Below are 144,179 nucleotides of genomic sequence, written 5' to 3'. Positions count from 1 at the left end.
GGACAAAATGTGTCTCTGACACGTTTTCATGATTTCATGTTGTGATGACTGATGAAATGTGAAAGTATAGCTTTTGTCATTTTCATTTTTCACTTTTGACTATATAGAAAGAATGGTTCCTAGAAAGGATAGAAACATAGACTCTCGACGTCGTTTCAAATCCAAATTATAAGTCAAGTCGTCTCCAGTTGTGGAAATTTAGAGGTGTTGTGATTTTGTTAGATTCAGTTGTGTTTATGTTTGCTAGGGGTGAAATATCTTCCATATATATTAAGAGGATATGGAAAGTAAATTACTCCTTGTTTTCTGAATTCTATATAAACCATCCATATTTTTACCTAACATTATTTCAAACAAATAAATAACTGAGAATATAAAAATCAGAAAATTCTGTATAAAATTAAAATAAAAAATTCACCTTATTTTTCGAAAATCTAGCTTATCTCTTCAAATTTAAAAAACGTTAAATGAGACTCGTGGGGCAAAATTAAGCTTTAATAAAAATCCAATTTGAAATTTGGTTTAATAATGAAGAGTTATCATCAGGAGCGGACGCCATAGGTTGAAACTCTCTAAATATATATATATATATATATTTATTTTTATTTTTATGATTCTTTTTTTGTTTTGGTGATTTCAATTCAAACTTTAACTGCTCTTAACTTCTTACCCTTATGTTTGTTGCATTTAAGTATGTACTTTATGTATAATAATATGTGTGAACTAAACACCACTCTATGAAAGAATTAGTGGTTCCGCCACTTATCTAAGTTCCATGCCCGACCAAAAAGTTTTCATGATTTCATTTTTTGAAATGTGAAAGTGAATTTTCAATTTCACTTTTGGCCACATAAAAGTGCTTTTACTAACTGTTCTGTCTTGTGTGGGATTTTTATTTAATTGTTAATGTATATACACTTTCGCTAACCCAATATTCCAACATAAATATTCTGATTAACGAGGGCTTGAGTCTTAATGGTTCTTGATAATGGTTGGATTTTTTGTCCCAACAAACCAAGTTGTCCACATAAAAATGATTTAGAATCATATCTCAATGAGAAATAAGTATATTCTTATTCAATGAATCTCATATTATAATCAATTCAGTCTTATACTCTACTAAATTACTACACCTACTCTAGTTGGCTGCAAGAACAACTATAACAAACTAATAAGTACAACACATTACAATACAGAAGCCTAATTAACACTATGCAACACCCTAATGCATGCATGTCCCATCCCACTAGCAATTAACTTTGTACAAGTATCCCCTGCACACAGTGATCATAGCAAATGTTGCATTGTTCTGGTATATGCTGAGTTCAAATCTCAAATATTTTATTCGTTATCAAGAAATTTTACAAGTTGAGCTAACTGAAATTCACGGGATTAATTACACATTAGTTTGTAATGTGTATGTAACACAAATTTGTAATATCCTTAACATCACTTTTTAGTTTCCAAAGTGTCCTATCCATTTCCTTAGTCTTAGTTGGTCACATTGTTAGTTGTGTTTTGAATATTTAATTTTGATTAAATGTTTATGTCTAGAAAATGTAAGTTGTCAATGTCGTTACTCATGCTTGAGAGACTAATACCCCACCAAATTAGTTTTACACAAGTTCACATATGAAATTAATGAGATTAGCGAGTGTTGTTCAGAATTAATTTTTTTTTAGCCTTTTGGTGGATTCCAATAATTTGGTGGATTCCAAATTAGGTGTATTTGGTAAACATTTTGTATCTGTTGTCTTTTGGTTAAAAATTTAATTTCATTTGTATATCAGTATATATAACTATGTTACTATAGATACAATGGTAGTTTTAGAGTTCCAATATTTTAAACTTATAGTGCCATGCTCAGTTGTCAAAGTTTGATATGCACATGCAAATATAAAATTGAATTCGAGTTTTTGTAGGCAATTTCAGACATCAATCATAAGCACAGCATTGGGGGGCCTTGTGGACAAAATGTCCCTCCAACACGTTTTCATGATTTCATTTTGTGATGACTGATGAAATGTGAAAGTATAGCTTTTGTCATTTTCATTTTTCACTTTTGACTATATAGAAAGAACGGTCCCTTGAAAGGATAAAAACATAGATTCTCGACATCGTTTCAAATCCAAATTATAAGTCAAGTCGTCTCCAGTTGTGGAAATTTAGAGGTGTTGTGATTTGGTTAGATTTAGTTGTGTTTATATTTGGTGGGGTATTATCTTCTTTTCTTCGGTATATATTAAGAGGTTATGGAAAGTTAGTTACCTATTTTCTGAATGCTATAAACTATCCGTAATTTTACTTAAAATTATTTCAAACAATTCAATAACTGAGGGTATAGAAGTTATTTAGAAAATTTTGTATAAAAATAAAAATAAAAAATTCACGCTATATTCTTAATGTTTTCATTTATCTCAATTTATAAAGGTCTCAGGGGTGCCGCCACCTTATGGCCAGGGTGGTCCCAGGACCACTTGACCTTTAAAAAACAAAAAATATTATACATAATAATATAAAATTTTATATTTATCTACTTTTAAAAAAAAATTTGGGAACACCCTCAATTTTTTTTATACCAAAAAAATTAAATTTTGGTCCATAATTTGAGCAATTTAACAATATATTAGGGTTTTTCAAGCAAAAGAACCACATGCTTTTATATTCTTTTAAGTCTGTACTACGACTTTACTTTTAATTTTTCCTTTTCTTGACACACTGTCATTGTACGACTATTTTTCCTCAAAAATATTATAATATATATTATACAATTAATTGGTCAAAGTCACGTAAATTTAGTTTTTTTCATTGTACAACTACTTTTCTTTTTTCTTTTTCTGATAATTTTGATTAGAAAAAAATAGCAGTTTTAGTTAATTAAGTGAATAAACTTAAAAAGTTACTTAATTTTTATATAACATCAATTAATTCATCATATATATATATATATAAAATAAAATTTTTATTTTTATGATTATAATTAAACATGTGATTGTTCATTCTAAGGAAATTTGATTAAATTTACACGAAAAGTGTCACTAAATATTATGCTTTTACATTTTGCTATCATACTATTAGTAATAAACTTATTATATTTTTATTTATATAATTTAAAATTTTATTAATTATATTATTTATGATATCACTAGTTCGACAATTGGTCAAATCTCAATCCAACCAAAAAACCAGTAACTAGTCCCTTTTCCGGTTCTTTCACCGTACTAGTTCATAAAACCATGGAAAACACCCCAAAAAAAGAAAAAAAAAAAAAACCTTGAACGAAAATCTGGAAAAAAAAAATTATAATAAAACTACTAACAAGGCCCAAACCAAATGCCAATAGAAAAGCCCAGTACAAGATCAATCTCATCTCAAACTAAGACTATCACTACTCCAACACCAACACGATTACATTTTTAATTCAACAAATATTTTTTTTTTTTAAATCCTCACTGCCTCAGTGCCTCGCGGATTCACAAGTCATTAAACAATTTAAACTAAAACTAAATCAAATTTAATGGCTAAAAGGAAATAAGAAACTCACTTACTCTCTCCAGTCATCATCGTCCATCCCTGTTTAGCAACACTAACAACAACCACAACTAAACTCCACAAGCTTTATGCTGTAAAACTTCGTGTATTTGCTTGTTTTTTTATTATTGTTGTTGTTGTTGTTGTTGCTGTTGTTGTTGTCAATATATAATTTTTTCTTTTTATTAGATTGTGTAATTTATGCTTCTTGAGGAATACCTTGAAAAAAATTCCTAGAACTGCCACTAAAAGGTCTACACATTTGTTCAATAATATTATGAATTTGCAAACTACTGATATAGTCAGGAATGTCATGAAGTTAGCTCCAAAAAATAAACACCAAAATAGCAAATCATATGTTTGTGTGTGGATGATGATTTTTTTGGAGTTAGCATCTTGACACTCATGTCTGTATCAGTAATTCACAAATGTATAATATTATTTGATAAACGTGTAAATCTCTAATTAGGATAAATAAAAAATTATGATACTAAATTATTAAAGAAAGCCTCAAACTACACACGAAGCGCATACGATCAGACTAGTCTTCCATTCCAATATAAATTTCTATATTGCATGACACTAATGAGGATATAAGTCTTAGAGTAAAAATTCTTTTGCACAGGGTCTTACACACTTTTTTTTTCAAGGTTATTAAAATACGTTGCGTGAAAGAAACATAACCCTAAGTCTTAGTAAAAGTTAATGAACGCAGTCGCAGGGAAGATGCAACCAGATACTTTAAGCAATATCATATTGGATGGATTTGTTCTTTGTACGGATTCTTTTATTAGGAATAAGAAGTCTCAAATGTGTCTCATCAAAAAAAAAAAAAAAAGAAGTCTCAAATGTGTGTGTGTCTATATATATATTTGGGCTCATATTCTAAACTAAGAAACATCAAACAGAAGTAGGGGAGCTATTTCGACAGGTAAGTCTTCTAACCACACCTGTAGCTCATCATAGAATTTTGACTTTTACACAATTACAATTGTGTTTAACATAACAGAAATCAAAAGAACGTAACTCATTAATTTGGAATTAAATGGATCCTCCATAACACAGCCTCCTCCATAACACAGCCTCCTCCCTTGTGAGTGAGGTTGTCAAACCTGTAGAAGTTACACCTCCTAGGAAAATTAGGGTTGATCTTCAAGAATCTAAATCTAAGACTCCTAACCCTCCTAAGGGCAAGTTGCATGATAGACCTGCATGAGTTTGTCATTTTTGTGGAAAGTTTGGGTACATTTGTCCAAAATGTTTCAAGTTGCAAGCTATTAAGCGAGCAAATAAGCCAAAAGTACCTGTGTCTCAAACACAAGATCCTATGGTATTTATTGGTGAGTTGGTAAAGACTTTAAACCTTTATTCCAATTCTGCAGTTGCTCAGAATTCTAATGTGAATAATAACTCCAATGCTAGAGTTGCATCTAAAAAGTTTTGGATGCAAAAGGCTCGATCTAATTGAGTCTTTCTGACATGGTCCTTGTACTTCATTGCTCTATTCTTTGTGACCATTTTTCTTTGTTGGTTTTTGTTTTTTTTCCTAGGATTTGCATTGCATAACATTCATGCATTTCATTCTAGAATTTTCTTTATTATTATTATTTTTTCAAAAAAAAAAAGGAGAAAAGGAAAGAAAAATGTGTTTTGCATTATTTTTCTTGGATTTGAAATCGAGGTTGGCCAATTTATTTTTACATAACATATCTATGTACCTTGTTTAAATTGGATGAGCTTATTTATTGCACTTTACTAGTTTGAGCTTTGTAGTGTATGTTGTATGGGAAGATTTTTATAGTTTTTGATCACATGATCTTGTCTTGAAATCACATGTCTTTAATTGTCGGACTTGAACTTGTTGAGAAATGCATAAATAAGCATCTCACCACTGTTTACTAGCCAATCATAAACACTTTAGTGCATATCATAAGATTTTGTGCTCGAAAAAGTGTAGCACATGCACAAAAAGAACATAAGGTGTAGCCTCAATTTAAATGCTAAAATTGGTGTGTACATTATTGGACTATAATTAACTCAATCAAATAAAATTGGTGTGTACATTATGAGACAAATTCAAGAAGCTAATATGATTGCAAGCTTTTATTCTAGGAAATGTGGGAGTTATATGATGTAACTCTTGAAGGGATAGTCTCTTTTAAATTTATGTGATGGATTTTGTAGAAATTGTGATTGATTACTATCTACTTATCACCTCATATGTATCTCAAGTTTTTACTAGTTGCACATACGATCACAAGTTATTCTTTGTTAAACTTTGTACATGTTATTGTGTGTGATTTTGTTTTGGCCATCCAAGATTGAAAGAACCTTGATTTTGATGCAAAATGTGTTTAAAGAGTTTTTGAGGAAATTTGATTGCAAATCTCACTTTTGGATAATGAGGGTTAAATTCAAGTGTTTTTTAAAAGCATTTTATCTCACACTCATTCATTTTATTCATAAAATACTATACTTTGAGGAGGTTTTGCATTAAATTGATCAATTTTTCATAAAAATGTTTTTTCCAGATTTTCGATCGATCAAGTGTGTTTTTCGATCAATCGGAAATGCGATTAAAATTTTGGTTTGAATCAGTCTGCTTCGATCACTACTCAATTGATTCTGGATCAATTGAATGTAATTTTTGATCGATCGAATCTAATTTTCGATCAATCGAAAATCGCATAGAGAGTTTTTTAAAACCTTGAGTTTTCACGTGTTCTATCACTATTCAAACTTTTTCAAAAACTCTTTCTCTCTCTCTTCGACCGGTAAAGGATTCAAAGCAATTTGTCATTTTCCCTCCAACTTTTTGCAAGTTTTTTGTCTTCTAAGGCCGGTAAGACTTTTTTGCCCCTCCTTTTTCATTTATTTTCATGTTTCATGCAAATTTTTCATGCATGTTGGGGAAATTTCGAACCTATGAATATTTGGGGATTTTGGTGATTTCAATCTTTTCTTTCTAAATTGATCAATGGGTTTTTGTTGTGGGATGATATAAATCTGATCTTTTTGAATTAATTTGATCAATTTGTTGATTTTGGGAAAATTGAATTTTCTAGGGCTTGAAACTACCCAAATTGGGAATTTTGTTCAATTGACCTTTAATTGATGAAATTGGCTTGTTTGTTTAATTGATTTAATCATTATTTTTAGTTAACTATCTTGTGTAATGATCAATTGGTCAATTTGTTGAGTTTTTTTTTTTTTTTAAATGGGTTTTCAAAATTTTGGGTTTTTGATATACACTCTATGCTCAAGCCAACATTGTGATTTTAAAGTGAAATTGAACTTATTCTCACTGCATTAGAGCATGCATCATGCATTGATATTGTTCATGCATCATATAAATTGTTATTTTCTATATTTTTGTGCTAACTTGCAGTTTGCCCTCGGTTTTTTGTTTTTTTCTTTCTCTCTATCTCTTTTGTGTCTGTCCTTTTGATCCTTAGCATCATGACTAGGAAGACTAAAGCTAATAGGAAATCCTCCTTTTCTTTTGTCCCCACCTTTGATAGTGAGAGGTTTTTAAGTGAGAAAAACCAAGAGACGTATGAGAAGCTGAACATTCTTAGGTTTGTGTGGGCTGAGTGAAAAGTAGTGTTAGATGAGTTAGATGGTGAGATTCGGAGAAATTTTGAGAGTAGGGGTTGGCTTCCTTTGTTGGACATTTCACATCCCCCTCCGACTGCCTTGATTAGAAAGTTCTACTCGAACCTCTCTGTCCACTCCTATGATTCCAACACTCTGGTGAGGAGTTGGATATAGGGTGAAGAGTACACCATTACTCCTTCGGTGGTGGTTGCTGCTCTTGGGGTGCCTTTGGTCTAGTATCTTGATTATCCTTACGATAAGTCTCTACCCCTTGATGACATTATGTCATATCTTATTGGAGCTTCTATCCAGTGGGATTCTGATCCTCGAATCACTTCTAACGAGTTGACCGAGATTCATCATCTCTTTTTCCAGATTTCTTATTATTCCATCTGGCCTATCTCTCATCTGTACACTATTCCTTTGGAGCAATGTGCATTTTTGTATGCGCTTGTCACGGATGCTTCTATGAGTTTTCCTCATATTTTCATTCGTTCTTTGATTGAGGTTCATAGAAGTAGTTTTATTGCTCATGGTCTGTTCTTTCCCGTTTTTATTCATCGAATTTTATTACATCTAGGATTAAATGAGTTTTCGACGTCTGAGTCCATTCATATTATAGCTCCTATAGGTGCCACTTTTCTTAGGTAGCGGGCTGCTCTTATGTGAGCTAGCTCTAAACGCCCTAGGTGATCCAGTTGCTGATGATTATGTCGATCCGACTGTTGCTGTTGCTCCTCCACCTTCAACTTCGGATGTTTCTAGCATTTGTCGTGATTGGATACTGTCATGACCGTTCAGGCGGCTCATGGTCAGCTTTTGGTGGACGTGCTTACCGAGCTTCAGGCTTTGAGAGCGGATTTGGCGAGTTTTAGGCGGTCACCTCCACCACCTCCTTTTGATGATGAGTGAGTGCCCTTTAGCAATTCGTCACAAAAAGGGGGGAGTACATATGGATAGGATATGAAATTTTGCTGATAGGGGGAGATTTTTGTTATCTTGGAGTTGTGGAGATTTAGATTGTATTTTTTTGGGCTGTCTATGATATGGGGAGATACTATGATATGTTTATTTCTGTTTCTTGTTTCACATTGTGCTACATTGATTATTGATTTATATTTATGAGGTTATTCATGATATATGTCTTGTAGTTTATAATTATGTGAAATCAAAATTTTATTTTGTTTACTTGTATTTTCCACACATGCGTTTATGTGTTTGTTAAGTGTTATAGGAATAAACAGGTTGATTCAGTTATGCTACTGTCTACAGTTGCAACTGATAGATAGTAGTTAGGTTGAATTTGTTTTTGTTGGGCAATGTTTTGTAATGGGCTGTTTTTGTAACTTTGAGCACTTTGTTTAGTTTGTGTTTTGTCACGGGCTGCCAAAGGGGGAGTTTGTTGGGTTCTAAGACTTTATGTTCAAATGTATTAGAACTTCATTTTGTAATGTTGACAAACCATAATCAAAACGTTTAGTCTTGTTTTTAGACTTGCTCAAAGTATGTTTATGTGTAAAGTTGGAATCAAGTGTACTGTAGGATTTACTGTGTAAATCTACCTGGCTCGATTGATCAAAAATTAGACTTGATCGATCAAAGCTCGTGTAGATTGAGAATTTTTCTAACTCAGCCCAAGCTCGTCTGACGTGTAAGGTTTTATGTTTTGCCCTAGGTATAAAAGGGGAAACCCTAACCACGTTTTCAAGGTTTTTTTCAGTTGTTGTTTATGCTGTGTATGTGAATCTCTTGTGAGATTTAGAGGTGTTTTTCTTCACATATACTTAGGGTTATCAAGAATCAAGATTATGTCAAGAATTTGATGATCATTCAGTTGCTGTATTGAGAGCTTAAAGATACACAAGCGGAAGTGCTTGTACTTGCTGTGAATCTGACAAAGAAGTAGTCCGTGGACTCGGAGCTGTCATGTGGTCATGGTAGTAAGTTTCCTACTCGAGGTAGCAATAGGATATTAGTGGTCTAAGTCGCTATTGTGTAAACTTCAATTCTTTCATAGTGGATTCGTTTTACCTTGAGGATAGCTAAGTTAAATCCTCCCTAGGTTTTTTACCGGTTTGGTTTTCCTAGGTTACCATATCATTGTGTTATTTATTTGCCGCACTGTTTCAATGATATGATTTATATGTATTAACCTAGATTTGCATAATTTACCTAAACTAATCACTTAGTTAAATAACTAGGTTAATCTGATTATGTTTAAGGGGTCTAAAAACTGTACAAGAGGGAGTATGCAAAGCAAGCACATCAACATGAACATGGTGCAGTAAAATGATGATGATGTACTAAACCCCTAATTATGTATGTCTAGCACCCTTAGCTGTGTAGTTGAATGCAAATTGGATTGGAAGTATTTACTATTTATAGACACAACCTATATGAAGTGCTCAACTACCGCGAGTTGTCGTAAATCCCTCTTCCGTCAAAAGCGTAAGCTTAAAAAAACATTAATTAATGCACGTCCTTATCTTTGAAGAGCACAAAAATTAAATATTGACACGGGTGTCTCATCACCAAATAAATAATTTGGCAAAATTTGATCATCAAATTGGTAAAGCTATAACATTAACATATGTAACTTCAATCAGTATTTTTAGGTGATTTTCAAAATTAATTGTGGAATTACCCCAAAAGAATTAGCAAGAAAGTCATATATCAATGGAAAATTCTATCTGCCGTTTAGTATCACATAGTTGTCCATAAGCTTATTAGCTAAATACGAGATAACAAAATATAGTTTTTGTTAGCTTTTATGGTAATAGTTTAACAGGAAAAAAAATTTAAAAAAATAAAAGTAAGATTTTTAAAATTTTTTAATAAAATAGTTTTGTTAAATTTAAAAACAAAAACAATAAGTTTTTTTTGCCAAATGCTGTGCAATATCTAGTTTTCAATGTGCCAAACCGTGTGCAATATAATAATTGTTTTACAACTATCTAGGTTGATAGAATGCACTCTGAAAATGGCGAATTTTTAAATTTTGTTGTCCTTTCCTATTTGGTTTCCTAATTATCATTTCCATTTCCCTTGTCTTGTTAGTTGTATTTTGAATATTTGATCAATTCTTCGATTTCAATTGTTTAAATCTCTCAGTGGATTCCAATAGATGGCAAGTTTCTTGCTTTTTATCTTTTAGTTGGATTCCTTTAGGTTAGGTGTGAGTGTGAGATTATCTATTCATTATGATTTTGTATTTCCATTTCCTCCATAGCCCAGAAAAATATGGTATCAAACGGATCTCCCAGAAAGAGCTTGACTAGTCGCAGGTGCTGAAATGTTTAGAATTTTGTCTTAAATAATAGAATTCTTTGCAGCTTATAGAGGATCACTTCGTCTATTTTTTATGTCATTTGGATTGTTTAAGGATCTTTGTTTAGTTTTGTTCCTTTTATGTCATTTGGATTGTTTTGATCTTGTTTGCAGATAATATTTCTCATTGCATCTGTTGCATTTATGTTTTTTTTTTTTGTTGAAATTTTCATTTATCTGCATAAATATATATACTATGGTATCAAACGGATCTCCCATTCTCAATTCTCTGTTTGATATGCACATGCCAATAATATACAATTGCATTTCAGTTTCTCCGGTTGATTTCAAACATCAATCTTAAGCACTGGGGCCTTGTGGACAATCCCTTTGTTAAATGTGTCTCCGAAACACTTTCATGATCTCATTTTCTGAAATGAGAAAGTGTATTTTTATCATTTTCGCTTTTGACCTAACCATATAAAACCACACTTCCTAGAGATGACATATATAAACCCTTTCTCCTTTCTTGCTGTTGTTGCAAATCCAAGATCAAGTCAAGTCGTCTCCAGTTGTCTAAATTTGGATGTGTTGTGATTTAGGTTAGTTTTACCAGCCTTAATTTTAAGGGTCCTAGAGTTTGATTTGTGTTAATCAGTTATGTGGTTATATTGTTATAATCGATATTTTCTATTGTGAATTTTGTTTGGTGTTACCCATGTATAATGCATTGGCATGAAATCGTCTGAATGCGTTAAATGTTAGTTGAAGTCTTGTGTGAATAGGCCTCCACTAAATAGATATATTGTAACATCTAGAGATATATAGTAGAATTATATTGTCAATTTTTTTATTAGTTGGGTTAAGAAGTTTTAAGTGTGTAGAAAATAAATAAACGGGAAAAGGGGATTGTTCACGTAATAAAGAGAAAAAATGAAATAGAAAATATAAAGAGGAAAAAAGGGAAGAGCAAGTAGTTAGTGCAATCATAAATATAATCCGTTAAACACAAGTTTTATTATATAGTAAGTTCGCTACATGATATAAGCATAACACCACTATAAAACTAAGTGTATATTTATATCTTCAAGATGCATGCTCAATTTCTATGTGCCTCTTCTCACCTTTTTTTGTACCCGTTGCCTCATTCCAAAGGTCTTCATCAACCAATCCCGCTTTCTTGTTGCCACAATGTTGCCAATTATCACTCCCACGGTTAGTCCAAATCCATACCCAATCAAAACTATTTTCCAACCAAATTCAAAGAGAGACCCAGAATAATCATGACTTTCTTCAGAAATTGTTGCTAAAGGTGGTGAAGAATCAGAATTCCAACATTTCTTTGATAATGGATTCCCACACAAACCTAAATTTCCCTCAAAAGAACTGTTTTCAAATGTGTCAAATTGTTTCCCTTGTGGTATAGAACCAGTGAGATTGTTATGAGAAACATTGAACCATTCGAGAAAAGTAAGTTGTGTTAACTGTTGTGGAATCTCTCCTGATAGCCTATTTTGAGAAAGGTCCAATGATTCTAGATTTGTAAGATTCTCAAGAGATGGTGGGATGTGTCCTGTGAGGATGTTATTGGAAATATTGAGCATATGAAGCCCACTTAAATCTCCAATGGATTCTGGAATCTCTCCAACAAACTTGTTGCTTGACATATCAATGGCTCTAAAGGATTGTTGGACCTTATGGTAGACTGTATCCAGGCCTTTGTTTGTTATTTTCATTGAATAATAGTAAAAGTAAAACATATTAAAACTCCCCACGCTGAAAGATTTGTCCACTTGAATATATGTCAAATTGTGTTCTTTGTCCAATTTCAAGGCATTCCAATTCCTAAAGGAATTTATGGGCAATTTTCCTATAAAATTATTGTAAGAGAGATCAAGGATTCTCAATCTAGGAAACCCATATTTAATTTCAGGACTCTAATATTTTACCATAGAATTTGTTTGACCGCAAGAGAAGAAGTTTTAGAGTTGGTAGATTTCCCAACCAAGAGGGAAAAATGTCATTGAATTGGTTATTACTAACATCAATGGCCTCTAACATCATACAACTGACCAATGATCTTGGTAACAATCCATGAAATTTGTTTCCTCTCAAACTAATCATCCTTAATTTACTTCCTTGGACCATATTGTGCAAGCATTGAGGAAGTGGACCACCAAAGTAGTTATCAGACACATCAAAAATATGAAGAGAAGTTATGTTGCAAATCGACACGGTACCACTTAGGTAATTATCAGAAACATCAAGAACATTCAAATTCTTTAGGTTAATGGTGCAGATTGGAAAATGGCCTTGGAACTCATTGCCCAAAAGAGCCAATTTTTCCAATTGAGTGAGGTTCATAAACCCAAAAGGAATTGTACCAGTTAATCGATTGAAACCCAAGCTAAGGATAATCAATTGGGTCAATTTTGCAAGCCCAAAAGAAATTGGACCGGTTAATTGATTGTTGCCTAGGGTAAGGAAAGTCAGTTGTGTTAGGTTTGCAAGCCCAAAAGGGATCGGACCAGTTAATAGATTGCTGAACAATTCAAGGGTACTCAGTTGTGTTAGATTTGCAAGCTCTGAAGGGATTGGACCAATTAATTGATTGTCACCCAAGCTAAGGATGGCCAATTGTCTCAAGTTTGCATGCCCGAAAGGTATTGGACCAATTAATTGATTGAATCCCAAGCTAATGACAGTCAATTTTGTCATGTTTGTAAGCCCAAAAGGGATTGAACCAGTCAATCTATTACCGTACAGGTCTAGAAAAGCAAGTTGGATGAGATTTCCAATTGAAGATGGGATGTTACCCACCAAAAAATTATTTGAAATCCTAAGGTAAATGAGACTTGTGAGGTTACCTATTGAAGAAGGAATGGATCCTGAGAAGTTGCAACCCCAAATACTCAAACCAATCAGGGAGCCGAAGTTTCCCACAGAAATGGGTAGCTCACCTGTGAAACCGGTGCCTGAAAGGTCAATTTCCTCCAGACGACTACTCAAATATTGAAAGTTAGGCCAAGAACCAGTGAGATCTTGGTTGTACTTCACGTCAAGAACTCGCAAATTTGGTAGCTTAAAGATTCCTATTGGAAATTTCCCATGCATTCCACAGTCATGGAGATAAAGAGACCTTAAACTAGACAAGTTGGCAAAGATATTAGGCACTGTGGAGAATATGTTCACCCCACTCAAATCAAGATATTCTATGCGGGTTAAGTTTCCAACTAGGCTTGTTAGGCTCAACTGTTTGAATTGCAAGAAGAATTTGTCCGAAGACAAATCAAAGTTGCAACACAGATCCAGGGATGACAACTGGGATAGCTTTGAAACTTCGAATGGGATTTGACCAGAAAACATAGTAGAAGAGAGATTGAGATATGTGAGTGTTGAAAGATTGCCTAGCTGGGATGGGATTTGAGAGTAGTTAAAGTGATTGTCTGCAAGGTTGAGACTTTGTAAGTGAACTAGACGGAAGAGAGTGCTGTTGGAGTTGATTGAACCATATAGGCAACTGCTACTGAGGTCAAGGCCAATCACATGACCTGTGTCCTCATCACAGTCAACACCATCCCATGAGCAACAATCACTGTTTTCGCCTTCTAGTCTCCAAGATCTGATCCTAGGATATGCAACAGGATTAGAGGAAGCAGAGTTATTTATGATAAAGCTTTCCTTGAATTGCAACAAGGCTGAACTGTCATCATCATGGCATAGTGGCTGTTTGGAAGGAGACGAACGTATAAGATGAAAAAGAGGGAGTATGTAAAGCAAGCGCGTCAACATGATGATGTCCTAATTGTGTTTAGCACTCTTTTTCTGTTTGTTTAATATGTTCGTTGGGGAATGCAAGTATTTATAGACAGAGCATCATAAAATTTAGGGTGGACGTCTTTATCAACTACTTAAAAGCGCAAGCGTGAAAAGAAGCGCAAGCGTGGAAAAAGAGTGAAATGAAGAACTTATGAGAGGCATAATGGACGTCTTTAACCATGATGAACACAACAACCATGACGCTTGAGTGTCTCACGACCAAGTAAATAACTTAGCAAACGCAAATACTCAATATAAAAATTGTAATTTTAACAAAATATAGTTTTGTGATGAAATGTGAAAATATAGTTTTGTCATTTTGACTTTTGACCATATGAAAGAACGCTTTTAAAGAGGATATAAATATACTCTCCATGTGGTTGCAAATCCAAATCCAGTGCAACCCGCATCAGCTCTTTTAAAAGATTTTGTCTATTTTACAAAAAAAAAAAAATTACTTTTTCTATTTTATACCATCATTTTTACAAAACACTCACATCAGTTCATCTATTATACGTTATATTTTATATAAATAATATTTTTATAAGTTGAAGAGAGAGAGAGAGTAAGTGGAAGAGAGAATGTGAGGGGAGAGAAATAATACTAAAAAAATATATAGAAGAGCTACAGTAATCGTGCATATATGCAAGGTTACTGTAACACTTGTGCATTTATGCACAATTTTACACCCACTGATGTTGGTGTTTTTTTTGTCAAAATGTGTAAAATAAACTACTTTTTGTATTTTACAAGACTTTGCAAGAGCGGATGTGGTTGCTCTTTGTCAAGTCGTCTCCAGTTGTGGAAATTTGGAGGTGTTGTGATGTGGTTAGATTTAGTTGTATTTAATTAGTGGATATGGAAACTTAGTTATTTGTTTTCTGAACTCTCTAAACTATCCATAATTTTTACCTAAAACTATTTCAAACGATTGATTAAACAACTAATGTGGCGTTTGGTATGGGAGAATGTTTTAAGATTCCTAGAAATGTTTAAAGATTCCTATGTTTGGTTGCAAATTACGCTTGGGAATCAGATGCCAGGGGAATGTGGATTCCCCTCTTAAACCCCTCTCAGTGGGAATGTGGATTCCCTTTAAAACAGGTAGGAATCCAGATTCCCAAGCTTAAAAGAAATTATAATTTTTATAAATTGACAATTTTAACTCTTTTTCCTTATCATTTAAGCGATTAAGATAAACTATAAACAAATTATCAATATCTTCTCTTTTGTCTTTATCTTTTCCCGTCAAAACAATATAAGGATAAACAACCCTGTTAATATATTTTTTAACAAGGTTCTATTTAGATTTTACGTGTGAAAAAAAAAGTTTGAAGGAGACTCTCCATTATTGCCAGGTATTCAGTTTTACTTTTTTTTTTTTTTTGAGAAATCACATTTAGTGTTGTGTGTATTGTTCAACAAAACTTTAATGAATTTATTTTCATGAGAATTTGTTAATGTTTCTATCCGTATCTCAGATCTTAGTTTTGTTTAGTTTCTAGAAATATAGATCTAATTAGTAGCTTCATGTAGTCTTTTTTTTTTTTTTTTGGATTTATAGCTTTGTTTTTAGATTCATATGTTACAATACATGTCAATAATTTGTATCCTCTCTAGTGCTTTTGATTTTTATTTTACAATGATACAAAATGCATAAATTTTTAACAACCCATGAATAAAATTGCATTCATATACTATTCACCAAAATGGTTTTTAAAATGGTACTATTCAGCAAATTTTGGCCAACAACGTGCTTCTAGATGATACACGGTCCTTTTTTTTTTTTTTTTTTTTTGAGTGAAGAGATGGAACATGATACACGGTCTTAAATTCTAACTTCTCCTCCACTTTTCCAAAAAAAAAAAGAGTCTAACTTCTCCACCTCATCACCTTCCCTGAACCTCGCGTCTTTTGCACCTATTCTATCACGTAGCACCTGTGACTCTCTTTCTTCTAGGTCTGCCACGCTGGTATATGACTCTACGTGTGCAACTAATCTAAGACAAAATAATTCTCTGCCGCTATAATATTAGTAGCTGTTTTATGATGCTTGTAATTTCGTTTGTAATTAATTGTTCAGCTGTTGATTCATTGGTTTGATATTATTGTGAGAATATATAATGGAGGAAACTCATTTTACTCTTTTTGCACTGGTCATTTACGGGCAATAGCTAGTCTAAGATTAAAAACAAGAGATTTTTTTAGCTAATAAGAATTTATTAGTAAATATCCCAAGTAGTTTTCTTCCATTATATTAGTTACATAACTATATGTCACACTGGTAGCTAGTTTAGTAGCAGTTGTTTTCATAATTTGTAATTTTCTTAAATGTCAAGTTTTTATTTCTTGTGTATGATTGCAGTGATGGCTTGACCACCAAGGAATCATAAAAAGAAAATTTTAGTTGTGTTGCTACATCAATTAGATTTACTACGTCAAATGTGGATGATGTTAGTGCACATGTGTGCAATAGTGATTCTTTCTAGGAATAGGAGAGTTGGAAGAATTGGAGGTTGGGGTGACCAAATATTAGAGAGAGCAAATGTGAGAGTTGTGAATATGAATCAAATGGTTTGGATGGATGATACAACATCCATAAACAATGTACGAATGGATAGGAGAGCATTTAGAAAACTTTGTGACATGCTCCACATACATGGGGGTTTGAGGCCATCTAAGAATATGGAAATGGATGAGATGGTAGCGTGTTTTTTACATGTACTTGCACATCATGCAAAAAATAGAGTTATAGCACGGCAATTAGCTCGGTCGGGTGAGAGTATAAGTAGAAACTTCAATGTTGTATTGCATGCTGTCCTTCGTCTTCATAGCATCCTTTTTAAGAAACCGGAGCCTATACTTGAGAACCGTACTCGATGAAAGATGGAAATGGTTTAAGGTACATTACTATTTAGATTAGAGTGTTTCTATGTATTTCTTATTATTGATTTAAATTTAATGAATAAGTCCTATAATAGAATTGTCTAGGTGCACTAGATGGAACCTATATTCCAAATAATGTGTCAATTGAAGATGTGCCTAGATATCGAACCAAAGAAAATGAAATAGCCACCAATGTGCCGGGAGTGTGTTCGCAAAGATATGCAATTTATCTATCTATTGCCTGGTTGGGAGGGTTCATGAGATTCTAGAGTTTTGAGGGATGCAATTTCTAGGAGAAATGGATTGAAAGTCCCTCAAGGTAAATAAATACTTATTAATCAATTTTTTTTGGACACGTCTATTTAAATTCTTATAGATTAAAAATGGTGTTAGGTTACTACTACTTGTGTGATGCCGGTTACACCAATGGTGAGGGATTTCTTGCACCTTATAGAGCACAAAGATATCACCGAATGATTGGAGGCAGTGGCCACCAACCTACTTCTCCTAAAGAGTTTTTTAATATGAAACACTCTTCTCGCTAGGAATATCATTGAGAGAGCCTTGGCCCTACTAAAAGGAAGATGGGCAATACTTAGGAGTAGATCATTTTATCCAATCAAGACCCAATGTTGGATCATTTTAGCTTGTGCACTACTCCACAACTATATAAGAAGAGAGATGTCACTTGACCCCGAAGAGAACTCTCCCTTGTCCGACAACTTAGGTGCTCAAGAGTTGGATGGTGAGCATATAAGGTATGTGGAGACATCTGATGCATGGAGTGATTGGAGAGATAAGTTGGTCAAGAAATGTATGAACAATGGAGGGCCTCTAGGCATTGAATTGGAGATGATGTTTACTTGGTATTTTTCATTCTATTATATAGTTAGGTGCTCCTCAATTTGACATTACAGCTTACGTAGTTTGTAATTTTCTCATTTACAATTTATGTTCAATTTGGAATATGGTTTTTGTTATTTATTTAAAAATTCCAAGAATTTGTTTTATAATATAATTTCAGTTGGTGGTATTTTTTTGTCATGTTTTTTGTTCCTTTGGCATACGCTTTGTTGACCTTAATTACCATCATGAATGCAAAGATTTCTTACATTTTTATTTGGATAATTATGTATAATGTTCAACTTTTGCATAGACAAGGAAAATACATATAGTGAACCCGTCAATGAAGGAAAGAGAGGAACTAAATTCCAATGGACAACTGAAGAAGATGATAAGTTGGTTGAGTGTTTATTGGAACCGCCGGTGATGTTAAATGGAAAGCAAAAAATGGTTTTAAGGCCGGTTTTACAAATAAATTAGAGGAATTGCCGGAGAAAACTGCCAGGATGTGGTATAAAGGCAAGTCCACATATAGAATCTAGATACAAAGCTTTAAGAAAACAATATTGGGCAATAGCTGACATGCTTGGTCCAAATGCCAGTGGTTTTGGTTGGAACGATAATGAGAAAATGGTTGTGGTTGAGAAACAAATTTTTGAAGATTGGGTCAAGGTAATTTTTTTTTTTGTCATTCATGTTTTAAAGACCAATTTTTATTTTATTATTGAATTTTTATATTTTTGTTTCCTATCAGGGTCATCCAGATGCTAAGGGATTGCAGAATAAGCGCTTCCCTCATTTTGATGACTTAGCACTTGTGTTTGGTAAAGATAGGGCCAGTGGGGATAGAGCTCAACATGCTATAGATGCAACAGAGGAGCTAGCTAGAGGTCAAGAAAACCAATCTCCTACAAATGAAGCTGAGATTAAAAAAATGCTGGTATAGGAGAGATCAATGGAAATGATTCTGGTTCCCAAACACAAATACCCAATCAAGGTTCTAGCTCAAAGAATCTAAATAAGAAGAAGCCAAGATCCAATGATGAACTAATTGAGACCTTAATGGAGACAATGAAAGACTTTGGGAAGAAGTATGAAGAAACTAATGGGCATATGGCCACCATTGCATCTTGCTTCAAGATTGAGTCAGAGGAAGCTGAGAGAAGAATGAAAGTATTCAATGAGCCATTGAAAATCGAAGGACTTTCTATATCAGAAAGAATCAAAGCTGGAGAATTGCTAACAGCTGATACACGTAAATGTGATTTTTTTTACTCATTGCCTGGGGATGTTAGGTATGACTAAGTTATTCAAGTGCTCACAGATGCAGGGGTGAATACATTATATATGTAATAGGCATTTTTTTTCATTGTTGATGAACTACTTTTACTTTATTGCTACTTCTATGGTCTTATAGACCTAAACATTGTTAGGTTGTTTTGTTATGGATTAAGCTTTTAAATATTATTATTAAGAATAAAGCATTTGAGGATTTAAATAGTTATTTTTGTATTGTTCTTGTCATTTTAAAGGAAGATTTTTTTTAAAGGACTTGGCATTTGAGTTAGCTTTGGAAAATTTGTATTTGAGGTCTAAATATTCACAAGTGTCATACGTAGCACAGCTGGAAAATAATGTCAAGATTAATTTATAACAATATATAAATTAAAGTATAATATGATGAAGTTTCTAAGGTTTGATATGAACATCTTTATCATTTTCTTTGTCCTTCAATGGAGGCTGGAAAAAAAAAAGACAAAATTGAAAATGAAGCTATTGTATGGCTTATATCAATGCTTTGCGACTTGTCTTAGGAAGTGAAGATAGTGACTTTGAAAAAAATGAGCAAACAAAGGATAGAAGGGCACAAAAAAAGGCGAGGCTCCTAAACTAAGAGAGTCCAGCCTCATTCTGAACAACATTTACAAAAGAAGGACCATCTTGCTAAGTTATGGCAGCCAAATTTCCAGCTCTAGGCATTGAAATTCCAGCTAGATTGCTCCGAAAGGTCCGAAGGGCATCCTTTGCAAAAGTGACAAGCCGCCACTGTGAGACAGGCTTTGACTTACTCAAAGCTTCAATGCAGGCCTTAGAATTCCCTTCAAACACCATCTGATCTACATTCAATTGTCTAGCCAACCTAACCGCCCAAAGGATTGCTTTTGCTTTTGCTTTAGCTTGGACATGGATGTTGGTTTTTTTTTTTTTTTTTTTCTTATTTCATAAAAAAAAGTTTTGAAATCTATGCTCTTAGTTAACTATTAATTTTTCCCAATTTTGTAAGGAAAAAACTTAATGGAAAAGAAAATTTTAAATTTCTAGAAACTTGTTAGGAATTTTTTTTTTTAAATTGATTTTTTCTGCCATTTTTTTTATACATTTCATAAAAGTAGTGTCAAAATAATTCATTAACAAAGAGGTACCATTAATTAGTTCAAATTAGGTGACACCCTTGTTTACCTGTTGATTGAGTAAATTACAATATCATTGATTAAAAACGTCAATTTCATATTAATTCTAAAATATTTTTTTTATCTATCTATTTAGAGGAAGATATTTTTAATAGTTTATATATATTTTTCATTATTTATTTAAAGGAAGTTTTTTTTAAAGGACTTAGTAGTTCACATTCAAATCTAAGGACAAAATGGGAAAAATAAATAATTCATTTAAGATTCCTGGGAATACACCAAACATTATCATCTCACATTCCTAGAAATCTCCAAATGAAACCAAACATAGGAATAAATACATTCCTAGGAATCACATTCCTAGGAATCTGGATGCCAGAAGTAATGTGGATTCCCCCGTACCAAACGCCACATAAGGATATATAAAAGTCATTTAGAAAATTGCGTATAAAATTAAAATACAAAACTTGCCTTATTTTTCTAAATTTAAATTACTCACAGCTTCTACCTATATACAAACTTCCCACCACACAAATGCATATGCGCTAGTACAATTTCATTGCACAAAAAAATGGCTAATAAAAGTAAAAGCTTTCAAACATTTTCTTCTTTCTAATTTTATCTATAAAGTTAGATATATGATAGGTGTTTGATATAACGTCGTTACACTAAATTAACTCATTTGGTACAAAAATTTTAAAAATTAGATGAGACTTGTAGGGCAAAATTAAACTTTAATTAAAATACAATTTGAAATTAAACTTTGGTTTTAAATATATATTTACGATTCCTATTTTCATGGTAATTTCAATTCAAGCTTTAACTGCTCTTAACTTCTTATCCTTATGCCTTTTTTTATTATTATTTAAAATTGCTTAGGATTCTCTCTTTTTTTTTTCTTTTTTTTTTATAAACAAAAAGAATTCTCTCTTACTCAGACTACCTGTACTTCCCAAGTTTCACGTTTCCATGTTCCTTTCTAGTTTTTCACTTTCATCACCATCTTCAGTCTCATTAGTATGCTCTAGGCTTTTTATTTTTATTTTTTTTGTTTATTTTTATAATTTTATAATTTTATAATTTTTGTTCAATAATATTATGCATTTGCAAACTATTGATATAACGAAGAATGCCATGAAGTTAGCTCACAAAATAAACACCAAAATAACAAATCATATGTTTGTGTGTGGATGTTGATTTTTTGAAATTAGCATCATGACACTTATGACTATATCAGTAATTAATATTATAGGAGATAATGGACGGATTTGTTCTCAGTAAACCGACATTAACATATATGCTACTCTTTCTTCATACAATCCTTTTACATCCCACTAGCTTCCAGTGTGGATCAGACAAAGTCTCTTTTACATCCCACTAGCTTCCAGTGTAATAAAAAAAGTTACAGTGACTATTCTAGCAAAAGTTGAACAAGTGGAACAACAAAAGATTCAATAAACTCGTTTTGGTAGAATTATTAGTTTAGTAATGGGAATGTAGTTAACGTAGTGAGGTACGGATTCTTTTATTAGGAATTTTTCTTTTTTAGTAACGTGAATATAGTTAACTTTTTCTTCTTTTTAATTTTACCTATAAAGTTAGATATATCATATATGATAGATATTTGATACAATATCGTTAGACTGAATTAACTTACTTGGTATAAAAATTTTAAAAAAAAATTAAGGGGAAAACTTTACTATCTTAAACTATATACTATATTACACTTTGCACCATAAATTATTCGAATGCACGTTTTGCATTATAAACTATGACCATTGTTATACTTTACATCCCAATGTTAATTTTACTAATAAGTTAGGAAAAAATTTATAGCACATAACTTACACATAATTTTTGATTAGGTGGGTCGGTGACACACTTATTAATGACCAAAACACCATTTTCACAAACAATTAATAACATTTCCCTCCCCTATTTTTCTCTCTTAGGTCACTCAAAATGGAAAAAATATTTCTTGGTTTCTTCTTTTTCTTCCTCTACGATATTTCTCTTCTTGGTACTCACTCACCCACTTCTTGCCGGCACATCAGTTTCCAGGGCCCAAACCGGCATCGTGGGTAAGGAGCTGTGGTGCATAGTGAAGAACAACGCGGAAGACATAGCCTTGCAGACAGCGCTGGACTAGGCCTGTGAGCCCAGCACTGGTAACTACAGCCCAATATTGATACAACGCAAACGACATAGTGGTTACGATGCTGTATGCGTTCAATGAATATCGACTCATCAATTCCTATAAATTTTTTTTTGTTGGTCCTAAAACTTATAATATAAAATAGCATATGTCTGAATCAATTTTAATGAAGGCTGTTTTAACAACTCATCAAAGCAACCATGTTCTAAAAAAAAAAAAATCGTTATTGCATAAAACAATCTCAAATTTTGTACTACTTCTCATGGAGGCCAATTTAACAAACTATTTCTTTAAAATAGCACAAAAAATGATTGAATAATGGTTCTTTGTTGGTTGAATTAATATTCCAGCAGTATAACAAGGATAAAAAAAGAAGAAGTTAAAAACCTTCGGCAGATTAGGTCCAACAAATAGAGAATGAACCTAAAATTTTCTATCGTAGAGGAGAATATATAGAGGAAGAACAGGAATGATAAAGGCAGCTGCAAATCTGATTTAATTTATTTATAAGTGAAAAGAGTGTTTTGGTCTTTAATCAATCTGCCACTTAAGCAAAAATCATATGCAAGTCATGTGCTATTAATTTTTATCTAACTTAACAGTAAAATTAACATTGAGGTACTACTGCACACCCTTGGTGCGATGGTCACTCTACAAGTATAAGTACTTGTGGGGTGTGGGGGGTAAGGGCTGGGATTCAAGTCTTCAGAAGGGAGCTTCACATACATATACACTTAGATTAGGCTAGAGTAGAATTCTATCTTGTATAAAAAAAAATAATAATAATAATAAAAAACATTGAGATGCAAAGTATAATAATGGTCATAGTTTAGGACGCAAAACATGCATTCAAATAGTTTAGGGCACGTATTCAAGTAGTTTATGATGCAAAATGTAATCTAGTGTATAATTTAAGGTGTTAAAGTTTAATTTCCTAAAAAATTAGATGGACTCGTAGGGCAAAATTAAATTTTAATTAAAATACAATTTGAAAATAAATTTGGTTTTTAAATATATATTTACGATCCCTTTTTTCATGGTGATTTCAATTCAAGCTTTAACTGCTCTTAACTTCTTATCCCTATGCCTTTTTTTTTTTTTTTAAATTCTTAGGATTCTCTCTTGTGAATAAATTTCCACTAGTCTTCCATTTCAATATATGTCTTAGGGTAAAAATTCTTTTGCACAGGTTTTTACCAACTTTTTTATTTTTATTTTTAAAGCTTATTAAAATACGTTGCGTGAAAGAAACACAGCCCCAAGTCTTAGTAAAAGTTAAAGAACGCAACCAGATACTTTAAGCAATTAATATTATAGAAGATAATGGACGGATTTGCTCTCAGTAAACCGACATTAACATATATGCCACTCTTTCTTCATACAATCCTTTTGGTCAAATTGTGCATCAGACAAAGTCTCTTTTACATCCCACTAGCTTCCAATGTTTATTAATTTAATGAAAAAGCTACTGTGACTATTCTAGCAAAAGTTGAACAAGTGGAGCAATTCAAAAGATTAATGATCGGTTAAAATTAAGGGAGAGAGAGGGTGTAGAGTAAAGTAAAATTAGTTTAAAATTAGTCTATTTTCAACTAACTCTACTCTACTCTTCTTTCCTACCCCTCAATCTAAACAGCCCCCTAAATAAACTCGTTTGAGTAGAATTAGATTAGTAATGTGAATATAGTTAACATATATAGTGTGGTACAGATTCTTTTATTAGGAATAAGAAGTCTCAAATGTGTGTGTCTATATATATATATATATATAGATAAATAGATAGATAGATAGATAAAAGAAGGAATGCATTTGGCAGTTGGCACAATCATAATTTATATAACATAAAGTTGATTATATAGTAAATGCATTGAGTTGATATAGTTTAATACTAATACTTCCCAACCCAAAATACATAAAGAAAAATACGAAAACGAACAAATTAAAACAGAAGAAAAAGAAAAAGGTGAAGGTGCTTCTCAGTTTCTATATGTTCCCTTCTCAAGTTCCGTTGTACTAGTTGTGCTTTGCGTCATTTCAAAGGCTTTTCATCAACCAATCATCTTTTCATCTTTTCTTGTTGTGGCAATGTTGCCAATTATTCCTCCAACAATGAATCCAAATCCATACCCAACCAAAAGTATTTTCCAACCAAATTCAAAGAGAAACGTAGGTGAGTCTAGAGTTCGTTTGAAAACTGCAGGTGAAGAATCAAAATCCCAACATTTCTTTGATAATGTTTTTCCACACAAGCCTAAGTTTCCTTCAAAAGAAATGGTTTCAAATGTGTTGAATTGCTTCCCTTTTGATATAGAGCCAGTGAGATAGTTATGAGAAACATTGAACCATTCGTGGAAGGTACATTGTGTTAGATGTGGTGGAATCTTTCCTGAGAGCCTATTTTGAGAAAGGTCTAATGATTCTAATTGTATAAGATTCTCTAAAGATAAAGGGATGTGTCCAATGAGAATGTTATTGGAAAAATTGAGCATACTAAGGTACTTTAAATCACCTATAGATTATGGAATCTCTCCAACAAACCTATTGCTTGACATATCGATGGTTCTAGAAAAGGCTTGGACCTTGTTGTATACCATATCTAGGCCTTTATTTGTTATTTTCATTGAATAATCATAATAGTAATACAAATGGTGTGTCGCCACATTGAAATATTCTTTTTGTTGAATAAATGCCAAGTGGTGATCATTGTCCAATTTTGATGCATTCCAGTTTCTAAAGCAATTTAATGGAAAACTTCTAGTAAAAATATTGTAATAGAGATCAAGGATTCACAAGTTTGGGAACTCATAATTGGTTTCAGGACTCTCTAATATTTTACTGTAGAATTGGTTTGACAACAAGATAAGAAGGTTTGAATATGGAAGACTTTCCAACCAAGACAGAAAAGTGTCACTAAATTGGTTATTACTAACATCAAAGGCCTCTAGCATCGTACAATTGGCCAATGATCTTGGTAATAAGTGTTGGAATTTGTTTCCTCTCAAACTAATCATCCTCAATTTGCTTCCATAGAACATATTGTGCAAGTATTTAGGAAGTGAACCATTAAAGTTGTTATTTGACACATCAAGGATATGAAGAAAAGTCATGTTGCAAATCCATTCAATACCATTAAGGTAATTATCAAAAATATCAAGAAAGTTAAGATTCCTTAGGTTGAAGATAAAGATTGGAAACTTGCCTTGAACATACTTCCTTTTTCTGCAATCAGCTAGACTTGAACCTTGAAACAACCACTTTAACCACTTTAAGTATTGCTTAAAAATCTAGTCTAGACATGTTTTGTTCTCGGTTTGCCAACACAATACAAATGTGATTCTAAATATTTAAATCTAAATCTTTAAAACCTAACAATTTCCAATTGAAGATGGAATGTAACCCACTAAAATGTTATTTGAAAGGTCAAGTTACATGAGATTTGTCAGGTTACCGATTGAAGATGGAATAGACCCTGACAAGCTGCAACTTGGCATTTCCTGAGCAATCAAGGAGCTGAGGTTTCCCATTGAAGCGGGCAGCTCACTAGAGAAATTGATGCGTGCAAGGCTCATTTGCTCCAGGGGGCTGCTCCAATATTGAAAGTCAGGCCAAGAACCATTGAGATCTTTGTTGTGATTTACATCAAGAATCCATAAATTTGGTAGCATAAAAATGCTTATTGGAAATTCCCCATACATTCCACAGTCAACGAGATAGAGGGTCCTTAAATTAGACATATTTATTAGTTGATTGGGAATCAGGGGGTGCTCAGATATCACAGATGAAGACATTAGGCACGGTGGAGGATATGTTCACTCTACTCAGATCAAGATCTTCTAGAAGGGTTAGATTTCCAACTAGGCTCGTTAGGCTCAACCTTCCCAATTGCAACAGGCTTTTCTTTGAAACATGGTTCCAACCCAGACCCAGAGATGACAATTGGGACAACTTTGAAACTTCTAATGGGATTTGACCAGAAAACATAGAATGAGCTAGATTGAGATGTGTCAGTCTCGAAAGATTGCCTACCTGGGATGGGGTTTGAGAGTAGTTGAAGTAATTGTCAGCAAGGTTAAGCTTTTGTAAGTGAACAAGATGAAAAAGAGTGCTGTTAGAGTTGATTGAACCATAGAGACAACTGTTATTGAGGTCAAGGCCAATCACATGGCCTGTGTCTCCATCGCAATCAACACCATCCCATGAGCAACAATCAATACTATTTTCTCCTTCTGGTGTACGTCCAAGATCTGACCCTATCACATGCCATAGGAAAACAGGAAGCCGACTCTTCTATGTTAAAGCTTTGCTTGAATTGCAACATGGCTGACCTCTCATCATCATGGCATAGTGGATGCACGGAAGGAGAGGAACGTATAAGATAAAACAAAGGGAGTATGTAAAGCAAGCGCATCAACATGGATTAACAAAATGAAAACCCCATGATGATGATGATGATGATGTCCTATACTCCTAATTATATATATATATATATATATAGCACTCTTTGCTGCGTAGTTGAATACAAATTGGACTGCAAGTATATTACTCCGTGTAGACACAGCATATATGAAGTGCTAATCGAGTTGTCGTAAACATTCCGTCTTGTATCAAAAGCGAACTTCAATCGGCAACCTTAATGCACGTCTTTATTTTTGACGTGCACAACAATATTGACACTGGACCACCGCCCATCTAGGCGAGTTGGTACTCGGGTTCAGTAGTGACTTGTTGCTTAGGGGTTCAATCCCCCGCACTTACCGAGCAAAAAAAAAAAAAATTGACACTAGGGTGGTGTCACATCATCAAATAAATAAGTCCGCAAAATTTGAACATCAAATTGGTGAGTTTATAACATATATAACTTCTAGCTATCAGTATTTTAGGTAATTTTCAAATAATTTTGGAATTATATAATCCAAAATAATTAGCGAGAGTCATATATCAAGGGAAAACTCTGTGTTAGTTTAGTATCACGTTGTTGTCTAATAGCTTATTTGTTAAATATGAAATAAAAAATATAATTTTTTGTAACTTTTATGCTAAAGGTGAAACAGAAATAAAAAGGTTAGCTTCTTTTTTTTCTTTTTCTTTTTTTGTATAAATAAAATAGTTTTGCATTCTACTAATATGTCTATTTGGTTTCGAAAGTATCATTTCCATTTCCCTTGTCTTGTTGGTCATGCTAGTTGTATTTTTTGAATATTTGATCAATTCTTTGATTTCAATTAAGCGTTTATGTCTTGAAAATGTAAGCTGTCATCATTACTCATGCTTAATTTGAGAGTTGCTCCAAGTTGTCTTGAAAATATGTTTTAACTAGTCACTAACTCGTGCGATGCACAAAAATAGTTATTGGATAAGTTTCAAGAAAAAAAAAAAAGCAATGTTGTTTTATATATTAGTTTTTTGTGGGAATGAATAAGAGATATAATGCTGTGTTTCTAATTTAGTTTGTGTTATATATATAAATATATACAAGATAGGTTGTAGTATATATATCAATAGGTGTTTATTGAATAAAAATGTATTTATTGACCGAAAATGTGCATGTTGAATGAAAATATGTCTGTTGAAAGGGGAGCCGGCGACCGAAGCCCCGGTGAACGGCGGCCGTAACTATAACGGTCCTAAGGTAGCGAAATTCCTTGTCGGGTAAGTTCCGACCCGCACGAAAGGCGTAACGATCTGGGCACTGTCTCGGAGAGAGACTCGGTGAAATAGACATGTCTGTGAAGATGCGGACTACCTGCACCTGGACAGAAAGACCCTATGAAGCTTCACTGTTCCCTGGGATTGGCTTTGGGCCTTTCCTGCGCAGCTTAGGTGGAGGGCGAAGAAGGCCCCCTTTGAAATGTCATAATCTTTTGGATATAAATAGTTAGTAACTTCTTCTTAACTTCTTCTCTTTCATTTTTCTTTTTCTTAGAAACACAAGAAACATGTTAGTATTCTCCAAAATTGCTATTTGTAAGTCAAGTTTTTATTTATTTATTTATTAAATAGTGAAAAGGTTCAGGAATCAAGCCACACCAACGGTGGCAACAATAATTATGAACAATTTCTTCATTTGGTAACTTTTTCTCAACTTCTTCTCTTTCATCTTTCTTAAAAACACCATATATTTTCTATATAAACTCACTCAATCAAGGCCTTCTTACCCCCCCCCCCCTCCCCCTTTTCTCCATTGCTTCTCCTTTGTTCTCTAAAACTCTGTTTTCTCTTGTGAGTTCCCTAGTTTTTCTTTATCTCTTTGCAGTTCATTTTTTATTAGTCTTTTTTCTTTTACTTTACTATTTTCTTAGGGCTACTTCTTTAGAGTTAATCTACACTACAAACATTGAAAAATATCTCAATACAACTATTCTGCGGTGGGTTTATTTTTCAATTGAAATGGTTGGGTTTGATTTTTATTCAAATCCAAAGTCTTCTCTCTCTTGGAAATACAGAAAACCAAACTAAAAGAGAAGAACCCAGAAGCAAGTCCAAAATCTTAAATCGTATTGACCATAAATCAAGTAAATGTTCAGATCAGAAATAGCCAAAAAATAATAATAATAATAATAATAACAATAATAATAATAACTCACTCCTCTGTGCTATATAATCATGAGTACAAAGTTCAACAGAATTCTCACTGTGACCAGCGATTTGGGTTAGTTAGAGCTGAATTTTTTATTTTCATTTTCTTACAATTTCTCGGAAACCAAACAGTGTGTAAGCTTCAACCACCTGTCCCTCTCTACCTTGCCACCGCTGCGACCTAACCACTGTAGAGACCCAAACCTCTGTCGTCATGCAGCCCCATTCGCCACTGATCAGCCATCGCATGACCCAAACACCCAAGAAGAACTGCAGAAGTCGTTGCCATTGAGGAGTCACATCAGGTCGACAGTATGTGCTACTGCTGGGGTTGGAGTCCATTGCCACGGGTAGTTCAATATACTCAGTGGCAGAGTTAAGATTTGAGTTGAGGGGACAAAATTTATATATGATATATGCACTTGCACAAATTTATGTGAATATATAATATTTGAGACAAATTTGAAAAATTAAAAGCTATTCATTTAAATACTAAGTGATATTTAATGTAATTATACCACCAAAAAAAAAAAAACTCTACAAACAAAAAAAGTTTATCCATAATATTGTATTTATCTATTGAGATATTTCTAACATGAGTGATCTATTATTTAAAAAAAAAAAAAAATTAGAGCCAAAACTCAAGTTATGAATGAAACTATTAGTAGTTAGATAGATACTGAGTGCAATATATGTGAATTTCTATTATTTTGGTTAATGTGTTCTCAAAAAATGTTCAAATTATAATATGGTAAGGAAAAACTAAAAAATTTTAATGCAAGGCATGCTAGTGGAGGGCTTAAGATTTCTCAATAGTTCATTTAGAAGTTATGCTCTATTTCAAGATCAAAGAAACAAAGTGGCATTTAAAAAACCCAAAAACAAAAAGTAGGCAGAGGTATTTAATAACTAAAGGTATTTTTTGAGCAGGCCAAGGGAGGCGACTGCCCCCCCCCCTCCCCTTGACCCCCCTAGCTTTGCCCCTAAGTATACTGACAAGGTTGGTGAAGGCAAAAGAGATCAGTTTCATGTTGGTTGTTTTGAGTTTCAACTTTCAATACACAGATTTGGACATGGTTTTGTTTTTCTAAGTTGTTTGTGGTTTTACAAGAAGGGTGTATTGTGTTTGGTTGCCCAAAAAATGGAAGAAAGAAAATGATTTAGAGACTGATTTTTGTTTTTGTTTTTGTTTTAAATAAGGAATTAATTTTGTCTTTGTTTTTTTTCTAATTTTTATGTTTTAATGCTAACGTGGCAATTCTTTTATGTTAGTTAAAATTATTTAATATTATTTTATTAGCCACTTAGGATTGAAGTGTGCCAATAGTGCACACCATTTGCCATGTTGGCATTTTCATTGGTGAATTAACGATAGGAACCAAATTAACTACAAGTTGAAAATAATATGGACCAAATTAACTGTTACCAAAATGTAGGGACCAAATTAATTGTGACCTCAAAATATAGGGACCAAAATAGTGTTTTCGCCTATATATAATTAAATACTACAAAATTAAACACTTACAAACTAACATGGTTAAAAAAAAAAAATACTTATAGGTCACATCTAAGTTAATAATTTATGGGGCTACCTTCCCTTGTGGGGAGAAATAAAAAATCCAGCTTTAATTACATCAAGGAGCGTGTGTGGCGAAAACTTCAAGGGTGGGAAGAGAAGCTCCTTTCTCAAGCTGGGCGAGAAATATTAATTAAGGTAATTGTCCAAGCAATTCCCACTTATACCATGAATTACTTCAAGCTTCCTATTGGTCTTTGTGAGGAGATAAAGGGTCTTCTTCGAAGGTTTTGTTGGGGATAAAGGGGAGAAGGCGAAAAACCATTGGGTAAGGTGGGAGGAACTTTGTAAGCCCAAGGGTGAAGGTGGTATGGGGTATAAGGAATTTGCATTGTACAATGATGCTCTCCTAGCTAAACAAGCTTGGAGGCTCCTCCAAAACAGAAACTCTTTGTTATATAGAGTTTTCAAATTGAAGTTCTTCCCTCACGGAACTATTTTGGAAGCGCCACAATCACAAGTAGGAGTATATTAAAGGGGAGGGATGTGTTAAGGAAAGGAATGAGTTGGAGGGTCGGTGATGGTGCATGTATCAAGGTTTGGACAGACCCGTGGCTGCCCTCTGAGTTTCTGCCCTTTGTGACTTCTCAGGTTGCAACAGGTTTAGAGAATCTGTGTGTCTCAGCTTTGATCAAACCAGGCACAAATGAGTGGAATTCTGTACTATTGCAACAATTATTTTCAATAAGAGATATCTCATTGATTGAGTTTATTCCTTTGAGCACAATGCAGGTGGAATACAGATTATTTTGGCCGTTTACTCCATCGGGTTCCTATACAGTCAAGTCAGGTTATAGATTTCTGTATAAGGCACAAAGTTTGGACAACAATGACAATCAACCTAAAAATAATGGCTTGTGGAAGAGGGTGTAGGGGCTGAAGACTCAACCAAAAATTCGAAACTTTCTATGGCGAGATATTAAAAATGCAATCCCAACGAAAGTGAACCTCTGACCATAACAAAGGACTGTTGTGAACAATGCAAGGCTGAGTCTGAAGATACAGTGCACACATTATGGTTGTGCCCTCTACTTGGCATGGTGTGGGGGCAGCAGGCGGAGTGGGATTTTTATAAATTAGAGGCTTTTGGCACTTTCAAGGAGCTGGTGGAATATGTTGTAGAGGAAGGAAAGGACTTGGCGCTCTTTGCAACAATTGTGTGGACTGTGTGGCACAGAAGGAATGCATTGCAAATCAGCTCTAACCCTTTTCCAGTCTAGCAAATCCAGTAGATGGTGAGGTCTCTTAGGGCAAATTTTGTGCGCTCCTTACTCACAAAACCCCCAGACCAACCCACTCCAACCTCCCTAAGATCACTCGGCAAACCCCCACCTTGGCCAGACATAAAGGTTAATTTTGATGGAGCTTGTTTTCAAGATGAAAAGCTAGCAGGTACAACAGCGGTTATTCGAGCCAGAAATGGTCAGGTGTTAGCTACAATGGTAGACAGGTTCCCTCTTCCTCACTCTATAGTGGCAGTTGAAGTGATAGTAGCTATCAAAGCTCTCAAATTTGCACTTGAGCTCGGCCACAACTCTATCATCCTTGAGGGAGACTCCAAGATTGCAACTAAGGCAATGCAGAGTGGAATCCCTACCTTGGCTGACTATGGACATCTGATAGAGGAGGTCAAGATGATAGCAGAAAGTTTTGTATCAATTGCATTAAGTTTTGTTCCAAGACAGTGTAATATTTTAGCCCATAAAATTGCTAGACATGTGAGACATGTTAGTGAGTATACAGTGTGGATAGAGAATGTTCCTCCACAACTGTTCACTGTAATTCAAGCCGCTTTGGCTTCTTAAATAAAATCACAGTGTTCCTTCAAAAAAAAAAAAACTTAAAACACCAACACCAAGACATCAAAATCCCCAATTTAAGTAGACTCATCGTCTCCTTCCTTTCCTCATAATCAGCATAGCTTCAAGCTCTATTCTCCAATCACCTGCACTTGGTCGAGCACCAGAGAAAGAAGTAAGAGGTGATGATGACAATGAAGAAGTGATGGGTTTGTTAGAAGCCAATGAGCAGTGATATTTATGAATTACAAATATTTTCTTCGCTGTCCATAAAAAATCTGCCTTCACCTGCACACCAAACTTCAAAAAAGCTCTGTTCCCCTTTTTTTTTAAGCCATGTTCCTCCTCTGCTCACAATCTATGATCCCCTTAATCATAAAATAAGAGAACTCATGCTTCAAAAAGCCATAAAAACATCAAAAAGAAAGAAACTAAAATCTGGTGAGTTTTTGATAGAATGTCACTGGAGATAGATAGATCGGCTTGTTAGGAGGAAGACCTTCCCTGCACTATTTGGTTGGTGGTGACTAGAGAGAGAGATGGAGATAGAGTTAGGGGTTTTAGGGATTTTGGTGGTCACGTGTTTGAGTTTTAATTTGGTTTTTTTTAACTGACTTGGTGGTACAATTATCAGATAATGTAGCATGAAAAATAATTTTTTATTGCTCTATTTGACATATCAACCTTTTCCATCAAAGGAATAACAGCAAGGATTAAATTGATACGAAACTAAAAACGTCGAGGATCAAATTGACACAATTGAAAGGTTAGGAGACTAAATTGAGTTATAGTGTAAAAAATAGGGACCAACTTTGTAATTTACCATTTTTTAAATCATTAATTTAGGTTATTTATGGCCTTATTTAGTGGGAGTTTAGGACACGTCTTCTTCATGTATTGTTTATTAGTTAGGCTTTTTAAAAAAAAATCAAACTTGGAACATATATTTCAGGAAATCGCGCTTCCCTTTCTTTAGGTTTATTGAATTTACATTGACTTCCCTGTTAGTTTTTTATGTTGTACACAAATCTATCTTACTTTACACTCACCTCTCCTATAGCTTAACATTGTTAAATTAACTAATGGAAATTGTAAAATTAATTTAAAAAAAATTTATAAACCAAGTCTTTCATGAACGTATCAAGTATATTGAAATCGATTGTCATCTTGTTTGTCATTATCTTAGTAGGGCACTATTCAATTGCATTCTATTTCGTCTAAAAATTAGCTTGCCAATGTTATTATAAAATCTCACATACCTGATTATCTTCTAGATCTTGATTTCAAATTCCAAATGACTTCTTCTAAGCAATGTTGAGTTTGAGGTAAGATTGTAAACAAGTCGAGTTTTGCCAAGTAGTGCACATTCTAGCTTGACTCGTCAGTAAAAATTAAAAGCTTTAGCTTGGCTCGAGCTTAACACAAGCCTAAAAAATGTTTGAGCTCGTGAGAAACTTGAGCTCAGGTTGAGCTTTTGAGTTTAAGATCCAACAAAATTACATTATCAATTGCTTAAATCTCCAAAAATCAAATAAACATAAATAAGAAAATAGCATATCATTTTATCTTGCTTCTAGTTAGTGATGAAGTCAGGATTTCAGCTCGAGGGGACAACATTAAAAGACAATAATAAAAAATTTAATCCTTATATTCATTGAACCATGTTGAATTAAATCAACACTTTATTTTTTTCAAATTCTCTTTGTGGAAAGTATGGTCAACTAGTCGAGAAGGTCCACATTGTAGATATGTTATTCAAACTTGATCTCTATCTTTATTCTTTAGGAAGGTAATCAAAAAAAAAAAAAAAATTTGATATTCAAAGTCTACCTCAACACGAGTTTGTTTAGAATTCCTCGGACTTTATCACATTTAAGATTCTCCACAATCTCAATTAACTACAAAATATATATTTCATATATTAAAATAAAGAAGCAAAATTAGCCCAACCAGAGTTACTAACAATCAAAGTAAGAGATTTATCAAAAAATTAAAAAATTTAGAGATCTAATTTGATTGCTCAAAATAACATGAGAAAATAATTCAATCTAAAAGTGTTTAGGTTATAAATGTACCTGAAAATTTATAGCTTTGCTTCCTTTTTGACATTTCTTTTCTCTTTTCTTTCTAAGTATTAAAATTTTGGATTTTTAGCAAAAATTCATACTTTCAAACTGTGGAAAGATAACATATAAAGGAGAAAAACAAATATAATGGATGCGGAAAGGTTTTGGCGCCGCACAAGCGCGTACATATTATTATTAATTTGCTTAGAACTTGAGTCACACGGGCTGAATTTCTGTAAGGAAAAAAGTCGGAATAAGTGATTTTTTTTTTTTAAGTGGCTTCAATAGGTAAAAAAGGAAGACAAGTTTAGCTACAAAAGAGATGTATTTTTGTTTTATATATATATATATATATATATATATATATATATATATATATATATATATGCGTTGTGTTCAAGTTATACCTAACATAACTTTAAGCAATTTTACACCAGCTAATAACTTATTAAAGAATTCATATTTTGAAAATCCCACCATTGAATTACATGTTCTATATGTTCTTAACATTCATGCCAATTTTCATGTTCATTGGATGCTATTTACCATTCGATCGATAAATTCATCTCTTATGCATTATTTTAAACTACAAAAGTTTGAATTTAAACAATTGATCGATGACATGACTATTAATTTTTGATCACCTTAAAATTTTGTAAGTATAGAGAATATACAAAGATAATGTAATCTAACGGTATATTTGTTAAAATTTTTATTTAATTAAAAAATGTTAAGTGGTGTAATATTACTTAAAATTAAAGACGGAGAGAGGAAGTATAGAATTTGAGTCCCAATTTGAATAAAAAAATAAATAAATTTGGATAAGTAAAAAAAGTGGCGTGAATGGGGCTGTCACGTGTTTTGTTTTACAATTTACATTACTTCAATAGTTCTTTTTCTTTTTCTATGATCAAGTGCAGCATGTTGAGTTAGAATATGTAAAATAATAATAATTATAAAATTTATTTGGCTTTTAGATAATTACACGTTACCATTTTAATAAATAAATAAAAAACCATGTCAGAAAATTTTAAAATTAAATTAAATTAAAAAAATAAACTTAAATCTTAAATTATGGCGAAAATGCACATTGGTCCCTACATTTTGGATCTATTCTCATTTTGGTCCCTAACTTGATTTCACGCATACTTCAATCCTTGAAAACAAAAAATCATGTCTATTTTGGTCCCTATTGTCAACCCATTAAGTGAAATATCATACGTGGCAAACGAAATGCACTGTTGACATGTTAAATGTTGTCATGTCCATTAAAATAATATTAAAAAATTATTTGGCATTTTTTAAATGCCACGAGTATTATAGGCATACTTATTAGGTTGGTTCAACCCATTTCATCAAAAAAAAAAAATTTTGAAACCATATCTTCAATTTATTTGAAATAACCACTTCTTAAACGTACTTTAATTGCATGGTTTTATCTTTTATGATCTAGATTGGAAGTTTCCACCTTCAAAACCTGCAGTAAAGACTCCAGAAATGCACCATCAATGTTTATGAGATTTTTTTATATGCCTTTCCAAGATTCTAGGAAATTAGGATTAGAAAGAACGAATAATTCTTAGGTACTCTTGGAATATCTATATCTATATATCTATATATATAATAGACGAAGCTGAGAGAAAATTGGTTCCTACATTTAAGGACGTGTTGACAAATAAGATAACTGCCTATTTAAAATTCAGACACGTATATAGTTTTTAAAAAAATAGTCATACGTTTCAGATGACCTACACGGTGCAACGTTTCAGTAAACTTAAAATAGCAAAGTTATTGCGTTAAGCTTTTACGCACTGAACTTAACAATTCAATAAAACCGGTTAACTAAATATAAAAACCCAAAAGGATCGAGAGAGATACAGAGAGTTTGAGGGTTTGTAAGGCGCAGAGAGAAGGAGAGACATCTCATGGTGCCGCCGCCGCCGTTCGTCTGCAGCCACCGAAAAACTGGCTTTCCCCAATGCCTTAACACCCCTATCAGACGACCAAAACCACTATACAGAAACGCCACAAGGTGCGAATAGAGAGATCAAAGGGTCGCTATTGGTAAAGTTTTTTCTTTCTCCGTTAGGTTTTGGCTTTGAGTATTTTGGCCAGATTGGTTTTAATTCAGGTTTGATTTTAGATTTTGGTTTATATATTAAGGTATTTGGGTTAGAATTGGTTTGGTTTTGCATATTTGTGTTAGATACGTTGAAGAAAATGGATTTATGTGTTGCCAAAAAAATAAAGTTCTGTCACTTCATTTCTGTTGTTTTTAATTTTTTGTTGAAATATTTTCCCCTTTTTATATTTTTGTTTCCCATGTCTCTTCTCTGCCATTGTTGTTAAGGTTTTTGCAGTATATATTTAAAGTTTTTCGTTTGTAGTTGCTCTGATTTAAAAAAAAATTAAACCCTGGAACATAGAGAATAAAAAGGTATTGAACATTAAACTGCCTTTCTGTCTCCACTGCTGCCAATCTGCTACCTTTTTCCTTAATTTTTGATTTATTTTTACAATTTCTTGAGTTCTGTTCGTCGATTGTTGTGTTGATGAAATTTTGTTTTTGTTCAATTCAATATATTTGCTTTTGTTATTATTATGTTCCATTTTTTTTAGGCCCTTTGGACGTCGTTTTTCCTGTGATGAATGTGTTGTTCATTCAGTTATGCATGTTCAATTTTTGGTTTTTTTTTTTTTTTTGTTACTTCTGTTATGTTTTCATGGTGAGATTTAAGTTTTGTTGTAATTGGTTTTTTAAAAAAATGGTTTTATGTGTTGTTAAATCCATAAATCCGATTAATAAGACTTTGGTTCTATGCCCTCTGATTTGCAAATGTTGGGTTCTTTTGCATATGACTAATTGCAGTAGATATTTTGAATTGCAATCATCTTCTGCCTTTATTCACCAGGTTTAGTACAACTTCAATGTTTCTGTCCTTTTGCTCCCTAATTTCAATACTAATTTTCTTATCACATGGATTTCATGTCTACTAATTTTCTTATGGCATGGATTTGATGTTTATTTTTCTCTACAAAGGTAAGTGATTCATTACATATTAAACTACATCTTTAGCAAATTCTTCAAACTGTTTTCTGTTCTGTGCCACCATTATTTCTTCATATTTTACTTTTATCAAGGATGGTTTCTCTTTGGAATTCATAGGTTTAACGATTTATTGAATAATTTTTTCCACAATCTTGATTACATATAGAACCGCATAATTTTTTTTGAACTTAATTTACTCATATATTTTACTATTTTATCAGCTCAACCCTTTCTGTAAAGGATATGGTCTTAAAAATCTTCATTTGTTATCATGAAATCTTTTTTTATGCTTTCTTATTCATTTTGAAGATCCTACTTAGGTGCATCAGTCTTTTAGTACTGGCCTGGTGATTCTTCTGAAGTTTAAGGAGCTGATGCAAATGGTATCTTTATATTATATGATGAAATGTTACTGTTTGGAAACTACAAGACCAGAATCTTAAAATTGTCATTTGGAGTTTTGGTTTTCCCTACCTGTTTTAATCCCTATTTCTCTTTTCTTTCCTTTTAAAATATTGTAGTATTTTGACTTCCCATATATCGTTTAAATGCCTTGGAACTGTTTTATTATTTTCAAGTGAACATCTATTGTACTTCAAGGAGTTTGGGAGTTTTAAACAAACGTGCCTTTTGAAATTTCCGTGTTATTTACCAAATAATGGTTGTATTCTATGAGCCCTTGAGTTGGTTAATTGATGCTATGTATTTTACTTGGTTTTGATATATTTGCTTTGGTTTATTTGTGTCCTACATTTACACTCTTGAATCTGTTTTGTCTGATTTTGTAAATATGGTATGCTTAATTATGGAACTGAATGGTATGTATCAAAAAAGATTTTATGTAACTGAATGGTGCTCCATAAGTTAAAGGGTTATGTATTACTGTGTTCTATTGAAATTTAAAGACCACCACATTGTTCATGATCATATCGTGACTGTTTTTTATTATTATAAAGTAATGGTATTTTATTGCACACAATAATGAAAACGATATAGCCTAAAAGAATTACAAAAAAATCATGCACAAAGGTATATCTAACTTCTTATCTGTTCAGTTTGCTTACCACTACTTCTACTGCAGGTAAGGCTTTCATGCAGGTTTACAAGACATGGTTTTTACTACCTTGTGATAGTGCATCACACTCTAGCAATTACTTACCCAAAACACATGCTCTTGGGGGGTGGAGTACGCTAGGGAATAGGCTAAAATGTATGCAACCAGATTTTTTACTTTTTATCTCACCCTTTTTATTTTTAAATAAAACCCCAAAACGAGCTTTTTTCGAAAATAAGCTAACTTCTATCTTTTTGTCTCACCTTTAGCAAATAGGCTATCAAATGGGTTACTTGGAAATTTCCCTGTCTGCAAAAATTTTATGGAGATTTGAAATGATGTTTTTATTTGTGGTACTAATAGGCATATTCATGGATTTTCCCCCCTACTTGGGCCTGCTCACTATAAGTATTTGGTTATTTGTCTGTTATTTTGGTAAAGAGGATGTAAAGTACTTTGGTGATTCAATTTTTTTCAAGAAGGGGTGTGGATTTTGTGGTTTACTAGGATAGATTTGTGTTGAGGGAGTATTTTCCTGTAATTGCATTCTTTATATCTGTTTGGTTCTTTAATCTGCTTCTTTAACTATTCTTTTAAATATTATTAGATATTATTCTCATATACTTTAAATGAAAACATGACAAATGTTAATGCCTAACTGATTAAAAAAATTTGTAGGTAACTATCGACTGTCATTCACATGGGCAATAAAGCTCCACATCAACTTTGACATTCTAAAAGTCACAAAGGAAATTATGCCAAAATAACCTCCTAAAAGACTGGATGGATAACTTTTCTTACGTAATAGAAAATAGTTGCTGAAATAGAAGACTTGGAAGCATAAAAAATGCTTATACCCTTTTCTTATTTACTTAATTTTCTGGTTTATTTCAGATTATGAGATATTTAATTTAGGCTATGGTTTTGTAATCTGAGCATTCTAAGACTCTTATATAAACATGAATTTAAGTTTTGTAATATATGTGATTCTAATTTTGAACTCAGTTATAAGTGTAAATTGCAATTCAATTGTCTCCGTTAGATTGACGCACTGTTCAGTGCAACCTTATTTTGGGAATACAAGATTGATGAAAATTGAGAATGCTATGAGTATGCATTTTATAGGTGCTACATTAAAAAGCTTCTAATTTCAAGTAATGAAACCAAATATACAAAAACCTATTAACTTATTGTGCTTGGTCTATCACAGATGGATCAAATTAATTGATGACATGCAAAGTCAAAATAATGAATTATTTTTGCATATCTTATATACAACACAAAAGGTCAAACCTATCAAATATGGTGTGAGTGATGTAAAGGTGAATCTAAATTATAAAATGATCCCGCGCATTGTGCGGGTTAAACACTAGTGAAGGATAATACTCCTTCCTCTCACACTTATGGTAAGTATCATTAAATTCATGCTATGGTTTACCATGAATATAAGGCTAAGTTTGGATACGGATGAAAATTATTGCGTCCGCGTCTGTGCGTTTTTTTTTTTTTTTTTCTTCTGCTGATGCACGATTCAGGGGGGACAGCGGTTACTGTTCATGCACTGTGCATGAACAGTAGCCGATTTTGTTGACTTTTCAGCACCTCTGTGGGTCCCGTGTACTGTTCACGAGACCCACAAACTTCACTTTTCAGATTTTTTAAAATTAAAAATGGGACCCACGGCACTATTCACACATTTAAAAATTATTTTGGTACAGTGTTTTCAGTTTTCAGTTTTCAGTTTTCAGCAATAAGCTGTATCCAAACGGACCCTAAGAGGAGGAATCACAATTTCACTATACTCCGAAAATATCTAAAAATTTAAATTTAAATTTTAAAAAAAAATAAACATCAACAGCTGCTTCTGTTATTGTTTTGTCATTGTTGCGATTCTCCATGATGAGATTTGCAAAGGATATTTATTTATTATTTTTACAATTTAAGATAACTCAAATAAATATTTTTTTAAAACAGTATACGCAGATTATTGCCTAGTAGGTAAAAAATTATATAATTTTTTTTTTGTTTTGATTATCTTAAAATAAAAATTTGAACACCCTTAAGGAAGCCCAACAACAAACCTATTTAACACCAACTTTTATCTCTGCCTTTATAAACAAAAATAAAAAGCTCAACAACAAAAAATTTTAATTAGGTAATGCTATAGACAAAATAAAAATTCTTCTTAATAAATTACAAATACCAATAAGTTGTTAAAGTTATATTAAATATTTAAATAAAAGATTTGTAGACAGTAAAGACAAAAACTAATTAATAAGAAATTAAAGTATTTTTATTGTGATTGCTGAGATAGAAAAAAGTATTTTTAACAATGAAATATATAAAAAATGAACTACGCAATCGAATGAGAAATCAGTGAATAAATAATTGTTTAATTGTGCATATAAAAAAAGATGTAGATAATAGAGTTGATAATAAATTTATCATGTAACAATCTTAAGGTATGAAATCTCGTAAATGACAATTGTAAAATTTATTATAATTGCAGTATTTTTTTGTGATAACGATATATTTAAGTTTTATTTTTATTAAAATTTATATAATTCAAGTGTTTTGACGAGCACTGGAAAATATCCCCCCCCCCCCCCACAATAACAACAAAAAAGGAGGTCCACTATTTGCTTTACGTTCAAATAAATAATTTTCCACTGGGCAATTTCATGCCCAAATCACGTGACCGACAAAGGAATTGTCATCACTTGTCACGGTATCATAGTGGAGGTCTTCATCAACTCAAAAAGGAAAAGAAAAGTGGAGGGCTTCTTTTGGAAAAGGCATTACAATTACAATCACAACTTTGAGCTTTATAAATTATAATACATTCACAATTCATTCAAAACTTGGGATAATTCCAAAATTAATTTTGAAAATTAACGAAAAATGCAGATTGTGGTTCTTTTAAAACTATGACCAATATTTGTGTTAATTTTTTACTATGGTCATTAGACACTCAAGCGTCGTGTCAATGTTGTGTTAATCAAGAATAAAGCAGCACATTATGCTTGTCATGAGTCGTCATTTCAAGTTTTCCATGCTTTCGCTTTTGAGTCATCAAAATAAAGTAAGTATTTTAAAGTAGTTGTGTATTAACTTTTTTTTTTGGGGGGAGGGGGGAGGAATTTACCTGTAGTTTGGTCCGATATTATTTTTTATATCCGTAATTTAAAAAATGTCACTTTACTCACCTAAGGTATGTTTCGCTTGTTTTCAGTAACTTACCTCTGTTAAAATTAGGAGTAAACATGTATTTTTGCTCAAATTTTATGTCTCTCTCCTCACAAAACAAAAAATAGCACAAAGATGCAAGAAAAATAAGATCAAAAAGTGATATTGGTCTCTCTCTCAAAAAGTGGTATTGCCTACCCGTAGTTTAAAAAGTGTCATTTTACCCACATGAGGTATGTTCCTTTATTGTCCGTAACCCACTTCTGTTAATATCAAGGGTAAATTGATATTTTTGCTCAAAGTTTATGTCTCTCTCCTCAAAAAAAAAAAAAAAAAGCACAAAAATGCAAGAACAACAAAATCAAAAAGTAGTATTGGTCTCTTTCTCAATTCATCGAAGATAGAACATCTGACAACACACTGTTGGCCTGATCATCATCAAGCTCATAAATAACCCTAGGTACGGTCATTATACGTGGAAGCTGCTTCTTTTCATGACCCATTACCAGAAAGTTCCCTGAAGCTAGATCTAAAAGATTGGTATACGATCTGGACATCATCTTTAACCACTTTTTATGGATAGTATAACCCCCAATCCAAAAAAAAACTTCACAAGATCTCAAATTTCTAAACCAAACCCATAATTGCTTTTGTCCCAAAATCACTATAACTGACCACAATCTGAAATGGGTATCACCGAAAAATACATCATTACAATTAATTTCACAAAAATGAATATATTTCAACCAAAAAAAAAAACCCCAGTTCCTAAAAATCAAAGCTTTAATACATGTAGCTATCTGACATCCAAAAATAGCAAAATATTTATGAACACAACACTCCCATATAATAACAATCTGAATGGTGAAAATTCAAAACCAAAACAGAAGCAGACAAAAAAAGCCCTAATTAATTTGCAAACTATACCATCAGAAAGAAAGAAAGAAAGAAAAAACACTTAGAATACTTACCAAAGCTTATTGAAACAAGAAAATTTCAATCTTGAGGCAAAGTTGGATCTGAAAACCATAGAAAAAAGAAAGCAAATTTTACGTTTTTGAGTCTTAGGGTAAAAAAATTTTTTGCACAGGGTTTTACACATTTTTTTTATTTAAGCTTATTAAAATACGTTGCATGAAAGAAACACTGCCCTAATAAGTCTTATTAGTAAAAGTTAATGAACGCAGTCGCAGAGAAGGTACTTTAAGCAATTAATATTATAGGAGATGATGGACGGATTTGTTCTTAGTAAACCGACATTAACATATATGCCACTCTTTCTTCATACAATCCTTTTACATCACACTACCTTCCAGTGTGGATCAAACAAAGTCTCTTTTACATCCCACTAGCTTCCAGTGTTTATTAATATAATAAAAAAAAAAGCTACAGTGACTATTCTAGCAAAAGTTGAAAAAGTGGAACAACAAGAGATTAAAGAAACTCGTTTGGGCCGAATTATTAGTTTAGTAATGTGAATATAGTTAACATAGTGAGATACGAATTCTCTTATTAGGAATTTTTTTTTTTTTTTTTTTAGTAATGTGGATATAGTTAACTTTTTTCTTCTTTTTAATTTTATCTAATAAAGTTTTTTTTTTTTTTTCAGAAGGATTTTACCTATAGAGTTAGATATATGAAAGGTTATATCAATATGAAGTCGTTAGACTGAATTAACTAACTCGGTCTAAAAATAAAATAAAAAAATTAGGAAAAAATTACACTTTACCACTCTAAACTATATACTAGATTACACTTAGTACCATAAATTATTTTAATGCACACTTTGCATCCTAAACTATGACCATTGTTATACTTTGCATCCCAATGTTAGTTTTATTGTTAAGTTAGACAAGTTGCACATGATTTTTTGCTTAGGTGACACACTTATTAAAGGCCAAAACACCATTTTCACAAACAATTAAAAAAATCTCCCTTCCCTAATTTTCTCTTTCTCTCAAGTCACCCGAAAAAGAAAAATGGAAAAAAGATTTCTTCCTTCTTCCTCTAAGATCTTTCTAGAATTTTTGATTTCGTAAGTTTCGACATAAACAGCTTGTGTCGAGCTTCAACATTAAATCTCGATAGAAAGGATTATGTCGAAACTTCTATCGAGCTTTAGTGAACAGCTCTTTCTTCACTTGTTTCTTGGTCAGATCTTCATGGCTTTAACACTTGACTTGAACTCTTGTTTCTTGAAGTACTAAACTCATCCTAGATTTACCCAATTACAAGTAAAGTGCATTTTGTCAAAAGATTAGCCAATTACATAAAATATGTCCCTAACAATAATGTAATCTAATTATTCTTATTTTTTTAATTACTACACTAAAAAAAAAATTTAATGCATCTTAAATTGCAGCAATATAATACGAAGACTTTACTAATTAGAAACTTTTTTTAAATTGAAATAATTTTTTTTGTTCTTATCTTCTTATCCTATAATTTATAAGTTTATAAAAATCTTAATTAGGTTACAATCCAAATTCTCCATCTAATCCTTATATATTACGTAAATTATATAACTACACGTCAAAAAACAACTACATTATTATTATTTTTTAGATTTTCAAAAAAGAATACATAAATTATATCTTGTGTGTGTGTGTGTGTTAAAATCAAATGATAATTATATTTACGTTAAAATGAACTTAAAATTTTAACATTATTAGTTCATATTTTTTTTAGATTTAAAAAAAAAGAGATATAATATTTTCTTCTTATTTTCTTCTTCTATAATTCACAACTTCACAAATTAGATTGACATTAGACTTTTTGTTCATATCAACTTCTTCAATGTGGAGTGTATATATATCAAATAATTTATAATAAATACCTACTACATGGTTTTTTCCCTCTATTCTTCTCTTCTTTTACCTAAAACCTTGCAAGTATGTATTTGTTTGCACAAATTTTGTATATATTTGTTTATCAAATTGAATAGATTTTGTGTATTTTTTTGTGTTTTGTTTGACCTAATTTTTTTAAGTTTTATCCGATTCATGGTTATGGTTTGAGAATCAATCATTAAATATGCTTAGACATTATTTTTTATTATTTTGTATATCACATATGAATTAAACGTTTATGACCTGGGTTCCAATGGTGATATGTTGTTACACATATATGCTTAATATGGTTATACATGATTTTCCATTAATATCATATATGCATTACACTTTTATGACATGAGTTCCAATGGTGATATGTTGCTTCCATCCCTCAATTTTGATTTAAAGAACAATCTTATTTTTAACTTATTATTAAGTATGTCTTGATATAAATTTGGTAATAAATTGTTCTATCTATTTTATTATTTAATTTTACTTAAATTAGAAATTTTTTTCTTATTTTCTTTTGTAAGGGCGAGATTTGGATCCTAGGCCCAAATTGCAACAGGACTCAAGGAAGTCAATACCATACCAGAGGCTGTACTGGTTTAGCTTGCGATACGATATATTTCGGGTACCTGTCAATACTGGTGTACCGTTTCAGGTTTATTGCTATTTTTTACTATTTTATACAATATACAAAGTTATATTTCTAATAACTCAATATATCACTTTGGCAACTTTTTATATATATTTTTTTATGGAGTTATCAACATAAATATATAAAAGTGGGAAGAAAAAAAACTATTAAATAATCAAACACCCACCTCACAGCAGGACAAGCAGACAAAGCTGACAAAAAACAATAAAAAACACTAGCTCTGAACTACCTAACAGCAAAACAGCCAAAAAAGATGAAAAAAAATAAAATAAAAAACAAGACAATCTAACTATCCTAGCAAGCCAATCCATCCATGGCCTAACGTGTTTGTTGGGTAGCTACTAGAGCTTGGTACACCAATTCAAACCTTCTGATGCTTTGAGAAAATCAAAAGGCAAATACTATTTACCTCTGAAAAGTCTTTTCTTGGGTAGAGAGGTTTGAAAAACAAAAAAAACAAAAAAACAAAAAAAACAAAAAAAAACCGAGAAAGAGAGAGAGAAAGAGAAAGTTAGACGACCAGAGAGAGAGAGAGAGAGAGAGAAGAAGATGAAGATGAAGTAGCAGCAGCCAAATTAGTCCACGACCTCGACTTGAGGTCGAGAATGTAGAGATTGTCACCGGTGGAAGGTGAGAGTGACAAAGAAACTTTTTTTTTTTTTTTTTCCGATCTAGTATGCATTTACCGTCCGAAATTCGATATTTCCTCCGTTATGGCCAAAATGACCAGGTATGGCCGAAATGACCCGGTATGGGCCGATATATTTTTCAGTACGAAACAACCTTGTTTCTGTTTCGGCCAAGGTACTAGAACGGTAAATACCGACCGGTACGGTACGAAAAGACTTCCCTAATAGGACTAAGGCCCAAATAGCCTAGCACAATGAATTTGTAGAAAGTGGGCTTGAAGGCTGGGCTCCCACTGAAGGATCAGTGTGCACAATAGATCAAGGATAATGGAAAAAAAAAAATTTAAATTGTATGCGAAAAAAACCAATCCTTGGTGAAGTCCGAGGAGAATAATTCTTGAGTATATTCCTTCAGACTTGGTTACATTTTTTATTCTAAGTTGCTACAGTATCTTTTTCCACCATTTTTTCAGACCCCCTTTCCTCTAGAGGGTCTCTAACATTATATAGCCTCTTTAGATGATCTTGGCCCTCTAGTTGTTGGTCGCCCAGGATACTACTCGAGTGTTTGTCTCATCAGACACCTTCCTAAGCCTCTTTTGAGTCATGGCAATCAAGGTAGCATTGTTCAGAGGTTTTCTCCACATAAATACGGCTAAAAGGTTTGGTGGGAAGCATTACATAGGGTGGCAGCCTCCATTCCTTCAGTAAGGGCTGACCCCTTCCCCGAAGTTCCTTCCCTTCAATGTGACCTCCTCTGATAATGTGACTATGATGTGGCCTTACCATCCAAGGATGTGATCTTCTCGAAGCTACAGTGGACTCCTCGGTCTTAGGTATGACATATGGCATGTTCTCTTTATTGAAATTTTGTACCTCACATCTTTTATTTACACATGATTCTTGATTATTAAGCCGTGAATCGCACGGGCATTATACTAATATACATACACCTCAAGCTACACATGTGATGAGACTAGTATTAATTATGAGAATCTAAGAGTTTGATTTGCATATTATTCAAACTCCATTAAATATCATTCTTTTATATATATATATATATATATATATATATATATATATATATATATATATATATATATTTATTTATTTATTTCATTCATGAATAAATCTCCACTAGTCTTCCATTCGAATATAAATTTCTTTATTGCAAGACACTAAGAGGATATAAGTCTTAGGGTAAAAATTCTTTTGCACAAGGTTTTACACACTTTCTTTTTTTAAAGCTTATTAAAATACGTTGGGTGAAAGGAACACAGCCCTGAGTCTTAGTTGAAGTAATGAACGAAGTCGCAGGGAAGATGCAACCAGATACTTAAAGCAATATTATATTATAGGAGATAAATGGACGGTTTTGTTCTCAGTAATCCGACATTATCATATACACATGCCACTCTTTCTTCACACAATCCTTTTAGTCAAATTGTGAATCAGACAAAGTCTCTTTTACATCCCACTAGCTTCCAATGTTTATTAATTTAATGAAAAAGCTACCGTGACTATTCTAGCAAAAGTTGAACAAGGGGAGCAATAAAAGATTAACGGTCGGTTTGAATTTAGGGAGAGAGAGGGAGAGTAGAGTAGGGTAAAATTGGCCTAAAATTAATTTATTTTCAACCCACTCTACTCTACTCTTCTTCCCACCCCTCAATCCAAACGACCCCCAAATAAACTCATTTTGGTAGAATTAGATTAGTAATGTGAATATAGTTAACATAGTGTGGTACGGATTCTTTTATTAGGAATAAGAAGTCTCAAATGTGTGTCTATATATATGTGTGTGTGTGTGTGTGTGTGTGTGTGTTTTCTTTTTGAGAAACCAGATTGGCATTTTATTGAACAAAACTAATAAACATCAAACAGAAGTAGGGGAGCCACACCTGTAGCTCATCACAGAATCCTGAAATCCTGAGAAAGATTGAAATCCTGCAATTTCCTTTCACAAGCCAACAAGCTTAAATTTTTCAAAAGCATATGAAACAATTTATTTGGACTTATGGTAGGAGAAATATCATCACATATCCTAGATTGAAATACAAAATGTTTAAATTTCAATTTATGACAATTAGGATGAATGTAACCGGAGACACCACAAAAGTGACAAACATGAATAAATTTAGAAACATCAATATTCCTAACAGCAAATCTAGTCTCAGATTTTACTTTTTTCCTCAACAAAGAACAATTTGGTCTAATATGACCAATAACACCACAAAGTTGACAGGTAGGCACAAAAACAGATTTCTTATGCTCTCTAACAATAGGTTTAGACATAGGTTTAGAAACTTCAGCGTCTACATCAGAACTTTTACCTTTGTCTAATCTAGCAAAATAAGCCTTTTCTTTATTATTCCTCTTGAAATGAGGGATATAAACTTTCTCAGTTTTAGGCTTAAGAAAAACAGAAACACTTTTGTTATCAACAACAGCCTTGGTACTTGTCAAATTTTCAATTTTAGCTTTAGATTCAACTAACTCTTATTCCAACCTTTTCATCTTCTCATATTGAGAGGAAATTTGATTTCTCAAAAATTTATTCTTTTTATTAGATTCATCTAATCTAACAATCAATTCATCTTTTTCAAGATTAGCCAATAATCTTGAATTTCTTAGCATTTTTCATAGATTTCAATAATTCCTTACAGAGAGTTTCACAAGGCATCAATAAGATCAACAGAAACAACAGTGTCCTTTTTATTCAAATCATCACAATCAAAAATAGTAAGACACTTAAAATTATCCATGATAACAGGGTTCAAGGATCAACTCTTAGATAAAAAAAATCTAAACACTAGAGCTAATCCGCTTTGATACCACTTGTACGTTTTTAGACTCCTTAAACACAACTAGTTTAACCTAGTTATTAAGCCAAGTAATTAACTTAGGTAAATTATGCAGATATAGGTTAACACATATAAATCATATCATTGTAAAGTGCGGAAAATAAAGAACACAACAATATGATGACCCAAGAAAACCAAATCGGTAAAAAACCTAGAGAGAATTTAACCTAACTATCATCAAGATAAAACTGAATCCACTATGAAAGAATTGAAATTTACACAATAGCTACTTAGACCACTAACATCCTATTGCTACCTCGAGTAGGAAACTTACTACCACGACCCCATGATATCTCCGAGTCCACGGACTACTTCTTTCTTGGATTCCCAGCAAGCACAAGCACTCCCGCTTGTATATCTTTAAGCTCTTGAATCTGCAACTAAATTGATCACCAAACTCTTGACATCAATCTATATTTTGATAACCCTAAGTGTATATAAAGGTAAACACCTCTAGATCTCACAAAAGATTCACCCACACAGCATAAAAAGCCTTTGGGTAATAAACCCTAGAATTACAAAAGAGGCACACTCTTCTCTCTCTAAAAGCGCTTTTAAAAATGTGCTTAGAGTTTCCTTTATATATTAGAAGAAGTAGATCTGAAACCATAATCTTTAATGGGTTTGAACTGCTGTTTGGGCTTAATTTTAATTCTGCAGATATGACTCTCGATCGATCGAGTCTATTCTTCGATCGATCGAACCTTGCAGAAATAGAACAGTAATTTCCTGTAATTACTCGATTCCAAAATTACATTAAACCAAACTTTGAGCAAGTCTAAACCTAAACTAAATGTTTTGATCATGGTTTACCAACATATTACATATTGAAGTTCTAATACATTAATCTCTAAGGTCTTAGAACCTAACATTTGTCTTAACAATAACAACGCAAAATCTGAAACTCATTGTTTTATTATTATTAAAAAATAATAAAAACAAATCTAAAGTTTGAATTTTGAAATAAACCCCACGTGGTTGTTAGGCACATTACACACAAAACTAAAAATAATATTTTAAATAAATAATATTTTCCCTTCCACAATTTGACTTTTACGAAGAATGGGATGTAAATGTTCAGGACATTCACATTAGATCTGGTAAATGTAATATGTTGGTAATATTTAGTATCAGAGTCCAAAATCTCTCATTACTCGGTTTTGCAAAGTCTTGCAATTGCAAAAAAAAAAAAAAATGCAATTGTGCTACAGTGCCATCCTATTTTTAGGATGGCACTGTAGCAACTTGTAAAATGTTTATATTTTATTTTATGGTGGTGGGTGTGTATTTTTAATTATTTTTTATGAAAAGGAAGAGAGAGAAAGAGTTGGTGAAATTAATATTTTAATAAATAGATGAGATAAATAAAAGTTGGGATGTGTGTGTTATAAAATAGTATAAGATAATTGATAAAATAACTTTTATTAAGATGGTAAAATAGAATAGTTCCAAAATTGCTTACATGAGTGCTCTCCTACATTTCCTCAAAAAGTAATTGGGGGACAACAATATCCAATATATCATATCTTGCTTAAAGTACAATTTGATGGAAGTATGAAATATTCTCTGCGTTGCCTAACTTTTAAGACTTTTATGTTCTTGCTGGTGTTATTTAATCATGTTATTTATGTTGAAATCTAGTTAGTGGAATCCTATTCACACAAGACTTCAACTAATATTTAATTTGGTTCAGACAGTTTCATACCAATACATGGGTAACACCAGACAAAATTTCACTGCTCAAGATTGATGTTTGAAATTGCCCAAAGGAAGTGGAATGCAATTGTAGAGTGTGCAGCCAACTCACCAACCTACTAAAACTGACCCGACCCAAGCTGCCAAGTTGGGTCGGTTTTTAGTGATTGGTAGGTTGAGTCTGGTTATGAAATTTTTTTAAATAGCAGATCGGGTTGGGTGCGGGTCATAACAATCACAAACTTGCCTAACCCAATCTGGCCCACCTATATATTTAAAATTTTAATTATATATATATATTATATAATTAATAATGTTTTCTCATATTGGACTCTTCCTATCTAAAACCAAATTACCTTACAAACCGTAACAATCTTATTTCTCTCTCTCTTTGCCACCTCCCACTCTCACTCTGCCATTCCGCTCCTATTTGTTTATAACTGAGTTGGGATACTAGTTCATGTATATTTTGTTTATCAATTCAGTTGGATTTGTTTTGTTTATATATAACTAAGTTAGAATACTAGTTTATGAATATTTTATTTATTAACTTAGGTGGCAAGTGGGATATATATTTTTCCTACTCGAATTAATAATAATAGTTTAAAAATAATAATAATAAAAAACTGTCCAACCTATGAGTTCAACTCAATCCAACCTGATCCATGTGTGTTAGGTTGGGTTGAGTTGTACCCCTGTGATGGGTTGGGTTGGGTTGGATTTTTTTTAACCCACTATGATGGATTGGATCAAAAAATCTCTTCAACCCGACCCATCCACACCTCTATGCAATTGTATATTGGCATGTGCATATCAAACCGAGAATTGAGAATGGGTAAAGGAGAAAACAAAACAAAACAAAACAAAACCCTCTTAATTAATTACCAAATAATATATAAATTCTTAACATTTCTGCACCTAGCCACACGACTTCTAACATCATTTACAGTAGTGTTGAGAGATCAAACTCAGATCGACCATGTTTTCCTTTACATGGTATATATGTTATTGGAATTTAGCATGGTACGTAGCCAGTAGCCAAGCTCTTTCTGGGAGATCCTTTTGATACCATATTTTTCTGGGCTGTGGAAGAAATGCAAATACAATATCATAATGAATAGATCGATAAGCTCACACCTAAAGGAATTCACACCCAAGATTCAAGGGATACAGAGTATAACATAGAAATGCTCACCAGCCTAAGCAATTCACCTAAAAGATACAAACCAAGAAACTTGCCACCTAAAGATAAGAGTTAAACAAGAAGAAGAAAAAAAAATCTCAAAAGCAAAAACTGATTAATTCAAAACAACACTCACTAATTTCGTTTCTTACAAGAGTTTGGACTAATATAGGACTAACCCGGAGCAGCCCTCTAAGCATTAGAAATGACAACTTACATTTTCAAGACATAAACGCTTAATTAAAATCAAAGAATTGATAAAACATTCAAAAAATACAACTAACACGACCAACAAGATAAGGGAAATGGAAATGATACTTTGGAAACCAAATAGACATATGATAGGGATTTTTTTTTAATTATCTATTCTTGGAGTTTATTCTATCACCGAGATAGTAGTAAAATAACCATTCTCATTCTAAAAGACTTCATATTGCACACCGTTTGCTACATTGAAAACTAGATATTGTAAACCATTTGGCAAAAAGCTTTTTGTTTTTGTTTTTCTCAGTTTATATATATTTTTAAATTTAAGACAATTTTTTTTATTTTAACAAAAATTTAACCTTTATCTTTCTGTAACTATAAAAGTAACCAAAAATTATATATTTTGTCTTAAATTTTGCAAATAAGCTATCAAACAACTGCGTGATGCTAGACAAAAATAGAGTTTTCCATTGATATAAGACTTTCTCACTAATTCTTCTGTTATAATTCCAAAAATAAGTTTGAAAATTATGTAAAATACTGATAGATGTTATGGGACTATTTGGTAATGTTGTTCTAATAATGTTGTTTATATTTTTTAAAAATATATGTAAATGAAAAAGTGTGTAAAAATATGTATAATGTTTAAACATTAAAACCTGTTGCTCAAAACACTTTACTAAAGCTTAGTTTGGATAGGGAGTCTGCGTTTGGCGTTTCACGTTTGAGATTTTTTTTTTTTTCCTTCCTGCGCACATGTTCCAACAGAGACAGTATGTACTGTTCACCACTGTGCGTGAACAGTAACCACACAGTGGTGCACTGTTCATGTACTTTTCAGGTTTTTTAAAATTAAAAATGAGACCCACAATACTATTCATACATTTAAAAATTATTTTGCTACAGTGTTTTCAGTTTTCAGTTTTCAATTTTCAGCTGTATTTAAACAGACCCTATATATCCTGTATATGCTATAACCCCACCAATTTGATGTGATGTTCAAATTTTGCCAAGATATTTATTTGGTGATATGACACCACCTTGACCCCAGTGTCAATATTGTTGTGCGCGTTAAGGATAAAGGCGTGCATTACGGTTGCCAATTGAAGTTCGCTTTTGACATAACACGGAATATTTACGTCAACTCGATGAGCACTTCATATAGGTTGTGTTTATAAATAGTAATATACTTGCAGTCCAATTTGTATCCAACTACGCAGCAAACAGTGCTAAACATATATAATTAGGAGTTTAGGACATCATCATGGGGTTTTCATTTTGTTACACCGTGTTGATGCGCTTGCTTTACATACTCCCTTTGTTTTATCTTATACATTCCTCTCCTTCCATGCATCCACTATGCCATGATGATGAGAGGTCAGCCTTGTTGCAATTCAAGCAAAGCTTTACCATAGAAGAGTCGGCTTCCTGTTTTCCTATTGCGTGTGATAGGGTCAAATCTTGGACACCAGAAGGAGAAAACAGTTCTGATTGTTGCTCATGGGATGGTGTTGACTGCAATGAGGACACAGGCCATGTGATTGGCCTTGACCTCAGTAACAGTTGTCTCCTTGGTTCAATCAACTCTAACAGCACTCTCTTTCGTCTTGTTCACTTGCAAAAGCTTAACCTTGCTGACAATTACTTCAACTACTCTCAAATCCCGTCCCAAGTAGGCAGTCTTTCGAGACTGACACATCTCAATCTAGCTCAATCTATGTTTTCTGGTCAAATCCCATTTGAAGTTTCCAAGTTGTCCCAATTGTCATCTCTGGGTCTGGGTTGGAACCATAATTCAAAGAAAAACCTGTTACGATTGGGAAGGTTAAGCCTAACGAGCCTAGTTGGAAATCTAACCCTTCTACAAGATCTTGATCTGAGTAGAGTGAACATATCCTCCACCGTGCCTAATATCTTTGCAAACATGTCTAATTTAAGGAGCCTCTATCTCCTTGACTGTGGAATGTGTGGGGAATTTCCAAAAGGCATTTTTATGCTACCGAATTTACGGATTCTTGACGTAAATCACAACGAAGATCTCAATGGTTCTTGGCCTGACTTTCAATATTGGCGCAGCCCCCTGGAGCAAATGAGCCTCGCACGCGTCAATTTCTCTCGAGAGCTGCCCTCTTCAATGGGAAACCTTAGCTCCTTGATTGCTTTGGAAATGCCCAGTTGCAGCTTGTCAGGGTCCATTCCATCTTCAATCGGTAACCTCACAAATCTCATTTACCTTGACCTTTCAAATAACATTTTAGTGGGTAACATTCCATCTTCAATTGGAAATCTCATCCAACTTGGTCTTCTAAGCCTCCACAATAATCATTTGACTGGTCTAATCCCTTCTAGGCTTGCAAACCTCACACAATTGATTATCCTTGACATGAGCTACAATCAATTAACTAGTCCAATTCCTTTAGGGCTTAGGAAGCTAACACTATTATATGAATTAGGTCTTGCAAGCAATGAGTTTGAAGGCAAGTTTCCAATCTTTATCTTCAACCTAAGGAATCTTAACTTTCTTGATATTTCTAATAATTACCTTAATGGTATTAAATGGATTTGCAACATGACTTTTCTTCATGTCCTTGATGTGTCTAATAACAACTTTAATGGTTCACTTCCTGAATGCTTGCACAATATGTTCTATGGAAGCAATTTGAGAATGATTAGTTTGAGAGGGAACAAATTCCAAGGCTTGTTACCAAGATCATTGGCCAATTGTACGATGCTAGAGGCCATTGATGTTAGTAATAACCAATTCAGTGACACTTTTCCGTCTTGGTTGGAAAATCTTCCAAATTTAGAGATTCTCATCTTGCGGTCAAACCAATTCTATGGTAAAATATTAGAGAGTCCTGAAACCAATTATGAGTTCCCAAACTTGCGAATCCTTGATCTCTCTTACAATATTTTTACTGGAAATTTGCCATTAAATTCCTTTAGAAATTGGAATGCATTGAAATTGGACAAAGACGATCACCCTTTGACATATATTCATGAAAAACAATATTTCAATGTGGGGACACACCATTTGTATTACTATTATGCTTATTCAATGAAAATAACAAATAAAGGCGTGGATACAGTATACAAAAAGGTCCAAGACTTTTTTAGAGCCATCGATATGTCTAGCAATAGGTTTGTTGGAGAGATTCCAAAATCTATAGGAGATTTAAAGGACCTTAATATGCTCAATCTTTCCAATAACATTCTCACTGGACACATCCCTGTATCTTTGGGGAATCTTACACAATTAGAATCATTAGACCTTTCTCAAAATAAGCTCTCAGGGGAGATTCCATCACAGCTAACACAACTTACTTTCCTCGAATGGTTCAATGTTTCTCATAACTATCTTACTGGCTCTATACCAGGAGGGAAGCAATTCAACACATTTGAAACTAGTTCTTTTGAGGGAAATTTAGGTTTGTGTGGAAATCCATTATCAAAGAAATGTTGGGATATTGATTCTTCACCTGCAGCTTTCAATCGAAGTCTGGACTCACCTAGGTTTCACTTTGAATTTGGATGGAAAATAGTTTTGGTTGGGTATGGATTTGGATTCATTGTTGGAGTAATAATTGGCAACATCACCATAACAAGAAAAGGTGATTGGTTGAAGAAAGCCTTTGAAATGATGGAAAGCACAACTGGTACAATAATGGAACGGGAGAAGGGAACATATAGAAACTGAGAAGCAACTTCACCTTCTTCTTCTTCTTCTGTTTTAATTTGTTTCTTCCTCATTTTCGTATTGTTCTTTATGTATTTTGGGTTGGGAAGTATTAGTATTAAACTATATCATCTCAGTGTATTTACTATATAATCAACTTTATGTTATGTACATTATGATTGTGCCAACTGCCAAATGCATTCCTTCTTTTATATATATATTTAAGTGTATGGCCTTGTTACGGAGGATATCCATTTAATTCCAAATTAATGAGTTAAAGTCTTTTGATTTTTGTTATGTTAATCGCAATTGTAATTGTGAAAAGTCAAAATTCCGTGATGAGATACAGGTGTGGTTGGAAGACTTTGCCTGTCAAAATAGCTCCCCTACTTCTGTTTGATGTTTCTTAGTTTAGAATATGAGCACATAACTGCAGTATATGAGCCAAATTCTAAACTTATGTTTTTCGGCTGTTGAGTTTATTGATGAAAACCCACATACTGCAGTATATTTGGGCTCATATTAATAAGTAAACACATTTGAGACTTCTTATTCCTAATAAAAGAATCCGTACAGAGAACAAATCAATCCATTATCTCCTATATAATATTGCTTAAAGTATCTAGTTGCATCTTCCCTGCGACTGCGTTTATTCTTCCCTAAGACTTAGGGCTGTGTTTCTTTCACGCAACATATTTTAATAAGCTTAAAAAAATTGAAAAAAAAAAAAAGCGTGTAAGACCCTGTGCAAAAGAATTTTTACTCTTTAAGACTTACATCCTCGTTAGTGTCATGCAATAAAGAAATTTATATTGGAATGGAAGACTAGTGGAAATTTATTCTCCAAAAAAATAAAAAATAAAATATATACAGAATTATATTTAATGGAGTTTGAATAACATGCAAATCAAACTCCTAAACTCTTATAATTAATACTAGTCTCATCACATGCGCTTCGTATATGGTCTAAGGCTTTTTTTTTTAATAATTTAATATCCTAATTAGAGATTTACGCGTTTATCAAATAATGTTATACATTTGTGAATTACTGATACAGACATGAGTGTCAAGATGATAACTCCAAAAAAAATCAACATCCACACACAAACACATGATTTTCTATTTTGGTGTTTATTTTTTGGAGCTAATTTCATGACATTCTTGATTATATCAGTAGTTTGTAAATGCATTATATTATTGAACAAATGTGTATGTGGAGCTTTATAAATTGAGATAAATGAAAACATTAAGAAAATAGTGTGAGTTTTTTACTTTAATTTTTATACAAAATTTTCTAAATAACTTTTATACCCTCAGTTATTTAATTGTTTGAAATAATGTTACGTAAAAATATGGATAGTTTATAGCATTCAGAAAATAGGTAACTAACTTTCCATAACTCTTAATATATACCCAAGAATAGAAGAAAATACCCCAGCAAACATAAACACAACTAAACTTAACCAAATCACAACACCTCTAAATTTCCACAACTGGAGACGACTTGACTTATAATTTGGATTTGAAACGACGTCGAGAGTCTATGTTTCTATCCTTTCTAGGGACCGTTCTTTCTATATAGTCAAAAGTGAAAAATGAAAATGACAAAAGCTGTACTTTCACATTTCATCAGTCATCACAAAATAAAATCATGAAAACCTGTCGTAGACACATTTTGTCCACAAGGCCCCCCAATGCTGTGCTTAAGATTGATGTCTGAAATTGCCTACAGAAACTCGAATTCAATTTTATATTTGCATGTGCATATCAAACTTTGGCAATTGAGCATGGCGCTATAAGTTTAAAAATATTGGAACTCTAAAACTACCACTGTATCTATAGTAACATAGTTATATATACTGATAAATAAATTAAATTAAATTTTTAACCAAAAGAAACATAAATGCAACAGGTACAAAATGTTCACCACTCTGGAAATACACCTAAAGTATACTCGCTTCGTCCCAAATTGTTTAGCATGTATTTCATTTTGGAATGTCTTAAAATTATGTCTTCTTTGAAAAGTCAAACACCATTAATTTATTAACATTCTCTTTATGCCCTTAATTTATTTGTGGGAGCATTTTTTTTAATTAAAAAATAAATAAAAACCTAAATTTTGAAATCCACTAAAGCTATTGTTTTGCCACCAGTAGAGTTTCTAATTTACCGTATTAAAATTTGATTTAAAGATAAGGATTGAATTTGGATTAGGCTTGGTGGCTATAGAATTTGGATTTGAATATAGGCTTAAGAGTAGTACACTAATAGACTTTGAAATCTACAAAAAACTTTGAAAATTGCTTGGCAATTGGCACCAATACTAGAAATGTTTTTTTTTTTTTTCTTAAATAATTTTTTGATAAATTTGTTTAAGGGTAATTTAGGAATATTTTTTTTTAAGAGATAAAACAGTTAATGACGTTTCCCTAAATAATTGGATTTTTCTAACTAGGCCAAACAATTTGGGACAAAGGGAGTACAAAGCAAGAAACTTGATAATTATTGGAATCCACCAAAAGGCTAAAAAAAATTAATTCTAAACAACATTTTTCGCTAATCTCATTTCACACGTGAACTTGTATAAGACTAATTTGGAACAATCTCTCAAGCATGAGTAACGACATTGACAACTTACATTTTCTAGACATAAACAACTAATCAAAATTAAATATTCAAAACACAACTAACAATTTGACCAACTAAGACTAAGGAAATTGATAGGACACTTTGGAAATTAAAAAGTGATGTTAAGGATATTACAAATTTTATTACATACACATATTACAATCTAATGTGTAATCAACTACGTGGATTTTATTTAGCTCAACTTATAAAGTTTCTCGACGACGAATAAAAGATTCGATTTTGATCAAAAGCTAAAAACATCCAGTGTGTTAATTAAAATGTTGAGAATAGTATTGGATTGGTGTGGGAGGATGTTTCCAATAAAAGTATCCATGATAATAACCAAAAGAATAGGATGGGAAATAAAGAGGAAATTAATGAACAAGCCACTTGTGGTAACCAAAAACAAAAATAGTAGCCAGAGAAATAATCAAATTTTGAATGTGCACACAAACCCTAGATTATGAATTAATTTGAAGTATTATATTGCATGTTTGCGCAAAATGCATAAAGATTCGAAATGCTGAGAATGTATAGACATGTTATAATACATGGGAATTTAGAATTACCTGAATATATATATATATATATATATATATATATATATATATATAATATGACAAGTGTTTGCATGCATCTTTTCATAAGAGCCACAACCTTCGGAGTTTGGACAATTGTATCTCTCTTTATAAAGGATTATAACCCTTCATCAAATAATATAATCATGATGTGAAAAAACCATCATTATGAGAGTATATGATGAAGTACATAACGCTATTCCATAGTCCGGCTTATAATAGCTTGGAGACATTGTTTAATACTTATAATACTAAAGGTAGAGATTTTATTTTTGCGACAGTATAGGTATATACGGACACTTTTGATTCTCAAAAAAATAAAAAAGATATGGACACTTTTAATCAGTTGGGTAAATTAGCACTAGCAAAAGCTATCATTTTGTGGGTAAATTAGCACTAGCAAAGTCTAGTCAAAGTGGACCAAACTGGACCGGGTTCTGATTTTATTATAGTATTAAAACTTAGTAAAAATGCAAATTAATATTATTATTAATTATTAGTATTATAGTAATTAAAATATTTTTATTACTTCTTAGTGTTATTATTTCTGGATACAGAAATCCGGGTTTCTGATTTTATTATTGTATTAAAACTTAGTAACACAAAAAAGAAAAACTGATACTATTATTATAGCAATTAAAAGAATATTATTACATCATAAGTGTTATATATGTGTGTGTTTCTGTGTGTTTTCTAAAAAAAAAAGATACTTAGTATTGTTGAGTCGTCTAATATCAATAAAGTGTGATATTGAGAAGGGGTTTATCACTTGCTACGCGACACTAACTGTCGCATGCAGTTTTGGTGTTGTCGTGTGAGTGTATTTCATTATCTCATCAGTCTTCCGTATGTATATGTGTATGTGTGTGTGTTTTCTCAAAAAAGTGTCATTATTTTGGTCTATTTCCAAATATCTGGTTCATTTCAATAAAAATAATAACAATAATGAGATTACAAAGAAATAACAATTATACTAATCATCTTTCATTCTTTATGTGTCCCGTAATGATTTGAAATCTATTTACAAATTATTAATTTAATTATTTTACTTATGAAATTCACCTTTTGCGTCTTTTGACCATCTGTTAAAAATTATTTATTTAACAAAAATCAATTCATTTTTTATAATAAATATATCATTTTTTGATAGCTTTAGATATTTGACACAAAATAAAATTTATTTATTTTACGAAACCTATGATGAGTCCAAAAGGAAAGTCTCATGTGACGAGCACAAAAATAAAATATTGACACAGGTGACTCATCACCAAATAAATAACTCGGGAAAATTTAATCATAAAATTGGTGAAGTTATTGTAAGTGCACAATTGCACCTGGCCCCAAGAACAGTTATGGGCTCAGGCCCAATGAGCCTTAAACAATATGAATTTGTAGAGTGTGGGCTTGAAACCCAGGTTAGAAGTGTTTGAGGATTAAATGACAAGCCAAAAGATTGCAAACACTTGGAAACAACAAGGAATATTATAAATCAACATGCTCGGACGTAAGCCGAGAGCTGTTCTTATATTATCTCTTTCCCTTTTTTCTTTTTCTTTTGATTACCATAAAAGAGAGTCGCCCTTTCCGGTTTTAGGTTTCTCCTTAAATACTCCTCTTTGTGATACTTTGTACACGTGTTGCCCCAATTTCCCCTTAGCCTAGATATTTCTTTTCTCAGTGCCTTTGAATAGTAATCAGAAGTTTCCTTTCCACTGTTCAGGTGTCACTTCCCCATTAATGCGGCCAGGGTGGTAGGTGCAGGGTCTTCAATGTGGAGGTGGCAGCCTTTATCTTTGGTATTTCTCTAACATCAATGCTTCTAGGACATTCAAGAGTTCACCCCCTTTAACCATTGGTCTTGACCGTGCCTTTCCCTAACCTTTACCATGAAGTCTCGGGTTCTCCGGTGTCCGTCCGAAGGGAAATTCATCCTCGGCTGGATCCTCGGATCCTCGGCGTATGGGCCGACCTGTAATACTAACAAACTCTAAACCCAAGAGCATGTCGACCTTCCTTAGCATGGCCCAAAGGCCCACGTCCCCATTAGGGTCTTTTTACTCCCCACAGTTATAACATTAACATAAATAACTTCAATCAGTATTTTTAGGTAATTTTCAAAATTAATTGTGGAATACCCCAAAAGAATTAGCAATAAAGTCATATATAAGTGGAAAATTCTATATGTCCGTTTAGTATCACATAGTTGTCCAGTAGCTTATTAGCTAAATATGAGATAAAAAAAAATAGTTTTGGTTAGCTTTTATGGTAAAAGTTTAACAAATATATATATATATATATATATATATATATAAAATTTAGTTTTTTAAAATTGAAATAAAATATTTTTGATAAATTAAAAATAAAATAAAAAACAAAAAGTTTTTATGCCAAATGGTGTGCAATATCTAGTTTTCAATGTACCGAATCGTGTGCAATATAATAATTGTTTTACAACTATCTAGGTTGATAGAATACACTCTGAAAATGGCGAATTTTTAAATTTTGTTTTCCATTTCCCTTGTCTTTTTGGTCGTGTTAGTTGTATTTTGAATATTTGATCAATTAATTCTTTGATTTCAATTAAACGTTCAGGTCTTCAAAATGTAAGTTCTGGCTTTTGAGAATTAGGAAAAACAAAATTTGTTTAAATCTCTCAGTGGATTCAAACTTTGTTGCTTTTTATCTTTTAGTGGGATTCCTTTAGGTTAGGTGTGACCTTATCTATTCATTATGATTTTTTATTTGCATTTCCTCCATAGCCCAGAAAAATATGGTATCAAACGGATCTCCCAGAAAGAGCTTGACTAGTTGCAGCTGCAGATATGTTTAGAATTTTGTCTAAAATAGAGTTCTTTATGGTATCACTTTTGCTTTTTCTTTTTTTTCTTTTTTTCCTGTTTAAGGACCATTGTTTAGTTTTGTTCCTTTTCTGTCGTTTTTATTGTTTTGATCTTGTTTGCAGATAATATTTATCATTGCATCTGTTGCATTTATGTTTATTTTTGTTGATGAAATTTTCATTTATCTGCATAATTATATATACTATGGTATCAAACGGATCTCCCACACTCAAATCTCTGTTTGATATGCACATGCCGATAATATACAATTGCATGCCAGTTTCTCTACTTAATTTCAAACATCAATCTTAAGCACTGGGGCCTTGTGGACAGTCCCTTTGTTAAACATGTCTCTGAAATACTTTCATGATCTCATTTTCTGAAACGTGAAAGTGCATTTTTATCATTTTCGCGTTTGACCTGACCATATAAAACCACACTTCCTATAGATGACATAATAAACCCTTTCTCCTTTCTTGCTATTGTTGCAAATCCAAGATCAAGTCAAGTCGTCTACAGTTGTCTAAATTTGGATGTGTTGTGACTTAGGTTAGTTTGTTAGTGTTTGCTACAGACCTTAATTTTAAGGGTAAGGAGTTTGATTTGTGTTAATCAGTCATGTGGTTATATTATTATAATGGATATTTTCTATTGTGAATTGTGTTTGGTGTTACCCATGTATAATGCATTGGCATGAAATTGCGCGTTAAATGTTAGTTGAAGTCTTCTGTGAATAGGCCTCCACTAAATAGATTTCAACTTAAATATCTTGATTAAATAACCAATGAGAACATAAGTCTTAAAATATTTCAACGCAAAGAAGATTTCATCAAATACTCTAAGAAAGATGTAAGATAAGGATAAAGTTGTGTTGTCCCAATCACTTTTTAAGAAAAGTTATAGGCATTCTTTTGTAAAAGTTAAATTACGGATTAGAAATATATTAGTTCACATTAGTTATTTCATATACATCCACGAATGGTATGAAAATGTTCACACTTTAACGCATAAAAATAGATATGAAAGGGATGTGAAATAATGACTCAACACCACAAATGAGTCATTATAGCATCTTTCATAGTATCTTTTTATCTTTTCTATTCTCTTTCTTGGGTCTTAGTTTGGTAGTATAGAAGGGGTGACCATTGGCAGCATGTGGGATCGATGATGCTTTCGATGTCAAGTATGTTTGTGTTTGGATTGAGTAATGTAATGAACATAACAAAAAAGTTACAATAATTTTATTCAAATCAGCATGCGAAAAAAAATTAAAATAGGAATTGTGGTGGGTCCATGTATGATTTGACATACTAATTTAAGAATCTTGTAAAATCGTTGTGGCTTTTTGTTGTGTCCCTTACATTGCTCATGTGAATTGTGTGGATTTTATGGTGGTTAGTGGTTGCGCTATTGTAGAAATTAATTAGGTAAAATATAAAATATAGTATTTAAGGAAAATAATCCTCTATATTTTCTATTCAAATATTTAAATAATGTAGTTATGTAAGATAGAATAAAACGACTGATAGAGGTCAAATTAACTAATTAAAATATTTTAAAATAATAATAATATTTTGCTCTAGACACTAAAAGCAATTAGGATATAAATATTGAATTTAAAAGAAAAAAAATCGCAATTTCCTAAATACAAACGTGCATCACGGAATAGTTGGTGCAAAATTTGCCTTCTTCAAATAAGAAAATTTTCAAATTTGAAGGTGTCTTATGTCATGCTTTAATATATATATATATATATATATATATATATATACTTTTAAATTATCACAGATGTAACTTTTACCCAAAAAAAATAGAAAAGTATTTGAGCACGCACAACACGTGTACATTGAATTTTCTGGGAGATTTGGAATAGATCTTGAGGGATTTTTTTGTTTTGTTTTTCATTTCTGAGGCCATTGATTAATAATTTTGATCAAAAGCTAAAAACATCCAGCACGTTTATTAAAATGTTGAGACTAGTGTTCGATCGATGTGGGAGGATGTTTCCAATATAAGTATCCACGATAATAACAAAAAGAATAGGATGGGAAATAAAGAGGAAATTAATGAACAAACCACTTGTGGTACCCAAAAACAAAAATAGTAGCCAGAGAAATAATCAAAATTTGAAAGCGCACACAAACCCTAGATTATGAATTAATTCGAAGTATTATATTGCATGTTTGCGCAAAATGCATAAAGATTCGAAATGCTGAGAATGTATAGACATGTTATAATACATGGGAATTTAGAATGAACTATATATATAAAATATGACAAGTACTGTTTGCATGCATCCTTTCATAAGAGTCATAATCTTCGGAGTTTGGACAATTGTATCTCTCTTTATAAAGGATTATAACCCTTCATCAAATAATACAATCATGATGTGAAAAAACGATCATTTTGAGAGTATATGATGAAGTACATAACGCTATTCTATGGTCCGGCTTATAATTGCTTGGAGACATTGTTTAATACTTATAATACTAAAAGTAGAGATATTATTTCTGCGAGGACAGTATAGCTATATACGGACACTTTTGATTCTCCAAAAAATAAAAAAAGATATGGCCACTTTTAATCAGTTGGGTAAATTAGCACTAGCAAAAGCTATCATTTTGTGGGTAAATTAGCACTAGCAAAGTCTAGTCAAACAGGACCAAACTGGACCGGGTTCTGATTTTATTATAGTATTAAAACTTAGTAAAAATGGAAATTAATATTATTATTAATTATTAGTATTATAGTAATTAAAATATTTTATTACTTCTTAGTGTTATCATTTCTGATACAGAAATCCGGGTTTCTGATTTTATTATTGTATTGAAACTTAGTAAAACAAAAAAGAAAAACTGATACTATTATTATAGCAATTAAAAGAATATTATTACATCTTAAGTGTTATTATTTTGGTCCATTTCATAATATCTGGTTCATTTCGATAAAAATAATAAAAATAATAAGATTACAAAGAAATAACAACTATCATAATCATCATTCATTCTTTGTGTGTCCCGTAATGATTTGAAATCTATTTACAAATTATTAATTTAATTATTTTATTTATGAAATTCACCTTTTGCGTCTTTTGACCATCTGTTAAATATTATTTATTTAAATAAATCAATTCATTTTTTTATAATAAATACATCATGTTTTGATAACTTTAGATATTTGACACAAAATAAAATTTATATATTTTATGAAACCTATTATGAGTCCAAAAGGAAAGTCTCACGTGACGAGCACAAAAATTAAATATTGACACGGGTGTCTCATCACCAAATAAATAACCTCGGAAAATTTAATCATAAAATTGATGAAGTTATAACATTAACATATATAACTTCAATCAGTATTTTTAGGTAATTTTCAAAATTAATTGTGGAATACCCCAAAAGAATTAGCAATAAAGTCATATATAAGTGGAAAATTCTATATGTCCGTTTAGTATCACATAGTTGTCCAGTAGCTTATTAGCTAAATATGAGATAAAAAATATGTAGTTTTGGTTAGCTGTTATGGTAAAAGTTATACAAAAAAATATATATATAATTTAGCTTCTTAAAAATTGAAATAAAATATTTTTGTTAAATTTAAAAAAAATCAAAAAACAAAAAACAAAAAGTTTTTTGCCAAATGGTGTGCAATATTTAGTTTTTAATATCGTGTGCAATGTAATAATTGTTTTACAACTGTCTAGGTTGATAGAATACACTCTGAAAATGGCGAATTTTTAAATTTTGTTTTCCTTTCCTCTTTGGTTTCCAAATTATCATTTCCATTTCCCTTGTCGTGCTGGTCGTGTTAGTTGTATTTTGAATATTTGATCAATTAATTCTTTGATTTCAATTAAACGTTCAGGTCTTGAAAATGTAAGTTGTGTTACTCATGATGCTTGAAGGGTTGCTCCAATTGCAAGACTCGTGAGTGTTGTTTTGAATTAATCGGTCTGTGGCTTTTGAGAATTAGGAAAAACAAAATTTGTTTAAATCCCTCAGTGGATTCAAACTTTCTTGCTTTTTATCTTTTAGTGGGATTCCTTTAGGTTAGGTGTGATCTTATCTATTCATTATGATTTTTTATTTGCATTTCCACCATAGCCCAGAAAAATATGGTATCAAACGGATCTCCCAAAAAGAACTTGACTAGTTGCAGCTGCAAATATGTTTAGAATTTTGTCTAAAATAGAGTTCTTTATGGTATCACTTTTGTCAATTTTTTTTTAATCCTGTTCAAGGTCCTTTGTTTAGTTTTGTTTCGTTTATGTCGTTTGGATTGTTTTGATCTTGTTTGCAGATAATATTTCTCATTGCACTGTTGCATTTATGTTTATTTTTGTTGATGAAATTTTCATTTATCTGCATAAATATATATACTATGGTATTAGACGGATCTCCCACACTCTGTTTGATATGCATATGCCAATAATATACAATTGCATGCCAGTTTCTCTACTTAATTTCAAACATCAATCTTAAGCACTGGGGCCTTGTGGACAGTCCCTTTGTTAAATGTGTCTCTGAAACACTTTCATGATCTCATTTTCTGAAATGTGAAAGTGTATTTTTATCATTTTCGCATTTGACCTGACCATATAAAACCACACTTCCTATAGATGACATAATAAACCCTTTCTCCTTTCTTGCTATTGTTGCAAATCCAAGATCAAGTCAAGTCGTCTCCAGTTGTCTAAATTTGGATGTGTTGTGACTTAGGTTAGTTTGTGTTATTAGTGTTTGTTACCGACCTTAATTTTGAGGGTAAGGAGTTTGATTTGTGTTAATCAGTCATGTGGTTATATTGTTATAAACGATATTTTCTATTGTGAATTGTGTTCGGTGTTACCTTTGTCTAATACATTGGCATGAAACTGTCTGAACGCGTTAAATGTTAGTTGAAGTCTTGTGTGAATAGGTATCCACTAAATAAATTTCAACATGAATATCTTGATTAAATAACCAATGAGAACGTAAGTCCTAAAATTTTTCAACACAGAGAAGATTTCATCAAATACTCTAAGAAAGATGTGAGATAAGGATAAAGTTGTGTTGTCCCAATCACTTTTTAAGAAAAGTTATAGGCGTTCTTTCGTAAAAGTTAAATTACGGGTTAAAAATATATTAGTTCACATTAGTTATTTCACACATATCCACGAATGATATGAAAATGTTCACACTTTAACGCATAAAAATAGATATGAAAGAGATGTGAAATAATGACTCAACACCACAAATGAGTCATTAAAACATCTTACATGTTATCTTTTTATCTTTTCTATTCTCTTTCTTGGGTCTTAGTTTGGTAGTATAGATGGGGTGACCCTTGGCAACATGTGGGATCGATGATGCTTTCGATGTCAAGTATGTTTGTGTCTGGATTGAGTAATGTTATGAACATAATAGAAAAGTTACAATAATTTTATTCAAATTAGCATGTGAAAAAAAATTAAAATAGAAATTGTGGTGGGTCCATGTATGATTTGACATACTAATTTAAGAATCTTGTAAAATCGTTGTTGCTTTTTGTTGTGTCCCTTGCATTGCTCATGTGGATTGTGTGGATTTTATGGTGGTTAGTGGTTGCGTTGTTGTTGAAATTAATTAGGTAAAATATAAAATATAGTATTTAAGGATAATAATCGTCTATATTTTCTATTCAAATATTTAAATAATGTAGTTATGTAAGATAGAATAAAATGACTGATGGAGGTTAGAATAACTAATTAAAATATTTTAAAATAATAATAATATTTTGCTCTAGACACTAAAAACAATTAGGATATAAATATTGAATTTAAAAGAAAAAAAAATAGCAATTTCCTAAATACAAACGTGCACCATGGAATAGTTGGTGCAAAATTTGCCTGCTTCAAATAAGAAAATTTTCAAATTTGAAGGTGCCTTGTGTCGTGCTTTAAAATTATCATAGATGTAACTTTTACCTAAAAAAATAGAAGAGTATTTGAACACGCACAACGTGTGTACATTGACTTGTCCAAGAGATTTGGAATAGATCTTGAGGGATTTTTTTGTTTTGCTTATCATTTCTGAGACCATTGATTAATAATTTTGATCAAAAGCTAAAAACATCCAGCGTGTTTATTAAAATATTGGGACTAGTGTTCGATCGATGTGGGAGGATGTTTCCAATATAAGTATCAACGATAATAACAAAAAGAATAGGATGGGAAATAAAGAGGAAATTAATGAACAAGTCACTTTTGGTAAACAAAAACAAAAATAGCAGCCAGAGAACTAATCAAAATTTGAAAGCGGACACAAACCCTAGATTATGAATTAATTCGAAGTATTATATTGCATGTTTGCGCAAAATGCATAAAGATTCGAAATGCTGAGAATGTATAGACATGTTATAATACATGGGAATTTAGAATGAACTATATATATAAAATTTGACAAGTACTGTTTGCGTGCATTTTTTCATAAGAGTCACAACCTTCGGAGTTTGGACAATTGTATCTCTCTTTGTAAAGGATTATAACCCTTCATCAGATAATACAATCATGATGTGAAAAAACGATCATTTTGAGAGTTTATGATGAAGTACATAACGCTATTCTATAGTCCGGCTTATAATAGCTTGGAGACATTGTTTAATACTTATAATACTAAAGGTAGAGATTTTATTTTTGCGAGGACAGTATAGCTATATACGGACACTTTTGATTCTCAAAAAAATAAAAAAGATATGGACACTTTTAATCTGTTGGGTAAACTAGCACCAGCAAAAGCTATCATTTTGTGGGTAAATTAGCACTAGCAAAGTCTAGTCAAACTGGACCAATCTGGAGCGGGTTCTGATTTTATTATAGTATTAAAACTTAGTAAAAATGGAAATTATAATATTATTATTAATTATTAGCATTATAGTAATTAAAATATTTTTATTACTTCTTCGTGTTATTATTTCTTGGTACAGAAATCCGGGTTTCTGATTTTATTATTGTATTAAAACTTAGTAAAACATAAAAGAAAAACTGATACTATTATTATAGCGATTAAAAGAATATAATTACATCTTAAGTATTATTATTTTGGTCCATTTCAAAATATCTGGTTCATTTCGATAAAAATAATAACAATAATGAGATTACAAAGAAATAACAATTATAATAATCATCATTCATTCATTGTGTGTCCCGTAATGATTTGAAATCTATTTACAAATTATTAATTTAATTATTTTATTTTTGAAATTCACCTTTTGAGTCTTTTGGCCATCTGTTAAAAATTATTTATTTTAAAAAATCAATTCATTTTTTATAATAAATATATCATTTTTTGATAGCTTTAGATATTTGACACAAAATAAAATTTATAAATATTTTATGAAACCTATTATGAGTCCAAAAGGAAAGTCTCATATGACGAGCACAAAAATTAAATATTGACACAGGTGTCTCATTACCAAATAAATAACTTGAGAAATTTTTTTGAGAATTAAGACCTTGAAAAAGTATTATTAAATCAATCAAAGTCAGTTACAAGAACATGAAGAAGTTGTGGTGAAACATATTCCATTCACATTGTGAGAGCATTAATATGTTTTGTATACCGGGCTAAATTATGAGTTAGAGAGTTACCCGACCTACGGGTATGCGAAAAGAAATACAAGAAAAAGCTCCTAGGTTTTGTTTAACTGAGGAAATCAAATGGCCAAAGGAAGACAAGGACTCCTCCTCCCTTCGTAAGGCTGAAATAATCAACTCTGAATCTCCCTCGACAATAACAGTGGGTAGATGAAGTTCCATAGCAAAGGATATGGCTCTAACGGCTGCCATCGCTTCCACTTCATCTGAGAAAGATGGTAACCTGGTTTTTTCGGACATAGAGGCCATCACCCTTCCCACGTGGTCACGGACAAATATTCCCAATCCAGCTTCATCTGTCTCACGGAACACAACACCATCGAAGTTGATCTTGAGGCTCGTCGTAACATATATAACTTCAATCAGTATTTTTAGGTAATTTTCAAAATTAATTGTGGAATACCCCAAAAGAATTAGCAATAAAGTCATATATAAGTGGAAAATTCTATATGTCCGTTTAGTATCACATAGTTGTCCAGTAGCTTATTAGCTAAATATGAGATAAAAAAAAATATAGTTTTGGTTAGCTTTTACGGTAAAAGTTTAACAAAAAATAAATAGATATATAATTTAGCTTTTTAAAAATTGAAATAAAATATTTTTGTTAAATTTAAAAAAAAAAAAACAAAAAACAAAAAGTTTTTTGCCAAATGGTGTGCAATATCTAGTTTTCAATGTACCGACTCGTGTGCAATATAATAATTGTTTTACAACTATCTAGGTTGATAGAATACACTCTGAAAATGGCGAATTTTTAAATTTTGTTTTCCTTTCCTATTTGGTTTCCAAATTATCATTTCCATTTCCCTGGTCTTGTAGGTCGTGTAAGTTGTATTTTGAATATTTGATCAATTAATTCTTTGATTTCAATTAAACTTCAGGTCTTGAAAATGTAAGTTGTGTTACTCATGATGCTTGGAGGGTTGCTCCAATTGCAAGACTCGTGAGTGTTGTTTGGATTTAATCGGTCTGTGGCTTTTGAGAATTAGGAAAAACAAAATTTGTTTAAATCTCTCAGTGGATTCAAACTTTCTTGCTTTTTATCTTTTAGTGGGATTCCTTTAGGTTAGGTGTGATCTTATCTATTCATTATGATTTTTTATTTGCATTTCCTCCATAGCCCAGAAAAATATGGTATCAAACGGATCTCCCAAAAAGAACTTGACTAGTTGCAGCTGCAAATATGTTTAGAATTTTGTCTAAAATAGAGTTCTTTATGGTATCACTTTTGTCAATTTTTTTTTAATCCTGTTCAAGGTCCTTTGTTTAGTTTTGTTTCGTTTATGTCGTTTGGATTGTTTTGATCTTGTTTGCAGATAATATTTCTCATTGCATCTGTTGCATTTATGTTTATTTTTGTTGATGAAATTTTCATTTATCTGCATAAATATATATACTATGGTATCAAACGGATCTCCCACACTCAAATCTCTGTTTGATATACAATTGCGTGCCAGTTTCTCTAGTTAATTTCAAACATCAATCTTAAGCACTGGGGCCTTGCGGACAGTCCCTTTGTTAAATGAGTCTCTGAAACACTTTCATGATCTCATTTTCTGAAATGTGAAAGTGTATTTTTATCATTTTCGCGTCTGACCTGACCATATAAAACCACACTTCCAATAGATGACATAATAAACCCTTTCTCCTTTCTTGCTATTGTTGCAAATCCAAGATCAAGTCAAGTCGTCTCCAGTTGTCTAAATTTGGATGTGTTGTGACTTAGGTTAGTTTGTGTACGTTAGTGTTTGTTACCGACCTTAATTTTGAGGGTAAGGAGTTTGATTTGTGTTAATCAGTCATGTGGTTATATTGTTATAATCGATATTTTCTATTGTAAATTGTGTCTGGTGTTACCCATGTATAATACATTGGCATGAAATTGTCTGAACACGTTAAATGTTAGTTGAAGTCTTGTGTGAGTTGGCCTCCACTAAATAGAATTCAACATAAATATCTTGATTAAATAACCAATGAGAACATAAGTCTTAAAATATTTCAACGCAAAAAAGATTTCATCAAATACTCTAAGAAAGATGTAAGATAAGAATAAAGTTGTGTTGTCTCAATCACTTTTTGAGAAAAGTTATACGCATTCTTTCGTAAAAGTTAAATTACGAGTTAGAAATATATTAGTTCACATTAGTTATTTCACACATATCTATGAATGATATGAAAATGTTCACACTCTAACGCATAAAAATAGATATGTAAGAGATGTGAAACAATGACTCAACACCACAAATGAGTCATTATAGCATCTTTTTTGTTATCTTTTTATCTTTTCTATTCTCTTTCTTGGGTCTTAGTTTTGTAATATAGAAGGGGTGACCATTGGCAGCATGTGGGATCGATGATGCTTTTGATGTCAAGTATGTTTGTGTCTGGATTGAGTAATGTTATGAACACAACAAAAAAGTCACAATAATTTTATTCAAATTAGCATGCAAAAAAAAAATTAAAATAGAAATTGTGGTGGGTCCATGTATGAGTTCATACTAATTTAAGAATATTGTAAAATCGTTGTGGCTTTTTGTTGTGTCCCTTGCATTGCTCATGTGGATTGTGTCGATTTTATGGTGGTTAGTGGTTGCGTTGTTGTTGAAATTAATTAGGTAAAATATAAAATATAGTATTTAAGGATAATAATCCTCTATATTTTCTATTCAAATATTATAATGTAGTTATGTAAGATAGAATAAAATGACTGATGGAGGTCAAATTAACTAATTAAAATATTTTAAAATAATAATAATATTTTGCTCCAGACACTAAAAACATTTAGGATATAAATATTGAATTTAAAAGAAAAAAAAATCGCAATTTCCTAAATACAAATGTGCATCATGGAATAGTTGGTGCAAAATTTGCCTGCTTCAAATAAGAAAATTTTCAAATTTGAAGGTGCCTTATGTCATGCTTTAAAAAAATATATATATACTTTTAAATTATCATAGATGTAACTTTTACCCAAAAAAATAGAAGAGTATTTGAGCACTCACAACACGTGTATATTGACTTGTTCAGGAGATTTGGAATAGATCTTGAGGGATTTTTTTGTTTTGTTTTTCATTTTTGAGACCATTGATTAGTAATTTTGATCAAAAGCTAAAAACATCCAGCGTGTTTATTAAAATGTTGAGACTAGTGTTCAATCGATGTGGGAGGATGTTTCCAATATAAGTATCCACGATAATAACAAAAAGAATAGGATGGTAAATAAAGAGGAAATTAATGACAAGCCACTTGTGGTAACTAAAAACAAAAATAGTAGCCCGAGAAATAATCAAAATTTGAAAGCGCACACAAACCCTAGATTATGAATTAACTAGAAGTATTATATTGCAAGTTTGCGCAAAATGCATTAAGATTCGAAATGCTGAGAATGTATAGACATGTTATAATACATGGGAATTTAGAATGAAATATATATATATATATATATATATATATATATATATATATATATATATATATATATAATATGACAAGTACTTTTTGCATGCATCCTTTCATAAGAGTCACAACCTTTGGAGTTTGGACAATTGTATATGTCTTTGTAAAGGATTATAAATCCTTCATCAAATAATACAATCATGATGTGAAAAAACGATCATTTTGAGAGTATATGATGAAGTACATAACGCTATTCTATAGGCCGGCTTATAATAGCTTGGAGACATTGTTTAATACTTATAATACTAAAGGTAGAGATTTTATTTCTGCGAGGACAGTATAGCTAGCTAGAAATGGACACTTTTAATCAGTTGAATAAATTAGAACTAGCAATCTTATTGCTTCGGATCTGAAGCCACGACTTACATCATTTTTTTACCTACCAATAACCACTTATCACATCAATAATTTGTAAAACAACTTTATAACTCTAGCATTTTCTCCTTTTAAAGGTCATAAAAAAATTTATAGATTGAAATTTAAATCAAAATATATAAGCTCAAAAAAATGAGCTCAACAACAAAAATTACCAATAGTAAAGCTAAAAAACATTTAGTTCAATCAACCTAATTCACCCAAAACAAACAACCGACCCTTTAAAAAATTTTAAACAAAATAATTTTATCATTACCCAACAACAAATGCATGCAACAAAAAATATTAATTAATTAATTAAAATAAATAAATCGTAGTGGTTGAGCAATAGAGTTGGAGATCGAAACTGCCGCATGCAGTTAGTAGCAGAGCTGCCTCCTAACTCGAAGTCCTGATTTCATCCCTAGTTAGTGTATTTTAGTTATAATTGTAGTTAGTGTATTATCACTAACTACAATTATAACTAAAATCCATTCAGCTTTATAATTGTATTCATGTTGTGAGATAGAGTGTGTATGGCAATATATAACGCAGCGTATGCAAAGATAATTAACATATAATTTTGATAATAATAAGTTGTAAATAGTTAATTTTAAATCATACAAATTTTCACAATTAGTGAAAAATCCTTCAAAATTTCTCTATATTTTTTTATTATATGTGAATTTTGAAAATCTAACAATAAGATTACATGTTCTTATTATATCTTTCATGTTTGCAAAATTTCAAGAAAATAAAAATCAATAGCTATATCACCAGTCAAATGTTTAAATTTAAAATTTTTGTAAATTAAAATTTTGCATAAAAAATAAATTTATTGATTGAATAATAAATAACATCTAATATAAGAAAATTTTTATGTGTATTAAAAATATTTAAAAAATGTACAATCTAACAGTTAAAATCTTAAAATTTATATTATATAGAAAGATATACAAAGAATTAGAAGAGTTTGTCTTCAGAAAAGAAGCCTTTTCATTTTTCTCTTCACCATGGTTGACACTCCACTAGTACTAGAACTTCAAAAAGTTCATTGCTTTGTAAATAAGCAAAGAAATTCACCTTATGCATTGTAAATAAGCAGAGAAATTCACATTGAAAATAGATGAGTGTGAACTGATGACGTATGGTTTAGACTTCAGAACAATTTATTTAGTTGAAACTGAAAACTTTTTACTATAAGTTAGGTAAATAGTGCAATAGGATCTATAAATAAATTTAAAAAAATAAATATGACTCATAAATAATAAAAAAAAAACTAAAAAGTAAAGAAAAATGTTGACTAGCACTAACTGATGCTTATTAATTAAGGTGCAAAAATGACAGAAAAAAAAAATGTTAATGGACCTTACGGTGGCGTAAGCACAATCCAAAACTAAATACGCAAAAATAAATAAGCTCATGTTAGACTCATCCTTCGTTGATAGCAGCTGGCCCTGCTTTTTGGACTATGGAGTGGATTCCAGTTGAGCTGACTCTGCTTTTTAGATTATAGAGTGGATTCCTGTGTGAACTGGTGAGTGGTGAGGTACAAATGTACAATGTGGACTTATTCATTGATTGATCAGAGGTGGCCATGCTTTTGAGATATCAGAACGCAGGCCTTCAACTTCATTATTGCATGCACTTTGAGCAGCTAGACTATTTGCTATATGGTTTCTCCTGAATAATCAACCATTTCAGTATCTACCTACGTACTCTTTCACAGACTCTTCTATTATCTTGTGTTATCCAGCAAATTTCCATTTCCAAACTATGGCTGCTGCTCTACTTTCTGCTATCGTGGAGCGGCTTGATGAAAGAACTAATTCCTAATTTAAATTTTAAAATATTGTTGTGATCTTTTTTATTTCCTAATTCCTAGAGGAGTTCTTCTAGGCTATTATTTTGTGTAATACAACTTTAACTGCAATAAGTTGAAAATATAAATATATTATGCAATGTGGTGCAATATATAAAAAAATATTATTTCAAGTACGGTCTATTTTTTTATATAAAAATATTCTTCAAGTGTTTTTTTTTTAATCTTTTTATCTCTACAAATATATAATTCTATTATTTTTTGTGTGTTTGATTAATATTTTTTAAGGTGAATCATATTTTTTTAACTTCTATTGTAGTGCGTTATATTTTCCTAATATATAACTAAACTTTATAAGTTTCAAATTTATTATTCAAGTTTATCATCTCTTATAGAATAAGGAGATTATCATGGAAATCAAAACTCATCATAAAATTATAATGTTATCTTAACCAAAAATTAAAATGAAACTAAAGGAATAAAAGATAGACTTTATAATGATTTATTACTCAAACAATTGGTAGGCATATTCAAATTCATAATTATATAGATTGTGTTTTAATATAAACCCAAATTCTTATTTTCCAAAAAAAAAAAAACTAAGTACTAACCCAAAATAAAATTCAATTAAACCTATAAAATCGAGAGAGAATACCCTGTGATGGGAAATGAAAGAAACATAATAAAAAAACATAATCTAAAAAATAATATATGGCATGACGAATGAGTTGGCGCAACAAAAGTATAGTAACATTAAATATTACTACGACATATATATAAATACACACACACACACACACACATATATATATATATATATATAAGAGAGAGAGAGAGAGAGAGAGAGAGAGAGAGAGAGAGAGAGAGAGATTGATTTTTTTCCATTTTTTTATTTGGTTGTTTGTGAATTTAATTTAAAAGTAATATTTCTGCGATTAATTAATATGTGTAATTTTAAATTTAAAGAGAAAATTTTGAAAAACAATTACGATGACTATTATGTTGTTACTATGCAGTAACCATAAGTAAAAGTTATGTTATGTTAAATAAAATTTAATGGACATAACAAAGCTCTTGAACAAGTTTAATTTCAACTAAGAATTAAAAATATATCAAGTCTGAAAATGAAAATTGAGCTTTGTGTTAAGCACGATTTTGATAACAAAGTAAACAAACCAAATTTGAGTACTATAGTTATTACTTTTCATCACAATTGTCAGATCCCAACAAAATAAAACATCCTCAAAAATAATTTTCACTACCGTAAATTAATTTAAAACCTTTATAAAAAGTAATAATAAAATCCTCAATTTCGTGAGAAGAAACTGCAACAGCCTTTCTCCAAGAAACCTTTGATTATCTGTAAGGAAGAGAGACTTAAGCATAGTCTTGCTTTCTATGTGAACTGTGACCAGTTATTTTTTGAACCTTCTAGGTACCAGTTACACTATGCAACAATATCATGGAAATAACTTTTTGAATTTTCTAAGAAGCATATCAATGGTCATTGCGGTCAAACTTTCACATTGCAAAATCTAAAAAGCTTTGATGGAAACCAAAATCCCTTAGTCAAACTTTTAATATTTTAATGAAAAGTTGGAAATTTTATTGTAAAGATAATAAGAGGGTGTTTGGTTTGAATTGTTTTAAGTTATATAACTCAAAAGTCATTACCCAAAACTCAAAAAACGTGAAGCCATTGAATTTAGAGTTGTTTGGTCTAGTTTTTGGGTTATATTTTCATAACTTCAAACTCAAAATAATGATGGAATAATATAATTGGAGGAATAAAAATAATTTAGAATTCTTTTCTTTTGTTAGGGAAAGAAAAGAGAAATTTCCCCATTAATGATGGAATAATATAATTGGAGGAAAATTTTAAAATCTCCACTATAAAAAATAAAAAGATCTCCCAAGTTTTTCTTACCGAAAAGAGATTAATCGCTTTTCCATTATTGGGTTCTAAACCTCTGTCTTTTCATTAGGGTCCTGTGTGGAAATTCATTTTGCTTGTCAGTGGGTTGAAGAAAAGCTTGGTTCAGTGTGAGTGTGAGTTTGAGTGTGAATTGTGGACTGAAAATGCACCCCCGCGTGGACTTCATTGACCAGAGTAGTCCCTCAGGCTTTTCAGATAGTGGGTTCCACTTCCCAGGGGCAATGGACTTGGCTTTTGCTTTTTTCACTTATTGGTTAGGTGGGGCTTCAATTATATTGTTGAATTTTTACAACTTTGGCGCCATTAGTATCTATTTGAAATACACTTATTTGGTTGAAATGAAAAAAAAAAATTGCTAGTAGAAGTTAACTAAAATAATACAATAAAACTTATAAATAATAACAAAAATAAATTAAATAATAAAATAAATTAGTAAAAATAATTCATGCTAAATCCACCCTTCTTAGTTCAGTGTGAGTGTGAGTGTGAATTGTGGACTGAAAATGCACCCCCGCGTGGACTTCATTGACCAGAGTAGTCCCTTAGGCTTTTGAGATAGTGGGCTCCATTTCCCAGGGGCAATGGACTGGACTTTGCTTTTTTCACTTATTGGTTAGGTGGGGCTTCAATTATATTGTTGAATTTTTACAACTTTAGGGCCATTAGTATTTATTTGAAATACACTTATTTGGTTGAAATGAAAAAAAAAAAATTGCTAACGTATGGTAGGTAAAAGTAAAAGTTAACTGAAATAATACAATAAGACTTATGAATAGTACTAAAAAGTGCAATAAAACTTATAAATAATAATAAAAATAAATTAAATAGTAAAATAAATTAGTAAAAATAATTCATGCTAAATTCACACTTCTTAGTTCAGTGTGAGTGTGAGTGTGAATTGCGGACTGAAAATGCACCCCCGCGTGGACTTCATTGACCAGAGTAGTCCCTCAGGCTTTTGAGATAGTGGGCTCCACTTCCCAGGGGCAATGGATTGGACTTTGCTTTTTTCACTTATTGGTTAGGTGGGGCTTCAATTATATTGTTGAATTTTTACAACTTTAGCGCCATTAGTATCTATTTGAAATACACTTACTTGGTTGAAATGAAAAAAAAAAATTTCCTAACGTATGGTAGGTAAAAGTAAAAGTTAACTGAAATAATACAATAAGACTTATGAATAGTACTAAAAAGTGCAATAAAACTTATAAATAATAATAAAAATAAATTAAATAGTAAAATAAATTAGTAAAAATAATTCATGCTAAATTCACACTTCTTAGTTCAATGTGAGTGTGAGTGTGAATTGCGGACTGAAAATGCACCCCCGCGTGGACTTCATTGACCAGAGTAGTCCCTCAGGCTTTTGAGATAGTGGGCTCCACTTCCCAGGGGCAATGGACTGGACTTTGCTTTTTTCACTTATTGGTTAGGTGGGGCTTCAGTTATATTGTTGAATTTTTACAACTTTAGCGCCAGTAGTATCTATTTGAAATACACTTATTTGGTTGAAATGAAAAAATAAAATTGCTAACGTATGGTAGGTAAAAGTAAAAGTTAACTGAAATAATACAATAAGACTTATGAATAGTACTAAAAAGTGCAATAAAAATTATAAATAATAATAAAAATAAATTAAATAGTAAAATAAATTAGTAAAAATAATTCATGCTAAATTCACACTTCTTAGTTCAGTGTGAGTGTGAGTGTGAATTGCGGACTGAAAATGCACCCCCGCGTGGACTTCATTGACCAGAGTAGTCCCTCAGGCTTTTGAGATAGTGGGCTCCACTTCCCAGGGGCAATGGACTGGACTTTGCTTTTTTCACTTATTGGTTAGGTGGGGCTTCAATTATATTGTTGAATTTTTACAACTTTAGCGCCATTAGTATCTATTTGAAATACACTTATTCGGTTGAAATGAAAAAAAAAAATGCTAACGTTAGATAAAAGTAAAAGTTAATTAAAATAATACAATAAGACTTATGAATAGTACTAAAAAGTGTAATAAAAATTATAAATAATAGCAAAAATAAATTAAATAATAAAATAAATTAGTAAAAATAATTCATACTAAATGCACACTTCTTGGATAATAGCTAGCTCTACTTTTGAGATTATAGAGTGGATTACATTGCGAACCGGTGATGTACACTGTGGACTTAATTCATTCATCGACTAGAACTGCCTTGCTTTTGGGATATCAAAACGTCGGCCCTCACCTTCATTATTGCATGCACTTTGAGCAGCTACACTATTTGCTATTTGGTTTCTCCTTAATAATCAACCATTTCACCATCTACCTAGCTTCCCTGGTTCTTTGAATGGTCTAAGTCTGAAAACCAAGTTTTTCCTTCTGCAAGTTGCATGTAGTTGAGTGCAAAAAAGTGAATGTATGTGATGAGTCTAAAAAAATCATTAAGGACGTCCACCTTAATAGATGATCTTGTGTCATTAGTAGACCATCAAGGAAAAAGATGCAACTGTTCAAGCACATTTAACACATTAAATAACAACCATTACTTATTAGCCTTAAACTCTCATCAAGACAGAGACCGTTACACTTAGGAAAATGACCACCTGCAATTATGTAAAGGAAGACATTTATGAGTACAACAACTACCCAAGCCACTTATAAAAGCAACAATCCACCTCATTTGCTTGGGTATGAGTAAAAGACCACAAAATATTATCAACATACAAAATACAGAAATTGATACTAACTTAAGCATATGAGGGTCCCCATCGGAAACAACTCAGTGGTCTCTTCGATCAACTTTCTTTTTCTCGTAGAATCCAAAAAGACCTTCCCGAGCTCTTGATTTGGACGAGTAACCCAATTAGTGATTTTTGGCATCAATAGTATAAACTTTATGTATAATAATGTGTGAAATAAACACCACTCTATAAAGGAATTAGTGGTTCCGCCACTTATCTAAGTTCCAATTAATACCTAATCGAAAAGTTTTCATGATTTCAATTTTTTGAAATGTGAAACTACATGTTTTTCAATTTCACTTTTGGCCACATAAAAGTGCTTTTACTAACTATTTTGTCTTGTGTGGGATTTTTATTTAACTGTTAATGTGAATACGCTTTCACTAACCTCATATTCCAACATAAATATTCTCATTAACTAGGACTTGACTCTTAAAGGTTCGTGATAACGCGGTTGGATTTTTTGTCCCAACAAACCAAGTTGTCCACATAAAAATTGATTTAAATCATATCTCATTGAGAACTAAGTATATTCTTAATCAATGAATCTCATATTATAATCAATTCAGTCTTATACTTTACGAAATTACTACACTTACTGTAGTTGGCTGCAAGAACAACAAAAACTAACTAAGAAGTACAACACATTACAACACAGAACCTAATTAACACTATACAACACCCTAATGCATGTTGTTAGGTTCTAAGTACTTAGGAACTAATGTATTAGAACTCTAAAGTGTATTGTTGGCAAACCATGATCAAAACAGGTGTTTAGTCGTGTTTTAGACTTGCTTAAAGTATGTCATTCATGTAAAGTTGGAAACGAGTTAACTGCAGAAGTTACTGTGCATTTTTGTCTGACTTGATCGATCGAAAATTAGACTCGACCGATCGAAAGTCGTGCGGATTGTTTTTTCTGCAGAATTTCCAACTCAGCCCTAAGCCCATATGACATGTAGGGTTTTATGTTTTGCCCTAGGTATAAAAGGCAAACCATAATCACATTTTTTAGGCTGTTCATATTGCTGTTTGTGTGAATCTCTTGTGAAATCTGAGAGGTGCTTGCCTTCACACAAGTTTGGAATTATCAAGAATGAGATTTCTTCAAAAACTTGATGATCATTCAGTTACTGCCATAAGAGCTTAACAATACACAAGCGGAAGTGCTTGTACTTGCTGGGAATCCAAGAAAGAAGGAGTCCGTGGTCTCGGAGTTTGCACGTGGTTGTGTCACTAAGTTTTCTACTGGTGGGTAGCAATAGGATGTTAGTGGTCTAAGTTTCTATTGTACAAACTTCGATTCTTTCATAATGGATTCAGGTTTACCTTGAAGATAGCTAGGTTAAATCCTCCCCAGGTTTTTTACCGGTTTGGTTTTTCTAGGTCATCATATCTTTGTATATTTTATATTCCGCACTTTACATTAATATGATTATATGATTGTGTTAACCTAGATCTGAAATTTGGACTAAGTAATAATTTGGTTTGTTAACTAGGTTAATTCAATTGTGGTTTAAGGGGTCTAAATAACTCAACACATGTCCTATACAACTAACAATTAACTTTGTACAAGTATCCACTACACACAGTGATCATAGCAAATGTTGCATTGTACTGGAGCCTTAAAAGACACTGATATGTGTTTTTTTTTTTTTTTGTATAAGTGGAGTTCAAATCTCAAATCTTTTATCTGTCATCTAGAAATTTTACTAGTTGAGCTAACTAGAATTTATGTGATTGATTACACATTAAGTTGTAATGCATATGTAATAAAATTTGTAATATTCTTAGCATCACTTTTTAGTTTCCAAAGTGTCCTATCCATTTCCTTAGTCTCAGTTGGCCACATTGTTAGTTGTGTTTTGAATATTTAATTTTAATTAGATGTTTATGTCTAGAAAATGTAAGTTGTCAATGTCATTACTTATGCTTAAGAGATTGTTCCAAATTAGTCTTATACAAGTTCACGTATGAAATGAGATTAGAGAGTGTTCTTCAAAATCAATTTTTTTTAGCCTTTTGATGGATTCCAATAGTTATCAAGTTTCTTGTTTTGTATATTTTAGGTGTATTTCCCAAGTAGTGAACATTTTGTATCTGTTGCATTTATGTTTCTTTTGGTTAAAAATTTAATTTAATTTATATATCAGTATATATAACTATGTTACTATAAATACAATGGTAGTTTTAGAGTTCCAATATTTTTAAACTTATAGTGCCATGCTCAATTGTCAAAGTTTGATATGCACATGCAAATATAAAATTGAATTCGAGTTTCTGTAGGCAATTTCAGACATCAATCTTAAGCACAGCATTGGGGGGCCTTGTGGACAAAATGTGTCTCCGACAGGTTTTCATGATTTCATTTTGTGATGACTGATGAAATGTGAAAGTAGAGCTTTTGTCATTTTCATTTTTCACTTTTGACTATATAGAAAGAACGGTTCCTAGAAAGGATAGAAACATAGACTCTTGACATCGTTTCAAATCCAAATTATAAGCCAAGTCGTCTCCAGCTGTGGAAATTTAGAGGTGTTGTGATTTGGTTAGATTTAGTTGTGTTTATGTTTGCTGGGGTATTATCTTCTATTCTTCGGTATATATTAAGAGGTTATGGAAAGTTAGTTACTTGTTTTCTGAATGCCATAAACTATCCATATTTTTACTTAACATTATTTCAAACAATTAAATAGCTGAGTGTATAAAAGTTATTTAGAAAATTTTGTATAAAAATTAAAATAAAAAAATTCACACTATGTTCTTACTGTTTTCATTTATCTCAATTTATAAAGGTCTATACATTTATTCAATAATATTATGCATTTGCAAACTACTGATATAATCAGGAATGTCATGAAGTTAGCTCCAAAAAATAAACACCAAAATAGCAAATCATATGTTTGTGGGTGGATGTTGATTTTTTTGGAGTTAGCATCTTGACACTCATGTCTTTATTAGTAATTCACAAATGTATAATATTATTTGATTAAAGCGTAAATCTCTAATTAGTATAAAAAAAAATTATGATACTAAATTACTAAAAAAAAAAGCCTCAAACTACACACGAAACGCATGCAATGAGACTAGTATTAATTATGAGAGTCTAGGAGTTTGATTTGCATATTATTTAGACTCCATTAAATGTAATTCTATATATTTTTTATTTTTTGGTGAATAAATTTCCACTAGTCTTCCATTCCAATATAAATTTCTTTATTGCATGACACTAATGAGGATATAAGTCTTAGAGTAAAAATTCTTTTGCACAGGGTCTTACACACTTTTTTTTAAGGTTATTAAAATACTTTGCATGAAAGAAACACAGCCCTAAGTCGCAGGGAAGATGCAACCAGATACTTTAAGCAATATCATATTATAGGAGATAATGGATGGATTTGTTCTCTGTACGGATTCTTTTATTAGGAATAAGAAGTCTCAAATGTGTGTGTCTATATATATATAGAAACTAAATTGATATGAGCCCAAATATACTGCAGTATGTGTGTTTTCATCAGTAAACTCAACAGCAGAAAAACATAAGTTTAGAATTGGGGAAACCTTTACTAAAAGAAAAAGAATTGGGGAAACCAAACATGAGCCCAAACATACTGCAGTATATTTGGGCTCATATTCTAAACTAAGAAACATCAAACAGAAGTAGGGGAGCTATTTCGACAAGTATATCTTCCAACCACACCCGTAGCTCATCACTGAATTTTTACTTTTTCACAATTACAATTGCGTTTAACATAACAGAAATCAAAAGAACTTAACTCATTAATTTGGAATTAAATGGATATCCTCTGTAACATGGCCATACACTTATATATATATATAATTATATTAAATTAAAGACGGAATGCATTTTTTTTTTGAGAAGAAAATGTATAATTTCAATGACACAAGAAAAGGAGAACAACAGGGGCCAAAGCCTACAATATCAACCAAGACCTTAATGAATCAGGTGATCTAAAAAGGGCGGAATAACACCCTTCCATACATTGCAGGCATGATTACATTTGGCAGTTGGTACAATCATAATGTATATAACATAAAGTTGATTATATAGTAAATACATTGAGATGATATAGTTTAATACTAATACTTCCCAATCCAAAATACACAAAGAACAATACAAAAATGAGGAAGAAACAAATTAAAACAGAAGAGGAAGAAGAAGAAGAAGAAGAAGAAGGTGAAGTTGCTTCTCAGTTTCTATATGTTCCCTTCTCCAGTTCCATTATTGTACCAGTTGTGCTTTGCGTCATTTCAAAGACTTTCTTCAACCAATCATCTTTTCTTGTTATGGTGATGTTGCCAATTATTACTCCAACAATGAATCCAAATCCATACCCAACCAAAACTATTTTCCATCCAAATTCAAGGTGAAATCTAGGTGAGTCCAAACTTCGATCAAAAACTGCAGGTGAAGAATCAATATCCCAACATTTCTTTGACAATGGATTTCCACACAAACCTAAATTTCCCTCAAAAGAACTAGTTTCAAATGTGTTGAATTGCTTCCCTCCTGGTATAGAGCCAGTGAGATAATTATGAGAAACATTGAACCATTCGAGAAAAGTAAGTTGTGTTAGCTGTGATGGAATCTCCCCTGAGAGCTTATTTTGAGAAAGATCTAATGATTCTAATTGTATAAGATTCCCCAAAGATACAGGAATATGTCCAGTGAGAATGTTATTGGAAAGATTGAGCATATTCAGGTCCTTTAAATCTCCTATAGATTTTGGAATCTCTCCAACAAACCTATTGCTAGACATATCGATGGCTCTAAAAAAGTCTTGGACCTTTTTGTATACTGTATCCACACCTTTATTTGTTATTTTCATTGAATAATCATAATAGTAATACAAATGGTGTGTCCCCACATTGAAATATTGTTTTTCATGAATATATGTCAAAGGGTGATCATGTTTGTCCAATTTCAATGCATTCCAATTTCTAAAGGAATTTAATGGCAAATTTCCAGTAAAAATATTGTAAGAGAGATCAAGGATTCGCAAGTTTGGGAACTCATAATTGGTTTCAGGACTCTCTAATATGTTACCATAGAATTGGTTTGACCGCAAGATGAGAATCTCTAAATTTGGAAGATTTTCCAACCATGACGGAAAAGTGTCACTGAATTGGTTATTACTAACATCAATGGCCTCCAGCATCGTACAATTGGCCAATGATCTTGGTAACAAGCCTTGGAATTTGTTCCCTCTCAAACTAATCATTCTCAATTTGCTTCCATAGAACATATTGTGCAAGCATTCAGGAAGTGGACCATTAAAGTTGTTATTAGACACATCAAGGACATGAAGAAAAGTCATGTTGCAAATCCATTTAATACCAATAAGGTAATTATCAGAAATATCAAGAAAGTTAAGATTCCTTAGGTTGAAGATAAAGATTGGAAACTTGCCTTCAAACTCATTGCTTGCAAGACCTAATTCATATAATAGTGTCAGCTTCCTAAGCCCTAAAGGAATTGGACTAGTTAATTGATTGTAGCTCATGTCAAGGATAATCAATTGTGTGAGGTTTGCAAGCCTAGAAGGGATTAGACCAGTCAAATGATTATTGTGGAGGCTTAGAAGACCAAGTTGGATGAGATTTCCAATTGAAGATGGAATGTTACCCACTAAAATGTTATTTGAAAGATCAAGGTAAATGAGATTTGTGAGGTTACCGATTGAAGATGGAATGGACCCTGACAAGCTGCAACTGGGCATTTCCAAAGCAATCAAGGAGCTAAGGTTTCCCATTGAAGAGGGCAGCTCTCGAGAGAAATTGACGCGTGCGAGGCTCATTTGCTCCAGGGGGCTGCGCCAATATTGAAAGTCAGGCCAAGAACCATTGAGATCTTCGTTGTGATTTACGTCAAGAATCCGTAAATTCGGTAGCATAAAAATGCCTTTTGGAAATTCCCCATACATTCCACAGTCAAGGAGATAGAGGCTCCTTAAATTAGACATGTTTGCAAAGATATTAGGCACGGTGGAGGATATGTTCACTCTACTCAGATCAAGATCTTCTAGAAGGGTTAGATTTCCAACTAGGCTCGTTAGGCTTAACCTTCCCAATCGTAACAGGTTTTTCGTTGAATCATGGTTCCAACCCAGACCCAGAGATGACAATTGGGACAACTTGGAAACTTCAAATGGGATTTGACCAGAAAACATAGAATGAGCTAGATTGAGATGTGTCAGTCTCGAAAGACTGCCTACTTGGGACGGGATTTGAGAGTAGTTGAAGTAATTGTCAGCAAGGTTGAGCTTTTGCAAGTGAACAAGACGAAAGAGAGTGCTGTTAGAGTTGATTGAACCAAGGAGACAACTGTTACTGAGGTCAAGGCCAATCACGTGGCCTGTGTCCTCATCGCAGCTAACACCATCCCACGAGCAACAATCAGTACTGTTTTCTCCTTCTAGTGTCCAAGATCTGACCCTATTGCATGCAATAGGAAAACTGGAAGCAGTCTCTTCTATGGTAAAGCTTTGCTTGAATTGCAACAAGGCTGACCTCTCATCATCATGGCATGGTGGATGCATGGAAGGAGAGGAATGTATACGATAAAACAAAGGGAGTATGTAAAGCAAGCGCATGAACATGGTGTAACAAAATGAAAACCCCATGATGATGATGATATCCTAAACTCCTAATTATAAATGTTTAGCACTCTTTGCTGCGTAGTTGAATACAAATTCGACTGCAAGTATATTACTATTTATAGGCATAACCTATATGAATTATGAAGTGCTCATCGGGTTGTCGTAAATATTGCGTCTTTAATTATTAGTTTATTTTTTGACGTGCTCAACAATATTGACACTGGGTAGGTGGTGTCACATTACCAAATAAATAATTTGGCAAAATTTGAACATCAAGGATTTGTTTGGTAACAGTGTTTAAGTTTTGTTGTTCAATTTTCAGTATTTTTGAAATATGTGTTTGAGTATTATAAAAATACATGTCAAAAGTGTTATTTTGTTTAAATACTGAAAACTGTTGTCCAAACAACAGTGCCAAACCACCTCCAAATTGGTGGGGTTATAACATATATAACCTCTCTCAGTATTTTAGGTAATTTTCAAAATTAATTTCGTAGTTATTCCAGAAGAATTAGCAAGAAAGTCACATGTCAACGGAAAACTCTATTTTTGTTTAGTATCACGCAATTGTTTGATAGCTTATTTGCTAAATATAAGACCAAAATATATATTTTTTGGTAACTTTTATACTAAAGTTGTGACAGAAAGATGAAGGTTAGGTTTTTGTTTAAATAAAAAAATTTGTGTTATATTATATATATAAACTGAGAAAAACAAAAACAAAAAGCTTTTTGCCAAATGTTGTACAGTATCTAGTTTTCAATGTACCAAACGGTGTGCAATATGAAGTCTTTTAGAATGAGAATAGTTATTTTACTACTATCTAGATGATAAAATAAACTCCAAAAATAGATATTTTGAAAAGAAAAAAAAAAATTCTATCATATGTCCATTTGGTTTCCAAAGTATCATTACCTTTTCCCTTGTCTTGTTGGTCATGTTAGTTGTATTTTTTGAATATTTGATCAATTCTTTGTTCTTAGTTTTAGGTGAATTGCTTAGGGTGGTGAGCATTTCTATAATTTACTCTGTATCCCTTGAATCTTGGGTGTGGATTCCTTTAGGTGTGAGCTTATCGATCTATTCTTTATGATCTTCCATGGCCCAGAAAGATATGGTTTCAAACGGATCTCCCAGAAAGAGCTTGGCAACTGGCTAGTGGCTACCATTCTAAATTCCAATAACACATATAACCATGTAAAGAAAAATATGGTCGATCTGAGTTTGATCTCTCAACTCTACTGTAAATGATGTTAGAAGCTAGTCGTGTGGCTAGGTGTAGAATTGTTAATAATTTATATATTATTTGGTAATTAATTAAGAGGGGTTTTTTTTTTTTCCTCCTATTCCCATTCTCAATTCTCGGTTTGATATGCACATGCCAATATACAATTGCATTCCATTTTCTCTAGGCAATTTCAAACATCAATCTTGAGTAGTGAAATTTTGTCTGGTGTTACCCATGTATTGGCATGAAATTGTCTGAACGAAATTAAACGTTAGTTGAAGTCTTGTGTGAATATGTAGGATTCCACTAAATAGGTTTCAGCATGAATAACATGATTAAATAACACCAATGAGAACATAAAAGTCTTAAAAGCTAGTCAACTCAGAGAATAACAAATCCTAAGTGATAAGTTGTTACTGGTTGTTATTGTTGGGACAAAAAAGTAATCTTAGTGTTAGGTTCAAATTTGAACCAATAACAACTAACTACCTATAATTTGTTATGAAAATGTTGTAAAAATATTGTGGACCTAATACCTCTCTTTCATCAAATACTTTAAGCAAGATATGAGATATTGGATAGAGTGGTTTTCCCAATTACTTTTTGAGGAAATGTATGAGCATTTACATCCCATTCTTCCTAAAAGTCAAATTGTGGAAGGGAAAAATATTATTTAAGCCCGTTATTAAACTTATATGTCCACAATTGATAGGAGAATATATGTTCACATTTTAACATATAAAAATAGATATGAAATAGTGGATTGGCGGCATGGGTGGTCAATATTGGGAGTATATTGACTACTCTCTCTCTCTCTCTCTCTCTCTCTCTCTCTCTCTCTCTCTCTCTCTCTCTCTCTCTCTCTCTCTCTCTCTCTCTCTCTCTCTCTCTCTCTCTCTCTCTCTCTCTCTCTCAATTGGGAGTATATCATGGGTGGTCATTGGCGGGTCAAGTGGGTTTGTGCAGATTGAATAATGCTATGAACACAATAATTTTATCCAAATTAGAATATCAAAAAATTAAAAAATTGGAAGTTATGGTAGCCCATATGTACGAGTTGACAGGTAATTTAGAAATGTTGTGAAATTGTTGTGATTTTTATTATGTCCCTAGTATTACTCACACAAATTTTATGGTCATTTGTTGGCAGTGGCCGTGTGGTTGAAGCAAATTTGGTAGAATATAAAATATAATATTTTAGGAAAATGATCCTCTCTGTTTTCTATTCAAATGACTACAATATTCAAATGATGTAGTCTTGGGAATAGAATATAAAAACTGATGGAGGTCCATGTCAAAAATTAACTAATTGAAATATATTTTTGCCTCAGATACTAAAAACATAAGAACAAAACGTGAATTTCTTAAATACAACATGCATCGCGGAATGGGTTGGCGCAGAGTTGCTTGCTTCAAATAAGAAAAGAGAAATTGTGATGGAGGTCCATTTTTGTCTTAGAAAGAGAAATCGTGAGGAGGATTGTAGTGGGTTACCAAGTAAGAAAAGAGCAGTTTCCCTCTATGAAGAAGCTTCACTTATACCAATGGTGGAGGCTGTTAAACAGCCCCGCCAACAACAATGAATCTCTTATGTTGGAACTATCGGGGGCTTATAAACCCCCAGACAGAGCAAGAGCTTGGTGACTTCATTTGGGCTCAAGGTCCCTTACTCGTGTTCTTAGCCGAAACATGACTTGATAAGAATAGGCTAATTTTCATTCGGGATAAGCTAAAGTTTGAAGGTTTGTTGGAATTCTCAAGGGAGGGTTAAAGGTGGTGGGGTGGCTGTTATGTAGAAAAAAGAGGTTGATTTTTCAGTCGACACTTACTCACCCAACCATATTGATGCTATTATAAATAAGGGAAAGGAGGAGGAATGGTGGTTCACGGTTTTTATGGTGAACCCGACACAAGAAATCACCACATTTCTTGGACTACATTAAGGTGGATAAAATCAAAATACTCATTGCCTTGATTATGTGTTGGAGATTTTAATGAAATAACTAGGGCACATGAGAAGTTAGGAGGTAGGTTGAGGCCAAGTAAGTAAATGGAGGATTTTAGAGATGTGTTACACAAATATGGGTTTCAAGACCTCGGTGTAATATGTTCACTTGGTGTAATGGGCATGGGGTAGGACACACGGTGTGGGAACGGCTAGATAGAGCAGTGGGTACGGTGGAGTGGATAGATATGTTTCCGGCATCTAAGATGGTCCATTTAGAGTGTGGCTCTTTGGACCATAAGCCTCTCATGATCTTTTTAGCAGGCATACCAAAAAAGATTAACAAAACATAGAGGTTCGAGCAAATGTGGATGGAGGATGTGGGACGTAGGGATGTGGAAGAGGCATGGGCATATGAGTTTCAGGGTAGTGCCATCAGTAGGTTGGAAGGAAAAGTTGACCAGTGCCGTAGGAACTTGAAATGCTGGAGCAAGGTTGCTTTTGGAAATTTGACCTGAAAATTAAAGGAGAAGAAGACTTTGTTGGGATTGGCCAAAGTTGAAGCAACTAGAGGAGGAAGTGTAGCACGGGTTTTGAGGCTAAAAAAGGAAATTTCCAAACTTCTCGTGACGAAGGAATAGATGTGGAAGCAATGTTCTCTCTCCTTGTGGTTGCAAGAAGGGGATAATAACACAAGGTATTTCCATAGTCGTGCTTCCCACAGATTTAGGAGGAACCGGATTGATAGCTTGGAAGATGCAAATGGAGAGCTGTGTAATGATGAAAATGGTATAGCAAATATCTTGATAGACTATTACCAACAGCTCTTTACCTTATCCAACCTATCCATGATTGAAGCTGTGGTTAAACAAATTCTGTGCTCAATTAATGATGTGATGAATGAAGAGCTCATGGCTAATTTCACAAGGCAAGAAGTGGTAGTGGCTTTGAAACAAATGGATCCTTTGAAAGCGCAGGGGCCGGATGGGTTACCACCATTATTCTTTCAACACTATTGGCATGTTATGGGGGACGATGTGATTGAGGCGGTGCTGAGTTGCCTATCTACAGGTGCTATTCTCCCATCCATCAATCGCACTTTCATCACTCTCATCCCAAAGGTAAAAAGTCCTACAAAAGTCTTTGAATTTCGCTCTATTTCACTATGTAACATTTGACTAGTCTCATCCAACTTGGTCCAACTTGGTCTCATCCAACTTGGTCTTCTATGCCTCCACAATAATCATTAGACTGGTTTAATCTCTTCTAGGCTTGCTAACCTCACACAATTGATTATCCTTGACATGAGTTACAATCAATTAACTAGTCCAATTCCTTTAGGGCTTAGGAAGCTTACACTATTAAATGAATTAGGTCTTGCAGGCAATGAGTTTGAAGGCAAGTTTCCAATCTTTATCTTCAACGTAAGGAATCTTAACTTTCTTGATATTTCTAATAATTACCTTAGGGGTATTAAATGGATTTGCAACATGACTTTTCTTCATGTCCTTGATGTGTCTAATAACAACTTTGATGTTTCACTTCCTGAATGCTTCCACAATATGTTCTATGGAAGCAAATTGAGGATGATTAGTTTGAGAGGAAACAAATTCCAAGGCTTGTTACCAAGATCATTGGCCAATTGTACGATGCTAGAGGCCTTTGATGTTAGTAATAACCAATTCAGTGACACTTTTCCTTCTTGGTTGGAAAATCTTCCAGATTTAGAGATTCTCATCTTGCGATCAAACCAATTCTATGTAAAAATATTAGAGAGTCCTGAAACCAATTATGAGTTCCCAAACTTGCGAATCCTTGATCTCTCTTACAATATTTTTATTGGAAATTTGCTATTAAATTCCTTTAGAAATTGGAATGCATTGAAATTGGACAAATACAATCTCCCTTTGACATATATTCATGAAAAAAAATATTTCAATGTGGGGACACCATTTGTATTACTATTATGATTATTCAATGAAAATAACAAATAAAGGCATGGATACAGTATACAAAAAGGTCCAAGACTTTTTTAGAGCCATTGATATGTCTAGCAATAGGTTTGTTGGAGAGATTCCAAAATCTATAGGGGATTTAAAGGACCTTAATATGCTCAATCTTTCCAATAACATTCTCACTGGACACATCCCTATATCTTTGGGGAATCTTACACAATTAGAATCATTAGATCTCTCTCAAAATAGGCTCTCAAGGGAGATTCCACCACAGCTAACACAACTTACTTTCCTCGAATGGTTCAATGTTTCTCATAACTATCTCGTCGGCTCTATACTAGAAGGGAAGCAATTCAACACATTTGAAACTAGTTCTTTTGAGGGAAATTTAGGTTTGTGTGGAAATTCATTATCAAAAGAAATGTTGGGATTTTGATTCTTCACCTGCAGTTTTTGATCAAAGTCTGGACTCACTTGGGTTTCACTTTGAATTTGGATGGAGAATACTTTTGGTTGGGTATGGATTTGGATTCATTATTGGAGTAATAATTGGCAACATCGCCACAACAAGAAAAGATGTTTTGTTGAAGAAAGCCTTTGAAATGACGCAAAGCACAACTAGTACAATAATGGGACTTGGGAAGGGAACATATAGAAACTGAGAAACAACTTCACCTTCTTCTTCTTCTGTTTTAATCTGTTTCTTCCTCATTTTCGTATTGTTCTTTATGTATTTTGGGTTGGGAAGTATTAGTATTAAACTTTATCATCTCAATGTATTTACTATATAATCAACTTTATGTTATATACATTATGATTGTGCCAACTCCCAAATGCATTCCTTCTTTTATTTTATTTTATTCTAATATATATATATATATATATATATAAAAGTAAGTGTATGGCCATGTTAAGGAGGATATCCATTTAATTCCAAAATAATGAGTAAAGTTCTTTTGATTTCTTGCAACTGTGAAAAAGTCAAAATTCTGTGATGTGCTACAGGTGTGGTTGGAAGACTTAGGTCTTGTTTGGTACATCAACTTAAACACATGTTTTAAGTTTTTAAACAACATTACATGTATTTTCATACATTTTTTTACCCACACATATTTTCAAAAAAACTAAAAACTGTTATTTAAACGCACATATTTTCCCTACTTCTGTTTGATGTTTCTTAGTTTAGAATATGAGCCCATACTGCAGTATATGAGCCCAAATATACTGCAGTATGTTTGGGCTCAGTATGTATGGGCTCATATTCTATCTTAACCCAATGCTTCTTATTCTAATAAAAGAGTCCGTACCACACTTTGTTGACTATATTCACATTACTAAACTAATTCTACCAAAACGAGTTTATTTAATCTTTTGTTGTTCCACTTGTTCAAATTTTGCTAGAATAGTCACAGTAGCTTTTTTATTTAATTAATAAACATTGGAAGCTAGTGGGATGTAAAAGAGACTTTGTGTGAAGAAAGAGTGGCATATATGTTAATGTCGATTTACTGAGAGCAAATCCGTCCATTATCTCCCACAATATTAATTGCTTGGAAGTATCTGGTTGCGTTCTTTAACTTTTACCAAGACTCAGGGCTGTGTTTCTTTCACGCAACGTATTTTAATAAGCTTTAAAAAAAAAGTGTAAGACCCTCTATCAGTATTTTAGGTAATTTTCAAATTTAATTTTGGAATTATACCAGAAGAATTAGCAAGAAAGTCATATATCAACGAAAAACTCTATTTTTGTTGTTTGATAGCTTATTTGCTAAAAAATAAGACCAAAATATGTAATTTTTGGTAATTTTTATACTAAATGTGTGACAGAAAGATGAAGGTTAGCTTCTTGTTTAAATTAAAAAAATTTGTGTTAAATTTAAAAATATATATGTACCAAACGGTGTACAATTTGTGTTAAATTAAAAAAAGCTTTTTGCCAAATGGTGTACAATATCTAGTTTTCAATGTACCAAACGGTGTGCAATATGAAGTCTTTTAGAATAAGAATAGTTATTTTACTACTATATCTAGCTAGGTGATAGAATAAACTCCAAAAGTAGATATTTTGAAAAAGAAAAAAAAAATCCTATCATATGTATATTTGGTTTGCAAAGTATCATTTCCATTTCCCTTGTCTTGTTGGTCATGTTAGTTGTATTTTTTGAATATTTGATCAATTCTTTGTTTTTAATGCTTATGTCTTGAAAATGTAAGTTGTCATTTCTCATGTTTAGAGGGTTGCTCCAAGTTAGTACTATATTAGTCCAAACTCATGTAAGAAACGAGAGTAGTGAGTGTTGTTTTGAATTAATCAGTTTTTGCTTTTGAGATTTTTTTTCTTCTTGTTTAACTCTTATCTTTAGGTGAATTGCTTAGGGTGGTGAGCATTACTATAATTTACTCTGTATCCCTTGAATCTTACGTGTAGATTCCTTTAGGTGTGAGCTTATCGATCTATTCATTATGATATTGTATTTGCATTTCTTCCATGGCACAGAAAAATATGGTATCAAACGGATCTCCCAGAAAGAGCTTGGCAACTGGCTACCATTCTAAATTCCAATAACATATACAACCATTCTAAAGAAAAACAATGGTCGATCTGAGTTTGATCTCTTAACTCTACTGTAAATGATGTTAGAAGCTAGTCGTGCGGCTAGGTGGAGAATTGTTAAGAATTTATATATTATTTGGTAACTAATTAAGAGGGTTTTATTTTCTCAATTCTCAGTTTGATATGCACATGCCAATATATAATTGCATTCCAGTTTCTCTAGGCAATTTCAAACATCAATCTTGAGCTGTGAAATTTTGTCTGGTGTTACCCATGTATTGGCATGAAATTGTTTGAACCAAATTAAACGTTAGTTGAAGTCTTGTGTGAATAGGATTTCACTAAATAGATTTCAACATAAATAACATGATTAAATAACACCAATGAGAACGTAAAAGTCTTAAAAATTAGTCAACTTAGAGAGTATTTCATTTTTTCATCAAATAATTTAAGAGTGGTCCTCCCAATTACTTTTTGAGGAAATGTATAAGCAAGTCTGAAAAGTTAGTTGACTCAGAGAATATTTCATATTTTCATCAAATACTTTAAGAGTAGTCCTCCCAATTACTTTTTGAGGAAATGTATAAGCATTTACTTAAGTCTGAAAAGTTAGTCGACTCAGAGAATATTTCATATTTTCATCAAATACTTTAAGAGTAGTCCTCCCAATTACTTTTTGAGGAAATGTATGAGCATTTACATAAGTCTTAAAAGTTAGTCGACTCAGAGAATATTTCATATTTTCATCAAATACTTTAAAAGTGGTCCTCCCAATTAGGATTCCTTAGAGATGGTAGGATGTGTCTTGTGAGGATGTTATTGGAAATATTGAGCATATGAAGCCCCCTTAAATCTCCAATGGATTCTGAAATCTCTCCAACAAACCTATTGGTTTACATATCTATTACTCTGAACGATTGTTGGACCTTATGATATGCTGTATCCAGGCCTCTGTTTGTTATTTTCATTGAATAGGCCTGTTTGTTATTTTCATTGAATAATAGTAAAAGTAAAACGAATTAAAACTCCCCACACTAAAAGATTTTTTCTATTTGAATATATGTCAAGTTGTGTTCTTTGTCCAATTCATGGTATTCCAATTCTTGAAGGAATTTATGGGCAATTTTCCTGTAAAATTATTGTAAGAGAGATCAAGAATTCTAAAGTTAGGAAACTCATAATTAATTTCAGGACTCTCTAATATTTTACCATAGAATTTGTTTGACCGCAAGAGGAGAAGTTTTAGAGTTGGTAGATTTCCCAAACAAGAGGGAAAAGTGTCATTAAATTGGTTATTACTGACATCAATGGCCTCTAACATCATACAATTGGCCAATGATCTTGGTAATAGTCCATGTAATTTGTTTCCTCTCAAACTAATCATCCTTAATTTACTTCCTTGGACCATATTTTGCAAGTATTGAGGAAGTGAACCACCAAAGTAGTTATTAGACAGATCAAAGATAAGGAGAGAAGTTATGTTGCAAATCGACACAGTACCTCTAAGATAATTATCAATAACATCAAGAACATTCAAATTCTTTAGGTTAATGATGGAGATTGGAAAATGGCCTTGACACTCATTGCCCAAAAGAGCCAATATTTCCAATTTTGTGAGGTTCATAAGCCCAAAGGAATTGTACTTGTTAATTGATTGTAAACCAAGCTAAGGATAACCAGTTGGGTCAATTTTGCAAGCCCAAAAGGGATTGACCCGGTTAATTGATTGTTGACTAGGGTAAGGATAGTCAATTGTGTCAAGTTTACTAGCCCAAAAGGGATTGGACCAATTAATAGATTGTTGAACAAGCTAAGGGTACCCAGTTGTATTAGGTTTGAAAGCCCTAAAGGGATTGGACTAGTTAATTGATTGTCCTACAAGTTAAGGATGGCCAATTGTCTCAAGTTTGCATGCCCGAAAGGGATTGGGCCAATTAATTGATTGAATCCAAAGCTAACGGCAGTCCATTTTTTCATATTTGCAAGCCCAAAAGGGATTGAACCAACCAATGTATTACCATACAGGTCTACAAAAGCAAGTTGGATGAGATTTCCAATTAAAAATGGGATGTTACCCACCAAACAATTATTTGAAAGCTTAAGGTAAATGAGATTTGTGAGGTTACCTATTGAAGATGAAATGGACCTTGATATGTTACAACCCCACATATCCAAAGCAATTAGGGAGCCGAGGTTTCCCATTGAAGCTGGTAGCTCATTGGAGAAACTAGTGTTTGCGAGGCTCGTTTCTTCAAGGGCACTGCTCCAATCTTAAAAGGGCCAAGAACCAGTAAGATCTTTGTTGTGCTTCAAGTCAAGAACAAGTAATTTTGGTAGCTTAAAGATGCCTATTGGAAATTCCCCATGTATTCCATAGTCATGGAGATAAAGGGATGTTAAAGTAGATAAGTTTGCGAAGATATTAGGCACTGTGGAGAATATGCTCTCCCCACTCAAATCAAGATATTTTATGGGAGTTAAGTTTCCAACTAGGCTTGTTAGACTCAACTGTTTTAATTGCAAGAAGTATTTTCCTGAAGACAAATTATAGTTGCAACAAAGATCCAGGGATGACAATTGGGATAGCTTTGAAACTTCAAATGAGATTTGACCAGAAAACATAGTAGAAGAGAGATTGAGATATGTGAGTCTTGAAAGATTGCCTAGCTGGGATGGGATTTGAGAGTAGTTAAAGTGGTTGTCAGCAAGGTTAAGACTTTGTAAGTGAACTAGATGGAAGAGAGTGCTGTTGGAGTTGATTGAACCATATAGACAACTGCTACTGAGGTCAAGGTCAATCACATGACCTGTGTCCTCATCGCAGTCAACACCATCACATGAGCAACAATCACTGTTTTCACCTTCTAGTCTCCAAGATCTGACCCTAGGATATGCAACAGGATCAGAGGAAGCAGAGTTTTTTATGATAAAGCTTTCCTTGAATTGCAACAAGGCTGAGCTCTCATCATCATGGCATAGTGGACGTCTTTATCCATAATGAAATGAAGAACTTATGAGAAGCATAATGGACGTCTTTATCCATGATGAACACAACCATGATGCTTGAGTGTCTCACGACCTAGTAAATAACTAAGCAAAGGCAAACACTCGATATAAAAATTGAAGTTTTAACAGAATCACAATCAGCATTTTTGAGTTATTATGAAAATTACTTTTGGAGTTATTTAGAATTAAAGAATTTAGCCAAAAACGCATATAATATTTGAAAGTTGTGTCTCTTGTTTCCAACACATCAAAGAATGTGTAGTTTGGAGTATTGTAGAGTGCATTATAGTTTTGTGTCTCTATTTTCCAGCACAGCAAAAAATGCAATCTGTAAAGTAGCACATTTTAAATTTTCTTGCCTTTATTTATGTCTCTTTGGTTTCCGAAACTTCCTATCCAGTTCTTACGTCTTGTTTGTTGCGTGTTGAATATTTGATCAAATCTTTGATTCTTATTAAATATTTTTGCCTTAAAAATAAAATTTGGTACTACTTATATTTGGAGGGCTGTTGAGGCTGTCTTAGGTGGGTTCTTTTTCTGACTCTTTGACCCTTTTACACTTGTTCCAAGTTTTTTCTTCTTCTTAAAATATAATGATTAGAGAATTTGGATTTATATGTAATGGATTGGGCCATTATAGATGGATAAAAAATAATGATGAATATAGCCTAATATAGGTAGAATTTAAACTACTATTGGTTGGTCATATCCAACCCTATGAATATGACCAATCAATATTTAAGTATAAGCATACCAAACTTAGACTTAGTTTTGTTTTGAATATTTAATTTTAAATAGATGTTTATATTTAGAAAAATGTAAGTTGTCATTACTCGTGCTTGAAGGATTGTTCCAAGTTATTCTTGTACAAGTTCTATCTCATGTATGAAATGAGATTAGTGAGTGTTCTCAGCAAAAAAGAGATTAGCGAGTTTCGTTCTGAATTAATTTGTTTTTTTAGCTTTTGAGAATAAATAATTTTTTTTGTTTGTTTAACTCTTTTTCTTTTGGTGAATTCCACTCAATAGTTATCAAGTTTCTTGCTTTGTATCTTTTAGGTGTATTTTCAGAGTGGTGATCATTTTATATCTTTTGCATAAATTGCATTTATGTTTATTTTGGTTAACGAAATTTTCATTTATATATCAGTACAAAGATAGATACAATGGTAGTTATTTCCAATATTTTAAACTTCTAGTGCCATGCTGATCAATTGTCGAAGATTTGGTATGCGCATGCACATGCAAATATATAATTGAATTCCAGTTTGTGTAGGCAATTTCAGACACGTTTTCATGCATGATTTCATTTTGTGATGAAATGCGAAAATATAATTTTTTTCATTTTGACTTTTGACCATATGAAAGAACGCTTCCTAGAAAGGATAGACTCTCGACGTCGTTGCAAATCCAAACGCAAAATTTAAAATACTCAGGGGATGTTTGTTAGCTTAGTTCTAACACTTCAACTCACATTTTAAACAACATTACACATATTTTTACACACTTTTTTACCTACACATATATTAAAAACACCCAAACAACATTACTCAAACTCCTCTATCAAAAGGGCCCTCACAGTTTCTACCTATATACAAACTTCCCCCCACACAAACGCATATGCGCTGGTACAACTTCATTGCGCAAAAAAATGGTTCATAAAAGTAAAAGCATTTAGACCTTTTCTTCTTTCTAATTTTATCTATAAAGTTAGATATATGATATGTGTTTGATACAACGTCGTTACACTTAATTAACTCTCTTGGTACAAAAATTAAAAAATAAATAAATAGGACTCATGAGGCAAAATTAAACTTTGGTTTTAAATATATATTTACAATTCCTTTTTTTCATGGTGATTTCAATTCACGTTTTAATTGCTCTTAACTTCTTATCCTTGTGCCTTTTTTTTAATTTAAAATTGCTTAGGATTCTCTCTTATTCCTTCTTTAAAAAAACAAAAAATAAAAAACAAAAAACAAAAGGAATTCTCTCTTGAGAAATGCAATGTCCACAACATTTCACAATAAATCCTAAGTGGCAAATTATTATTGTTGTGACAAAAAAGTAATCTCCGTTGATAGGTTCAAATTTGAACCAATAACAATTAACCACTTATTATTGTGAAAATGTTGTGGACGTTACATCTCTCTTCTCTCTTCTCTCTTACTCAAACTTCTTCTACTTCCCAAGTTTCACGTTTCCATGTTCCTTTATAGTTTTTTACTTTGATCACCATCTTTAGTCTCATTAGCGTGCTCTAAGGCTCTTTATTTTTTTGTTTATTTTTGATTGGCCAAAAACGTATTGACCCCTTGTGATGGATTAAATTGATTAATTAGCCAAGTTATTAATTAATCAAATTAACATGCAAACGCGTGATAGCACAAACAAATCACTAATAAACTAAAGCATGTAGCGGAAAATAAATGACACGGTAATTTGTTTACAAATGGGAAAAACCTACACGGCAAAAACCCCACTGGGTAAATTTAAGGTCACCACTCTCGAAATTCCACTATTATCACAACAAGCGGTTACAAGTAAAGGAATCTCAAGTACCTTACCAACCTACAGTTGAACCCTTATCCCAATACCCAATTGGACTTGTTCTGTAGTGACAATTTCTCCTTTCAATGCACAGCTCCCAGTACGTGACTAACCAATTGCGCAGATCTTAGTACGCTACTTCAATCACCAACTAGAGAAGATTGTTGACTGCAAAGTTCTTCAATTCATCCACACGATGACGATCAAGAATGCTTGGTTACAAAACCCTATGGTGCACATTACACAGCAACTTCTTCACAAGAGAGATGAATTAGGGCAAGAACGTTGTCTCAAGTCACAATTTGCTTGAACAAGGATTTCTCAATACTTGTGCAACTTGTGTCCTCTTTGACGTCCCTTAAAATAATCATTTTATATGCCTAGGATTAGAAGAAAAAAAAAGCCCAAAGACACATCCACGGATTGGAATCAAAACAGAACTCAGAATCTGTTTTTCTTAAACCTCGACAGATAGAAGTGTCGAGATGCTGTCGAGCCACGGGGCTAGAACAGCTCTTTAAACCTCGACACATGCTAGCTGTCGAGTTTTAATGAACTTGCACTTTTCAGCTTGTTTCTTAGACAGACTTAATGACTTCAATACTTGATCTTGAAACACAGTTCCTTGAAGCATAAAACTCATCCTAAATCTACCTAATTACAAGTAAAGTGCGTTTTGTCAAAAGATTAGCCAATTACATAAAAGAATGACATATGTTCTAAACAAGTAAAACACATATGTCCTAACAATTTTCATAACTTTTTCATTTATCTCAATTTAATGTCTACACTGTTCAATAATATTATGCATTTGCAAACTACTGATATAATTAGGAATATGTGAGTGTATTTTCTTATCTCATCTCCCTTCCCCTATATGTGTGTGTGTGTGTTTAAAAAAAAAAAGATACTCAGTATTGTTGAGTCATCCCACATTTATAAAGTGTAATATTGAGAAGGGGTTTATCATTTGCTCCGCGACACTAACTGTCGCATGCAGTTTTGGTGCTGGCGTGTGAGTGTATTCACTTATCTCATCTCCCTTCCCCTATGTGTGTGTGTGTGTGTGTGTGTTTCTCAAAAAAATAAATAAGTACTCAGTGTTGTTGAGTCGTCCCACATCGATAAGGTGTGATATTGAGAAGAGGTTTATCACTTGCTCCGCGATATTAATTGCCGCATGTAGTTTTGGTGTTAGCGTGTGAATGTATTCCTTTGTCTCATCCATCTTCCCCTATATATATGTGTGTGTGTGTGTGTGTGTGTGTGTGTCTCAAAAAAAAAAAAAAAAAAAAAAACTAGAAATGTCATGAAGTTAGCTCCAAAAACAAACACCAAAATAGCAAATCATTTGTTTGTGTGTGGATGTTGATTTTTTGGAATTAACATCATGACACTTATGACTATAATAGTAATTCACAAATGTATAATATTATTTGATGAACGCATAAATCTCTAATTTGAATAAGTAAAAAATTATGATACTAAATTATAAAAAATATATGTAAAAAAGGTCTCAGACTACACATAAAGAGCATGCGATGAAACAGTATTAATTATGAGAATCTAAGAGTTTGATTTGCATATTATTCAAACTCCACTAAATATAATTCTGTATATATTTTTTATTTTATTTTATTCGTGAATAAATTTCCTCTAGTCTTCCATTCCAATATAAATTTCTTTATTGCATGACACTAATGATGAGGTCTTAGAGTAAAATTTCTTTTGCACAGGGTTTTACACTTTTTTTTTAAGCTTATTAATATATGTTGCGTGAAAGATACACAGCCCTAAGTCTTAGTAAAAGTTAAAGAACGCAGTCGCAGGGGAAGATGCAACCAGATACTTTAAGCAATTAATATTATAGGAGATAATGGACGGATTTGCTCTCAGTAAACCTACATTAACATATAGGCCACTCTTTCTTCATACAAAGTCTCTTTTACATCCCACTAGCTTCCAATGTTTATTAATTAAATAAAAAAGCTACCATGACTATTCTAGCAGAAGTTGAACAAGTGGAACAACAAAAGATTAAATAAACTCGTTTTGGTAGAATTATTTAGTAATGTGAATATATTTAACAAAGTGTGGTACGGATTCTTTTATTAGGTATAAGAAGTGTAGGGTTAAGATAGATTGGCCCTGTTGATTAATTAGGTCAAATTACATGCAAATCGTGGAGACATTAATAAATCACCAAATAAACTAAATGCAACCCGCATGGCCCAATGATCTTTTATATATTTTTCCAGTAGTAATTCTAGGAACTATTGCAATAGAAATTAAATTGACATAGTGATTTGTTGACAAATGAAGAAAATCTCTCGCAAGACAAAAACTCTACTGGGTGAATTTTAGGTCAGCACTCTCAAGAACCTACTAATCAATAATCAAACAGTTACAAGTATAAAGAATCTTACCACTACCATGGTCTATCCAAAAATACCAACCTATAGTTGAACTTTTGCTCCAATACCAAATTGGACTTGATCTTGTAGTAATCTTCTTTCCAACAACTTAAATGATTGTTGTTGGCTGCAAATTTCTTCACTTCATAAACGATGAAGATCAGGAAGCACTTGGTTACAAAACTCTAAGGGACACAAAACGCAGTAGCTTCTTACAAAGTGTATGAGTTCTGGGTCTCTATTTTCATACTTGATGACTTTTAAAATAAGTTATATATAGGGTTATGAGAAAAGAAACCCTAATCAAATAAGTCATCATAAGCCGAATTTCAAATCTGGAAATTCTGAAATTGTTGAAGAATTAGCCAATTACATAGAAAATATGACCTTTACAATCTCTCCCTTTGGCAATCCATGACAAAACCAAAAGCATAATTATTAGAAAAGTATAAAATAACAATCTCCATAACTATTACAAAAAAAGTACATAAGTCTAACTACTAATATGAACTCTTGAAAAACTTTGTAAGAAGAGAGATCATGGCATGAAAGACTTGCAACCTGTATTAACTAAAACACTTAAACAAGATTCATCAAGGCATCAAGTGTGAAATGTAGACAAACTAAAAAGTCACAAGACCAAGGTACATGTAATGAGAACCATACATTAGAAACCTCACTACATATCTCAAAAACACTCTCTTCCTATCACTAGACTAGCTCTCCCTCTAACAACATAACTACTCCCATAACCCAAACTAGTCCCCCTTTTTGTCACGAGTGACAAAGGTTGAATCACTAAGCAACAGTCATCTCATCATCACTCACATCATCTCCACCATCAGAAGACTCCTTAGAAGGATCGAGTGAGGGAGAAGGAGCAAAGCCACCAAGATGTGACTGTCAATGAGCAATACGACCAACTCTAGTTTTAATCTGACACACCTTATTAGAAAAAGTGTCAAGACGGCTACCAAAGTTAGCACGCATTTGCTAAAGCTGATCCAAGATGGCAACAAGAGATGCCTCTACTCTAGAAGAAGAAGATGAAGAAGAGGGCTGAGAAGCATAGGTAGCATCCTCAATAGCTCGAATGTCAGCCTCCTCCTGCTGAGCGGGAGTGGACTCCACACAAGACCGCTAGATGTGCAACACTCCTTTGCATAGATGTCTAACTGATAGCACCCATAATAGAGAAAAGAGGGGTAGAAGGAATAGGGATGTGCATATGTGTGAGGATACCTATCATAGATATTATCATGTATGAAGGAAAGTCTATAGAGATACCCTCCAAGAGAGAGAAAAGAAAATGAGCACGAGGCTCAGTGATAGTATTATAGTGAGAACGAAGGTCATCACCATATTAAGGATCCTTAGACCCTTTGCAAAGTCATGTGGAGGAATTTAGAAGATCACAACTTTGATGCACTAATAAAAATTTGTGATTCTTAAAAAAAAAAAAAAAAAAAGATACACTTTATTGTGTGTGTGTGTGTGTGTGTCCTCTAAAAAAAACCACCAAAAAATGTGCTTAAAATAATAAATGAAAAATTTGCTCTCTTTTTTATACATTTTTCATGGGTAGTTATCAGTATAGAACTAAGCTACATGACAGGTCGTATTGCCTGGAAGTATGAAACGACAGTCTTATAGGAAGAGATGCAACAAAGTAGAGAATACATGTGGATAATGAGAGAGTATCTTATGCGCCCGGTGCATACAAGATTTTTTCGTGGATAATTTAGTTGTTAAGATAATTTTCCTATTTCTTGTGTAAATATCTAACTAGATTGTAACTCGTTCCGACCCATACAAGAACATTCAACGATAGTGATAATAAAGTGATTTTATCTTTTTCTTTTCTTTTTTTGAAGAATAAAGTATGTGATTTTATCTAAGTGAATAAAGTAATCACCTAATTTTTGCAGTAAGTATTATAATTTATAAATGAGTCACTTGGTACTAGAACTAAAAAAATGAGTTATAAAATGTATATAATACATCGACACACACATAAACAACCACCACTTTCGATGAAATTAAATGCTTAAAAACTCATTCAGCCAAAAGGATCCCATAGAATTTTTTACTTATGATGGGAATTCGAAAAACTTACTTCATGTCAGACAATATCAATTACGTATAATGGGCAAAATTTGGTAAATAATACATTTTTCGGAAAAAATTCAGTGACTAGTACACGTTTGAACTTATTTAGTTAGTTGAACTGTTTTTGAAACTCGAGTTTGTCAAACTCAAGTTCCAAACCCAAGATTTGGATTTTTTTTTTAAAAAAAACACGTGGAACTCAAGTTTAGTAAACTTGAGTTCCATGCTTAAAAAAATAAATAATTAAAAAAAAAAACTCAAATGGAGCTCAAGTGTAGGAAACATGAGTTCCGTTATTTTTTTTAAATGGAACTCAAGTTTACTAACTCAAGTTCCATGTGTGTTTTTTTTTTTTTTTTAATCCACGTCAAGTATTATCCAAGAGTAAATCAAGTTTGGGGAACTCAATTTTGGGTTGGAACTCGAGTTTGACAAACTCAAATTCCGAAAACAATCCAACTTACTAAATACTTTTAGCTGCATGCTATCTATCTAATATTTTTCTTCAAAGATGTTGTTGAGCAAATTTTGCCATGTATAATGTGGTAGTCAGGGATGGAGCCACTGCTAGACCTTTGGGGCATTGGGCCCCCTGAAATTGTTTTATATAAAATTTTAGTATATATATAGTACTAATTTTAGTAATTTCATTCTCTAAAATTATATTGTATTCCCCTTAGCAATATTATTGATTCTTTTAAAAGTAATGTTATAGTCACATACTTTTTTATAATATTTTTACAAACTATTGAAGTAAAATTGAGATTAAAAAAAGAATCTAAAGGTAATATACCAATATGCAAAATAATCAACGGTAACATGGCTAGCAACAGTGCATTTTGGAATTCCATCTCAAATAGTCCAGTACCAAAAAAATGCTTTTAGATTGTCGGCGGTTTGAAAAGGTGCAATTTGGAAATCTTACCAAACTCACAAAAAAAAAAATCTTGTTTAGAAATTGTAGAGGTGTTTTCCCCCAAAACTATGAACCAAACGGCCACTTAATCTGTTAAATGTTCATTTTCTTTGAATTTGGGAGTATTGCTATAGTGTTGGTGTCAATATTTTGAACGCCAAAGACTGAACATATATAAAATTTTAGAAATATTTGTTTAGTATACATTTTGGCTGTTGAGTAGGGGAGAGTACGTATAGAATTGGACAACGTACGAATTAGTTATTAAATCCTTTGGAGAGTGGTTAATTCGGAAAAGAAAGAGTCATTAACTATCCTTTGGAGAGTTTTTTTTTTTTTTTTTTTTTTTTTTTGAGAAGATGGTGAGAGTTTACTTCTCATTTTCAAGAAGTGAGCCACTTGGCAAAACTTTAGACCATCACACGTTGAGGTCTTCCTTTATATATATATATATATATATATATATATATATATATATATATATATATGACTACACAAATTCAGATGTTAAAATTTCAAAAATGCCAAAAAAGATATATAATTAAAGAATAAGTTATTGAAACAATTCAAAAAATATATGACTAGATATTCAGAAGAAAAATATAAGAAAAAGAAAAAAGTACACGAACCTATAAAGCAATAAATTTTAAATTTTAATGGGTCTAAACTTTAAACGAACCTTATCAGCATGTGGGCTATGCTAAAAAATGTTGAGCAGGAGTACACGTTGAAATAATAAAAACCATACCTTCTTTTAATATATCATATATAAGCTTTTTGCCCAAGAAATTAACATTCTTTCATATCATGAGGCGAAGCAAAGACAAATGCAGTAACAGCAACATTAAATTTCAATTATTGAAAACTTTTTTATCTTGTGAAAAATGGCTAAAGAGAGTTTGGTAGTTCATGTACGAAAATTACTTTTTAAAAAATGCATGAAAAACCATAAAATAATTTTTTTTTAACAAAATAGAGAAGAAGAAAATAACAGAAGAATAGTTCATACCTCTACTCGGCTTAAAAAAAAAATTAGGGTTTGCATTGCTTTTATAGTGTTCATGATTAACCTCACAAATTTAAAGATAAATTATCAACGTTTGAGTTTGAATTTTAGTTGGACTTATATTATCAAAGTTTGAGTTTGAGTTTAAGTTGGCTTGTTAGAGAGATAGAGTGCACGTTTGGATAACGTTTATGGTTGGCATTTTTGCGTTTTGCTGAAAAATATGGGTCCATGGCACTATTCACGAACCCACAAAAGTCATCTAAACACAAAGTTCAATATAAATTTAGGTCCCACAGCACTATTCACACATTTAAAAATTATTTAGCTACAGTGTTTTCAGTTTTCAGCAAATAAGCGGTATCCAAACACACTCAGAGTTTCACTTCTTGTTAAGTTTGGACTAAACAAAAATAATTTTATTTTTAAAAAATAAAAATAAAAATGATAAGTTTGAGTTTAAATTGAATTTGTTAGAAAGATAGAGTTTGAACTAAACAAAAATAATTTTATTTAATAAAATAATAATTATCTAATAAGTTCTGGAAAGGTCAACAAAAAGTAAAAAATTTATATATATATATATGACACACTAAAATTGTGACTTGAAGTCTAGATTTCAAACTTGACATAACTTGAAATCACAATCTTAATTGCGTGCAATCACTGGCCATATTAATTACATTGCAAAACTGTTATTGGCACTAAAATCTAGATGACTAGAGAGAAGTCATTTTATTTTATTTTATTTTATTTTATTCTGATCGAGACTAGAGAGAAGTTAGACCAGGATTATATTATTTTCCTTACGTACCAAGTAAAAACGACTACTTTTGGAGCCACGGTGCATTTCATTCCATGTGTTGCAAAATGAATAAAAAGGATCTTGTCAAGCAAGTAATATTTCTTTACCCATGACATGCATAATTTGTTTTTAGTTTTTTATAATCAAAATTGAGACTAACAATATTATTATTTAATTATTTAATTATTTAATTAAATGACACGCTATGTAGTACGTACGATAATATTTTATTTTAACAAATAGAAAATAGATATTTTACCCTAGGAGAGAAAATTGCTATGACGTATTCTATATATATTACTTTTGCTTAATTCTCATAGAAAGAGTCAAATGATCAACACTGGAAATGTTGCATCCAAAGGCATACGTGCTTTTATCCATAGTTATTGAATCAAACCGAGCATTGAACCATCAAAACAATAGTATGATGATTTACTGGTTTTAGGTCATTGGTTCAATCATGAGATTAATAATTAATATATTTTTAAAATTTATTCATAAATAAGTTCAAAAATACATAAAAAGACAATAAAATATAAAATATGAGATGATGTCCAATTTAAAAAATATTAATGTGCAAGGATACTAAATATTGAAACTAATAGAATATTATTATTTAAAAACTTATTTAAAGATAGATTTTAATATTTTATATATTGAAATGATATTTTTCTATAAAAGTGTCGATTTTTCATGGTTTAATTGGTTTCCTTGCAAATCCGATATTCTTTTCATGCCAACATTGAATTTTGTATGGTTTATCAATTTGAGAGTTTAATTGTTGGTTTGGTACAATTTGGATAATTATGATTTTATCAACCTATATGCCCCTAAGCATCTCCAGAAGTTTTTCCAAATTTTTTATTATTTGAAAAATGAAAAGTTACATTATTTTTTTACCTACTAATTCTTTCAAATACATTTTTTAACAGACTCCATTCTTTCTCCATCTCATTTAATTTTTTTTTCCCATTCATTCTTTATTCTTTCTTTAAATGAAATCAAAGAAGATAGAGAAAGTATTGATAAAATATTTAGCTAATGGAATTTTTTAATGAAAAAAAAAAAACTCCATTGCTAATCTACAGTAACCCTTCATGCTTAGAGAGATTGTTGGAACAATGTTTTATGGTTTCACACACTCTCTCTCTCTCTCTTCTCTCTTGTGCGTGCACACACACACACACACATATACACACACAACAATCTTCCTTTTGAATGTGAGTTATTGCCTCTTTGTGGGTTTCACCACCATTCTCTTTTTGGGCCAAGAACAAGTCTTTACTAACTACCATTTAATTTCATATGGACTTTTTACTCCGCACATCAATCATATGCCATCTATGAGAGCTTATGTTAGAGAGCACCAACTACATACTAACACTCTATTTGAGAATGCCGCTCATTGCAATACACCCAACGCAATTTGGTACAACATAAATATATGAAATTCTAGTAATAGATCGTGTTGGGATCAAACTTGGCAAACATATGTACAATGGTTCTTTTTCCACACCTTATTGGATAATTAGTTGACGTTTGTAAAAAATAATAGTGTGACTTCTACTAAGTTATATCAAAATTTTAATTTCTTTACTTTTCCTTTAGTGTGACTTCTACTCTCTCTCTCTCTCTCTCTCTCTCTCTCTCTACGTACAATGGTTCTTTTTCCACACTTTATTGGATAAGTAATTGACATTTGTAAAAAACAATAGTGTGACTTCTACTAAGTTATATCAAATTTTCAATTTCTTTACTTTTCCTTTAGTGTGACTTCTACTCTCTCTCTCTCTCTCTCTCTCTCTCTCTCTCTCACACACGCGAGTGCGCGTGCAGACACACACACACACACATAACAATCTTCCTTTTGAATGTGAGTTCTTCCTCTTTTTGGGTTTCACCACCATTCTCTTTTTGGGCCAAGAACAAGTTTTTACTAACTACCATTTAATTTCATATGGACTTTTTTACTCCGCACATCAATCATACACCATCTGTGAGAGCTTATGTTAGAGCGCACAAACTACATACTAACACTCTATTTGAGAATGCCACTCATAGCGATATACCCAACACAATTTGGTACAACATAAATATATGAAGTTTTAGTAATAGATCGTGTTGGGATCAAACTTGGACAAACATACATACAATGGTTCTTTTTCCACACCTTATTGGATAATTAGTTGACGTTTGTAAAAAACAATAGTGTGACTTCTACTAAGTTATATCAAATTTTCAATATCTTTACTTTTCCTTTAGTGTGACTTCTCTCTCTCTCTCTCTCTCTCTCTCTCTCTCTCTCTCTCTCTCTCTCTCTCTCTCTCTCTCTCTCTCTCTCTCTCTCTCTCTCTCTCTCTCTCTCTCTCTCTCTCTCTCTCTCTCTCCGTACAATGGTTCTTTTTCCACACCTTATTGGATAATTCATTGACGTTTGTAAAAAACAATAGTGTGACTTCTACTAAGTTATATCAAATTTTCAATTTCTTTACTTTTCCTTTAGTGTGACTTCTACTCTCTCTCTCTCACGCGCGTGCGCGCACGTACACACACAACATTCTTCCTTTTGAATGTGAGTTATTGCCTCTTTGTGGGTTTCACCACCATTCTATTTTTGGGCCAAGAACAAGTCTTTACTATCTACCATTTAATTTCATATGGACTTTTTTACTCCGCACATCAATCATACGCCATCTATGAGAGCTTATGTTAGAGAGCACAAACTACGTACTAACACTCTATTTGAGAATGCCACTTATAGTGATATACCCAACACAATTTGGTACAACATAAATATATGAAATTTTAGTAATAGATCATGTTGGGATCAAACTTGGACAAACATACGTACAATGGTTCTTTTTCCACACCTTATTGAAAAATAATTGACGTTTGTAAAAAACAATAGTAATATAGATGGAAAAGAGAAAGAATCAGCCTAAGTCACTCCATAGTTTGCGGCATTAGGTTTTAATTTACTTGCTATTATGAATAAGTGTGACTTCATCAATTGAACATAAGCAAAGTTTATACATGTATATACACAGCTCTTTCTACCCTTTTTCTTGCAAGTTGAGGCTCTCCAAGTTCAACGAAAATGGCTCAGATGATTGGTACAGATGATATAGAGTCACTGAGAATTTAGTTGGCAGAGATAGGAAGAAGCATTAGATCATCTTTTCAGCGTCCTACCTCAAGTTTCCGAAGCAGTGCTTCATCATTGAGTTCTACAAAGGGTGGTGATGCTGATGTTGATGCTGTATATGCATTGCAGTGGGCTGCAATTGAGAGATTGCCAACATTTGAGCGGCTCAGATCATCCTTATTTGATGACGATGGTGATGATGTTGGTGCTAATGATACTAAAGAAAAAAGGGTTATTGATGTTACCAAGCTTGGAGCTCAAGAACGGCATGTCTTCATAGAGAAGCTCATCAAGCACATCGAGCACGACAGCCTTCGCTTATTGAGAAAAATTAGAAACCGGATAGACAAGTAATTGAGCCTTCTACTTTCTTGTTTACTTTTTTCTAGTAAAAAATCATACAAGCAAGATATAAATGTAGAATCATTATGAATGGAATTGATGCCATAGTAAGTCATACATGTATAGAGAAACAAAAACTTGCATTGCAATATGAACATTCATATTATGCAGTATTTGAACATTAATTAGTATATCATGCTGCTATTTTTCCTAGTAAAATTCATGTGCAAGTATATACGAGAAACATGGATGTAGAATCAAATTTGAATGGAATTGATGCCAAAGTAAGTCATACAAAGAGATTAGAGATATATTGCTGCTATTAATTGCTCTTAGGATAATTTTTCATTGCTCAACGAGCTAATGTATATATTGCACTTCTTTTAATGTCTTCATTTATACTTTTGTTCTTGTATATATGAAGGATTCATTTTGTTGAAACTGAACTGTATTTGCAGAGTTGGTGTAGAATTGCCCACTGTGGAGGTGAGATACAAAAATCTGCGTGTGGAGGCAGAGTGTGAAGTGGTTCATGGCAAGCAATTACCAACTCTATGGAATTCTGTTAAAAACATGCTTTCTGTAAGTGCTTTCTTTTTAAGAGTATTTACTATTTAGAGCTTGATCATATACTATTTTGTCAATGGATTCTGGACTACCTGTAGTTTTGACTTTAACATCGTCACATGCATACATATTTGTATATATGAATATGGCCAATTAGCAAAGAAAAATGGATTAGGTGTGCGTTTGGGTTAAAATGAAAAATGAAAATTATTTCACTATGCAGCTTATTTTTGCTACTATTCATGGGTTCTACTGCACTTTTTGGCACTATTCATGGATCCATTGTATTATTTCAACAAATTTTTACATTTATCTACAGTACTTTCAGCAATAATTTTTCAATTTCAACAAAATAAGCAGTATCCAAACACACCCTAAGACTTAGGACCAATTTGCAAAAAACTTTAGTGCAGATGCATGTGAAAATGCATACAATTAATTATGTACATTGTCTAAACTCTTATGTGGCTATATCTGGAATTCTGACATTTGGCATTTTTTTGGGGAAGGATAGTTGACAATTAATCTAATGGAGAAACCTGGATTTTCAGAATATTGTTGAATTGTATAAACTATAATTTATTAGAGATATAAAATGTTTATATTTATCTATAATATATAAAAGAGAGGTGCTACGTCCATATCATTTTCACAACATTATTTTTTTAATTTTAAACTTTATTTTTCTGGTTATTTTATAACAAGTATTTTTCTTTCCTTCTTTCTTAACAGGCATTCACTAAGCTGCTAGGTTCAAAGTCATGACTAGCTAAGATAAGCATAATTAACGAAGTTAGTGGTATCATAAAGCTTGGAGGTAGCTATATGCCTTTTTCTTAGTCAATTTTATGATTTAGGTTTTATAGTCCTTTATTCAATATACTTATATTATGTACGTGCGACGTACGGATTAATTAAAAATTCTATCTAAAAGATAAATTTATTTTAAAATAGTTCCAAAATTTTAGTGAGTCACTTGAAATTTTAAAATAGGGTTTCATCTAGATTAAATTATCGAAATACAAATATATATATATATATATTAAGCTACTTGATATAAGGATGATATGTAATGTAAATTGGATTATATTAAAATAAAATATTATGATAAATTATCAAAATAATTGAAACAAATTTTAAATTTTATTTTAAAATTATCAAAATTTTATATCAATAAAATTTTAAATTTTTTGAAACTTAGTTAATAGAGTTTAGCTGAAATAAACTATAGTTGGATTAGAATTTTAACTTTCTTGAAACTTAACTAGTAAGTTTTTTATTTTTTATTTTATTTTTTTTATCTCAAAAAAGAAAAAGAAAAAAAACTAATAGACATTATACCAAATAAATTAATAACCATATTGAAATAGGAATTTATAAAGCATATGATATGGCTATCTTCTGTTACCTTACATATATTTTTGTCTTCCTTGTAAGCTTTAAACTAGGCAGTAGGGCTATAAATGAGAAGAGCCCAAGAAAAAAAAAAGGTTAATGAATAGGCTCATGACCAATAGGGCTTGCTAAAAAAAAAAAGTCGTGCCTAGGCTCGTTTATGGGCTTAGTAATAAGTTTTATATGGGCTTGAAAAATAGACTCATATCATTGTAAGTTTTTCCATTCATTGGGAGTTGAGAGAACACTCTTCCAAATCAAATAGGCTTGAGAATATGCTTAAAATGGGTGTGATAATGTATTTGTCTAGGATCTTAAGTTCAGGAGCTTTATAGTTTATATTGAGCTTGAGATTGGCTTGAATAATGAATTAAGTTGAACAGGCTAAGCTCAAGCTTTTAGACATTTTGACAAGCTCGAGTTCAAGCATTGTTTGTAGGCTTGGTTTGAGCTTGAACCAAGTTTGAACATTTTACTTTTGTTGAGGAGCTGATTTTGAACATTTAATACTTGACAATGTTTGGTTTATCCAAGCTAAACCCTTTTTTAATTTGTTAAAATATATTTTTGAGGGACTTTCAAGTTGAAACTTTCTAAATTTTGGGGGAAAAAAATCAAAATTAAACCAACATATTAAGAACAAAATTATATTTTAGCCTATCTAGTTGTCATTGTACTCCCTTGAACTTGGATATATCATTTCTGGTTAATATTCATTCCCTTTTTCTCCCCTCTAAACCATTTGTCTTTGAGCTTTGAAAAGAATTTTGGTAAAGGAAATTGCAATAGTTAAAGTTCAAAGGATCTCTTTTACTGGATAAAAAAAGTTAAATATGTATTTACTGTTTCTGTGATGCATATCAGCATATGGATGTATAGAATTATAGAAATACTTAAAATTAGGTTCATCACTTTGTTGGCTTGTCCATACATCTTCGTAATGGTATTTATTTTAATGATAAAATTGGATATTTTCATTGCAGAACTTTCACTTGGGAAGGTTATAATACTTTGATATTTGTAATCTTCTTTGATATATTACCCTCAAAGTTTATGATGCTTTGGACAGGGAATATTATCCCTTCAATTTGCACTTTCTTGTATAAAACAACAAGAACAATAACAACTACATTAGAGTCCCAAAACTTTGTGGTTGGTTATGAATCTTCCAAACGCTAATCTGGGTGGGAAATTTGTAATCTTTTCTGTCATTCTATCTTATCTAAAACCATACTCTATTGCCTCCTCAATTGACATGTTCTCATTCATAATAAACAATATGGGAATTATTTTATAGAAATAAAGAAGTTGAAAGAAGTGAATTTACATGGTTTTACCTTTCTTGCATGATAACTCTACTGCTTGGTCCCCCGGGTTGTGGGAAGACCTCCCTTTTGAAGGCTCTGTCAGGAACTCTAAACCAATCTCTCAAGGTTTCACACTTTCACAATACTAAAATGTCTATATAAACCATCAGAATGAAGATATAAAAATCAAAAGAATCTCAAAGCTAAACCTATCTACATCCTGGAAATTTAAAATTTTAAAATTGAAATATGCTTATTCCCTTGCCTTAAAATTAAATATGCGCATAAAAATGAATAGAGATTTTGAGTTGTTAACTTTTTCGATGGGATGTACTTTAGTCTGTTCGCAAGTGCTGTATTATTTATCTATTTTCCTTTTTCCAGTAGATTACTGGGGAGATTACTTATAATGGATACAAGCTAGAAGAGTTTGTCCCTCAAAAGACTTCAGCTTATATTAGTCAAAATGACAAGCACATTTCAGATATGACTGTGAGGGAAATACTGGATTTTTCAGCGCGTTGTCAGGGTGTTGGAAGCCGAGCAGGTAAGCATTCCTTAGTGTTCACATTATAGATGATTTAGTTATGATGTCCCTTCACTGCACAACAGTGACAATAATAACAGCACCATTTGTTGTTGGCCTAATGAAGATATTATGGTGGAGGTCAGTAAAAGGGAGAAGGAAGTTGGAATTATTCCTGATCCAGATATAGACACTTACATGAAGGTACCTGTTGCATCTCCAGTCTTCTTTTCCTTCAGGTTTGTGTAGTCATCTGTACTTTTGTAGCATGACTGAGTTTTTGTTCTCTATATGTATTATAAGGAGAAGCCAACTGATTTTGCTATATGAAAAATCAACATCAAAGGTTAACTTGCTTATCCTAGTTTTTAACAACAAACTTGAAACAAATCCCATAAAACTACATGAGAAAACATTTTTGCTAAAATGATGGAAAACTTTAGATAATGCAAAAAATTATTGATCAAATCTTGAATGTTCTCTGCTGGACATGGAAACAATCATATTATTAGCAAAAGACATTGAAATGTGTAGGATTCTGATTGTGCTAATGTTATATTGCTTTTGGAAGGACAAAAATATAACTAAAATTTAGTTTCCTTTTAAATTTACATTCTTACTTCATGATGTTATGAGTATTTCGCATCTGATCTATGTGATTCTATTATGATTTTCATTTTGGATTTTAAATCAAACTATAAATGAGAATCAACAGGCCTATTTTTTTATTGTTGCTAATCTAAAGTATTCACTCAATGTATTTGAATGTTTTCATTAGAATATGTTCTACAGCAGCATGGGTTACATGTGTGCATTATCATGTGAGTTGATATAAATTAATGTACAGAAGAGTATATTTTTTATATTTATTGATTGATGTCAAATGGAATACTTGAAATACTAGAATTCTTATGCAAGTCTATTTAATACTTCACAGTCATGTTGATATTATTTTGTTCCTACTCTTGATGGTATTCATGAGATTAGATGTTTTAATATTGATTATGCTATTTGTTCTGACAGGCAATTCCAGCCAAAGGACTAAAAGGAAACCTTCAAACAGACTACATACTGAAGGTCATTCTTTTTTAACTGAGCTGAAATTAAACATGTACCCTGTAATTGATACTTGCCTTACCAGTTTATATATGTTGCTGCCGTGGCTTCTCAGATCCTTGGACTTGATATCTGTGCCGACACTCTAGTTGGAGATGCCATGAGAAGAGGTATCTCTGGTGGTCAGAAAAAGAGATTGACAACAGGTAATTTGAATAGAAGACTGATAGCTGTTCTGCTATCTAGTAGTTTTAGTTATAGAGAGAACTAAACCCAGTTTCCGATAAGAATTTTGACCACAGGAATCAAATTAAATTTTGGCAGGGGAGATGATTGTAGGACCTACAAAAGCCTTGTTTATGGATGAAATAACAAATGGATTAGACAGTTCCACTGCATTTCAAGTTGTTATATGTCTTCAGCAGCTGGTGCATATCACAGATGCTACTGTACTAGTTTCACTTCTTCAGCCAGCACCAGAAACCTTTGATATTTTTGATGACCTTATTTTAATTTCAGAAGGGAAGATTGTGTATCATGGTCCACGTGATCATGTTCTAAATTTTTTTGAGGATTGTGGTTTTAGGTGTCCTGAGAGGAAAGGGGTTGTTGAGTTTGTCCAAGAGGCAAGTGAATAGAAGCCTATACTCGTCTTTTTTTATAAAAAAAAAAAAAAATTGTTTGTTTGAAAGATCTACTTCATCCTATCTTTATGCAGGTTATCTCTAGGAAAGATCAAGCACAGTACTGGTATCAAATGGAAGTACCCTACAGTTATGTTTCAGTTGATATGTTCGCTAGGAAGTTCAAGGAATCTCCTTGTGGAAAGAAGCTAGATGAAGAGCTTTCAGAGACATATGATAAATCCCAAAGCCATAAAGATGCTCTTTCCTTTAGTGTGTATTCTCTTTCTAAATGGGAACTATTTAGAATATGTGCTTCAAGGGAGTATCTTCTCATGAAAAGGAATTCTTTCATCTATATATTCAAAACAACTCAGGTGAAGATTCATACTTTTGCGTTTGTTTCTCATTCTTTTTTTTTCTTCTTTTGGACAGCCACCCGGGGGGAAGGTAAACCTATTAATCTGAAAATATGTTTTCCTTTTCTTTTCTATCTGCAGCTTCTCATCACTGCATGTATCACGATGAGAGTATTTTTACGGACCCAGATGGATATTGATATTCTTCATGCAAATTACTATATGGGTTCCCTGTTTTATGCTCTTGTCATCCTTCTTGTTGATGGAATTCCAGAGGTGTCCATGACTATTCAAAGGCTTGAAGTCTTCTGCGAACAAAAAACATTTTGTTTTTACCCAGCTTGGGCATATGCAATTCCAGCAAGTATTTTAAAGGTCCCTATTTCATTTGTGGAATCTCTAGTTTGGACATGTCTTACGTATTATGTTATTGGATATAGCCCTGAAGCCGAAAGGTGAGGTTGACATGAAAATATGTAGATATATTATTGCATTTCCCCCGATTTCATCAACTAGCAATTGCATATCCAAAGCTTCTCAAGTGCTATATCCTCAAAAAAGCATTTTATACTAGTACTTTCTTTTGCTCAAGAAGTCTCATTTTTTTTTTAGTTATGAATCTCTGATCGTTTTCTGTGCTCAGGTTCTTCCGTCAGTTCATTTTTCTTTTTGCAGTGCATTTATCTTCATTATCCATGTTCCGTTTCCTGGCATCAGTCTTCCAGACCAAAAATGCTTCCATGACAGCTGGTAGTTTTGCAATATTAATAGTGTTAGTATTCTCTGGCTTCATTATAACTCAATGTAAGGTTATCTTACCTCTTCTCCAATCTCATTCTAATATAAATATATAATCAATTAAAAGGATGAGCTGAGTTGTGCATCTGGTTGCAGCTTCTATGCCTGTTTGGTTGAAGTGGGGTTTCTGGGTTTCTCCTATCACATATGGAGAAATGGGCCTTTCTTGAAATGAATTTCTTGCCCCACGATGGCAAACGTTGAGTCTCTCATTACATAACAAATAATCCTTTGTCTATTTTTAGCTAATACAGCTACTTATGAGCAAGGGGCAGACCTACTAGTTGTATGGCTCCTCCAAAGAGATCGGCATTGAAAGACAGTCATCTCTGATCAATATGTTATTTCTTGAATACCAATATTCTTGCTTAATAGTGAATCTTAGCTGAAGTTCTATTGTCTTAGCTGGCTTCAAACACTAAGCACTAAGTAGTGCACAATCTAATTACAATTAAACATTGTATACAATAAATTGTCTGCTTATACATGCTGCTAAACAACTAACTTGGCTGTAGGACATGAGCATTAATACTCCTCGTATAAACCTGTCAATAGCTTGCCATTTCTGTAATTAACTTTTTCATTAGCATCAAGAGTATATATATGGTCTTATTGGCTAAATTTGTTTTCCTTTCTTGTCTGTAGAGGTTAACCACAAACACCACCATAGGGCAAGAAATACTCCAAAGCCGTGGACTGAACTTTGATGTATATCCTTATTGGATATCACTCGGTGCCCTATTTGGATTTATAATTGTTTTTAACATTGGATATGTCCTGGCCTTAACTTTCTTGAAGTGTAAGTTTGTGTTCTTGATTGTTATTATATTTTAACTTAAACCTATGAAGCATGGGTGCGTTTTGGTATTCAGCTGCGTGAGTGGGTGCGGGGCTCGGCAATTTCTGAAAAAGTAAGGTGCGGTGCGGTGGAGTGCGGCAATTAAAAAATTATTAAAAATATTTTTATTTATATTTTTAATATATTGCTAAACATACTTTTTTTCAAATTATATAAACATATACCAAATTTAAGAACAATAGTAAATAATAACTAGAATACAACTCCATTATATAAACATTCCATGATGTTCGAAAATTAAAATACAACTCAAAAGTTTGAAACTAAAATGAAGAGTGAAGGCAAAGGGCTGAAGAGTGAAGGCAGAGAGTGGGAGAGAGGTGCAAGAAAAATGAAGATTGAAGAGGCAGAGGGCTGGGTCGGCTGAGAGCAGAAGTGAAAAATTGAAAATTGAAGAGAAATGAGAGTTTTGGTTGAGAGCTATAGGGTTTTTGTTTTTTTCCAAACGCACCGTTTGCACCCTTTTTTTTTCGGCCAAGTAAAACGGTGCATTGCGCATCTGTTGTTTTTTTTTTTTTTTGAATTTCGGCCGTATCGGCCGGTATCGGTGTTGCGTCCGATAAGGACCGAATCGGCACCATATCGGCGCGTATCGCGCCAAAAAAATTATTTTTTTAATGTCCGACGCGGCACGGACGCGCAGGCAGTGGCATCGCTTGCGTGTCCCCGCGTCGGACGCAGGTGCAACGGCCCAAACGCCGCACCCGTGCTTCCTAGACTTAAACAACAATGCAACAATAGCTAGATTTTGATTCATCATCGTTTAATAAACATCTAGCTCCTGGATCGTCTCGTGTTGTTATCTCGCATGACAAGCTCTCCCAAATACAGGGAAGTGAAGATTCACGTGATGGTTCCTGTCTAGAAAAAAAGTCTGGAAATTCTCCTGCACAGAATAGTATAGAATCAAATAAAGGTTTTATCAATTTTATTGTTCTTCTGCTTATTTTTCAGATCATTACTGTAAACATATATTTCTCCAACATTTAAACGAGTGTCTTGTCTCAATTAACAGGTAGAATGGTATTACCATTTACACCCTTAACAGTAGTGTTTCAAGATGTGCAATACTATGTTGACATCCCCTTGGTAATTACATTTAATTCATATAAGGTTATGGTTGCTGCTGGATTGACAGCTGTTTACATTACATCATTAATTCCTGTCATTGTTTTTCCTTTTTGGCTTCTAGGAAATGAGAGAAAAGCGATTCACCAATAAAAAACTTCAAATTCTTTCTGATATTACGGGTGCATTGAAGCCTGGTGCTCTTACAGCATTGATGGGTGTCAGTGGAGCTGGGAAAACAACTCTTCTCGATGTCTTAGCCGGAAGAAAGACCAGAGGCTATATTGAAGGGCACATAAAAATTGGAGGGTATCCCAAGCTTCAAGAGACGTTTGCTAGGGTGTCGGGTTATTGTGAACAAACAGACATACATTCTCCTCAAATCACAGTTGAAGAATCGGTGATATTTTCTGCTTGGCTACGACTGCCTCCTCAGATAGACTCAAAAACTAAAGCTGTAAGTTCTCTATGTACTCACATGAATCAAAGGTTTGATTTTATATTCATCATTGAGATAATATTTTGTGAAAACTACTATGGCATGTCATGTAGGAATTTGTGAATGAAGTCTTGGAGACCATTGAGCTTGATGGAATAAAGGATGCCTTGGTAGGCGTACCTGGCATTAGTGGTCTATCAAATGAGTAGCGCAAGAGACTTACAATAGCTGTGGAGCTTGTTTCTAACCCGTCTATTATCTTCATGGATGAACCAACAACGGGTTTGGATGCAAGAGCACCTGCAATTGTTATGCGAGCTGTGAAGAATGTAGCTGATACAGGAAGAACAATTGTTTGTACCATCCACCAGCCAAGTATTGACATATTTGAAGCATTTGATGAGGTAAATTTTTTTTAACAATTTATAATTGTAAGGGTAAGTAAAATTGTAAGACCAAGAAGCTGTTACCTTGTCCTAGGAGTTTTATTAATCTCAGAAATACATGCATTTGTACTGAGGGAATAAATAAAGGCCTAGGAGTTTTTTAGATTTGACCGAAATGGAGAAAATATTGTACTCTGAGGAGAAGCAACCAGATTATAAATTTGTGAGATGCATTCCAGCCTACTACCCAAAAAGAGTATATGAGACCCTAGTGTTGGATAATAAGCAACAATTTTCTTGTTATCGAATCTAGAATAGTTACTTATCTCATGCCTTTCTTGCTAATGCAGCTAATTCTTCTAAAAAGTGGTGGACATGTAATATACTCGGGATCATTAGGACAACATTCGGCTTGTGTTATAGAATATTTTGAGGTCAGTTTGACGTAGCAACGCATTTTATCTATTGCTTTTTTCCCCCTACTTTCATTTATTTTAAGTAATACTATTTATTGAGTAATTAATTTTATTGAACTTTTACTTTGACAGAGTATCCCTGGAGTTCCGAAGATTAGAAATAATTACAATCCAGCAACATGGATGTTAGAGGTCACTTCTATATCCGCAGAAGCAGAACTTGGTGCAGATTTTGCCCAGAAGTACAGGGATTCTGTTTTATATGAGTGAGTTGCTCAGTTCAGCTACAATTGTCATTGGTTTTGTTGCTGTATAATGTGAAATAATGTCTCTACTAGGTAACTTTGATACCATGGAATTTCTGCCATAGCTTCTTCCTGACATAAAGTTAATTAAATCAAAAGCCATTTGCTTTTCATCCTTCTTGAAATGCATGGGGGAATGGCCTTGTGTTTTGTTTGTCATTCCTTATGTGGCCTTAGTGTTATAAGGTATGAAGGCTGTGCTAGTCTCTCTTAAAAACATCTATTTTGTGGAATAAAATATTGTCCTTAAGATGAATGATCTTCATATGACCTGCATCGGCATTTTAAAATTTGATGTGATTTCTAATATTATCCCATTTACAGGAAAAACATGGAGCTTGTAAGGCAGTTGAGTAGTCCACCTCTTGGGTCAACAGATCTGTATTTTCCTACACACTTTTCACAAAATGGTTGGGAACAATTAAAATCTTGCCTATGGAAACAACATTTGGCTTATTGGAGGAGTCCTGCATACAACCTTATGCATATCATGCATACGCTTGTAACAGCTTTAATTTTTGGGGTTCTTTATTGGGATGAAGGAAAAAAATTGTAAGTTTTAATGTCTAAGATTTCTACTACCTTTACAGAATGTTTATTACATTTTAAAAATTTCTAGTCTTACCTACCGGATACCTTGGCTAAATTGAGCTTGCACATTGTAAGTGATAGTAGAACCAAAATTTCTTTTATGAAGTGTTTGTCTAATAAGCGTGATTCTTACAGTTGTAGATTTTTCTTTACTTAAGATTGTGCATCTGTAAGATATACAATTTTCTGCATGATGTTGTAGTTATGCAAATATCTAATTTTGATTCTTATTTTATCCATTAGGAATAACCAGCTGAATTTACTCAATATATTTGGTTCCATGTATGTTGTTGTGCTCTTCTTGGGCATAAATAACTACTCAACAGTTCTATCACATGTTGCAACAAAGCAAACTATTATGTATCGGGAAATATTTGCAAGGATGTACTCCTCATGGGCTTATTCACTTGTATAGGTATAATTTTCTTTGGAACTAATTGAATTTATCGTTGGCTGCTTTCAGGGCATTATGAGTAAACCCAAACGTTGTAAATTTGATGTACTTTGGATTCTTGCTAGATCTTCGAGAGAGATAGCATGAGAAATTTATCTCATCTATTCCAACTGCTTTTACATGTTTACTTGTGCTAGCTTGATCCAAAAAGGGAAGAGAGTGAAAGAGAGGCGGAGTTAATATCTTGATATGAACCTCTTTCTTTCTTCTTCTTCTCTTATTTATTGTTAATTTTAGTTATATTCAATGCTTAGTAGTTGTGGATACTAATTTTGTAGGTGATACTGGAGATTTCTTATCTCTTCATCGAAACTGCTATTTTTGTGACGATTAGCTTATAAGGTTTTTTGGTATTTCTATACAATATTTTGTTCCTTGCTCTACTACAACTATTTGGGAATGCTACTTGTGTCATTGACGCCAAACTTCATGGTAGCTACAAAACTCCTCTCTCTTGTGGCCACAGAGTACATGTAGGCGCTAAGAGTTGAAAAGCAAATATAGTGGAACTGATCATATTGTTCTACTCTTGCAGCAAATTCCAAAGTGGTGGATCTGGATGTATTATCTGACCCCTATATCTTGGTCGCTCAATGGTATGCTTACATCACAATATGGAGATATAAATAAAAAGATTGTGGTATTTGGAGAAACCAAAACAGTTGTTGCATTCTTAGAAGATTACTTCGGGTTTCACCATGACCAGTTAGCTATTGTGGCGGTTGTTCTCATTGCCTTCCCCATTGTTTTTGCATCCTTGTTTTCATACTTTATCGGACAGTTAAAATTCCAGCGTAGGTAGAGGATGGAGATGTTTCCCGTTGCTTGCAAGCCCTTTAGTTTGCAAGTAATTGTTGATTCAATGTAGTAAGAATTGTCGCATATTTATCAAGTAATGTATTGCTTCAGTGTAATAAGAACTACTATAAACTTATCAAGTTAAAAAATTATGTGTACATATTTACATTTTAGATAACACGAATTGTTAACATTAGAAATTCAAATTACAACATGCATTGTCTATAAACTGCCTTACTAAGATATTGTTGTATGTAGCTCTATACATTCTAACTTTGAAAGGCTTATTCACAAACACACTATATATTTGGGATTTGTTGTATGACAGATCATGTTTTATAATGGACATGTTGTAAATTGTAGGTGGAGTTCCCTATCTCTTCATCGAAACTGTTATATTTTTTACTGTCATATATCCAATGATTTGATATCATGGGTCAGCTTATTAGATTTGCTAATACTTCTATGCTAGACTTTGTTCCTAGCTGTACTACAATTATTTGGGAATGCTACTTGTTTCATTCACACCAAACTTTATGGTAGTTGCAATTTTGTCCTCAGCCTACTACATGATATTCAACTGTTTTGCTAGTTTTTAGTTTTTGATTCCAGAACTAATAAGCTAAGGTTGCAAAACTGTCTCTATTGAGGCCATAGTGTATTTGTGAATGTGAAAACTTATGAATATATAGTTGAACTTGATTATATATTGTACCACTCTTGCAGCAAATTCCAAAATGGTGGATATAATTGTATAGTTTGACCCTTACATATTTGATGCTGAATGGTTTGTTTACATCCCAATTTGGAGCCATAAGTAAGGACATTGTGGTATTGGAGTATTTTAAACAATAAACTAGTAAATTTAATGAAAAGACACGGAAGTTTTATGCAGTAAATGAGGAGTTAGTGTTTTAGTCAAATTTTGAATCCCCAGTGTGGAGATTTATTGGGTCTAAGTGTAATTTTTCTTTTAATTGTATTCACTAACATGTGGCATTTGAAAAACCTAAAGTTGTTGTTGCAAGATCTGTTGTCGCTGATGTTCTAAGTTTTCAAGTCCATTTTATGTGCTTTGGGTTCTTCATAGATCACTGAGGGCTATAACATGAATATGCTGATTTTATGTAGCTTATTGGAAATTAAGGGTTAGCTTATATGGTTTTCTAGTATTTCTATGCAACATTTTTTCTACTTCAATTATCTGGCAATGCTACTTGATTCATTGATACCAAACTTCATGGTAACCGCAATTTTGTGCATGACCTTTTGCAAGTAATTTGTTGATTGATGTACTGATCAATGATGATAGGAAAATTTGTTGTGTTTAGTAAGATTGGTTGTAGTTGATCAAGTTATCTTGCAAGCAATCAATCTCAAAATACACAACAAACTTTACGTGAAAAAACCCTCAATGTAGAGGGAAAAACTACGGGACAAACCCGATCGATCTACTATAAGGAAAATAGAGATTACAACACTTAAGTTTATGCTTACAACTTTGAGTACACAACAAATTGGGAAAATACAAGAATATTAATTCTTTAGAAAAAAAATATAATCTCAACACAAAACCTAAGAACTTGGTCGAGTACCTACCACACCTTTCATGTTTCATCATGTAATGTGATACGCAAGCTCCAATGCCACTATGAAATGGTGAAGGAGTTTCTTTCATAGGTCTTTCTCAAAAGTGCATCCATGAGTTAAAATTTTCTCAAGTACAAAATATGCTTTGCCACATACTAGAATTTGAGTTCTAGTTAAAATCTGACCAAAAGAAAAAAATAACATGAGGGTTTGACATACACAAAAAAAAACAATATGGAAAAGCATGTTATGATAGAAGGTTAATAAGAATATGAGGATTTAGCTTACATTAAAAGAGCACAATAAAAAATAAAAAATAAAAAAATAGGCCAATTATCTCGTGACATAGTATCACTTGATAATGATTTTTTCATAAATTTATAATTAAATTTCTAATCCCTAGGCATGAGAGTTATCATAACAGGAATAAAATGTGCAAGACTAACCAAAGAGATATGGGGAGATAGTTGAGTTGAACTGGAAGGAAGAATCCGAATTCCAAAGGGTTGAATATGCAGCATCAAATGCATGTTGATATCTGTCTTAAGAGTTGGCCATGATAGTTTCAAGTTATTATGTTGCTCAAGGTCCCATGAGAGTACCTTGAAGCCAATGTTGACAAGGAGGCTATCAATCCCTGGAAGAATTTGCTTATTCTGAGGGAATAGGCATTTGCTTATTCTTCTAGGGAATAGGCACTTGCTTATTCTTCGGTCGTAAAGGATTTTGAAGATAGATATAATATATATGAAAGTTTGTGTAGAAAGAATTTGTTCAGAAAGGTTTAATATATTAGTGCATGTCAAATTTGCAACTCCCTATGTAATTTCCCAATTAAAAAATCTACTAAGATGCTAAAGGTGAGATGCAATCAAGTACTAAAGTCTCCAACTCTGCCTAACTGTGAAGCAGAAGCTGAAGTATGACCCCTCTCAAAAACAGAGGAAAATGTCCTAGGGCTGCAATGCATGTCGGAAATGGAAAAAAGCTTATAAAAATGCATTCCATATCCAAATTGTGGGGAGTAAAAGGACCCAAGTGGACATATGGGCCTTTGGACTGTAGCATGGAGGACCGACCTGCTCCAGAATTAAACTCTACGAATTGGCCCATACGCCGAGGATCCGAGGATACAGCCGAGGGCGAGCTTCTCCTCAGACAGATCTGAGAGAACTTAAAACTTCATTATGAAGGTCAAGGCACAACTCTGGAAAGACTAATGGTTAAAGGGTGACACCCTGAACCTCCTAGATGCACCAGTGTTAAAGAAAATATCAAGAGTAAAGGCTGCCACCTCCGTATTAAAGGCTCTGCACCTACCTCCCTGGCCGCATTAATGGGGAAGTGACCCCTGAACAGTAGGGCTGAAACTCCTAGTCACTTTCCAAAAAGTATCAGGGAAGGAAGTATTTAAGGGGGGTGAAGGCCAAAGAGAAAGGGGATTGGGAACTAAGAAAGAAATGAAGAATTGTAATCTTTAAGGAAGAAAAAGAAATAGTAAAGAAATAGTCCTCGGCTCAAGTCCGAGGAGACCCATTTGCAGTTATCGTTCATTATTTACAAGTGTTTGCTTATAAAAGTCCGTTATCAAGTTCTCAGTACCTTGAAATCTAGATTTCGAACCCACACTCTACAAATTTCGTTGTTTAAGGCTCGTTGGGCCTGAGCCCATAACCTTCTTTGGGTCCAGGTGCAATTGTGCACTTACACAAATGTCTTGGGCTGCTAGGTATGTCGGAAGTGGAGAATCCAAGTATTTTAGTACAATTACCAACAAGTTGTGAAGATTAACCACTAATGAACATTGAAAAGCCCAATTTGCACAAGAATAAGAAGAACAATAAGAAAATATACCCTAAAAGGGGGAGTGGGGGGGATTTCTTGGCTTTTCTTGAAATTGATTACTATACCAACTGAGTAAACTCACAACAGCAATGATTATGTAGAGGCCAACACCTTTTAACCAGCAACATTCATGTTGGAACTAGAAAACAGAAACCTGAATATGCACTGTACAGGATTAGAAAATAATGTTAAACAAATGGTACCACATCGGCAGCTTCCAAACAAGCATTTCACCAGCAGGAAATTAACAAACAACATAAAAATGATCATGCCACTATATTGATAATCAATTCTATGCAAACTATAATGAATCTTTTGAACTGTTTTAATCAAATCCATGGACAGTGGACCAAAAATAGAACTTGAGTTGTACCAGTGGAAAACATAAATTGGTATTCACTAGGCCACAAGACACTACATCTTCAAAAATTTAAGTGCAAATACTACACCAATTGTTAGTTTTACCCTTGTTCTGGACCTGACCAGTGCCCTAATTTGTCTTCTTAGAAAAGCTACATAAAAGCACCTTAGATATGAGAAGGGGGGGGGGAGAAAGGAAAAATGAAACCTTCCACGTAAGCCTGATGACGAGGCCAAAATAAAGTACACGGCCACAATGGACAGTATTGGTTGTAGCAGACCACCATTCTCCATGCTTAGAACTTTAAACACTAGCTGGCTGCTAGCTTAACGAACTTCATCTTTGATCTGACCCATGAATGACAACCATAACCACAAATTAATGTAGAGAAAGATATAAGAAACTAAGACTTGCATGCCAGATAAAGCAATAATTGAAGGACAAAACTGAGAATTGGTCATTGGCAATGGTACTATCTATGTAAAAAGGGAAAACTTACTTCATTTGGCAGTTCAAAATCCATGCTTGCATCCCGAAGTGCTTGCTGAACATATTTTCTCCATCCTCCAAGGTCTCCTAGTGGCAGGGATTAAGGGCTTATTCAGGGTAACAAACATCATTAGAAGCAATAACTTTGCAAAGAAAGCATACTTTTTTAAATGATTAGAATTATAATACTTTTAATCACAATGAACAATGATGTTAACAATCTAAAATAAATATATAGTAGCCTTAACCTCTATTGAAAGGAGCTATAACTTGGTAAAAGGAATTTCAAGGTATAAGTATTAAACAAGGGATGAGCATTATGAGCAATACATGAGAAATCAAAGATTAATAAGAATGACTCTTTCTTTTTTGGTTTTTTTTTTTTTAAGTTTTAAAATTAGGATCTCTAGCAGGATAGACTATTTCCTGCCGCAGAGTTTCAATTATACGGTAAACTTTACTACTACGCATTGCAACACATTTAATTCCTAAGCAAGATTAGGAGCACAAAAATAACCCAAAAAATATTATTTGAATTCCTATAATAAAACAAAGCTAACAAAGACTTTATTTAAATGAGAAGCAGCAGTAACTATGGAATCAAAAATCAAACAAACAAAATAGAAGTTTAGGGAAAAATATATGTATCCAAAAAAAAAATTAAGGGAAAAATATACCATATATGATATTTTGTGAGGCTTTATCTTCCTCACTTTCCTTTGGGAGTGAATGTGAAGAACTCATGCTCATTTCATTCCTTAGATCCTTGACCTTCCTGGTGGGTTTTCTCTTTGAGATTGATCTTCCTCATCTATCATAAATAATCTGTCTGTATGGTATATGTTAATATGTTGGTATAATGATAATTGTAAAATCTAAAAGGCTTTGTCTGTGATCTGAATCATGGGTGACAAACAGATGAAGATTGCTTGGAGATTTAATCATAGATTACACTTGAAGATAAGCTAGATATGACATTGTCAACGATTTTTGGAGGGCTAGCCACAAAAGCTTTTGTGTATACTCCAAATATCCTATAGAGAAGAGTACTCTTTAACACAAGTTTAATGTATAAATTGGAAATTTGTAGCAACTTTTTAATATCACATAGTCCAGTCCTTTTAAAATTTGGGAACTCAAAAAACTCAAACTTTAACTCCATAACACAAAAAACCAAAAAAAATGATAAATCAAACTGCATCACCTCATAAACCACAAAAGCCGCTCTTGAGCGATGTGTACTCCCATTAAGCAAAACTGATGAGATTCAATTAACAATTTATCAAACAGACATATTGGAGCAGCTTGCAAGGTAGAGGCAGCTATGTAAAATTGTAAAGTTAGTTCTTAAAGTTACTAATGGCAGAGAAGATCTTTTTAGTAGAGTCCTGGATCCTGAATGCTGTAGAAAGTTTCAAACGTGCCACTAACACCTCTTGTTCTCCCAATTATTGTATCATAAATAGCAAGTAATGACCCTTTGACATAAATACTAGATAAATGAAAAAAAAAGGATTGAGCTATGGGGTCTTTCCTCTTTTTTCCTTAACCAGTTGAATGAAAAAAAAAAAACAAAAAAAAAAAACAAAAAAAAAAAAAAAAAAATAGATTCAATCATTCAAAATTAAAGATTTTCAGACGCAACCAAGTCAAATGGACTACTGAAGAAAACAAGATTAAAGGTTAAGCTTGTTTGCAGAATCTTTGAAGTGATAACGGGGTTTTTGCACCATGTTTTTCATAAGTAGTGGGGCTTTTGTACATGACGCCTTTTGCATGATATTAAGATTGAATGAGACCAAAACATTCCCAAGCCCTTAAGGGTTATTGACCATGATTTAAAAAGCAAATGCAATAGCATCCAAAGAAAAGAAAAAAAGAAGAATATAAAGTTACCTATAGGTGAATTAGAATTGAACTGCCCCAACTGAATAATAGAAATATGGCTTGATTGCCTTTTTCTTCTTCTTTTTCCTTGCACATTTTGGTAACTAATTCTTGTATGTCCATTTTTGAATGTCATTTCCAAACTGGGCGACTACCAATGGTAAAAAGAAAAGCAAGCATTTCTCATCTCATCCCCTCCACTCTTGGTGGTAACATCCCACTCTTCCCCCTCTTCCATGACACAAAATCAATAAGACAAGAAATCCGTATGCATTTTTATTCATCATTGCCTAAATATATAACACTAAACCATGAAAATTATTAAATTAATTTCAAACCCTAATGCATGAGGCTGGAAATTACATGAGCTGAAAACTGACCTAGCTCACCATTCATCTGCCACCATATAATATGGATTACACATGATATACTCCATGATGCATTTCCTTGCTTCCATTATGAAATGATAAAGCACGTGTGGCAAATGTGCATCCATGTGTGAAAATTTGATTCATCACGAACCATACTTCCCTAGATATTAGAATTAGATGTTTGGTTCAAATGAGGCCAAAAGAGAATTAATTATTTAACATGAGGTTATTATGGATGGAGAAAATGATAGGGAAAAACTGACAGATGATCAAGAAGAAAATATCAAGATATACCTTGGCTTTCTTAGTTGGTTACAGGCTTCCTATACTTCACACTCTTCCATGTAACAAAATTCCTCAGACTATAAAACAAGAAACAAGCATAAAATATTGTTTTATAAGTTGATATATAGCATTTACCTAACCCTATAACTTTAATACTTTTTTTTTATAGGAGATAATTAAATCAAAAATTTTGAAGCTTTCAGGGCCCTTATCTTTCTTCTTAAGACTAGCATTACCTAGATATATTTTCATGCGTCACCAATTCAAATTGACTACTAAAGAAAGTCAGCATGCCAGAATTTCAATAACTATAATTCTGCTATTTTTCTTATCTTTTCAAATAGTGAATCTTCCACACATTCACGGTGGGCATATATATAGATTGAAGCATTGGAGTCAATGTTTTTGTAGTTTTTGCCAAAATCTGATAAATTTATCTACCAAAGTTGTAATTAATATCTTCTTGGGGGAATTTTTGAGACTTGAGTTGGATAATAGATTAAAATTTTGGTCAAATAAAGGAAGAAGACGAACAAGAATTTACCCATGAATGGATCAAAATTGCAAAGCTAAATCAAGCCAAGAATGAATTTGAATGAAGATTTTACATAAAAATAAATCATCTTCATCAACCTCATCTTCATCAGACTCTTCTTCGTCAACCTCATCTTTATCAGACTCATCTTCAAAATACTAAATTTACAAGCCCAAAAGAAAACCATACAAGTTATTTGAGATTAGTCTTTAAACAAAGCCTAAATCAAGAAAATGAATATATATGCAATAAACCATACAAGTTCTTGTAATTTTAATTCTTGATTGTTGACCTCTGTACACTCCTTGTGTACTAGGGTGTCCTTTTTTTGATATCAATAAAGCTTATTATTTATCAAAAAAATATATATGCAAAAGAGTGAGATTTTTAAGGTTATTAATGTATATATTTATTAAAGCTGGTATCAAGCAATTTTTTAGATAAATCAAAATATAACCGAGCCTGCTATATATGCAAATTATGTGTATATAACACTACATAAATCGGCTAATTCAAATTACTAAGAACCAGAAAAATTCATCGACCAACGGTTTTTTTTAATTCTGTTGAATGTTTAAGTGCTTTAATTTTTTCCTTTTCAGCAAAATAAAAGAAGATACCCAAGGACTAGATTAGATTTGCAACACTGAATCAAGCAAAGAATGAACTTTGCCAATACACAAACAGACCAAATCATCTTTCACCATTATTATCTAATAATAAAACTGCAAATGAATGAGAAAGAGGTAGACACTGAAGTTGTTTTCTTTATATATATAGAAATGATGGAGATTTTAAGGATGTTAAGGTAAAAATATAGATAGAACCTACGGAGCAGTTATACGAATCTAAGGAACCAAATGCAATGCATGCTAGTTATGTGTAGAAGTACAACAATATATAATTATAAATCGCCTAATTCAAATTACTGAGAGCCAGATAAATTCATCAACCTATCCATAAAAAAAAATAATAAAATAAAAAAAGATAAATTCATCAACCAGTGAGTTTTTCTTTTCTTTTTTTTGTTTGAAATTTCGGAAGACAATTAAAATGTTTATTTGATTTTTTTTAATTTTATATTTGTATATTGCCAAAAAAAAACAGCCCAAGGAGAAGAAGAAGAAGAAGCGGCAAAAGAAGTTATCTCATCTGTGTATTTGCACAATCTCGTTATCAATCTTGCAACGCTGAATCAAGCACCACAAATCATCTTTCACCATCATCATCCAAAAATCCGAACCTGTAGCTAAAATTCATGAACCCAGAAACAAAGAGATCATAGGTGCTCTGCTTCATCATCCTCTTTTTTGTCATGGAGTGCTTTGTCATCCTCTTCTTCATCAACCTCATCTTCATTAGACTCTTCTTTTTTATAATATTCATCCAACTCTTCTTCAAATTCCTGAATTTACATGCCCAAAAGAAAACCATATGAGTTATTTGGGACATAGCTTATTATACAAACCAATACCTACTGGAATAGGCATTCACAAATGCTCAGGTCGTTAGGGATTTTGAAAGATAGATTTGATATTTATGAAAGTTTGTGTAGAAAGTACATGTTCAAAAGGTTTAAAATATTAGTACATGTCAAACTCGCAACTCCCTATTCCCAATTGCAAAACTACTCAGATTCTAAAAGTGTAGAGCAATGAAGTGCTAAGAGTCTCCAACTCTTCCTTAGTGTGCAGCACACAGTGAAGTGACAACTTCTCTCAAAAACAGAGGATCTTCTTCAATTAAAATTGGGGGCAGGGGTAGGCTTAATAAATAGACAAGATGGTCCAAAAATAAAAAATAAAATACCAAAAGAAATGGTGTCCAAGTACATAGGAAGGCTGAATACATAACCATGTCTATGCAAAACAGTACCAAAGAAATGGTACTCTAACCTTGCAGCCTACCCTGTACACAAACTCTTAAACATATGGATTTGGGGTGACACTTATCTCTATAGGAACAAGCACCTCAATTGAATCTAAGGAGCCTAACCATTTGACATGTGTCATCTATAAATAACAAAGTAAATCAACATAGCTAACATGAAATGCGTACAACACACTGCAATATGAATACAGCAATATACAAATCGCCTAATTCAAATTAATAATTAAAGTTATTATTAAATTGACTACTAAAGAAAGCCAGCATGCCAGAATTTTGGTAACATTAATTCTGGTATTTTTCTTTTCTTTTCAAATAGAGAATCTTCCACACATTCACAGTGGGCATACAAATTGAACCATTGGTGTCAGTGTCTTCATGAATTTTGCCAAAATCTGATAAATTTATCTACCAAAGTTGTAATTAATATCTTTTTGAGGGAGTTTTTGAGATTTGAAAAGGATAATAGATTGAAATTTTGGTCAAATAAAGGAAGAAGATGAACAAGAAGTTACCCGTAGGTCATTAGTAAAATTTTGGCAGACAAATCGCCTAATTCAAATTACTCATAGTCTAATTAAAGTTGTTATTAAATTTTTAATCTGTGGAACTGTTTGGCAGTAAATTAGAATATTAATTGATATAGGAAACACGAAAATCATAGGTCCTCTTCTTTGGCGTGCTCCTCTTCATCATCTTCTTCATTGTCTTCTTCTTTGTCATCCTCTTCTTCTTCATCTTCTTCTTTGTCATCCTCTTCTTCGTCATCTTCTTCCTGGTCATTCAGCTAGTCCCAATACATCTACATGCCCAAAGGAGAACCATATGAGTTAGTTCAGATTAGTCTACATACCAAAAATGAAGAAAATTTGCAAGACCCATATAAATATTAAAATATTTAAGAATTAGAAAGAAGTTGGCATTGGAGCTGTTTTCTCTGTATGCAAATGAGTAAGATCATTTTTTATTAGTCTAAACAATTTTAGATACATCACAAGATAACTGAATCTAAGCAACCACATGCTTTGCTAGTTATGTGAACATGGAAAAATACAAATCGCCTAATTCAAATTACTCAGAATCTAATTAAAGTTGTTATTAAAACTATAATCTGTGGGACAGTTTGGTAGCCAATTAGAATATGTTAGTTTTGTTAGGATTTGTGCCCTTAAATCCTATTATATGATGCTATGTATGATATTATGTATAACATTATGTATGACATTTTGTATGACTTAATATTGTGATTAATAAAGTTGTTTTATTATTATTATCTAAAATAATGGTAACATGAATATTTGGACATTATCATATAGTCCATGAGATGCAGAGTATGTGATTTATGTAATTTAGTCACAAAAGATATAAGTCACAAGTTCTTGAAGCCAATGTGGGTGAAGCTTCTACTTCTCAACCTAAGTCGAAAGGCAAGGGTAAGAAGAAGAAGAAGGACTTCACTAAGAAAGATGGTAAACAAATTGTCTTAGGAGTTGCCGACAAAGGAAAGAAAACCAAAGGAAAGAAAACCAAAGGAAAGTGTTTCCATTGTGGTGAGAAAGGACATTGGAAGAGGAATTGTCCAACATTCAAGACTGCCAAGAATAAGGGTATGAAAAGTTCATTTCTTCTTGAAATATGTTTGGTACAGAATCCAACAGATTCTTAGTGTGTGGATTCAAGTTGTACTAATCATATCTGCAATTCTTTACAAGGGTTCTAGGAGACCAGCGAGTTCAATGAGGGAGAACTATTTCTTACTTTGGCCGATGGGAGCAAGATTTCGGTTGAAGTTGTTGGAGTGTTTAATTTATGTTTTATGTCTAGAGTTTTAATATTGGAAGACTATTTGTATGTACCTAATGTTCGTAGGAATTTAATTTCTGCAATTTACTTAGGTAAACATGGATATTGTGTTATCCTCAAAGACAATGTTGTAATGAAGAATGATAAAATGTTTATCTATTCTGGCAATATTGTGGATGATCTTTATATGTTAACTCCTGACAAGCATGAATTATACAATTCTGAATTAGATAGTAGCTCTCATGTAAAATCATTAAAGAGAAAGTTTCCTTCTACTAGTGATGCATATCTATGGCACTTACGTTTGGGTCATATTAATTCAAATATGATTCAAAGACTAATCAAAGATGGACTTTTACAGCCCATGGACTTTGATGGATTTTCAGTTTGCGAATTTTGTTTGGAAGGTAAGATGACCAAACGACCTTTTAATGCAAAAGGTAGAAGAGCTCAAGAGTTGCTTGAATTAGTTCATATAAATGTATGTGGTCCTATGTCAACCCAAGTAAAAGGAGGTTATGAGTATTTCATCACTTTTATGGATGATTACTCAAGATATAGTTATGTGTACCTAATGAGACGAAAGTCCGAAGCCTTTGAAAAGTTCAAAGAGTTTAGGGCTGAAGTTGAAAATCAATTAGGTAAACGCATAAAGGTCATTCGATCTGATTGAGGTGGCGAATACCTTCTTGGGGATTTCAAGGATTATCTAATTCAAAATGGGATTGTCTCCCAATTGTTTGCACCTGGAACTCCCCAACAAAATGGTGTAGCAGAAAGAAGGAATAGGACTTTTTTGAAAATGGTTAAGTCCATGATGAGTTACTCAACTTTACCAATTTCTTTTTGGGGATATGCACTAAAAACTGCTATGCATGTTTTGAATTTGGTTCCATCAAAATCTGTTCCCAACACACCTAAGAAATTGTGGAGTGGGCGTAAGCCTAGTATGAAATATCTCCACATTTGGGGATGTCCAGCACATATGTTAAAAGGGAAGTCTGATAAGTTGGAAGCTAAAATGGAAGTATGCATGTTTTTAGGGTATTCAAAATAAACCAAGGGTTATTTATTCTATAATCATAAGGATAACAAAGTGTTTGTTATCACCGATACCAAATTTTTGGAAGATGATTATGTGAATAATTTTAATCCTAGAAGTAAAGTTGTATTGGCTGAATTAAATGAGCCTGTAATTGAACAATCAATGGATGAAACTAGGGATGATGTGACTGTATTAGATACACCACAAGATACTACTCATGAAATGTCTAGTACACAGGTGCCTCGTCGTAGTGGGAAAATTGTTTGGCCTCCTATAAGATTCATAGGTTTGGGAGAAACTTATAAGGCTATCTCAAAAGAGGCTGAATCGAATCCTTACACTTATGATGAAGCAATGAATGATATAGATGCACATCATTGGGTCCAAGCTATGAAATCTAAATTGGATTCTATGTATTCCAATCATGTATGAGATCTTGTAAAGGCGTCTAACGGCATTAAACCTGTTGGTTGCAAATGGGTTCATAAGAGGAAGAGAGTGATAGATGGAAAGGTTGAAACCTTTAAAGCAAGACTAGTGTCGAAAGAGTATACACAAAAAGAATGTATTGATTATGATGAAACTTTTTCGCCAGTAGCCATGCTTAAATCTATCAGAATTCTCTTATCCATTGCTGCTCATTATGATTATGAGATTTGGAAAATGGATGTCAGGACTGCATTTCTTAATGGCAATCTTGAAGAAGAAATATACATGTTGCAACCAGAAGGTTTCATAGCAAAGAACCAAGAGCATATGATATGCAAGTTGAATAGGTCCATTTATGGACTTAAGCAAGCATCTAGGTCATGGAACATCAGATTTGATCAAGCAATCAAGTCATTTGGTTTTGAACAAAATCTTGATGAACCATGTGTATATAAAAGACATCGAGATAAAGTAGTAATGCTCCTAGTGCTTTATGTTGATGATATTCTACTCATTGGGAATGATGTACGAGGTAATGTCATCGGTTAAAGTTTGGTTGTCAAGCCAATTTGATATGAAGAACTTGGATGAGGCTAACTTTATTCTAGGGATCAAGCTTTGGAGAAATCGCAAGAATAAGATGCTAGACTTATCACAAGCTAGATATATAGATAAGGTCCTAGAACGGTTTAGCATGCAAAACTCCAAGAAATGATTGTTTCCTTTTAGACATGAAGCTCCTCTGTCTAATGACCAAAGGCCTAAGACTCAAGAGGAAGAAAATATTATGAGACAAGTTCTTTATGCTTCTGCAGTGGGAAGTCTCATGTATGCTATGCTTTGTACTAAACCAGATATTTGTTATTCAGTTGGCATGGTCAGTCGATATCAATCAAATTCAGGACCAAAACATTGGCAAGCTGTAAAGCATATTCTCAAGTATCTACGGAGAACGAGAGATTATATGCTTGTTTATCATAGTGAGGATTTGATTCCCATTGGCTATACAGATTCAGACTTTCAGTCAGATCTAGATTTCAAAAAATTCACTTCAGGATGTGTTTTCACCTTGAGAGGTGGAGCCATAAGTTGGAGGAATGTTAAGCAATCTTGTATTGCGGACTCCACCATGGAAGCTGAGTACGTTGCTGCTTGTGAAGCAGCAAAGGAAGCTGTTTGGCTCAAGAAATTCCTTTCTGATCTTGGTGTTATGAGAATGGAGCAAATTCTCATCACATTGTTTTGCGACAATAGTGGAGCGGTTGCACAATCCAAAGATCCAAGGAATCACAAGAAAGGAAAGCACATTGAGAGAAAGTACCACATCATTCGAGACATTGTTGCTCGTGGAGATGTTGTGGTAGTAAAGATTGAAAGTGCAAATAATCTAACAAATCCTTTTACCAAAGCCTTGCCTCAAAGGACTTTCGAGTCACATTTGAAAGCAATGGGAGTTAGATTAGTGCACAATAGTCTTTAGGGTAAGTGGGAGATTGTTAGGATTTGTGCCCTTAAATCCTTTTGTATGATGCTATATATGATATTATGTATGACATTATGTATGACATTGTGTATGACTTAATATTGTGATTAATAAAGTTGTTTTATTATTATTATCTAAAATAATGGTAACATGAATATTTGGACATTATCATATAGTCCATGAGATGCATAGTATGTGATTTAGTCACAAAAGATATAAGTCACAAGTTCTTTGTAAACTCAGAATTTATAGTTCGTAGTCGGTGATGAAATTGGGCATTTCATCTACGAAAACTATAACGTATCAACTAAGATGATTTGTCTTGATCATGAAAGTGGAGACGTCTAGTTGATATGTTGATATGTTTTAAGAGTTAAGACATATTGAATTGAACCGGTGTGAAATTTATTATTTCTCCTAACGACTATCAAATGAATAATAAATCTCACGACTTCTATTTGCATGAACTCTTAATCTTGAGAGAATAATGGACTTGATTATAACGTGTAAGTTGCTTTGATACATCAAGAGTAAGATCTAAAGTGACGGTCAAAACCTCAGTATATTGGGCAGCCACATTTAGTGTTGATGGAACATATATTCTCAAAATAGAATTCATTGTCTCTTGACGGAGATATAAAATATTCCCTTGAGATAAACTTAATGGGTTTAATTATTCAGAGTGTTAGGCCTAACCACTTTGGTAAGAAATTGCTAAAATATATATTCATGAAATTAGATTTCATAAATATATAATGAATAACTTTAAAGGATTAAATCGGGTACTCAAGGATAAAATGTAATAATTTACAAAGTGACAGTCTACATTTATGACTTTGTATTACTACGAATATTTTATGAAAGGGTTGCATGTACAATAAAGTCTTGGGATGTAATTTATTAATAAGGCCTAGAATGCAATTATATTTATATAGTGATATTAAATATAATTAATAGTAGTTTTGGACTTGTCAAAAGTTGACGGAAAAGCCCAAGACCCATTGGAGCTAGTGTCTTATTGGTCCCTTTTGGTCCCACTCCAAGCCACACACTAAAGCCTAATAGACCAGCCCAATTAGATAATCAGTTAGTTATAAAGGGAGAAACATACAGAATTTTTATTAGTGAAAAATAAGAAACGGTGTATGTGAGAGTGAGACACATTTTCATTCTCTCTTTGAAAACTGATTGAGAAACCACACATCTTGGGCGAAAAGTGGAATTGGAGTGAAGATTAAAAGTATTCTCAACTACTTCTAATCTTGATTTTTGAATTTCAATCCACCAGGTACGTTATCTTGTTCTTAAATTCTGAAATTTACATAGTGCACATTATCAATCATGAATGAAATAAATCCTTATTTGTTGCTTCCGCTATGTGTTTTATATGAGATACAAAACTAGTTTTTCCAACAAGTTTAGCAAAATAAAAGACGATTCCCAAGGACTAGATTAGACTTGCAACACTGAATTAAGCCAATAATTAACTTTGCCAACACACACACACAGACTTAAATCATCTTTCACCATTATTATCCAAAAATCTTTCCTTAAAGCCAAAATTCATGAACCCAAAAACACAGAGATCACTGGAAATATTTTTGTTTATCGTCTTTCTACATGCCCCAAAGAAAACCATATGATTTATTTGATATTAGTCTATGAAGTAACTGAAATATTTATTGACTCTATGAAGCAGTTAAACGAATCTAAGGAACCACGTGCTATGCATGCTAGTTATGTGTATATGTACAACAATAAAAAATATAAATTGCCCAATTCAAATTTCTGAGAACCCAATAAATTCATCAACCGATGTTTTTTTTTTTTTGGGAAATTTTGGCAGACAATTAAAATATTTAGTTTGATTTTGTTTTTTAATTTTATATTGATATATTGCAAAATAAAAGAAGGCCAAGAAGAAGAAGCGTAAGAAGAAGTTACCTCTGGGTTCAATTCTCGACCGTCTCTTTGCAAATGCTTGAAATCAATATTGATGTTAGGAATGTGGGAAATCTTGGGCCACTCCTCTCCTATCCCTCTTTTGCAACGTTCTCTGAGAAATGGACTGTAAAAGATCTTCAAATTCTGTAATGGAGTTGTATGAAAGAAGTTAGGAAGCAACTTTAACTTTGGGCAAACCCAGATTGCCAAATGTTGAAGACGTGGCATTATAGTGAATCTTCTGATACAATCATCATCTTCTTCCTCGTCTTCTTCTCCAATCCCATTCCATTCTTCCCACTTGTCCAAAGATACAAATTTGAGAGATTTCAAATATGGGAATATGATTGTTATATTATCATCTTTTTTCTTCTTTTCTAATTCATCTATTCCCAAAAATTCAACCCCCACCTTTTTTACACTATAAGCTTCATGTATCTCTATTGATTCAAGGAACAGAAGTTTTCCCAGAGGAGGCAAATGCTCTAAATAATAGCAGACTCTGATATAAAGTACTTTTACTTTGGTTAAGGACATCATCCAATTAGAAAATATTGTCGATCCCCGGTAGCATTCTATGTGTAAATGTTCCAAGTTTGGCGGCGGCTCTAAGGCATTCAAAACTAATACATCCATCTCCCTTATTATTTTCTCACTATCCCATTTGTCAAACCGTAGTATCAAAGTACAGAGGCCTGTCTTCATCTTTAGTTGTGCATTCTCGGTCTCGTATGCATTGCTTCCCAACCCATTTATTGTAAGAGTCCCTTCAAGGTGGTTCAAATTTCTTAATTCTCCTAGTTTACATCTTTCGCTGTCATCCTTACCACTTACGTTGAAATAACTTAATGTTCTAAGAGAACTCAATCTCCCAAATCCACTTGGAAACTCTAATTTTACCCAATCGTATATGAGATCCAAAATAAAATGTCTTAGGTTAATTAGTTTACCCATCCCTTTTGGCAATTTTTGGAACTTCACACCTTCAACTATAATATTCAAAATTTGTAAATTGCATAGATTACAAATGGTTTCAGGCAATCCGTCTCCACGATAATTGACTAAATTAAGATACCTCAAATGCATGAAATTTTCAACAACATTTGGAAGTTCCTTTAACGTATCACCATATTCAAAATTCAAAGTTAATGTCTGTAAACATTTAAAATGTTGGAATAAAGTAGATAAGTTATAATCACTTCAATATACAAAAATGAGGGTGCGTAGATTTTTTGCACTATAAATAGACTCAAGAAATTGAGTTTTGTTGGGAATTTCTAATTGCAAATGGCGGGCAACTTTATAATTTGATCGCAACTCTATGTCACTATTGATTGAGAAGCATTCATTTTTTGAAATCAATTTTGCAAAGTCATGCACTATGTCATGCATTTTGCATCTTTTTATCTTGCTATCATCCTCATCTTTCTCAAAATCTTGGAAGAGAGAGCGTATGGCTAAATTTTCAAAGTAGTCTCTAGCAATGATTTCCATCTCTATATTTCCCTTCGGCTTAATATGTCCTTGTGCCATCCACACAAATACCAAATTATCGTTAGAAAAGACATAATCTTTTGGAAAGACACCACAATATGAGAAACACCGTTTTAATGGTGAGGGCAAATCATAATAACTTAGTAACAATGGCGCAAAAAGACCTCTTTCAACATCTTCGAATTCCTAGAGTCTACTACATAAAACCATCTCCCATTGATCTCTACTCTTCTTGAACCGCATTAAACTTCCTAGAGTCTTTGCAACAAGAGGCAAGCCTTTACACTTCTTCACTATTTTCCTACCAATGTGTTCTAGCTGCTTACACTCCTCAAAATTCTTATCACAGAGTGCTATTTTACTAAACACCAACCAACAATCTTCGTCAGAAAGTACTTCTAAATTGATCATGTACGTACTACCCATCATCTTTGCAACTATGTTTTTACGTGTAGTGATCAGAATTTTACTACCTGGGGCACCATTTTGGAGTGCAAGCCTGAATGGTTCCCACAATGTGGAATCTTCAGTCCACACATCGTCAAAGACAAAAAAAACACTTCTTTCCCTTAATCAATTCACATATTTGTTCCAATAGGCTTTGCAATTCCGTAAAGTTGGAGTCACCACCTCCAGAAGAAAAAGCTTGAATGATTGCTCTGGCAACCTTACATTGATCAAAAGGTTCGGAAACACAAACCCAAATTCTTATATCAAAATGGGCCTTCACCTGACTATGATTAAAGCCTAGTTGGGCAAGAGCAGTTTTCCCAATACCACCCATGCCGACCAAAGAGATGACTTGGGGGTTTCTTTCCTCTTCACTACTCTTGCCTAATAGGATCCTCACTAGATCATCCCTAACTTTATCACGACCAAGAATATCAGACACATCTACAAAGGAAGTAGTTTTTGGTCTCTCAACGTCTTCATTTTCCCTTGTCAATACAAACTTGTACATCTCTCCCTCTCTGTCAATCTCATCTAATTTTTCGTTAAGTTCTTTTATCTTATGAGCAATATCACGATGATGACAAAGAGTAGGAACTGAGATGAGGGTCCATACCTTCCTCTTCTTAGCAGCACTAGTTTCAGCTTTTTCTTCTTCTTCGAATTCTTTTTGTTGTTTCTCAATCTCTGCTTTGATCATGACAGTGTTCCACTCATCCAACACGTCGTCGATCTCGTAGGATACGTGTTTGAGTTTATCTAACCAAAGCTTCATAGCTTCATCCTTCAGTTGCCTTTTCTCTGCATCGTTGAGCAGTGTCGAATTTTCTTTCAAGCTTTTTGACTTCTCCGTTGACATTTGCAATCAACGTGAACTCTGAAGTAATGAAAGAACTAAGCTGGTCCTTGATAGCAAAAACAAGAGCCCAAGCCATAGTTGGAAATTGGAAGTTGGAAATGGAAATTTGTTTGGTAATAATACAAGAGTGCTTAAGGAGCAAATGGTAACTGTCTGATGAAAGAAGAAAGAGACCAAACAGGAGATTGAAGTTGAGATCTAAAGATCTTTAATAAATAAACGAAGGTCAAAGTCAGAAAATGATGTAGCGAATTGATCTTTTTAGGTGGCTCTGCTCTCGCTTGTCTAGCCCACTTGACTTGACTCCGCTATTCTATACTTCCCAAGTCATGATTATCCTTATCTTGTATCTCAAAAAAAAAAAAAAAAAAAAGTCATGATTACTAAATTTTTCTTTTGGTGAGAAGTCAGGATCTTTTTTATTATAAACTATTATTTTTTATTTTCTATGATTTGATTACAATTTATTCCATTATTTTTTATTCTTGTTTGTGCTATTATTAATATTATTTTATTATCTATATTGTCAACTTTTCCTTTCAACATTTAAATTATTTTGTGAAATTTTTTGTAAATTCTAATTGTTTAACATGAATTCACTATTTACTAGAAAAAGAAATCTTTTATAAGGCCCATTTTACACAAGAGAGGTTTTGCTTGGGAAGGCCAGGCTTTAGATATTTTTGGTTTCCTGCAAACAGTGGCTGAGCCACACAAAAGGGTAGGGGGCCGTTCCCCTCCCCCCTCCAAAATTTTAAGAATGTATATTATCTGCTGAAAGTTTGGATTTGTGTTAAAACACAAGAGCTTGTTTAGATTTCAAATTAAAAAATTACGGCTCGGTCGGTTATACTCTAACTTATCTAAGTGCGGAACAAAAGTAAATGAAGCGCAAACAACCGATACTACTCTAGTGCATAAACATGAACAACAAACAATAAAAGTAAAGTACAATAGTAAGGGAAGAGAGATGCAAATACAAGATAACACAGCGATGTGTTATCGAAGAGGAAACCGAAGAACTCGACGAAAAACCTCTCCACCCTCCAAGCGGTAATCGATCCACTAGAGAATAAAGTTAGAGTACACGAATAACAAAAGACCCTCCAAGCCTAATCTACCCAATGTACTTGAGTCCTCCAAACTCCTGCTACCAACAGACTTCACAGAGTCATGTCTTCTCTAGCTTTTCGGATCCTGCAATACGCCCAATTGCATCCACCAAGCCTTACCGGCTTCTTTTGGCAAATCCCTAAAACTTCCCAATCTCCAAAACACTCTTTACACTCTGAAAATGTGAGTTGTGTTTGGGTACAAATCTCCTCTCAAGGTATGGCAATGGGAGAGGGAAGGAGAAGAGGCTACAATGACTTCTCACTAAGAATGGGTAGCTCTCTCTCTAAAAGATGAGTGTGTGTGTTGTTGAAAACCTATCTAGGGTTTTCTCTCTAAATAGTCTCTCATACTTTTGTGTGTAATAAGGGTATATATAGTATGGGTGAATGGTAAGAAAGTCACACTTAAAAAACCTCCAAGCAGAGAGTTTCACGGATATTTCGCGGGAAGGCTTTACCAGCGAGACACTAGCGAAAACGACAGTCTGGCATAACTCTTCAGCTTCTGGCATGTGCTCCTCATGTGACTTTTAGCTGTCTTGATCAAATCTCTACAACTCAATACTAAACCCATTACAAATAAATCCCACAAAAATACAATGAAATAAATTAAAGCAAATACAACACTTTTTGTCATGGAATAAAGCCAACATAAAACATAGTTGTAAATCACAACTTTACATCTACATTTAAAATATATATATATATATATATATATATATATATATATATATATATATATATATAGCTTATAAAAATTGAAGTTGGCCTCTCAAATTTGAGTTATTTCAATGATGCTCTTAAAAGAAAGAGACATTATATTTAAACTCATATAATTTAAGAAGTTTAACAAGTTAAACTGTGTGGTTTCTAAGTAATATATTTAACCTTGATGTCTTAGAAAGTAACAAATTTAATCTCAATGTTTCAGAAAGTAACAAATTAATCTTTAACCTAATATATTTGAGATTTAATATAAGTTAAGGGTTTAATTTGTTACACGCTTAAAATAAATAAAAAATTTAAAAAAAAAAACAGGTCAATTGGTCTAGTAGTTATAGAGACAAGATATATTTTTTTCTCACTTTCAATTTTTTTTGGTAAATTATGCTCTAATATGCGTACGTTAAAGTTTTGCATTATTCTTGAACTTGAAGATTTCATTGGTTTCATGAAAAAATGAAAATGTTCAAAATTTCATTATGGAGATTATTAAAGATTAATTTTATTATATGAAAAATCATCATGAAGCATAATTTTGATAGGAGATACTACATTATTTTTTTAATATATATAAATTCTCTTAGAAAATTTATAGGCGAAAATGCACTTTTGGTCTCTACATTTTGAGTCAATTCCCATTTTGGTCCCAAAATTAATTTCATTACAAATATCGTCCCTAAAAAAAGAAAATCGTTTTTAAAATGGTCTCTGCCGTCAATCCTCTAACAGAAACCTCCTACGTGATAGACGGAATGCCTTGCTTGCTAACGTGACGCTGACGTGGCTATTAAAATATTATTAAAAATAATTATTTCGCAATTTCAAAATAACATGTCAGCATTTTAATATTTTAAACAATGCCACGTCAGAAAATTTATATAAAAAAGAAATTAAATTTTTAAAAAAAAAACCTTAAATCTAATTTAATTAAAAAAATTATAACTTATCATTATTAATTTTCAAACATTACAACTTGTTCTTTGTGTTCTTCCCAATTAAACCCAGCAACAAAGAACTCAAACCCAGATTACATGAACGCAAACCCAGCAACCACTAACTCAAAACCAGATCACAACAACACAAAAAAAAAAAAACCTAAGATCAAACACAAACACAGACCCAGATCACAAATAGAGATCAAACACAAACCCTGATCACAACAACACAAAAGAAAAAGAAACGTAGATCAAACACAAACACAGATCTAGATCACAAATAGAGATCAAACACAAACGAAACCCAGATCACAACCCAAATGAAAATCATCAACGAACCCAACCACCGATCCGTGTTCACAACTCCCACATGCAAGACTCCAAAATTTTCCCATTGTTTTCACGGCATCAAGATCTCATGGCCTCCATGATCAAAACCTCGAAGATCAGCCTCTTAATCTGCTCGCCGTTGATCAATATTGGGTGTAAGGTTTTGAGCGGAGATGAGATTATGAGATTTGAGAGTTTGGGGTCATCTCGGCTTCATAACCACTAATCTAGGCTCCAATAGCGAATCGGTGACTGGGGTTTCATCGGTGA

At 32.6% G+C, this 144,179-nt stretch overlaps 2 protein-coding genes and 6 pseudogenes across 2 annotated transcripts; 3 read left to right on the top strand and 5 right to left on the bottom strand.

Moving 5' to 3' along the window:
• Positions 1-11,501: 11,501 nt before the first annotated feature.
• On the bottom strand, positions 11,502-14,187 carry LOC142627847 (receptor-like protein 9DC3; annotated as a pseudogene).
• Positions 14,188-24,557: 10,370 nt separating this feature from the next.
• On the bottom strand, positions 24,558-26,837 carry LOC142627845 (receptor-like protein 33; annotated as a pseudogene).
• Positions 26,838-31,893: 5,056 nt separating this feature from the next.
• On the top strand, positions 31,894-32,466 carry LOC142627844 (uncharacterized). Its single transcript, XM_075801736.1, has one exon. The coding sequence runs from the start codon at positions 31,894-31,896 to the stop codon at positions 32,464-32,466; it is 573 nt and encodes a 190-aa protein (XP_075657851.1).
• Positions 32,467-83,522: 51,056 nt separating this feature from the next.
• LOC142629906 (receptor-like protein 9DC3) lies at positions 83,523-86,140 on the bottom strand. Its single transcript, XM_075803955.1, has one exon. It carries the CDS (start codon positions 86,126-86,128, stop codon positions 83,720-83,722), a length of 2,409 nt encoding a protein of 802 aa, XP_075660070.1. The 5' UTR covers positions 86,129-86,140; the 3' UTR covers positions 83,523-83,719.
• Positions 86,141-89,942: 3,802 nt separating this feature from the next.
• LOC142627843 (receptor-like protein 54) lies at positions 89,943-91,918 on the top strand (annotated as a pseudogene).
• Positions 91,919-94,565: 2,647 nt separating this feature from the next.
• Positions 94,566-106,996, bottom strand: LOC142627842 (receptor-like protein 40; annotated as a pseudogene).
• Positions 106,997-109,712: 2,716 nt separating this feature from the next.
• Positions 109,713-122,059, top strand: LOC142629726 (pleiotropic drug resistance protein 3-like; annotated as a pseudogene).
• Positions 122,060-131,957: 9,898 nt separating this feature from the next.
• Positions 131,958-140,882, bottom strand: LOC142627841 (putative disease resistance protein RGA3; annotated as a pseudogene).
• Positions 140,883-144,179: the final 3,297 nt, after the last annotated feature.

Source organism: Castanea sativa, chromosome 3 (genome assembly GCF_040712315.1).
Source record: "Castanea sativa cultivar Marrone di Chiusa Pesio chromosome 3, ASM4071231v1".
In the NCBI taxonomy this organism is placed as follows: domain Eukaryota; kingdom Viridiplantae; phylum Streptophyta; class Magnoliopsida; order Fagales; family Fagaceae; genus Castanea; species Castanea sativa.
This window is presented reverse-complemented; position numbering and strand designations above follow the sequence as displayed.

Coding starts and splice junctions, on each gene's coding strand:
- LOC142629906 (XM_075803955.1), bottom strand. CDS start 86,128: ATGTTCATGCGCTTGCTTTACATACTCCCTTTGTTTTATCGTATACAT.
- LOC142627844 (XM_075801736.1), top strand. CDS start 31,894: ATGGTGAGGTCTCTTAGGGCAAATTTTGTGCGCTCCTTACTCACAAAA.